At 47.7% G+C, this 143,301-nt stretch overlaps 1 protein-coding gene, 3 long non-coding RNA genes and 1 pseudogene across 5 annotated transcripts; 1 reads left to right on the top strand and 4 right to left on the bottom strand.

The window, feature by feature from the left end:
- Positions 1–44,865: 44,865 nt before the first annotated feature.
- LOC103350154 (uncharacterized) lies at positions 44,866–54,431 on the bottom strand. Its single transcript, XR_007923605.2, has 4 exons — positions 53,714–54,431; positions 49,257–49,762; positions 48,866–49,018; positions 44,866–46,921 (listed from the first exon to the last, which is right to left on the bottom strand). It is a non-coding gene; the product is annotated as an uncharacterized lncRNA (long non-coding RNA).
- An 8,343-nt stretch (positions 54,432–62,774) lies between these two features.
- LOC138850417 (uncharacterized) lies at positions 62,775–64,944 on the bottom strand. The gene is made up of 2 exons (XR_011390155.1): positions 64,769–64,944; positions 62,775–62,889 (listed from the first exon to the last, which is right to left on the bottom strand). It is a non-coding gene; the product is annotated as an uncharacterized lncRNA (long non-coding RNA).
- Positions 64,945–71,497: 6,553 nt separating this feature from the next.
- Positions 71,498–139,307, bottom strand: LOC138850416 (uncharacterized). The gene is made up of 2 exons (XR_011390154.1): positions 138,936–139,307; positions 71,498–72,198 (listed from the first exon to the last, which is right to left on the bottom strand). It is a non-coding gene; the product is annotated as an uncharacterized lncRNA (long non-coding RNA).
- On the bottom strand, positions 77,066–82,392 carry LOC100349673 (ATP-dependent RNA helicase SUPV3L1, mitochondrial pseudogene; annotated as a pseudogene).
- Positions 139,308–139,685: 378 nt separating the features above from the next.
- Positions 139,686–142,891, top strand: GADD45A (growth arrest and DNA damage inducible alpha). 2 transcript variants are annotated; one of them, XM_070076976.1, is made up of 5 exons: positions 139,812–140,123; positions 140,579–140,680; positions 140,930–141,167; positions 141,361–141,407; positions 142,220–142,891. In XM_070076976.1, exons 1-5 carry the CDS (start codon positions 140,080–140,082, stop codon positions 142,254–142,256), a joined length of 468 nt encoding a protein of 155 aa, XP_069933077.1. In that variant the 5' UTR covers positions 139,812–140,079; the 3' UTR covers positions 142,257–142,891. The 2 variants fall into 2 exon arrangements, with proteins under 2 accessions (XP_002715979.1, XP_069933077.1); XM_002715933.5 differs by lacking the exon at positions 141,361–141,407 and having other exon boundaries at positions 139,686–140,123.
- Positions 142,892–143,301: the final 410 nt, after the last annotated feature.

Raw genomic sequence — 143,301 nt, 5'->3', positions numbered from 1 at the left:
GTGCCCAAATGGGATGCTGGCATCACTGGCAGTGGAACCTTCTGTACCACAACACCAGCCCCAGACAGAAGTTCTTACAGAATTTTTTGTGCCATTATGCCTGATATGGGTATGTGTGTTTTACCTTGACAAAAAGTGACATTTTATAATACACACCAGTTTGCAACTGACCGATATTACTATTGTAAATTCTGGGCTGGTCTCCAGTGTTTCAGCCTCTTATGGTTTCCTTTCCCAATTTCTTCCTATGAAGTTGGGATTCAGTTTCTTGAATCATAACCTTGATCACACACTCTCCTCCTGAAACCCTCTTGGGTGCCTCCCACTCTCCATTTCTTATAGAAGCCCAAGTTATTTCACCCCCACTTCAATACCCTCTAAGTTGCTTCTCCGTTCTTCTCTTCCCCTAACTTCCCAGATGCAGCCGCTGCTACAGTGAAAGCCTGGCCACTCCCGAGGTCCTTCCTCCCTTCCCCTCCTTGGTTCAAGCTGTTCCCATCCACCTAGATGCCACCCCCAGCCGCTGGAACCCGGCCACCTCCTAGAGCTCGCTCTGGTGCCACCTTCTTCAGGAAGCCTTGTTCCTCCCCAGTAAATGCACTAGGAACTGAATCCACTGTTGTTGTTGTTGTTGTTGTTTTCTTTCAGGAAAAAAGAAAATTTAAAAAGATTTTTAAAAAGTCTTTTATCTTTGCAATTGCTCAAGTACACTTTGCTTCCTTGGCTGTTCACCTGCCTGTACACACTGACGCACACACTCACACCTCACATGCATGATGATAAGCTGTGCAGAGGATGGGATGGACGTTTGTTGTCATGGCTAAGACATGGCTTGGGATGTCTGTACCTGATATTGGAGGCCTGTGTTTGAGCCCTGGCTCCACTTCAGATTCCAGCTTTCTAATTCACACTTTGGGGAGCATCAGGTGATGGCTCAACTACTGTGTTCCTGCCACCTACATGGGAGACCTGGACTGAAGGCTTCTGGCTTCAGCCTGCCCAGCCCTGGCTGCTGCAGGCATTGGAGAAGTGAATCAGTATAGGGCAGATCTCTCTCTCTCTCTCTCTCTCTCTCTCCCTCCCTCCCTCCCTCCCTCTTGTTGTCCCACTGCCTTTCAAGTAAAAATAAATAAATAAGAAAAATTTAAATAGTTTTTTAATTTGTGTAAAGGAAGATTAGTGACAGGGTAGACTTAGAAATCAAAGTTTCACTTCTGCTAATGTTTTCTTATTAGCAAAGTAGTTTGACTACATCTACGTAAGTATACGCATACACATGGATATATACAAGTTCACCTGCTTATGTATGAATAAACATCTTCAAATGTTATTGGAAAATGCCTATTTGTAAAAGCTATGCATGGATTACAAAATCGCTTTTGCACCACAATAGGCTTATTTTTTAATTCTATTTTCCACAAACTTTAAAAAGTATGCTTGGGACAGGGATTATGGTATAGCACATTGAGCCACCACTTGCGATACCAACACCCCACATTGGAGTGCCCCTTCCAGTTCTGGCTGCTTCACTTCTGATCCAGCTCTCTGCTAATGGCCTGGGAGAGCTGCAGAAGATGGCTCAAGTGCTTGGGCCCCTGCACCCATGTGGGAGACCCAGATAGAGTTCCGGGATCCTGGCTTCTGCCTGGCCCAGCATTGGTTGTCGAGGCCATCTGGGGAGTGAACCAGCAGATGGAAGATCTCTCTCTCTCTCTCTCTCTCTTTCTCTCTCTCTCTCTCTGTGTGTGTGTGTATGTCTGTCTCCCTCTATCTCGGTAACTCTGCCTTTCAAATAAATCAATCTTTTTTTTTTTTTTTTAAAAGTACCCTTGTATGTGTGTGCACCTATGCATGACTGTATGTTTACACATCCATAAAAGCTCTTGCAGGCTGTCTCCTGGAGGCTGCCGCTTCTAAGACACAAGATAATGTTCCTACAGCGCATGCAGGCTTCTGTTGACCATGGCGTTTTATGAGGGAGCGTGCCGGGAAAAGGCACTTGAGTCATGCCCCGCATAAACCTGTCGGCCTCAGTCCAGAATCTGTCTTCTCCTCAGCTTTGTGCTGTTAAATTGACAAATGGCTCTTAATAAATCCACTCCACTTTCATAACTCAGCCTGGGGACGGGGAGACTTGAGAAGTGCACAGGCTGTCAATGCCGTGCTGCCTGTGGCAGGTGCGTGTTGAACCAGCTAAATGTCCTGGGTTGGTTCTCCCAGCTAAGCCCTGGCATCTGAGGGCCAGACTCCCTTTCATAGCTAAGAAATTAGATTTGTGCAGCTTTCAGAGTCAGCTCTGTAGGCACACAGCATTCCCCACTGCCAAAGTGGCAGAGAGGGAGAGCAGGGGGTGAGTCACATGGAACCTTTTACCCAGGAGAAGCTTCGAGTCCCCACGGTGCACCTCTTGGGAATGGGCTCCTTTAAGGGCTGTCAGGGGATGAACGTGCAGCTGGCTCCCTCCCCCGAGGCTGCCTTGCCAAATTGCTTGGCTGACCTTGGTCCATTGCTGATCCAGTAAGCGCCAAGGCCTACAGAGAAGAATCAGTGCTGGGCACATGTGACCACCCCGTGCTCTCTCTGAGCCTTTGTTATGGTTGACGGTGGTGAGATGCAGACTTTGGCTTCTGACTCTGTCAGGTGTAACTTTCTCTTTTTTTTTTTTTTTTTTTGACAGGCAGAATTAAACCGTGAGAGAGAGAGACAGAGAGAAAGGTCTTCCTTTTCCGTTGGTTCACCTCCCAAATGGCCGCTACGGCTGGCGCGCTGTGCTGATCCCAAAGCCAGGAGCCAGGTGCTTTCTCCTGGTCTCCCATGCGGGTGCAGGACCCAAGCACTTGGGCCATCCTCCACTGCCCTCCTGGGCCACAGCAGAGAGCTGGCCTGGAAGAGGGGCAACCGGGACAGAATCCGGTGCTCCGACGGGGACTAGAACCCGGTGTGCCGGCACCGCTAGGTGGAGGATTAGCCTAGTAAGCCGCGGCGCCAGCCATAACTTTCTCTTTTCATGCTAGTGAAATTGTGGGGGAGGAGCCGGCACCGTGGCTCACTTGGTTAATCTTCCACTTGCGGCGCCAGCATCCCATATGGGCACTGGGTTCTAGTCCTGGTTGCTCCTCTTCCAGTACAGCTCTCTGCTGTGGTCCAGGAAGACAGTGGAGGATGGTCCGAGTGCTTGTGCCCTGCACCCGCATGGGAGACCAGGAGGAAGCACCTGGCTCCTGGCTTCGGATCGGCGCAATGGCCATTTGGAGAGTGAACCAACGGAAGGAAGACCTTTCTCTCTCTCTCTCACTGTCTGTAACTCTACCTGTCAAATAAAAAGAATTAGCCCTTTAAAAAAAAAAGAAAAGAAAAGAAACTGTGGGGGAACTTTTCTTTCCCCCACAGAACAATCCCCCGTTTCTACCTCCATTTCAGATCTGTCTTCTGAGACCCGTGTGTTCAGCCACCTACTTGTCATCATCATTGAATACTGGCCCGATCGAGCTGAATGCATCAGCTGCCTATGTAACTCGCTCCTCCCTAGGGATTCCTACCCAGAGGGTGACACAAGTTGTCACCAAAGCACTAAAGGAAGAAATCCAAGTGGTGTCATCGCCAACACCTCCTCTTCCTTTCACCTCCCCTGCATGACTGGGTCATCACCGGATCCTGCCGATGCAACACTGCTGAAGGCTTCTCACTTCTGTCATTGCCCTTCGTCTTCTCCACCAACACCTGACTCAGAGACACCATAGCTTATTGCCTGGTCTATTACAAAAAGCCTCTTAGCTCTGATCCTTCCAAAGTCTTATCTTTTATTTATATATTTTTTACTTTACACCACATTTTTTCTATTCAGTCTTTAATAGCCAATTCAGCAGACTTCAGAGAATGTCACTAGAATGCTCTATTTCTCAGCCTCAGATTTTGGAGGCTGGGTTTACATGTCGTCATCAAGCAAGTCTGATAGTGGATTTGCTAATCATTCCGTGGTTGGCCTCTCCAAGACAGACCTTGCAGGAAATCTCCCTCGGAATGATTTCCTCAATACGCTAAGCCCCACTTTCCCTCTGTCATACCAATGGACTGGGAACTGTGTGAGAGTGAGCATCCAGCAGAAGGTTGGTAGACACTGGGAAGGCACTGGAATACACCTGTTGGCCGCACATGGCCCCTGCCCTGAACCCAACACTGACTTAACAGTGCGGCTCCTTCAAAGCCCATTTCCATTTCCTTTCTCTCCCACTCCATTTTCCTCCTCCTCTTCTCCTTCTTTTTCTTTTATGGTTTCATTGAGGTAGAACTGACTTACAATATACTGCACACATTTAATGTATCCCATTGGGTGGGTTTGGGTATATGTGTACACCCATGCCCCTCACATCCCTTCTTGTTAGTCTCTCATCTCTCTTACACATAGCAGCCAGAGTGGGGTTTCAAAAACACAAACCTGATGACATCATTCCCCGCTCCAATGCTATCAGTGGCTTCAAAAGCTCAAGTCTTTTGTCATGGCTAACTGTGCCCTGCATGACCTAGAAACGTCACCCAGTGTGCCCCAGCCCCGTTTTTCTCTGTCCTCTTGTACACTTGTCACACAGGCTTTCTCCAGTTCCTTTGGCTCACGAACAGATGAGCTGCTTCTTGCTGCCACAGCTGTTGTTTCACTTTTGGCTAATTTCTATTCATTTTCTAGGTTGTAGCCTAAATGTCCCTCCGATAGGAAGACCTTGTGCAGGTCCTGAGTCCAGATCAGACCTGTTGATGCATTGGCACAGCAGCATGCTCCGTCCTTGAGTTGTTTCCCTCAGAGGCTGTCATTTGATCAACAACTTATTTAATATTGCTTTCTTCTAATAGTTTGTGAGCTCCATGGAGTTAGGAACCGTAACTTTTTGTTCAGTGACAAGTTTCCCACATCTAGCACAATGTCCGACATTGTGACAGTGTGATAATGTCCTACAAGGAAATTTTTCAGCTACAGTAGAAGAAATCAGTAAATTGTTGCTGTCATTCTAGTTTTGAATGACCTTAGCTTTTCTCATTGTGCACTGTTTAGTTTTATCTTTTCATAGAAGGCAGGATAAGCGTTTGCTCTAGGCAGGTAATGCGTTGGGTCCTGGGAATTGAAGTTGAATAAGAGCTTGATCTCGCCCAGAGCAGTTTGCCAATGAGCAAGGTACAGCTCAAGTTTATATTTTCACAGAAGGATGCAGACAATGGGAAGATTGGGGGTTTTTGTAGAGGCCAGCACACCTACACCTCATATACTCAATGAGATCATTCATCCAAGAGCAGGCAGGGCACCAGCGAAAGGGTCATGGACCCTCTTGGCTGCGCCACTGTGGCTGTGGCCAGGTTAATTAGAGTCGGAGTACAGGCCAGGGTCAGGAGTGCTGAACTGACTCACCCAGTAAAGACAGCAATCCGGAGTCAGGCCAGGTCAGGTTAGCAGGTCGGGGTTCACCCACGAGGAAGCAGAAACCGAGCACCATGGGCACTCAGACTCAGTTTGATAAATACCTGGCTGGTTCCCGTGGTGTCACCCTGGCCACAAGACCCACTTGCAGCTAAAGCCTTCTGTGTCTAGGCTTATGGCTTGCCAGTAAGGGCTGGGCCAAGGTCTCCAGGCAAAACGTTGAGCAATGAACCCTTTGTCCAGGAAGCGCCAAGTTTATATCCACTTGGAGCTGGCTGGCTGTGAGTTGTGTCAACTTTCTGAGGCTCAGTTTCCTCTAGCAAACTGAGAATCATGTCTACTGCTCATTGGGGAGATGGAGTAGAGTAGGGCAAATGCTTCTCCATGGTTTATGTCTGTCCCTTTTCGCAAATGATGCTATAGGTATGGGTTTTGCTCTGGGGACCCTTAGGTTCTCTTTATTTACTAACCTGTCTCACACACACATGCACACTTTCTCCAATCTTGGAGAAACCTCCAGCTCTGGTGTAATGAGTTGACGCTTTTCTTGTGCTGTGGAGAGGCACCTAGAACCTAGCAGACTCTCAATGATTATTTATCAGACACGCAGTCAGATAGACGCAGGGAATGGATGAGGAAATGGACAAAGCCTACGTTTAAATCTTTCTATTGCCAATAAAGTGGCCATGGTAACAATGAAATAGTCATAGAAAGCTTTTTAATTTGGGGGAATCAAAATTGAATTAGTTTTTGAACCTGCTCAGAGGAATTTGCCAAGCAGCAAGGCACGGCTCAAGTGTATGCACACAGTGGGAAGACTGGGGACCTTTGCAGAAGCCAAGATTCCTACACCATAGATAGCAGATAAATTCTGACTCCTGACCCATTCAGGGGTTGCCTTGCTGCCCAGTCACCCTGCCCAAGGGCACACCCTTCCAGGGATAACCCCTGTCAATGAGTGGTCGGTGCTAGAGTGTAAGTACCTGGGCTTCTCCACTCAACTCCAGTGGCTTTGGAAGGCCGTGCACGCTGCAGAACTTTTCTGGGCTTGGCTGAGGCTATCTGCATTTTCTGCTCCCTCCTCCTCTCTTCCTCAGATGTTGATCCCTAAGGTACTTTCCTGAGAAATATACTGCACAATAAACCCCCTTCAGAGTCCCCTTACTGGAGGAGGAACCGGCAGTAGATTGGCTTGCCTGCCTTAGAGGGCAAAGAGCTGTCAGGCACAGCTGGGGGGAAAGCTAAGTGTGAGATGATCCCTGCCCTCACAGCCTTACATTCTAGTGAAGAAGTGGCACCTTCATCCGATTCAGTATGGCAGTTACAGCCACGTGGAGGATGCCAAGGAAAAGGAAGGGTGAAACAAGCGCTTACAACCCATCCTCCGACTTCCTAGAATGAGGGAGAGGGAGTGCGGTTAGACAAAGGGGACCACACGAGCTACAACACAGCTTGATATATTGCAGCAATAGAAAAACCAGAGCATCTGGAGCCCAGCACAGTGAAATCTTCCTGCAGGAAAGGCCTCTGTTTTCTGGGGTCTTTTTTTCCTTTGCCTTACACCCATTACTCTAAGCCCTCTGCTCAGGACTGCTGCTCTCCTTACATACACCCTGGCCCTCTTTCCCCTTCAAAATGAATCTATTCTGTGCCTTTGGGTCCTCTTGAACTACTTGAATGATTCAAAAAGAAAAAAAAAAAAAAAACCAGATTGTATGCCCTCCTCGGGCTGTCTGGTTTCCAAGGAAACCAATACCTTGGTTGCAGGTGTGTAGACGGATTATACAGAAAGGAAACAGCGGAGGCAGAGGCCTGAGCCAAGTGGAGAAGGAGGCTTTGCCGGATGCCACGCCAAAGAGGATAAGCTACAGGAGCCAGGACCAGCACCAGGAGCCAGAGGAGCAATGATCAGAGAGCCGGAAAGAGGGTGTGAGGCGGTCAGCGGAAGGAAGGTGGCTGATGCGTGCCTGAGGTGGTTTCTGTAGTTTGGCCAGGTTTTCCTGGGAGCTGCAGGCCAGGCACCCGCCTCGTCCTCAGGTGTGAGTAATGCAGAGAATGGGCCTCCTGGGACCAGCTGGGTGTGGGGAAGGAGGGCGGGGCCGGCCCAGCGGAGAAGGGGGACTCTCTGGAGCCAGAAACCACACCTGTTTACAGCTTTCAAAACTTTATCACCTTTCCGACTTAAGCAGTTTCGTTTCCATGGAGCTTAGGAGCGTGAGCAATTAGCTATACTGTGCCCAGTTTACTGCTCCCTAAGGAAGTGAGAGATAATAACCTTGAACTTCATCCCACCTGCCAACTGTCCTGGCCGTAACTGCCTCCACCGTCTGATGGTGCTGATGGTTTCTCTCTGAGGCATTTTAGGTGGGAAAACGCTTCCTTCCCTCCGCTGCAGCGCCAAGAGGCCAGCACCAGTTTGCTCTGCACACACCCACACTCTGCCTGTAGCTGCATAGCCTTTGTCCCCACCTCAGCACCTCCCCTTCACCCTCAGCTTCCAGCTTCAACGCTGCCTGCTCTAGGAAGCCTCCCATCCCAGGGGTCTCCAGGGGGTGCCTGCTTTGGGGATTCCTTGCCACAGGGGTTCTCTCCTCAGCACCTCATTGACCAGGCTCTGTTGTAAGCTATTTGCTTGTCTCTCTTCTGCCAGCCCCATGTTTTTAAAGACTGCCTTGTAACCCACCCGTGGGCTGGGAAATCAAGGTAGTGATTGTGAAATCAATTGAATTATTTCTTTAGTGATCTTTCTGTTTTACTTGAATCTTAATGAAGTCATGCTTCCTCTTTGACTTCATGTTTTTGCTTCATTGCATATACTAAGAGTGAATGCTGCCTCCTAAAATGTTTTCGGGTGTGTGTATGTGTGTGTGTGTGCGTATGTGTACAATAACAAATAAGACAGACCTAAGCCAGAAATTTTGTTGCGCGTGGTATATAGCAGTGTTTATCTTCAACTCTTTAACTGTATCCTACAGTAAGAAAAATATTTTATACTGTAATACATTATCAACAGTTTTTTTTATGATGTTTATTTATTTATTTGAGAGGTAGAACTACAGACAGAGAGAGGGAGAAACAGAGAGAGATCTTCCATCCTCTGGTTCACTCCCCAAATAGCCACAATGGCTGGAGCTGGGCCGATCCAAACCAAGAGCTAGGAGTTTCTTTTGGGTCTTCCATGTGGGAGCAAGGGCCCAAGGACTTGGGCCGTCTTCCACTGCTTTGCCAGGCCATATACAGAGTGTTGGATAGGAAGTGGAGCAGCCCGGACATGAACCAGCACCCATATGCTGGCCCCACAGGTGGAGGCTTAGCCTACTACACCACAGTGCTGGCCCCAACACACGCAGTTTTGAAAGTGTTTTAATATATGCCATTTGATTTTGATGTGTACTACTCATGTGAGGTAGATAACATTAACTCATGGGAGGGAGCGTGAGCAGTCTGTGACCTTACCAAGGCCACACAGCTTGTAAGTGTTGGAGCCTAGGCCCTGAATCCAGGGGCTCTGGTCTGGTGCCCTTGCTCACCTATGATTTCATACACCTGCACACAGAGAACCCAAGAATCACACTACACAGAATGCGAGCTGTTATGCACAGTGTTGTTCCGAGGCCTAACTGCCTATCCATGGAATGAGGGGCTACGTGAAGGCACTAGAACTCGGGAACATAATTTGAGAGCTAATAACAAGCTTGTTACACACCGATCTTTCTGTCCATCTAGACAAGTTCATTATTTTGACATTGGACTCCATTAGGAAAAGTAGAACATCTACAGACATCTCTTTGAGGCCACCATTGTGGCATAGCTAATGGCCTGGAAAAGGCAGCAGAAGATGGAACAAACATTTGAGCCCCTTCTGCCCATGTGCAAGACCGATCTGGCCCAGTGCTAGTCACTGTGGCCTTCTGGGGGAGAGAACCAATGCATGGACGATCTCTCTCTCTCTCTCTCTCTCTCTGTGTGTATATATGTGTGTGTGGGTGGGTGTGAGTGTGTGTATGTGTCTCCCTCTTTCTTTGTGACTTGGACTTTCAAAGTAAACAATCTCGCTGCGAGGAAATTGGTCTTCTAGCTGTTTCCACCCAAAGGGCCACACGCAGCACATCTCAGCTGTGCTCAACAGATCTCCACGTGGATGGCAGGGGCCCAAGGACTTGGGCCGTCTTCCACTGCTTTCCTGGGTGCATTAGCAGGGAACTGGATCGGAAGTAGAGCAGCCAGGACTGGAACTGGTGCCTACATAGGTGCCGGCATTGCAGGCAGTGGCTTTACCTGCTACACCACAGTGCCTGGCTCCCCTGCTTTCCTTTCTGCTGGTCACAGAACCCACACATTGCTACTCCTGGCCCCCGAGATGGGCTGACTCTCTCCAGGAGCCCCCTGGATCTTAGAACTCTGGTCTAAGCTATTCAGCCTGGTACATGCCCCTTGCCAAGCTCAAAAGGAAACATAAAGTTTCAACTTCGATGGAATTATTGGTAAAAAGCTTTCTCTCTCACTAGATGTAGGGCTGTGTGGACGCTTATGGTTGCTGGGGGCCACCCAGGAGAGCCTACCTGAGAGTGAAGTCACCGTACAGAAGAGCAGAGCCAAGGGAAGGGTGCCACTGAGCCCAGACTCGCGTCCTGAGCCCCTGGAGCGCACTGTTCCTGATTGCCTCGAGACCCTGTGGTAGGTGAGCCAATATGTGGTGGGTTCATTCCACGGAAAAGGGCCTCTGAGATAGGACCTAGGCATATTTGTGAGGGAGAACCCGGGGGCTCAGCATCAGCAGAGGAAGCGTCAAATGAAAGACGAAGAGAGAGCACTCCCGTGCAACACAGTCCTCCCGGCAGCCTCAGCGGTGGCCTCCCAGAGCCATCGGTATTGGACAGAAGGGCCCAACCCCTAACCTCTGGTGTTGATCATTGGTTGATCGTCCTTGGAAGGGCTGCAGCTTTCAAAGCAATTCCAGAAGGGATGAAAGACAGTCACAGCTTGTCTGCTGGCGGCTTTGCACTGGCTGCTGCTCCGCTCCTGGACGGGGGGAGATCTGGGTGGCACACCAAAGGCCCACTGTGCTCCGTATTATGTGCTCATATTTTCTGCTATGGACAATTTCAATTGTGTTTCTTCTTTTGTCACTGACAACTGAAGGAATCCTGACCTATATACGAAGGAAGCATTTTCTAGAATTTGGAGTCATCTACATATGTGGGAGGCTGCCAAGGGAGTTAGTGAGCTCCCCATCCGCAGGGGCATCCAAGCAGAACCTGGCAGACCACCCTGGAGGGGAGGTGTCATGTACTGCAGGGAAGCTGGAGCTGCGTGAGCTTCCAGTCAAAGATCCTGTGGCTCCGGGACCTCTGAAAGACAAAGCTTAGATGTTCTGGGGCTGGTGCTGTGGTGCAGCTGGGTAAAGCCCCGTGCGGCAGCACCAGCATCCCATTTGGGAGCCAGTTCGAGTCCCAGCTGCTCCACTTCCAATCCAGCTCCCTGCTGATGCATCTGGGAAAGCAGTGGAGAATGGCCCATGTCCCTGGGCCCCTGCACTCGTATGGGAGACCCGGAAGAAGCTCCTGGCTCCTGGCTTCAGCCTGGCCCAGTCCTGGTCATTGAGGCCATTTGGGGAGTGAACCAGCAGATGGAAGGTATCTCTCTGTCTCTCCTCTCTCCGTAACTCTGCCTTTCAAGTAAATAAATAAATCTTCAAATAAATAAATAAATAAATAAATAAATAAATAAATTCAGGTCACGTCTAGTGGACTGACCCATGGGCATCACACGGGCATCCATGGCATTCCAGGCTGGAGCATGTTTTTCCTGGAGAAGCAAAGACACTCGTTTGTCCTTAGAAGGCATCTGAAAGGAATGTTTTAACTGGCTTTCCCACAGACAAGGGAGCTCCCACCGCCACACCCAAAGAGGCCCGCTGGTTAGGCTCGGTCAGTGCCTTCTTGGAGCCTACTCAGCTGAATTCGCCCTCTGTTTCTGCCAGTTTCTGGGTGTCTTCACGTGACCCCGCCTCCCAGGCTGCCATGTCTCTCCCTGAATCAGCCTCCACTGGCTGCTGCTTAGAACGTGTCGAAACCGCAGGTGCCTCCAGCCCTCTGACCGCCCCTGCCAGGGACATGTGGGTAAATTTCCCCAGCCAGTGCCAGGGCCTCCCTCCCCTGAGCTTTGAGCCTCCAGCTGGTGCCATCCAATGATCTCCCAGTCACTACCTGGGCTCCCTCTGACCTGGGTGGTTCTTCGTGGTCTCAGGTTCTGCTGGGTGTCTGTACTATGCTATGAGGTGTCTGTGCTATGAGGAAGGCTGAATTCGGCATCCGACAGGCCTGGGTTTGGGCGCCACTGGGCTGTGCCACTCACATGGACCAGGCACTGTGCAGCACTGGGCTCCAGCTTCTTTTCGGGTAGAGTGGGGACAGGACGTGGCCTGCGCATGATCATAGTCCTGACCACCCCATGGAGAGCGTGGAGAGCGTTCCCCAGCCAGCCGTCCTGCTGAGCGTTCATCTATTCTTGATTGGCCCAATACAACCCTTTCTTTTTTCTTTTTTCTTTTTTTGACAGGCAGAGTGGACAATGAGAGAGAGACAGAGAGAAAGGTCTTCCTTTTGCCATTGGTTCACCCTCCAATGGCCGCCATGGCCGGCGCACTGCAGCCGGCGCACTGCAGCCGGCACACCGCACTGATCCGATGGCAGGAGCCAGGTGCTTCTCTCTTCTCCTCCTCCTCTTGCCTCTGTCTGCACTTCGGTACAAGACGAGGAACGCAGAAAGGGGTTGCAATGGTGAGAAGCCTTTTCTGCACATTAGCGTGTATTACTATTTTTTAAAAGCAACCCCGACCGGTTGCCCCTCTTCCAGGCCAGCTCTCTGCTGTGGCCCGGGAGTGCAGTGGAGGATGGCCCACGTGCTTGGGCCCTGCACCCCATGGGAGACCAGGAGAAGCACCTGGCTCCTGCCATCGGATCAGGCGGCCATTGGAGGGTGAACCAGCAGCAAAGGAAGACCTTTCTCTCTGTCCCTCTCTCTCACTGTCCACTCTGCCTGTCAAAAAAAAAAAAAAAAAAAATCCCCGAATCACCATGGATCTCAAAGGCACAGGAGCAATCAGATGGGGGGGGGGGGAGGCGTTGCAGGCACACCGGTGAGCAGACTGCAGATGGAACCATGTTGATGGCAACTCTTTCACTCTCTAATTCCTTCAGCCTCAGGAAATACACATGAGGCAAATAGGAAGAAAGTAAGACTTCCTGTTACTTATGATGAACTGGAGCCCTCAAACCAGGAAGTTTATTCTGAGGTTAGCATTGCAGTGACAGACTCCGCAGGAACCGAAATGACCCGTGTCACTGCCCTGCATGAATATCAATGCGTCCCCAGCCTTCAGCCTGTGCTACAGCTCTGTGGGCACCACAGCCTGCTCCCCCCGCCGCCCTGCAGGGTCAGGAACACCTGGACCCACCTCCCCAGAAGCAGGACAGATGCCACGAGGGGGTTTGTCTTCTTGTTCATCCAAACAACGCATTCGAGCCTGGCTGGAGAGATCAGAAGAACAATGCTGGAGCCAGACAACCCCAAGCTGCTGCCCGAGCAGAGGCCCCCAGATGTCTGCACTCCAAGGTGGACGGAGCTGAGGCGGTCTACAGGCTTGTGCTGCCCACGAGCTGGGCACTGCTGCTGCTGCCGCTGCTGCCGCAGACCAGGAAAAACCGACCCCAAAGCCACAGAGGAGCTCGGGGGAGTCTGCACCAGGGTCAGAGGCTTCCTGCTCTTAACACCAAGAACCTTAACACCAAAAACTCAAATGTAGCAGGTTGCTTGGTATCAAGAAGTCAATTACGAATGCCTAGAATTTTTCAGTGCTACAACTGGAATCTCTGGGTTCTGCTTTGACCCAGTCTTAACTTTTCATTCTGTTGTGGGTTTTGAGTTCCCCCACCTCACCCCACAAGAAGTCAATTTTATTTTATGTACTCACAAAATAAAAAAGTCTTGAATTTTCCGTAAATAAAAAAATCCGTTGTTAAAACAAACAAACAAACAAAAAACCACTCCTCTCAAGTGTCTTGGCAGGTACTGGAGGTGGGAAATTTCCAGGCGGTACCAGACGGTGGCGCCAGAGAGGCGGCAGGCCCCACAATCCTGCCTTCCGCTCCCAAGTGCCAGAGTTTCTTTCACAGGGTATGCTACATCCCTCAGGTGTCAGCAATCTGTCTACTCCTGTTCCTTACCGCGTAATGAATGGCGTGTCCTGGGGTCCGTCCGCTGCTGGTTACCCCGGGTCCATCAGGAAGAGAGAGCACTTCCTGCCTGCTGCAGAGGAAAACGCATTCCCTTTGGAAAGACCTGAGGTCACCGTCCATGGGCCCCGGACCTGCCTGGCACTTGCCACTGTCACTGCCCCCTTCTGTGGTGCCCCTTGCTGTTCCCAAGCTTGTCTCCTGCTCTATTTTTATAGCAAATGTTCATAGTGGGGGGGCTCCTGCAAGCCCTGGGTAGAATCTGACAAGGGTCAGCCCAGGAATTCCCAACACAGCTGCACCAGAGCTGCAGGTGACACATGCTCATTAAGTTCTGATCGCCTCAGTGCTGGCTTTGAGATTATCTGTGTCACTATAATTTGTGCTATGTAGTCTGCCCATGGATGCTCCAGATAATCATATTTTCTCTGGGTGCTGTGATGTGAAAAGCTTGGGAAACACTGTCCTCATTGGAGCTTCATCACAACTTACAGGGTGATTACTATTAAGATGTCCATTTTAGGGGCAGGCATTTGGTGCAGTGTTAAGGTGCCACCTGGGATGCCCGCACCCCATGTCAGAGTGCCTGGGTTCAAGTCCCAGCTCCGCTTCTGACCTAGCTTCCTGCTAATGTGGACCCTGGGAGGCAGCAGGTGATGGTTCAAGTAGTTGAGTCCCTGCCACCCATGTGGGAGACCAGGACTGAGCTCCTATATCCTGGCTTCAGGCAATCAGGATCAGCAGATGGAGGATCTCTCTGTGTCTCTCTGCATTTTGAAGAAATGAAACAAATAAATACAATTTACATATATGAAAATGGAATTTCCAAGGCCAGGCTTGACTGGACCAAGGTCACCTAGCTAGCTAGTAAGTAGCAGATCCAGAATGACAAGTCAGACAGCTTCCAGCATGCTTTTGACCCTAGACCGGAAGTTCCCAGCCCTGGCTGCGTATTAGAATCTGAGGAATTTTTCAAAAAGTTATCAAAGCCAAGAAACTGTCACAGCCCAGAGAAGTCTCAGGAGACATGATGACATGACTAAATGTGTTGTAGAAGCTTGGATCCTGGGACGACAGACAAAGGGCATTAGAGGAAAAACTGGGGAAATCTAAATAGAGGATGGGCTTCAGTGGGTAATAACGCATCGAGATTGGTTAATGTGACAATTGTACCTGAGCGACGTAAGGAGCTCCTCAGAGTGGGAACTGGGTGCGGAGTATGCAGGAACTACCCTCTGCACCACCTGTGTAATAATTCTGCACGCCCAAAAGTCTTCAAAGGCAAAACACTTGCTTAGGAAAAAAACCCACAAAAATGCTAGGGGTTCCTCCTCCAGTAATTAGATCAGAATCCCCAGAGGTGATCGATTAATCGATCTATCTGTCTATCTTTAAAGATTTATTTATTTATTTGAAAGTCAGAGTTACAGAGAGAGAGAGAGAGAGAGAGAGAGAGAGAGAAAGTCTTCCATCAGCTGGTTCACTCCCCAAATCCTGCAACACCCAGAGCTGCGCTGCTCCGAAGCCAGGAGCCAGGAGCTTCCTCCAGGTCTCCCACAAGGGTGCAGGGGCCCAGGACTTGGGCCATCTTCTACTGCTTTCCCAGGTCACAGCAGAGAACTGGATTGGAAGTGGAGCAGCTGAGTCTCAAACTGGCACCCATATGGGATGCCGGCTCTGCAGGCGGTGGCTTTACCTGCTATGCTAAGTTTTTTTACAAAGCTCCCTGGGAGATTCAACTGTTCACTTCAGCCCAGATGGAGACCCCTTTCCTGGCCTCCCTGCCACCGCCTGGAGGCACCTCGAGTGCAGAGATTTCATCCCACTCACCTGCCTACGCCCAGCACCTGACAGAGTGCCTAGCACAGCTTGGGCACTGATGACATCTAAGGTGGCTAAGGGGGAGGAATGAATGGACATCCGCATCTCTCCTCAATTGACCAAGCTCATCAGCTCCAGAGAGAAGACAGTAAATGAAAACCCTGGGTGCTGGAAGGCAGCAAGTCTTCTCAGAGGGTCCCAATTGTCATGGCAAGGTGCTGGGGCCAATCAAGCCTGGACGCCTGCCAGGAGGTGGTGCCTGTCCTTCAGGCGTGTTCTGTGGAGAGGGGTTCAGGCCCCGTGGGGTAGGGCTGAGGGGAGCAGGGTCTGGAATCAGAGGGTTTAGGTTGAAGTCTCAGTTCCTCCATGAAGTGGCTGTGGGATCACTGGGCACTACAGCAGAAAGACAGAAGCAGAAGTGGGCTCGACTGCCGTGCGACGTGGAAACCCAGGGAAGGAGTGGGGCACGCTGCAGAGTTTTGCTTTCATTGCTTTGCTCCCCTCAAGGCGGAGTTTCTGTCGTGAAATTCCACCTGTGCCTTAGTTGGAACCCGCCCACAGAACGGATGGGAACCTGCGTGGTCCTGATATGAGCAGCTGGGATTCCAGCCAGGGCGTGAGACTGGGGAGGGAGGGAGAAGGAGCACTGGGTCTGCAGGAATGAGGAAGGGGGCTCGTGCTGGACTTGCTGGATCTGCCTGCGCCAGAGCCCCTTCCCGTGTGTGTCTGTGTTTGGGGGCGGGGTTGGTTCTGAGAGAATGATCGTGGCTCACTCTCACCAGGAACCTCGCCGAGGGCTACTTGCTAGCTTATTAGCTGTCCATGACATCTGCATGGAGTAATCATTCTCTTTTCAGCAATCCCATGTTATTGATCACGAAACTGAAGCCTGGGGTTATATAACCCACTCATGCAAGGTCGCTCAGCTGCCAGGTGGCTGGACTCGGGTTCCACACAGGAGGTCTGGCTCGGACTGTGTCTGCCCAAGCGCTACCTCGCACCTCGGCATGGGGGCGCAGCTCCATTTTGCAGCAAAAGCACCACTTCAGAATCTGGACAGAAAGGATGGATCCAGGATCTGCAGCCTTGGCTGTGACTTAGCCTTCCTCGTGTGCAAGGTGGAGACAGCAAGGCTGTCATGAGGAGTGAAGGAGCCATTTCAAATAAAAAAAACTTAAAAAAAAAAAAAGAAGAAGAAGAAGAAGCCAGAGGGCACACCATGAAGTTAATGGTCACATGCATCCAGGAGAGGGCCTGATGTGCTGTAATGTGAAAATGAATTGGACCAGGTGCTCCCTCATGTCTTCTCCTATGATTAGCTCAACGATCCATATTATTATGTCCATTTTACAGAGAGGTTAATCACTTGCCCTCACAGATACAAGTAAGGAATACGGGCATCAGAATATGGTTGGTTCCACACAGGCCACCACCCTGAGTGTGTAAAGGTGAGGGGCTTATTGATGTGGAAGGTAAAGCCAAGAAAACAAGAGGACTTGTGCTAAATGACCTTAGTGCTAAATGACCTTAGTAGGCTGCAGTTCTTATGTGTTTAAAGGAGATAATGTGTTATAGAAAGCTTTAACTGTTGAATGCTATGTAAATAGGAGGATATTTACTTGTGTCTATCCAAGATTCAGAAGAGCACCCAGTGCAATAATGCAATCTGTGGAGGCTCACAAGCTTCTAAAAATTGGGGGAGAGTGGCAGGTGTGTGAACTTCAGCTTCGGACAGACATGGGTTCCAGTCCTTGCTCTATTTTGGAACTCACTAGCTGTAGCCCTAAGCCCATCTCTGGGCCTCACTTCCCACATCTGTAAAATGGGAGGTGGCACCAGGGTACTCCAGGGTCTCCTCCAGCCCTGACATGGTGAGGCTCTGGTCTGCCCTCTCCAGACAGTACAACACGGGTTGCGGGCTCAGGTTCACCTTCAAGTTGTCTGGGATAACCTGACAATCCAGAAAGGATTTCTTTATTTCATCATAACTTAATTTCCAAAAAACGTGATTGTTCTTATTATAAAATAGTATGTGAAAATGCAGAAAATACTGAAAAACATGGAGGATAAAAAGTCTATAAAATTTAAGCTTGCAGAAAAATATAAAGGTAAATATAAAGCTTATCTAGAACCAGACAGGGTTCACTTCTTGATGTGTGTGTCATTGCAAATTTTTTTTTGAAATCCTTTATCTTCATTTTATTTGAAAGGCAGAGAGGCAGAGATAGATAGAGATGTTGTGTGTGCTAATTCACTCCCCAAATGCTCACAACAGCCAGGGCTGGGCTAAGTTGAAGCCAGAACCCTGGGACTCAATACAGGTCTCCCACATAGGTGACAGAGACTCAGGAATTTGGGTCATCATCTGCTGCCTTCCCAGGTACATTTTCAGGAAGCTGGATAGGAAATGGAGTCACTGGGATTTGAACCAGGAACTCTGATGCTGGCTGCAGACCACCCCAAGTGATGGCTTTGTTACTAAGCCAAGTACCTACCCTGCTGCAAATTTTTGGTCAAAGAAAATCAACATGTATAAATCAGTATTTAAATGCGTGATCCATTCCATTATATAATCTTTTCTCATTAGTTAAATCTAAGGGATACTCCCTACATCCAGAAACTGTCTGGTTGTATTCAGCTAACCAGTAAGAAGTTCCTTTGAGAAATTAGTTGAGGGGCCAGTGTTGTGGCATAGCGAGTAAAGCTGCCTCCTGCAGTGCCGGCATCCCATATGGGCTCCGGTTCGAGACCGGGCTGCTCCACTTCCAATCCAGTTCTCTGCTATGGCCTGGGAAAGCAGTAGAAGATGGCCCAAGTCCTTGGGCCCCTGCACCCTTGTGGGAGACCTGGAGGAAGCTTCTGGTTCCTGGCTTTGGATCGGTGCAGCTCCGGCCATTCTGGCCAATTGGGGAATGAACCAGCAGATGGAAGCCCTCTCTCTCTGCCACTCCTCTCTCTGTGTAACTCTGACTTTCAAATAAAAAAAATTTTTTAAAAAGAAATTAGTTGAGTGTTTTTGAGTCAACGTAAGTTGTGTAAATGTTACTATATTTGCAAAATAGAAAGTGAAAGGGTTAGATTATGTAACTTATAATTCTTAAACCTTCACAATCTTTTGGAAGAATCCGTCAAAAACAAATCTGGTTGATCAAACGTCACCTCTTTAGCTTGGGGAGATACTGTTGCTAATCTCAGCATTTACAGTTTTCTCCAGGATTAGCTCACTCTCTAGGCAACAGTCTACTTGTTGAGAAAAGCTGCCACAAGGCAGCACTCTGGGAAGAGGTAATCTGGGGTGTGAGATACTCTGCAGGGGCAGGCGGTCAAGGGCAGTCTCGGGTCTACTAGATCGGGAGCTGGAGTTCTACAGTTGTCTTCCCTTTGTGCCATAAGTGACCCAGTTCAGTCCATCAGATTAGCCCACCCGGGGAAGGAGAACACCCACGTGGGCAGAGTGGGCTGGAGTTAGGTAATGGCACAGGTGTCACATGAGGCATTGGATTTCCCAGCTCTCATTCTCAGCTCCAACTTGTGTCAGGCAGGAGAAACCAGAGGTTACCGTGACAGCACTCCTTCCTTCCCAACCCCAGGGGCTCCCCACGATGAAAAGGAATTTCCCTCTTAATGCTATCACTGGCAGGCAGGGGAACTGCTCCCTCTGGGGACCCGGGCAGATCGTGGCTCCCTTGCCCTACAGGCTTCTGAGAAACGTGGTAAACTCTCAGAGTGTCCGTCTGGAGATGCTGGTGGCAACTCCTGCTCACATTCTGTTGGCCGAGGCAAAGCACATGGCTACCCCAGCTTCAAAGAGGCGAGGAAGTGGAATTCTGCTATGCAAGAGTTTGACCATTTTACCACTGACCCGTGACCCTGGGCAGCTCAGTTAGGCCCTGTCAGCCTCAGCTTCAGTCTCTAAAACAGGAAGTTGCCTGGGCTCTACGTTCATTCACTTGTCAGCCAGTCAGTCACGGGACTCAATATTCTGGTTAGCAGCTCAAACTCTGGAGCCAGCTCACCTGAGTTCATTATCAGCTAAATCACATGCTATCTGGATAAGCTTAGGCAAGTTATTTAATATCTTCTGAACCTCAGTTTGCTTATCTGTGAAACGGGCATGATAATAGCATCTGGCTCTTAGAGTTGTTGTGCAAGTATAAAGCATATATTATGCAAGTTACATCGAACAGGTAACATGCTCAGAACAAGTCCATATAGTAAACACTTTGCAAATGTTAATTTTATTGTTCAAGCATCCATTTAGCCATGTATTCAATGAATATTCATTCATAATCTTTCCTGGTTATCGTTGAAGTCTCTTGGGAGGACTGAAGGAAAAAAAAAGAGTTGCAAATGATTGGCTCCCATGGGGCAGCTTAAGAAGAGGCAGTAGGCCGGAGCCATGGCTCACTAGGCTAATCCTCCGCCTGCGGCACCAGCACCCCAGGTTCTAGTCCTGGTTGGGGAGCCGGATTCTGACCCGGTTGCTCCTCTTCCAGTCCAGCTCTCTGCTGTGGCCTGGGAAGGCAGTGGAGGATGGCCCAAGTGCTTGGGCCCTGCACCCGCATGGGAGACCAGGAGGAGGCACCTGGCTCCTGGCTTTGGATCAGCGCAGTGCGCCGGTTGTAGCGGCCATTAGGGAAGGAAGGAATGACCTTCAATGGAAGGAAGACCTTTCTCTCTGTCTCTCTCTTTCACTAACTCTGCCTGTCACAAAAAAAAAAAAAAAAAAAAAAAAAAGGAGGCAGCCTCCTTGTAGGTCTTAGATTCACTTTAGCTACCATTGTTAGAGCACCTAATATGTGCTGGGCTCTATACTAAATGCTTTCCTAACACTCCTAAGGGATGTAAGGGATGGTTAACAGATAAGGAAACTGAGGCATCGGGAGTGTAGATAACTTGTATGAGCTTCCGGAGATGGTGGGCGGTAGATGGTGGGCCTGTCCAGGGTAGGACCTAAGGAACAGTCAGCCATGTGTGAAAGCCCTCGCTTTCCCTCTGACATCACAAATGCAAGAGTCGTCTTCTCATCATTCAACCTGTTCCTGTGTCTACTGGACTGAAACGTCCCCAAACGCAGTAACTCCCCTTAACTCTTGGTGCTCTTCTGTGCCTGGTATCATACCTGTGACACCATGGGTTGTCCCTTAGAGAGAGGAGAAGCAGGAGGGAGAAATACATCTAATACTACCAGAGTCACGGATTTTTTTGTAAGATTTATTTATTTATTTGAAAGTCAGAGTTACACAGAGAGAGGAGAGGCAGAGAGAGAGGTCTTCCATCTGCTGGTTCACTCCCCAATTGGCTGCAATGGCCAGAGCTGAACCGATCCAAAGCCAGGAGCCAGGAGCTTCTTCTGGGTCTCCCATATGGGTGCAGGGGCCCAAAGACTTGAGCCATCTTCTACCACCCTCCCAGGCCATTGCAAAGAGCTGGATGGGAAGTGGAGCAGCCGGGTCTCGAAACGGCATCCATGTGGGATGCTGGCACTGCAGGTGGCAGCTTTACCCACTACGCCACAGCACCAGCCCGAGCGTCTTGGATTTAAATCTTGCCTCTGCGCACCACCCCAGCTGGCTGATAACCCCTGGAGTGTTCCCTCTCACTGTTGAATCACTTCCACATCCTTCCTACCATGAAAGTTTCATGGCGCCCAGCCTTTGAACGCTTCGAGCTTCGTAGATACTTGTTGACAAGAAGGCATGAGCACCCTTAAGAGGCGATTTAGTACCAAGTTTAGACCATTTGGCTTTTTGTCGACTCACTTCAAAGCCAGAGGACAAAAGATATTATCTGACATTGCACATCATTCTTCACATGAGCACAAACTTTCCATTTTGCTTTTGGCTCTGCCAAGAAAAGGCAGAAAGGAAAGCACAGCCAAACAGTGGCACGCAACAGTTCTCATGCAATGCGTCCAGACGAAACTTCCCAATGCCAAGGCCCCAGATGGGTCCAAAAGCAAACCCAGCCTGGCCCATGGGGAAAACGTCCCCACGAGACAAGATCGCCGGGCCATGCCCTTCCAGTTTGCCAAGGCCAAACACACAGATTGTGAACACAGCGAGCTTACCATAAACTAGTCCTTCCCGCACAAAACACAGTGCGGAGCCACGGTCAGGGGAGTGCAGTGCGTGTGGCTCAGCCTGGGGGCAGTCAGCGATGGCACAGCACGTAGACTCCGTCAGCCAGGGACAGTCACACTGGGCTAGACGCATGGCCAGCCCAGATACTGTGAGCTCCATGCCTGACTTTCTCTGTCCCTTCCTCACGTAGTAAGAGCTGTCACTACCAAGCACCATGTGGTGTGCTGACCTTGTCCAGCTTCGTGTAGACATCAATTCTTTGATCTCATGCTGGCCCTCTGAGGGAGGAGCTGTTCTTCTCCCCCATCTGCAGGGGGGACTCTGGCACTCAGAAAGGTGGTAGCACTGACTGGGATCACACCTTCCCTCCTCAGGGTGGTTGCTGGTGCCTCACTCAGCCTGGGGACGAGGCTCACCCTGCACGTCATTGGCTCCAATGGGGACAGTGAGGCTGCCTGTGACTTCCGCCCCCTGGCTGAATGCAGACCTGGGTGCAGCTACTTGGCTTCCTGGGAACCACTGTGGGCCCTGGTTTCCCTGGGCTGAGTCATCGTGGCTTAGCAGGACTCCGACGTTCTTAGCTGGAATCGTCATAAGAAAGCGTCTGGAAACTCCCCCAGGTCTTATCGGCAAAGATTTTGAAGACAATTCAGCTGCATTCTTCAGCTTTCTCAGACCTCACCTTGCCCTGGGAGGATGAGAAAGAGCGGGGAAGGCACGCAGTGACCGTGAACCCTGGAATCAGGGAGACCTTTCGGTGCTGGCCCAGGGCAACAGCAGCCCCTGAGAACACCTCACCGACAACAGCTGGCCAAGGGCAATGAGACCATGTCCAGTGTCCTTGGAGGCCCCAGTCCCCATCATCCATCCATCCAACTGACCACTAGTTCCAAATGCACAAGGAACTGAGCTGGGCGTGGAAGGTACTGTGAGAGCCCCGGAGTTGAGAGTGTCTGGGGCCGGCGCTGTGGCATAGTTGGCTAAGCCTCTGCCTGTGGTGCCAGCATTCCATTCGGGCACCAATTGGAGTCCCAGCTGCTCCACTTCCAATCCAGCTCTTTGCTATGGCCTGGGAAAGCAGCAGAGGATGGCCCAAGTCCTTGGGCCCTTGCACCTGCATGGGAGACCTGGAAGAAGCTCCTGGCTCCTGGCTTTGGATCAGACTAGCTCCGGCCGTTGCAGTCATTGGAGTGAATCAGGGGATGGAAGATCTCTCTCTCTCTGTAACTCTACTTCTCAAATTAAAAAACAAAACAAAACAGAGCGTGTTAAGCACATCTGGACTCAAGTTCAGATCTGCTCGCTGGCTGTGTGACCTCAGGCTTATTTTCCTATGTGTCATTTATCAAAACTCAAGACTCTTGTGACGATGAAATGGAAAAAAAAATACCAGGGGTTTTCAAAAACTTCCTGGAAAATAGAAATAAAAAGTACATTTATTTATCTTGATGTAAAACATTTTTGAAATGCATGCATCATTTTTTCCTCACCTGCATTTTCTTTCGGGTATATGTCAGCATGGCGTCTGACTCACCAAAAGTATTCAGGTGGGGCTGGCGCTGTGGCATAGCGGGTAAAGCCGCCGTCTGCAGCACCGGCATCCCATATGGGTGCAGATTCAAGTCCCAGCTGCTCCACTTCTGATCTAGCTCTCTGCTATGGCTTGGGAAGGCAGTGGAAGATGGCCCAAGTCCTTGGACCCCCGAACCTGCGGGGGAGACCCGGAAGGAGCTCCTGACTCCTGGCTTCAGATTGGCGTAGCTCTGGCCATTGTTGTCATCTTGGGAGTGAACCAGCGGATGAAAGACCTCTCTCTCTCTCTGCCTCTCCTTCGCTCTCTGTGTAACTCTTTCAAATAAATAAATAAATCTTTTTAAAAAAATATTCAGGTAACAGTAGCTATTGTTAAGTGTACAGCAATCATATCACACTCTGAGTCCCACCACATTGATGGCGCACTGGGTATGAGCCAGGACCCGTGCGTGGCTCTGGGAGAGGTAGAAAGACAGACACAACCCCTGCCTTCTAGAAACTTGTGGAACATAGTCCAGTAGCAAATGATTATAATATGCTGGGGGAAAGGTGGTGACAGGGTAGAAAGGGTACCAAGAGAGCTCTGGGGCCCCGCCCAGCTTCCTGGAGGAGGTGATGTCTGAGCAGCTCACAAAGCGGAGAGAGAATTTCCCCAGCTAAAAGGAAAGGGGCCGAGAGGTGCGAGTAGCAAGGGGGCAGCTTGAGTGCAGGTCTATGCGTTCCTCAATACGGGCCATGAGTGGTAGTGCAATGCCCAGGACAAAAGGAAACTCAGGGCTTGTTGTAGAAGAGCTAGATTGACAGGGATGTCCTTGCCCTTCCAGCTGTTAACCTCTGGCAAGTTCCTGTGACCCCCCTATGTCCTTGCCCTTCCAGCTGTTAACCTCTGGCAAGTTCCTGTGACCCCCCTCTCCCCCTGGATGTAACTTGCTCATCAGTAAAGTGACGCTAACAGGAGCTTGGTGAGCGCTGTCAATTTGCACAGCGGCAGGTTTGTTTGTGGCTGCGTCTCCTACACTCCACAGCAGTGGCCCCCCCGGTGCAGCCCAGACTTCTGGGAGTTCCTCCTAGCTGACGGAGGTACACTGAGGGCAGGCCAGGCACCGTGATCAGCATTACCGTCCTGTCCCGTTAGTCCTCCTAGCTGGGAAGCTAACAGAGACCATATCGTCTAGACGTGTACAGATTGCAGGGGGTTCCCAGCACTAGGGAAATTCTGCGCAGCAGGGAAGGAATGGGTCCCCCAGTGAATAGGCACCCGGGAATGTAGCCATGGTCTCTCTGCAGGGCAGTGGCTGAGCCTCAGTCTGAACCCAGGCCTGCGTGCCCGTCGGCGCCTAAGGACTTAACCACTCCAATCAGTCAATGAGCTTCAGCCTTGGCTGTGATGCCCATAGTTAGAATACTTCAAATATCATCCTGAGAACACACTATAAACATAGTGGGGAGCAGAGACGGGAGGAGAGCCAGGAGGGGGCCTGGGGTGAGGCTGCAGCCACCAGCACCTGCCCTCCTGGGACAGCAGCCCAGTGCGCCCCCTCCCCACTCTGCCCCTGGCACCTCACCTCTGTCCAGAGCCGGGAGTGCCAGATCCAAACCCGCGGTGGCCCCAGCCCAGCCCAGGAACCCTGCAGTTGAGCGGCAGCTGTGAAGCCGGAATTTGGGAGGGACAGAGCTGAGTGGGGAGCAGGAGCCACCGGGACCTTTTGCTTTCTCGTCCAAAGCACATTTTCAACCAGCAGCACACTGGTGTGAGGCCCACAGCCCACAGTGAGGGACAATGGGGCTGGCGGCTGCCGGGCAGGTGGCCCTTGCGACACTGGATAACGTGCTATTTACTCCCTGGGAGCAGGTGCCGCGGTGGCTCGCAGTCCCCTCTGGCCCCACGCCTCTGCCCACATGTCCCAGCTACCTCTGCTGCCCTCTCCTCCCCCCCGCCCCCCTGCAGCCCCTGGGAGCTGCTTCCCTCTCAGCCTTTGGCTGCACGCAGCTCCCAAGCGGATGCCAGCAGGGGGCCCGGCTCCCGCCTGGGACATGTGCTCGCTGGAGTCAGCTCGTTTTACATAAGCTGTTGGCACAGATGGCAGGTGATAACAACTTTGCGGCCCCAGTTAACCTGCGAACGCCCTGCAACAGAAAGCAGCAGGGGAAAGTCGTGGAAAAGCCAGCAAAAAAGAAGTGCCGCACGCAGGCGTCTTGGTACACGGGCCAATTCGCTTCTGGGAAAATGTCCCGGACCGTGAACCGCCACCGACTTCCCTGCAGGCGAGCGCCAGCGACCGGCAGCTGGCCTTTCCTTCCCTGATTACGGCTTATTTCCTTCCAGCTCTGCTTGGGAAACGTGCGACAGAAAAGGTAAAGTCTCTACCGAGGAGCCGCAGAACAATCCAGAAAGCTGTTAAGACGTTTCTTTGCATTTAAGGGCAAAGAAGGGGGAAGCCAGCGAGCACAGGGCCTGGACATCCTGCTTGGCTCAGGAGCTGAGCACGTGCTAGGCTCCCCCTGCCCCTCTTCCCAAGCCCCACGACCCTGAGAACACACGAGCGCCCCCTGTGTGGCACACACAGCTCCTCGGCCCAGGCACACAGTCACGGGGAAGTGGCCCCAACCTGGCCCAGCAGGGGAACCACACACACACACACACACACACACACACACACACGTGATCACAGCACATGGCCCTGGGTCACAGGGTCGCCAGGGAGGGAAGCCTCATGCTGTGGGTTGAGCAGAGGACAAGTGGGGGAGGAACTTGACCCTTGACCTCCCGCCTAGACCAGTCAATGATGTCTTCCCTAGCGTCGGGCCACCAGGCTGGCCCCCTTCTCCAGTGCATCCTGCACTCTGCTGCCACAGGCACCTTTCCAACTGGAAAATCGCCATGGCCCTCCATGCATGCAAGGCCTTTATTGGCCACGCCCCATCCCAGGATAAAGGCTGTCAGTCATTATGCAGCCCGAGCCTCATCTCTCAGGCTTACCTTTTCCCACCTGCTTCACTCCAGCAGAGCTGAACTTTACGCCATTTTCCCTTCTTTACCTTGGCTTCCAGGTGACCTCCTATTCATCCTTCAAAGCCCACCTTCATGTCACCGCCTCTTAATGCACACCATCTTCTGTGCTATCTCACTATCTACTTATCACACTTATTTGGGTTATAGTGATTACATTGATTATAATACTGGATGATAATGATTTCCTGCTAATGTCTGCTACAACTCCAGCCTTCTCGCCAAAGGGAAGCTGCTGTCCTACTGGGAGCTAGCCAAACCTGGTGTCTCCAGTGTCCACCTGGCCCTTTGTGGGCTCCTCCCCAGTAGTCCTCATCAGACCCATTTCCAACACCTTGCTCTCCCTCCATCCTCGGCCACTCCCTCACCTACCCACCCTCCCCACCAATAAAGCCTGGTCGCAGGGGAAGAAAATCCACGGTTCTGTCAATAATTTCCTTCCATTTGTTCTCCAGCTTCAGTTTGTAAACCACCCTTCCTTGTAGAGGAGTTAGAGGACTTAACCTTGATGTGCGGGCCAGAGCAGAAGGCCCAAAAGAAAGACAAGACTATCTGAATTCATCATCTGAACTCTCCCATGTACTCGCCCCCGGGGTCTCATGATGAGCCAGTGACCAAGCTATGTTTATCTCCGCTCTGCGAGTAAGTCACAGGGGCTCGGAGCTCGGAGGCAGGTGCCCTCGCAAGGTCACTCAGCTGATAAGTGATGCAGCCAGGATCCCAGCCCAGACGGAGTCCAAAGGGCAGGCACCTTTGGCTGGAAGGTGGAGCGAGAAGGGGTGGGGTTGTCAGAGCAGGGGCAGGGGCAGGGATGATGTTTCCCAACCTCCCCCCACACCAGCATGAAAAGCCACTGTCCTAGGTGAACCCCTAGGTTCATCTCCCGCATTCATTTCACAACCCTGTGCTGACGCTGTGCTCTGTATCAGTCACAAGTTCACCTTGTGATGGGCCCCAGAGATCCAAAAATCCAAAAGGTCCCTGTTCCTGCCCTGTGCTGGTCCCCGCTGGGTGGTGAGAGAGGAGTTGAGTAACCACCGCATGTCCTGTTGGATATGTGGGCTGGCTCATCTGCCACGTTTCGCCCAAAGCGACCCCTCAATTGAACTGGCCAAGTGGGCCCTCGTTGTAATTCAGACTCCTTATCCGGAATGGCGATTAGAACAGCTCCACCGGGCCCCGGGTACCTCAGACAGCAGCTTACTGGCCCCAGCTGCTCAGGCCTCATTGAAGGGCCCCCCATGGAGCTCCAGCTTCCCCAGGAGCCTCATCTCCCTGCCCCACTCTTCGGGCCACCCACACTCTCCGTGGGCCTGGATGGCAGACTGGCTGTTCCTGTGAGCACGTCACCGCCCTCCTTCCCACCCTCTCCCGAACATCCTCCTGGCCATCACAGAGCCCACCTCCAAGAAGCCCCTCCTGATTCACTCAGCCAGGCGCCCTCACTCCCTCCTAACCCTTCCTCCCAGAGTTCAAGTTCCTGGCAGGCAAGTACATGTTTTACAGGCAGCTGTCCAAGGCACAGAGTATAGCAATTCCTGGTAAAGTGCAGAAACTCTGAGACTGTAGAAAGTTCAGTGGACTTGGCACCGATATTTCTAGGCAGTGCACTGCTTTTTGAACTTGATGCATGGCACGTGGTTACATTTTTTTAAGTGCTTGTTACTGCTGATCACTAAAGATTATCAAGAAGTGTAAAGCATGCTTCTAAACCTGCACTGTCCCTTTCCACCACTCGGTGATAGCCACTATTTTATTTTGGTATATTTCCTTCTTTTTCATTGTTTGTTTTATCTTAAACATTTCATTTATATAAGGTGAACAGATGTAATGAGTTTCATATATACTGATTCCAACACATAGTGAGACTTCTCAGTGTATCCGCCCTCCCACCTGTACGCCCACTCTCCTTCCTCATCTTTTCTCTTGTTACAACGACTTACTTTCAGGTTATTTTCTAATCACAAACGTAACCCTCCACCAAATAAAGAATTCAATAAATACTAAGTAGAAAATTTCTGTTCCTCAAGAATATAGACAAGGCCTATAAACAATATTCCAATCTCAAAATGTCGATTTCATTCATATATTCCATTCATATATTCAGTTTTTGTGCTCTGTATATTAACTGTCACAAATCAGGAAAATATATGATATTTGTCTTTTGGGGGACTGGTACATTTTCTTCTTAACTCTTCTCTATGCACATGACACACAAAGAAATAAAACAACTGTAAATACTCTTTTGTCATCTTTTCCACTTAATGTTTTATGAGAATTGTCTCTGTTAAAAGTATTTTGTATGTAAATTTCTTTAAAGGTCTATTTATTTATTTGAGAGCAGGAGCAACAGAGACGGAGATCTTCCAACCACTGGTTCACTCCCCATGTGGTCTCACTGACCAGGGCTGGGCCTGGCCAAAGCCTCAAGCCAAGAACTCCACCTGAGTGCCGCAGGTGGGTGGCAGGGGCCCAAGTACTTGGGTCATCTTCCGCTGTTTTCCCTTAGCAGGGAACTGGATCGGAAGTGGAGCAGCTGAGGTTCTAATTGGCGCTGGTGTTGTAGGCTGTGGCTGAATGTGCTGCACCACAGTGCTGGTTCCATAAGGACACTTGGGAAACATCATCTTTGCATACTCCTAACCACAAGATTTAGAACGTTTCTACCGCTCTCGAAAACCCCTGAGTCCTCTTTGAAATATATCCCTCTCTAAGCCTTTCGCCCCTGCCCAGGTAAACCCTGATTTCCTTCAAATTCTGATTTTTAGTTAACTGTTCAATGTCCCATCCTGGACTGTGATTTATTTGATTTGTTCATTTCCCCACTGCGAAACACAGAATGAGATTTGATTTTTCCTTGTAATGAATTCCTATCCAATGAGCAATCTTTGGTCATACCTATGGTTATTTCCTTGTGATAAATGCCCAGATGTGGAATTGTTGGATCAAGGGGTAGGCACAGCTTTAAGGATTATGATAAATATTTATGCAATTCACTTTTAATCTCTCCAAGTCTCCATTTCCTGATTGGTAAAATAGGGATTAAAATTTCTATCCTCAAGGAGTGGTGAGGGTTATGTGAGACAAGATTCGACACTTTGAATAACTAGTAAGCCATGCACGCAAATACCAGAGGAGCGGCTAGGGGAAGGGCCTCGCCATCACAGGGAGCTGGGTTTGAATCGTGGCTGTGCCTCTCTTCCGGCTGTTGACTTTGAGGAAGCTGTACAACCTTGGCAGCCTCAGCACCCACATTGTCAAGTGGAAATATGGGTTCATCATCCCTGGGCTGTTAGGAAGGTGAAGTGAGATTCTGCATGTGTTAGCTGAGAATAATCCCCGGCTTATCTCTGTTCAATCATTTGTAGTTCCTTGTTCTGGTCAGAGCTCCTGGTGACAAACCAACAGACAACAACCCTGGTCCCCTTAAGGAGAGGAGGACCTGGTGCTGGCACTGCTGGCACTGCTGGTACTGGTGCTTGCTGCTGAGGCTGCCCCCGTACACCCAGGTGCTTGGTTGGCATCACCTGGGACCCTCCCGTGTCTTTGAACCGCTTGCTTCCACATAGAGGTGCCCAAATGGCTGAGCGCAGAATGTAGGCTACAGCCCTGGTTGCCAGGAAATGCATAAAAAATGCCTGCTTTCCTTCAGCTTCTGTGGAGTAAGGGGGGCCTTGCCTCTTCTCAAGGCTCACAAAATGGGGAGTCTCCCAGGAAACTCTCTCAGCGGCCAGGTAGCTGCAAAGGCCCACCATGTTCCAATTTTCAATATTGTGATGGCTGAAAAAATATGTAGTTACATGCATTTATTCTGCAAATACATGCTAAATGCTGTAGGGCAAGCCTTTTAGCGAAGTTTCTTAATGTGTGATTCGATAAAAGACAATGTCAAGCTTTCATATTTGAATGGTGTCATATTGGGTTTTCTTCCCATGAGAACAGATCTGCACAGATGTCTGATGGTTTTAAGGAGTATGTGTGTGTGTGTGTTTGTGTGTGTGAGAGAGAGAGAGAGGAAAGAGAAATGGAGGTGGGCACGCAGAGCAAACCTACAAATCCCATGGTTTGTGTCATGGTAGCTTGAGCTGATAAGATTTTTTCAAAGTTAGGAGCTGTCCACCGAGCGGGATGAGGAAGACAGGCCCTCGGGCCACAGTCGAGGGTTACCTGCCGGCTGGTCTGATTTCAGTGGGGAATCGATTGAACGTAGACACAACCGCTGACTCCTGTTATTTATTTAAACTATGATTTATTGACTGCTAACGGACATCACCTTATCTAATTCTCACAATCACCCTCCAATGGGGCAACTGAAGCTCAGAGGATAAAGCATTTTTTTCAAGGTCCCTGATCTAGTGAGTGAAAATTTTGGGATCTGAAGTCAGGTCTGCCTGCCTTTGAATTCAGAGCCTGCAGCTGTAGATGATACAAAGCAAACAGCATGTGACTGGCAGGAGCTGGGGGCGGGGCCCTGTGTAAACAGATGTCTTGGCCAGGAGGACAGAGCACTGGGACCCAGGGTGGGAGGAGATTTCTCCAGCAGTCAGCCTGGGCATCCTGAACAGAACCCCAGGGACCCAGCAATTGGAAGGTACATCAGCCATTCATGAGCAAGTATTTTTAAATTTTTTTTTAAAAAACCTTTTATATTATAAAGGATTGTGTAAATGTAGAAGAAAAATCTACTGGTTTTTATTTATCCCTGTTCCTCCTCCCCATCCTGCCAAGCTACTAATGCTAACAGCCTTGATTGTTTTCTTTCTGCACGTTTGTCCCCATAGGTAAGTATCTACATGTCTTTCCAGGCACAGCGTAAGTGGTATCACACTACTTGCATTGTTCTGCCACTGAATGTGTTCAGTTAATAATGCATACATCTTTCAGATCTTTCCATGATAGTACATGTGGCTTTACCACACTTCTAATAATTGCATAATGTTCTACAGTATGAGTATTGGATGAATACACCATAATTCACTCAACTAAGATTCATTAATAAACATTTGGGGCCGGCGCCGTGGCTCACTAGGCTAATCCTCCGCCTTGTGGCGCCGGCACACCAGGTTCTAGTCCCGGTCGGGTCGCTGGATTCTGTCCTGGTTGCCCCTCTTCCAGGCCAGCTCTCTGCTGTGGCCAGGGAGTGCAGTGGAGGATGGCCCAAGTGCTTGGGCCCTGCACCCCATGGGAGACCAGGATAAGTACCTGGCTCCTGCCATCGGATCAGCGCGGTGCGCCGGCCGCGGCGGCCATTGGAGGGTGAACCAACAGCAAAAGGAAGACCTTTCTCTCTGTCTCTCTCTCACTGTCCACTCTGCCTGTCAAAAAACAAAAAACAAAAACAACAACAAAAAAAAACATTTGGGTTACTTTCATTGTCAACAATGTTTTATCCACTTTATTTATTTCATAGACTGAGAGACTGAGATAGAGACACGGGGAGATCTCCATCTGCTGGTTGACCCCTAGAAGCTTGCAGTACTCAGGACTGGGCCGGTTGGAAGCCAGGAGCCAGGAACTCAATCCAGGTGTTCCATACGGGGGGCAGGGACCCAAATCCCAGAGCCATTGCCTGCTGCCCCTTATGGTGTGCATTAGCAGGAAGCTGGAATGCAAAGTAGTGCTTGGATTCAAAGCCAGGCCCTCTGACATGGGATGCAAGTGACCCAAGTAGTGGCTTAACCACTGGGTGTTACCGACAACCCTGAAATGACCCTCAAATGATTGTTCTGATGTTGAAACATACAGACTGAGGACATTTGCAGGTGCCTCCTCGCTCACTGATTTGTTGGTTCCCCTAAGGGATGAGACTGTGGACTTCTCGGGGCCGGGAGGCTCTAGGAAGCCATCTGACCAGCTCCTTGGTCTTGAAACAGTCGCTTCCTCCTGGTCCGTTTGCACTCCGTGTGCACTTTCACCAAGCCTCGTGTCACCCTGCAGTGTGACCCTGTGCACTTGTGCTTTTGTGACCAGATTGTGAAATTCATGAAAGCAGGAGCTGTATGTCTTGGTCCTCAGTCCAGCACCCGGCACCTGCTAGGATCGATAAGCATTTGCTACATTAAAGTGAAGTTATGGGCTGTACACTCCACCAGTCCCCTTGCAAACTATGACAGGGCTACTCTGCTCCTACCACGTCTCATTTAATGTACACACACACAACACACATGTCCTCACACAGAAACCAAGTGACCTTGTGAAAGACCCAGGGTCACCGACGAGCAGCCGAGACGGGGGCGATTTCTGCTTTTCCTTCTGTCCAACGAACACTTACTGTCTATGCCCTGAACGAGCTCCCTAGGGCTGCTATACTCGCCGCCCAGGCACTGAATGGCCTAAATCACTGTCTCACAGCCTTGCAGGCTATACATCTGAACCCCCTTGTCAGCAGGGCAGGCTCCTCTGAGGACTGCGAGGGAGAGTCTGACCCAGGCCTCTGTCCTGGCCAGCCAGAGGGCATCTTCTCCCTCCGAAGCTGACCATGTCAAAATTTCCTCTGCTTCTGAGGACACCAGGCCCTGGGTTGGGGTCCACAATATGGTCGTGTTCAGAGGTGCTGCCGGTTAGGAATTTTTGTGAGTATAGGAAACTCACAACTCAACCCATAACACTGTTCTCCTGAAAACTATTTTTGAGTCGAATCACAGGAGGAAAAAAGGTCTTTGGGTAATGATTTACTGCTGACCAAAGCTGGTGATACATTCCCTTCCCAGCCAGAGATTTATTTGCAAGTCACTCCACCCCTACCCTGGGCCCACAGCACCTTCAGCCCAAGTTCATTCCACTTCTGAAAGTAGGAGGTGCTCCACTCGCTGCTAATGCCAATGTCAATGCCTCAGCCTGCTGTTCCCTAAGGCCTTTGAAATATTTCTCTGGTGATGTTGAATCTGAGCTCCTGTGATGATAAAAGCTTTGAGTTTCACAAGAGCTTGGTTTTCCAGGTACTTTTTCAGCTTGGGATAAATCTGTCCTATTACGCATGTGTCATCCGTATGGGCTGTGGTTGGGATGAGGCTCTGTGGTGGAGTGAGTGGTGGATCCCAGGAGCCTCATGCCCTTGAGTGTAGTGTGGGCCCCCTCTGTGGTTCCATCCTAGCTGGGCTTCTCTGACCCGGCTCCAGTGCGGACAGTCATCACTCTCTTCACTCGTCCCTCCTGCTGGCCTGTCTTGCTCCCTGTGTCCCCAGAACAGCTGACACTGGGACAGCTGGTCATTCTGGACTGCTCAGCAAATGCCACACTGCTTGTGCCAGAACTCTGCTTCCCCAGACAGGCTGTGGCTTTGGGGGGGCAGGGGGATCCAAGGAGCAAGTCTGGATACAGAAATGGAGCAATGGGGGCTGGTGTTCTGGGACAGTGGGCTAAGCCACTGCTTGAGACCCTGGCATCTGATATCAAAGTTCAAGTCTTGGCTGCTCCACTTCTCACCCAGCTCCCTGCTAATGTCCTGGGAAAAGCAGTAGAAGATGGCCCAAATGCCTGAACCCCTGCCACCCACGTGGGGCATTGGATGGAGTTCCTGGCTCCTGGCCTCACACTGGACCATTCCTGGCTGTTGTGGGCATCTGGGGAGTGAGCCGGTGGATAGCCCTCTTTCTCTTTCTCTCTCCCTCTAACTCTGCCTTTCAAAGGAAGGGAGGAAATGGGAGAAAGAGTTGGGGTAAGGGCTACATATGAAGGAGTGTGACTGGGGGTTTGAGGAAGGGAAGATGGGTGCACATGGGCACACTAAAGGCTCCCAAAAGGGGTCAATGAATTCATTCATTCACCATTCACTCAGTGATTATTTCTCATGCACCTGCTGTGTGCAGACCCTGTATCAGGCATTAGGGATAACAACGTGAACAAAACAAATAACTTGTCTTCTTGGAGCTGACATTCTGCACTGGACAGAAACACCATACACTTCGTGCTTCATGATGAAGCCCAAAGCAGGGCAAGAGGCATGCTTATTGAGACGGCCCAAAGGGCAGGCTTCTGAGAAAGCAATCTTTCAATAAAGAGCTACGTGGAATTGGGCTGAAAGGCCTGTGGCTACCCAGGAAAGAGTATGCCAGTCAAGGGAAGAGATGTGCAAAGGCCCTGAGGTCAGAGCAGATGGGTATGCTGACACCTTGGAAGAAGCCAGCAAAGTGGAACAAAGGGAGTCATCAGTGAGTGATGACAACTTCAGGAGTTCAATGTCCCAGGCTCCATTTTGTCAATTGATGATTATTGAGAACTAACTTTGCTTTCAGGATTTCAGATGCATTCACTTGTTTATTTCCCACGATATGCTAGATAGAGATTGTTATCATCCCTGTTTTATGTGAAGAAACTGAGGCCCGAGGAGATGAGACACACATAGCCGGTAAGTGACACAGCCGAAGGTCACCCTCCATGCTCATAACCACTGTGCTGTCCTTGGCTTGGAGCCCGGACTTGGTGTAGTGCAGCAATAACCCCGCACCCCTCACCTGCCCCGCCAGTAATCGATATTTATCCATTCAACAGGTGCTTGTTAACCCTGCCGGCTACGCACACAGTGCTGGTCCCGCAGATGGTCGGGGAAGAGGACGGGCAGGACAGAGGCAGCACCTGAGTGCCTCACTGCACAGAGAGGCGACAGGCAGCATTCTGAGCCCAGGGGGGAGGGCCACACTTCCATGGCTGTGTGGGTTCAGAGCCGTAAGGCCTTCCTGTGGGAGAGCTTCTGGGCCAGGTGATTCATTGTGACCGCGCACAGCCCAAGAATCAGCCTTTTTCCTACCTTCTCTTGCACGGGGAGAATCTTACAAGAGGGAACTTCAAGACGTTTGTGGGAAATGGAATTAAAGGATAAATTTATTCTGGTGCAAAATTTGTGTCATTTTTTCATAATACCTGTATCGAAATTTATTTGCAAGTGAGAGAGACAGACACAGAGAAAGCTCTATTGGTTCACTCCCCAAATGCCTGCAACAGCCAGGCCTGGACCGGAGCTGAAACCAGGAGCCAGGAACTCAGTCCAGGTCTCCCTGTGTGGATGGCAGGAACCCAGTTACCCGGCCAGCAATACTGCCCCCTTAGTATTGATGCATTGGCGGGAAGCTGCAGCCAGGACCAAAGCCGGGCATTGGACCCAGGTGCTCCAGGGTGACACTCGGGCACCCTAACCACAAGGCTAATTGCCTGCTGTCTGTAACATGCAGTTCCCAAGAACTTTCTGAAGACCCCTTATGCGGTAGAGCTGTGCGTGGTCCACTTGCCCCATGCGTACGAACCACTTGCCAACAAATCCATGTCAAACTGGCTGCCTGACACCTTGTGCTGACCTCCCCCACCCACACCCACCCCTCCGCTCAGTGGGAACCCGGGGACCTGAGTGTCAGAGCAGTGAGAACGTGGCTCCTCTCTCTCTGGGGCAGAGGAAGCCTGAGAGCTGTGGGAGTTCTGCTGGCTGTGGACCGGGCCCCAGGGGAGGACGTGGGGCATGAGGCGCCTTCTGCAACCCACCCCCCCCGCAGTCACAGCATGAGAGCGGCCATGGCAGGGTGATGGCAGGGTGGGAGAGGGCCACGCCCGCTCACCCGGCTAGACCTGGGAGGGAGCAAAGCCAGCAGGAAGGAACCGCCAGGCCTTGGAAGCACAAGAAAGGGAAAGCCAGCAGCCGGCTTCAGAACCCCCTGCAGCCTGGCCAGCCCCGGGGCCTTCTCTGCCAGCGAGAAATGTTGAGGTGCTGCAGCCCGCAAGCCCTGGCCCTTGCTTTCTTCCTCTGGGTGTGGGGGGGGGGAGTGAGGAAGTGGGTAGCTCTGAAAGACTGTTCGGATTTCAAAGTCAAAAGGAGCTGTTTTGATGTCTGCTCAGAGATAGAGCCAGGTCCCAGGGGGCTGAGTTTGAGGTTCCAGTAAAAGGAGCGATGTTGACACGGGATTCTTGGATTGGCCTCAATTCATTACAAACAAGCTGCCAAACCAAGTGGGAAACGGAGTTCAGCAGAGAAGTATGTGCTGACTCCCACTCCTGCCCCCCCCCTGCCCCCACACACTTGACGTCCAGCTCAGATCAGCACACGACTTGACTTAGGTTCTCGGACCAAAGTTCTAGCATCAGGGAGTTTTGCTGGTGGCACCCTGAGTTCGTGGAATGTGCAGGCTGCCCCTCAGCAAGTGTCCGCATCGCCCTGGCCTTGTCACTTCTCAGTCTTCCTGTTCTTGGTGGGAACAAAGGACCAGGCAGGGAGATGATTGGAGCCAGATCAGGTACCCCAAGAAGGTGTCCCCGGAGCCAGACACTTCCAGAGAAGGGTCAGACTTCCTACTTGCTATGTCCCTGAGCCAGACCTTCCATGTCCACTTTTATAGCCTGGTTTCAGGGTTAAAAGTCAAGCCAGGGGACTGGCACCGTGGTATAGCAGGTAAATGGGGGCCAGTTCAAGTCCCGGCTGCTCCACTTCTGATCCAGCTCTCTGCTACGGCCTGGGAAAGCAATCAAAGATGGCCCAAGTCCTTGGGCCACCATACTCATATGGGAGACTCGGAAGAAGCTCCTGGCTCCTGGCTTTGGACCAGCCCAGTTCCAGCTGTTGTGACCATTTGAGGAGTGAACCAGTGGGTGGAAGACCTCTCTCTCTCTCTCTACCTCTGCCTCTCTGTAACTGCCTTTCAAATAAATAAATAAATCTTTTTTTTTTTTTAAAAGTCAAATCAGGTTCCTAAGCATCAGGCATTGAACATTCCACTCCTATATCCCGACTGCTAGCTCTGTAACCTTAGACAATTTGCTTCAACTTCTCTGTGTCTTGATTCTTTCAGCTCCAACGGAAACAAAATACCTCTGTTATTAGGTTCCTAAAACAAATAAGTCATGTATGTAAAATGGTAAGGCACGTGGTCCATATGCAGCAGCACTTAGTAAATGGTAGTGGTTGTATTATCTGTATTGCTAGCATCAGTCAGTTGTGTATGTTCTTAGTTGGGACCTTTTCATTATAAAGATCTGCAATAACTAAAATCTACTTTAACTCAAGAAAAAGGCAGTGACAGGAGAGGTAGGATGGCAGATTACTCTAAGGGGGCAAATTATCTCATGGGCTATGGGTGGGAGGTGAAACAGCTTCATGCCAACTGGACTCTGGAGCTGAGAACCTGAAACCACGACTCCTTCTTCTCAGCCCTAGTGTGTCTTCCAGCCCAGCGCTTCCCAGGACAACCTTCTGCAAGGACGCAAATGTTCCGTACCTGGGTATTGCAACTGCAGAATGAAATTTTTCATTTCTCATATCATTTAGATCAATCCAAACAAACCAATCACCATCAATCAATCAATTTTATTTAAATAAAATCGCGTTGGCACACGTGGCTACTGTGTTGTACAACCTGGGTCTAGATCTTAATTTTCTCTCCCCCGTCCACCCTGGCACCCTCTGCATCCTTATTGGCCCATGGCCATGCTCGCTCTACCTTCAGTGGCTCACTTCTCAGCCCATGACCCACTACTACCAACGCCTCTCATTTCCTAGGAGAATCGTGGGAGTGACTTTCCCCATCTTCTCGGAACAGGCTGCAAGTTAAAGGTTACTCTAGATAGGAGAGTCTTTTGGATCAGGGTCCATTCCAAAGCGTGGGGTTTGGAATTTTATACTGTCTCAATAAGGGCTGGCTGGGGAGCCCCCGAGGAGGGGCTGAGCAGGCAGGCAGCTTGTGCACACCATGCTTTTTTTTTTTTTCATCTGGCGATGGCAGTGATCCAGCGGTTGACACTGCTTGCTTGGCCTGGCCCGGGAACTGCACAGCGAAGGACAGGAAGTATGACCGTGCCTTTCCCCAGCCTCTGCAGTGATTCAGGCCCTGAGTGTGAGGAAAGTCCTGTGTTCCCTGGGGAATCTGGGGGGAAGGCTGTGCAGTGTGCACCTGTGGGTGCTCCTGTTGTGGCCAGATGATGACAAACCACCGAGAAAACACCAGGGCTCAAAAAGAATGTTTCTGTTTTCCTGCAGGTTCCTAGGGCACAGGGAGGCAGCTTCCCATTGGCGGGGGAGAACAATGGCAGAGCCGGGCCTCCCGTGTCGTCGTGGGCTAGTGGCCTCACCCTGTTGATAGAGCTTGACAAGGCTTCCCGCTCCAGCAACTGGCCAGTGCCAGCAAACAGCTGTTATGTCTAGTCTTTGTTTCCAGGCCTTTTAATTGGTTTGCCGATTCTTTGGATAAGTGGAACCCATGGATTGTTTAACTTATTAATCAAACATGAAACATTATTAAAGGGACAGCTATGTGCCCCAAACCGTGCTTAGCTTTGGAGGATATCAAAATGGGATCTTCATCAGAAACGGGTGGTGGTGATTCCCACTCCTCCCACGTGTGAAGAAGTGCAGGCTGTGATGAGAGAGCAGAGCTGGAGTGGGGGGGGGCACTGTGTTTCCTCATCCACCTTCCTCTCCTGCCCGCTCTCCCAGCCAAACCCACCCTTCACCTACAGCCAGAGTGGTGGGTGATGTGCATCGCACAATGAGGTTACTTTCCTGCCAGAACTTTGCAATGACTCCCCGTTGTCCCCAGAATAAAATCTAAGCTGTGACTTGCAAGACCCCTGCAATGACCCCCTACTCACCTCCCTGACCCCAACTTCTGTGGCTCGCCTTTTCTCACCCCACAATGGCCACACGGGCCTCTGGTGGCTCCTCCACTTTGGGCTCAGCCCCACCTTGGGGCCTTTGCACTGGCGGGTGTTCCTCTTGGGTGCTATTCTCCGAGATGTTTTACATGTTTGACTTTTTACATGTTTTCAGGGAGATCTCTCCCTCTCTTCCTCCCTTTGTCCCTCCCTCCCTTTCTTCCTTCCTTCCTCCCTTCCTCTCGCTCTCTCTCCTCTTCCTTCTTTTTTGTCTTTAGATTTATTTTATTTATTTGAAGGGCAGAGTTACAGAGAGAGGTAGAGACAGAGAGAGAGGTCTTCCAACTGCTGGTTCACTCCCCAAATGGCTGCAATGGCAGGAGCTAGGTTGATCCAAAGCCAGGAGCCAGGAGCTTCTTCTGGGTCTCCACGTGGGTGCAGGGGCCCAAGGACTTGGGCCATCCTCTGCTGCTTTCCCAGGCCACAGCAGAGAGCTGGATCGGAAGTGGAGCAGCCGGGATGCAAACCGGTGCCCATATGGGATGCCGGCACTGCAGGCCAGGGCTTTAACCCACAGCGCCACAGTGCCACAGCACCACAGTGCCAGCCCCTCTTTCTTTTATTTTTAGAATTTATTTGAAAGGCAGAGAGTCAGAAACACACAGAGAGAACTCTCCCATTTTCTTGTTCACTACCGAAATGTCTCCAACAGCCAGGGCTGGGCCAAGCAAAAGTCAGGAGCCCAGAACTCAATTCCTGTTTCACATATGGGGAGCAGGGACCCAAGTACTTGAGTCATCATCTGCTGTCTCCCAGAATGTGCATAAGCAGGAAGCTGGAAGGGGAAGCAGGGCTGGATCTTAACTCAGGCTTCTCCAATATGGGGTACAGGTGTTCCAAGCAGTGTCCTAACCACTACATCAAAAACCTGCCCCGGACAGGTCTTCCTTAATCATCCAAATATCTCTGCTGTCATTCATTTTTTAAAGCTCCATGTATTCACTTGAAATGCAGAGTTACAAAAAGAGGGAGGAGAGAGATCCTCCAAATTCACTCCCCAGAAGGCCACAATGGCCAGGGCTGGGCCAGGCCGAAGCCAGGAGCCTGGAACTCTACCTGGGTCTCCCAGCTGGACAGCAGGGATCCAAGCGGTCCGGCCATTCTCCACTGCCCTCCCAGGCACATTAGCAGGGAGCTGGATTAGAAGCTGGGGCTCAAACTGGGCTGCTCATACAGGATTTCAGGCATTGCAGGCAGCAGCCCTGTGACACCAGGCCCTCGCCTCTCATTCTTGATTGGATTCACCTTGCTGTAATTTCACTCAGTGTTTGCTATTCACTGCCTGGCATTCTGTGGATGGCGATGGCTACTGTTTATTTTCCATCTTCCCCACTTAGAATAGCCTCTTAAAAATCATTGTGGTGGGACTTTGCCTCATCCCCCTGGTGTATTTTCAAGTCCTAGAACTGCACTTGGCACACACGGATTCTCAGTCATTGTTTGGTGAATGGATGATTGACTAAAGGACAGGTTTGACCCATGGCTTAGACTGGAAGTTTTGCGAAGATCAGGGCTTGCATATTGTATTTAATTGTATGGCCTAGATTTTTATTTTTGAACAAAACTAAGGGATTAACCTACTGACATCCCTCCGTGCAGGCTTTGAATCCTTTGGGGGCTTCAGTCGTCTCGGCTGTAAAATGAGGATCAGCCTACAGCCAACCTAATGAGTGCAGGCGGACGTGTGCCTGATTCACTTTGGAAAGACTAACTCTGGACTGAGTGCAAATCCTCAGCCCCAGACCCCCTCTTGAAGTCCCAGCTGGTTCCTGAACTTCAGCCTTGGGATGCTTTGTGGCCCCCTCCAGCTGAGCATGTCTGAAGCCAAGGTCAGCCTCTCTGTGTTCCTCCCCAAACTCCCTCCCCTTCCCTTATGCCCTGTCTGCATGAACAGTGCAGTCATCTTCCAGGGTAGCAGCCAGAAACCCAGACCTGATACACAATGCCCATTTCTCCCTCTACCTTTGCATTGATTCTGCCTGCTGCTGTTTGAAACTGTTCTTCTGTCTCCATTCCCCTCACCCCACCACTGTCCAGGCCTCCTTACTAGTCTCTGCCTCTGTTCATGTCTTTTTAAATTTTTATCTATATATTGTATGATTTTGCGACAGAGAGAGAGAGAGATGGAAAGAGGAGGGAGAGAGAAAGAGAGAACCAGAGAGAGAGAGACCTTCTATCTCTGGTTCACACCCCAGAGGTCCAGGAACCAGAACTCAGTCCGGGTTTCCCACATGGCTGGTGTGTGGCAGGGGCCAATAAGTTGAGCCATCACTTATTGCCTCCCAGGTTGCACATTAGCAGGAAGCTGGGATTGGGAGTGGAGCTCAAGTCCAGGCACTCTGGTACAGTATGTGGGCATGCCAAGGAGGGTCTTAACTGCTGCACCTAACACTCACCTCTCCATCCTTTCCCATCTCTAATCCCTTCTCCAGATCACAAATAGCATTTGTTAAAAATCAATCACATCGCCGCTCCATCAGTGCAGCCCTGCTGTCCCAGGTGAAAGTCGAACCCTCACCTCGCTTGCACCACCAGCCTCCCTCTCGCAACCTTCCTCTCCTGCTGCAGCCTCGGCTTTTCCCTGTCCCCCACGCTCGCTGGGTCTCTTTTCTCTTCAGCACCAGTATCCTTGCTTCTTTTGCTTTCCAGAGCATTCTTACTCTTCCCTTTGCATGGATGCCTGATAGTTCCTTCAATCCTGCATACACTCACCCAGGTCTGAGATAGATATCCCCACGTAGGGCACCATAAAACATTGTCACAGCTAGTGCAGCTGCTTTTAATGGTAAGACATTCAAGAGAGGTATTAATTAGACTCTAAGACAACCATCTATGACTTAAGATAGAAATTCTTCCTTCCTCATATGATAGACTTGTAGTTGGGAGCCAGGTGGGAGGCCACAACTCCTTTCATCCTGTTGTTTCACCACCCTCTGGGTGTGGCCCTTGTCACCATGGGCCCAGATGACTCACCACTGCATCTAACATTCTAACCATCCAGCTTGTGTGGAGGTAGAAGGGTAAGTAAAGACAGCCTCTTCTCCCCATGCCTGTAAGCGCATCACTCCTAAACCGAGCAGGCTGTGTTTATGACAGAGTGGGAGAACACACAGGACAACCGGGCAGTTTGTTGAGCACTGGCTAAGTCAACGGCTGTTTCTCATTTGTGAACCTTGTGACCCACCCTATGGGGACAGTTACTGTCATGAGCCCCTCTCCCATTTTCATGCAGATGATGTTTCAGCAACAAGCCTACTTTGCAAATTTGAGAAAGGATCTGAAGGGCCTGTTAGCCTGGGAACACCATGTGACAACAGTTCTTTCTCAGCAAGGTTTCATGTGATGTGCACATGACTTTTATGTTTGGTAACAAACACGGCAAGGAATTCCAGCACTGTGTGTTCCTGTATAGCTATTATTTTCAACTTGGTTTTATTATGACCCAAGTCATATGTACATGTAGCTAAAGAGTCAAAAGTTCTACATACTGGGGCCATTGCTGTGGCATAGTGAGTAAAGCTACTGCCTACAGTGCCGGCATCCTATATAGGTGCTGGTTCCAGTTCTGGCTGCTCCATTTCCAATCCAGCTCTCTGCTATGGCCTGGGAAAGCAGTAGAAGATGGTCAAAGTGCTTGGGTCCCTGCACCCACGTGGGAAACCCAGAAGAAGCTTCTGGCTCCTGGTTTTAGTTCCACCCAGCTCCGGTTGTTGTGGTCATTTGGGGACAGCGGATGGAAGACCTCTCTCTCTGCCTCTGCCTCTTTGTAACTCTTTCAAAAAAAATAAATTAATTAATTAAAAAAAACTTCTACATACTTTGATACAAAAGTATCGGTTCCCATTCCTGCTCCCAATCCACACACAATGCCCTGAGACCACCAGCTTCAACAGTGAAGCAGACGCTTACTCACCCCAACGTCTCTTGGTAACAGGCTTATATTGCTGCTTCATGATTTCTCAGCCTTAGGCATTATCTATTGGCTTTGCAGAAGATAAGGACTTAAGTCTACCATGAAGCCACTACCCATATGTAACACACACACTCACGCTCACACACACACTCACACTTGCACATTCTGCTATCTCCTCATATAGATGAAATTTAATTTTAGTATTTGCACAGCTGTGTCTGCTAGCATATTCAGTTTTTTACCTTTCCCACACAGTGTTTGTTTCCTCTTAGAATCATTTTCTCAGTTTTAGAGTTTACTTTGTTTTCTGGGCCTTTATGTCTAATTCAACCTCAAACATGTCCACAATTGCATGAACACTTTGTAAATATTTCCAAAATATGGTTGGTATCCCATCACCTTCATCTTTTGGAAGCAATTTCATGGGAACCTCCTAGTCCACTGACCTGGACAGGTAGTCTCTGTCCTGGTACACAGCTGTCATACCAGGGTTGATTCATCATCATCTTGGGCTCCCTGCATCTCTCTTTCATAGGCTGCAACCTTATATTTCTGGGTCCTTGCTTTCCTGCCTGGGATGATTCTGTTCATTTTAGAGCTTAGAAAAGAAAACATGGAGGATTTTGCTCATTTGTTTTGACCATAGGTGCGTGTGTTTAACCTGCCATATATTTTTTAAAAGACATTTATTTATTTGAAAGGCAGAATTACAGAGAGAGAGAGAGAGAGAGAGAGAGAGAGAGAGAGAGATCTTCTATCTGCAGGCTCACTCCCCAAATGGCTGCAACAGCTAGAGCTGCGCTGATCCAAAGCCAGAAGCCCGGAGCTTCTTCCAGGTCTCCCACGTGGATGTAGGGGCCCAAGCACTTGGGCCATCCTCTGCTGCTTTCCTAGCAGATCTGAAGTAGAACAGCTGGGACATGAACCAGCACCTGTATGGGATGCTGCTGCTGCAGGTGGCAGTTTTAGCCACTACACCACAGCACGGGCCCCAACCTGCCATCTCTAAGAGGAATTCTTAGCCTTATGTCAGAGATGAAGCAATTGAAGTTCAATATTATAAAGCCACTTGGAAGATTTCCCGGTTGGTCTAGCAGGTGATTTTTCTGTCACGCTGTCTTATCCAGTTCCCCTGCTGAGCTGTACATGCCCTTATGGGAGCTCTAAATCTGTCTTTCCCTGTTGCACCTCCAGGGTCAATGCCTTCCTAGGTGCTCAACTAACATTTGTAAAAATGATTTTTAAATTTTATTTGAAAGTCAGAGTTATAGCAAGAGGGGGAGACACACACACACACACACACACACACACAGAGAGAGAGAGAGAGGAGAAAGATCTTCCATTATCTGGTTTGCTCCCCAAATGGCCACAATGGCCAGGGATGAACCAGGCCGAAGCCAGAAGCCAGGAGCCAGGAGCCAGGAGCTTCTTCCGGGTCTCCCACATGGTGGCAAGGGCCCAAAGACTTGGGTCATCTTCTACTGCTTTCCTAGGAGCACTAGTAAGGAGCTGGATTGGAAGTGGAGCAGCCGGGACTCAAACCAGTGCCCATATGGGATGCTGGGACTGTAGATGGTGGCTTAACTTACTGTGCCACAGCATCAGCTTCACCAACTAAGGTTTCTTTTTTTGTTTTTGCTTTTAAAGATTTATTTATTTATTTGAAAGTCGGAGTTGCACAGAGAGCGAAGGAGAGGCAGAGAGAGAGAGAGAGAGAGAGAGAGAGAGAGGTCTTTCATCCATTGGTTCACTCCCCAATTGAATGCAACTGTTGGAGCTGCACCGATCCAAAGCCAGGAGACAGGAGCTTCTTCCAGGCCTCCCACATGGGTGCAGGGGCCCAAGGGCTTGGGCCATCTTCTACTGCTTTCCCAGGCCATAGCAGAGAGCTGGATCAGAAGTGGAGCTGCCGGGACTTGAACTGGCACCCATATGAGATGCTTGCACTGCAGGCTGTGCCTTTGCCTGCTACATCACAGCAGCGGCCCCACTAAGGTTTCTTAAATGGATGTGCTGGATCTTCTTTTGAGGACAGGTTTGTTACATCCCAACAATATATTTTTTTGACAGGTAGAGTTAGTGAGAGAGAAAGAGAGAAAGGTCCTCCCTATGCTGGTTCACCCTCCAAATGGCCACCACAGCCGATCCGAAGCCAGGAGCCAGATGCTTCCTCCTGGTCTCCCATGCGGGTGCAGGAGCCCAAACACCTGGGCCATCCTCCACTGCACTCCTGGGCCACAGCAGAGAGCTGGCCTGGAAGAGGGGCAACCGGGACAGAATCCGGCACCCCAACCAGGACTAGAACCCGGTGTGCCGGCGCCGCAGGTGGAGGATTAGCCAAGTGCGCCACGGCGCTGGCCCCACATCCCAACAATATTTTGTGTCTAACCTGCCAAACTCAAAGTGGCTGGACTGGCTGTAAAGAGTCCCCCCCTTGCGGCTATACTGCGTGCTTGTTGTCATCTTAGAACACAGACATCTGTGTGCACCTCAAAGAGCTCCGTGAACCAAAACAAAACCTCTCGGAGAAGGCCATGTGTTGGCCTCTGAATCACATCACACTCTCCAAAGTTTATTTTTGTGAGATGCACAATGGTATAATCACAAACTATTTTTTTCCTAAAAGAACAGCTTGCTCGAGCTACAGCAGTGCTCTGTGTACGACTCTTTTTTCCTGTTTTGAGGATGCCCAGTGGAAACTTGACAGAACAAAGGACTTATTTTTATTAGGTTAAATCTGTGCATTGGGTACTGCCTGCTTGCTGCCTGGTAAGTCTGAATATCTCAACTTGAGGAAAAACAAAACAAAACCCCAAACACTCTTTGATGAATAAAAACAACCCGAAACAGATCCCCGTGACTCTCTATTAGGCTTCAGTGTAATGTAGCCAACAAGGCTCCAGTGCCCTCCCCAGAACCCAAACCTACCACAGCTAAAAATAGCCCTCGGTCTTTCCCTGTGACTCAAAAACAGGAACAGAATAACTTGTTTGCCCCATTATGTGTTCTGCACTGGGCCCCAGCGCCTCTCTCGCCGTGGCTCTTACACACTTGAGCAAATTCTAATCGAGCGATTATAAATCTAATAGCTCTAATGATAGGAAGTGAGTTCTGCACAAACACGCTGCCCTGTGTCCTTAAACAATGCACTGTCCACCCAGGGGCTCACGGGACAGAACAACAACCCTAACCACCACTCAGAACAGAGGGCTCTTCACGTTCGCTGCTTCCATGGGCGTGGAGCTGGGTACTTTGCGTGTATTAACCCTTTCAGTCTTCACTATCCATGAGCATAAGTCTTATTATCCCCATTTTATAGACAAAAGAACTGAAGCCTCTGAAGGCAAAGAAAATTGCCCACAGTCACCCTAGATAGTATAGGAGTGGTAGTCAGGGCCAGGTGTTTTGTTTTTTGTTTTTTTTTTTTTTAAGATTATTTATGTGTTTACTTGAAAGGCAGAGATACGGGGTGGGGGGGGGTGGAGAGACAGAGAGAGACAGAGACAGAAAGATCTTCTATCCGCTGGTTCACTCTCCAAACAGCCACAATGTGCATCTCAAAGCCGGGCAGGGCTGAAGCCAGGGAGCCAGGAGCTTCTTCAGGGTCTCCCTTGTGGGTGCAGGGGCCCAGAGACTTGAGCCATCTTCTACGGCTTTCCCAGGTGCGTTAGCAGAGAGCTGCATTGCAAGTGGAGCAGGTGGGTCTCAAACTGGCGCCCGTATGGGACGCTGGCATTGCAAGTGGTAGCTTAACCCACTGTGCCTGCCCCTCCACTGTGAGATATTAAGAAGGCGGAAGCTTGATCTGTGGTGTTTTGAGATGGTGCCTTTGAACTGTGAGTAGAACTAAAGTCATTTGGGTGGAGCCCCATGACTCGGTGACTTTTTGAGAAGAGGCCGAGAGACCAAGCACACCTGCACAGGTGCGCTCCCTGTCCCTTGCTGTGCTACATGGTCCCAGGACTCTCGGAGCAAGAAAGCCATTGCCAGGTGAGGCCCCTAGACCTTGCACCCTCGAAACCATGAGCCCAGATGAGCCGCAGCGAGAGCCTGCTTCTGTTTTTAGGTACATAGGCAGGAAGGCAGCCTGGGGAGCCCCTAGGTTTTGGATTTGAGCAGTTGAGTGGGCAGTCATGTTATTTTCTGTTACCAGGAAGTCTGGTGAAGCTCGCGGGGTGGCAGGGGAATGAAGGGTCACCGCATTTGCAAAGTCAGTTGCTGGCCGCGTGGAGGCATCCAGAAGGCAGTGGGTACATGAGCTGGGAATTCTGCTGAGAGGCCAGCACTGGAGATCTATTTTGGGAAGCACAGTTTATTGATTGACTCATTTATTATTTATTTGAAAAGGAGAGAGATAGAGATAGAGAGAGAGAGAGATAGAGATAGAAATAGAGAGAGAGAAAGAGAAAATCTTCAACCCAAATGCCCACAGCATGGATGGGCCAGACCAAAGCCAAGAGCCAGAAACTCCATCTAGGTCTCCCTGGATGGTGGCAGGGACTCAGGTACTTGAGCCACCTGTTGCCTTCCAGGGTGAACATCAGCAGGAAGCTGGATGGGAAGCAGAGGCAGAACTCAATTCCTGGCTTAAATCCCTGGGAAGCATAGATTTCTTCAGTATTTGAGTTGTGGGACTGAATTCGAGCCCCGTGGGAGTGAGTGACTATAGAATAGGAAAGGGGCCTCATAGCTTCAATGCTTAAAATCAAAGAGGAGACAGATCCAGCAAAGGACATTAACAAGGAGCTGTCAGTGAGGTGGGGATAGAACAAATACCTTTTTTTGTGTTAACAGAAGCCAAAAGGAAAGAAAATCTTTCAAGGAGAGCCTGGTATGGAAAGGGCGGTGATGTTCTTGTACAAACAGTAAAGTGACTGTCGCATTTGGTCATTTGGAGACCATCGGCCACTTTGCCAAGAGCCATCCGAGAAGCTGGAAGAAATGAGTGGCGAGGAGAACACGAGTTAAGGAAGAGACGCGGCGGGTGCAGCGGATGCGTCCAGCATGGTCTGCAGGAGGGGAGATGGAAGCTTTAGAGCAATAGCTGGAGAGGAATGTGAGCTAAGAAAATGTTGGTTGCTGGTTTTGCTTTTGAAAACCTTGATTCCTGAGCCTCTGTCGGGAGGGAGGGCCGGCAGGCGAGCTGATGGAAAGAAAGGAAGAGATGCAAGAGAGCAGGAGATGGGGGAGCCACCAGGGACCCCAGGTGGGGCCGGAGGGCAGGAGGGGGCTGGCCTTCCCAGGTGGGAGCAGATACGCGCTCTCAGTAGAGGAAGCGCCCAGCAGGCAGGCCCAGGGGGGTTGTCAGCAGGAAGATGTGGCAGTTTGTAAGCATTTGCTTTTTCTCAGTGGGCCCCAGGTGAAGGCCGAGGAGATGGCACAGGCTTGGGAAAGAGGAGGAGGAGCGAGCAGAAGCGTGGAGAGAGCAGCTGGGGAAGATGCGTGGGTCCGTGGCTGGCACCCCCTGAGACCCAAGTCCACTGACGAAAATGTGTTCCGTGAGAACACGCAGCTGCTTGGGTGCCCACCAGATAGCTGCCAGTGCAGTTTGGCTGGTGGGGGGAGGTGTTGGGAGGGCGTTCACAGGGCAGTGCTCAAGAGAAAGACCCATGCCTCCAAGCTGAGATGAGATGAAGGTGGCTTGACACGGTAACAGGGGCAACAAGGATTAACAGTCTTAATGAGGGGCCAATGCTGTGGCGCAGTGGGTTAAAAGCCCTGGCCAGCATCCCATACGGGCACCAGTTCTAGTCCCAGCTGCTCCTCTTCTGATCCAGCTCTCTGCTAAGGCCTGGGAAAGCAGTAGTAGATGGCCCAAGTCCTTGGGCCCCTGCACCCATGTGGGAGACCTGGAAGAAGCTCCAAGCTCCTGGCTCCTGGCTTCGGGTCGGCGCAGCTCTGGCCGTTGCGGCCAATTCGAGAGTGAACCACCGGATGGAAGACCTCTCTCTCTGTCTCTATCTCTCTCTGAAATCTGCCATTCAAATAAATAAAATAAATCTAAAAATAAAAAAGTCTTAACGAGGCTGCAAACCAGGTCGGACTGCGGGGCGGGAGAAAGGGAGCTGCAGGCCTGCAGAACGTGGCCCGTGAGGCGGAAATGTCAGTGGTGGTGCATTTGCTGTGGCTCACTCTGTGAGAGGGTCAGCCCCGTGGGAAGGAAGCGGGGTGTGAAGGGGGACAGGGCTTTCTTGTGAGTTGCTTGCACAAGCGGCCAAACTACCGGTGGATAATCACCTGAATTTTGAAGCATCCGCAAATGGTGGTGGTTGAAGACAGTGGGAAGACATCAATACCATTAGTGGCACAGACCTGGCAGGCAGATGGTGGCCACCTAGAGGGGTGCGGTGGGGGCACAATGCCTGATGACATGAATGTCACAGAAGGGGGCTGAAGAAGAGGCAAATAGACAGTGTGTAAGTGGCAATGGGGAGCCAGGTGCCCACCCATCCATCTCCTTGTATGTGGGCAGGATAAGGGGCGGGAATCAACCTACTCTCAATGGTAGCGCAAATTTTAGGGCAAATCCATTGAGGGCACAAGGGAGGGCAGCGTTCTGAGACAGGATCAGGGACTCAAGTGGAGGCTGCTGAAAGGGGGCTGGGCTGGGATAGTTGGGTCCTCTTACCAGCTGTGTAAAGCACCCGGGAGCCAGGAGTTGAGGCAGGAGGGGATGTTGAGGCAGGAGGTGGGAGGATTGTTCTGGGGGTGACTTTGGTGAGCAGGGAAGTAGAAATGATGGGGTCAGTGCAGAGGATCGCCTAGGCATCGGGTTTTACACAGGAGAGTCAATGAAATCTGCTCAGCGCACTTCTCTAATTAGACCCCTTTAAGAGGCTCTCATTGTCTTTTGGATCAAGCCCAGATTCAGCCCTGCAAGCAAGCCAGACCCCCCTGCCTCCCCAGCTCTACCCGAGTCGGCCACAGCACCGAGCTGAACCCAACAGGATCTTTTCCTCCTGCTCTCTTGACGTTTCAGGTGGAATAGCATAGAGCTTCACTGCAGACATCTGCTTCCAGGCATTGGCGCTGTGGCTTAGTGAGCTAAGCCTCTGCCTGCAGTGCGGACATCCTATATGGGTGCGGGTTTGAGTCCCAGCTGCTCCTCTTCCAATTCAGCTCTGTGTTTATGACCTGGAAAAGCAATGGAAGATGGTCCAAGTGCTTGGGCCCCTGCACCTGCATGGGAGACCCCAAAGAAGCTTCTGGCTCCTGGCTTCAGATCTTCCCAGCTCCGGCAACTGAGGTCATCTAGAGATTGAACCAGCAGATGGAAGACCTTTCTCTCTACCTCTCCCTCTTTATCTGTAACTCTGCCTCTCCACTAGATAAGATCTTAAAACAAACAAACAAAAACTAGTTCCAGAATGTCCGGGTTTGAATCCTGGCTCTTGCACATTCTAGCTACATGACCTTGCTTGAGCAAGGTGCCTCAGTTTTCTCATCTGCAAGATGGGGGTAAATGAGAGTACCTACCCTAGAGGGTTATGTACAAGGGATTTGCAAAAAGTTTTTGGAAATGCAGGTTTATGAAAAATATGCATATATTTTAAGTATTTTAAAAAGATCTATTTATTTGTGACAGAGAGAGAGGGGGAGACAGGGAGATAAAGAGATCTTCAACCTCTGATTCATTACCCAAATGGCCACAACAGTCAGGTTTGAGCCAGGCTGAAGCCAGGAGCCCAGAACCCCACCCAGGCCTCCCACATGGGTGGCAGGGGCCCAAGTACTTGGTCCATCTTCTGCTGCTCTCCCAAGCACATTACCAGGAAACTGGATTGGAAGTAGAGCACCCAGGACTCAAACTGGCATTCTGATAAGGGATGCTGGTGCCATAGGAGGCAACAGAACCTACTATACTACAACGCCAGCCCCAGATTTCAAGGTTTTTTTTTTTTTCTTTTGGTACCAAGATAAATTTACCTTTTAAATCCATTTTCCACACTCTTTTCTCAGTACTGTCATACATGCAGAAGCACTACTGTCTCTGTCATGTGGGTGAGTTGCAGTGACCAGTCCCTCCAACTGCCCTTCCCTTGGCTTGGAAAACCCACCCGCCCTTGCTGCCCTCAGCCCCTCTCTTTCCTCCATGCACCTACCTTCAAGGGTCACCTGCCACCTTCCTTCCTGCACAAGGCTTTCTCGGGCCCCTGGTGGAGTCACAGGCCCCACTGCCACGCTCCTGTGGCTGCCTGTGCCACCGTGATGCCACCGTGATACCACCGTGCCTTGTCTGATGAACCTGGCCCGCACATTCACCTCTCGGGGGGCCACCGTCCTACCCGGCACACAGTAGGGGCTCATAAGTGTTTGTCAAATGACAGATTGAATGGACGCCTTCTCCAGAGGGAGAGGTAGCAGGCTTTGGGGCTGAAAGGTGCAGTTGCAGACATCTGCAGTGTACAGGCAATGCCCGGCATCTCGGCTTGAATCTGCCTGGGCCCGTGGGGGGTCATGGATGTGTACAACTCGCTGATGCATGGAGCTTGCATGGCTTTTATCACTTCTTTTTATTTTTAAAAATTTATTTATTTACTTGAGAGGCAGTGTTACAGACAGACAGAGAGAGAGGTCTTCCATCCGATGGTTCACTCTCCAAATGGCCAGTAACCCAGAGAGAATTGTGTTTTGACTACAGACGCATACAAAGCATGGCGTATGCATGTGAGAAACATGAGTTGTTCTGTGCGTGGACAATCTGTGTATGTGGCCTTTCTGCCAGACCCTGAGATGGCTAAGGGCTGGGACCCTCAGGCTGCGAGCTCCTATGCAGTGTTTCTGAAGACTGAAATCCTCTGTTCTCCCAGGAGGGGAATAAACACCCAAGGCTAATTCCAGGAGCCTGGCTGTGATTCGGAGCTGATTGAGCAACTTGCCCTGACCTCTGAGGCCATGGCATGGCTTGTTGCAACTGGCACAGAGGAGACCAGAACCACCACAGCTGAAGGGCAGACAGCTGCTGTCTTGGCCAGGGTTGGGCTTCTGTTATAGCAGAGGGGAGCCTGAAGAGAAAGCATAAACAAGGGAGCAGCGACAGAGATGAGTCTACTGGTCTCTGGCTGTTAAGCCTAAACTAGTCTGTTGGTTTAACAATTGTCTGGGTCTTTCCATAAATATCAGTAGCCTGCAGCAATCAGAGGCAATGGAGTGGAGGCTGGGGGGACGGGTATGCAATCCTCCTCACCTTACTACCTGCAGGTAGGCTGTTATGAAAGCAGATCCGAGATCAACGTCTGCCTGAGTTGTGTTTATTAGCACGTTAGCCATAAAACCCACAATCAGTTCTGTCAAGTGGGGGATAAAAGGAGGGAGCCCTGCAAGCACTCTGCATGAAAGATTGAGTGCAAGAGAGAGCAACCCACCGTGCACCGGGTCAAGTGCGGGAAGAGGAGGTAGGGCACTCAGGGGCTCGGACTTGGCTGCCCCAGGGTGCCACGTTGCTGAATTTGCTGATTCTCGTATCTTGTTTTGCACAAAAGCTGAGCTGTGGTCTTTCCAGCTAAGCTACCTGGAGCACTGCTCTTTCTCCAGCATGCGTAATTAGTTTTGACATCCTTGATGCTAATTAACAAACCCCTGGTGTCGATTTCTATTTCTGAAAAGCTTAAGCAGTCTCCTCCAGAGTATGGATTTCTAACTAAGGCACTTTGGATATTATCTACCTGCCTTGAGGGGGTCAATTAAAGTTAATGGACACACATGCATTATACTTTTTTACAAAGACCTATTTTTAAGCAAATTGCCACACATGCAAAATGACATCAACTCAAAGATGAAAGTGGCCCGAGAGGCTCTCTAGCCCGTTGGTCTTGTTCATTCCTTCATTCCTCTGTTGATACAACAGTTCTGGAGCACCTACAGTATTATTCCAGGCATTGTCCTAGTGCTCAGGTTAGAGTAGGGAACAGGAAATCAAGGGCCTGACATCCAGAGGCTTCGTCTGCAGTGGGAGAGACTGACAATATACATAACACTTAGCACTCCCAGGGAGGCAGCAGATGATGGCACAGGCACTTGGGTGCCTCCCAACCCATGTGGGAAACCTAGACCAAGTTCTGGGCTCTTGCTCTGGCCTAGCCAACCCCTGTCTGCTAGAAGCATTTAGGGAGTGGACTAGCAGATGGATGATCTCTTCGCTTCTGTCTTTTCTCTGCCTTTCAAATAAAATGAAAATAAATTTTAAGAAAACATAAATACATCATCTACTGTCTAGTGATGACAGCTGTTATAAAGAAAAAGCAGCATCAGGACTAGCACAGGTCTTTCCAATGGAAACATAATGGAAGTCGTACATCTAATTACAGTTCTCCTGCAGCCGCATTAACAGTAAAGAGAAACAGGTCACCCTCTGCCTTTCCTTCTCTCTCTGTGTAACTCTAACTTTAAATAAATAAATAAATCTTTGAAAAAAATAGGTAAAACTAACTTTATTGAGATATTTTATTTAGCCTATGTGGGTGATCCTGTAACTGGCTGGGAGACTGCCTGCCTAGCCCATGCAGGAGGTTAAGAGGGCATGGCACACTATGCCTTCTGGGAAAGACCCTGGTTGGGGGTCTTTCCCATACATGACCTGACTGCTGGCAGGCGGCAGGGACCCCAGGCACATATCTCCCACCCCCACTTCCTGTTGAGGGGCCTTGTACAGCTCCTGGGTGTGGCCCAGACCCATAAGACCATCTGGAAGGATACATAGGTTATATGACCTTCAGGTTGATTGGAGAAGCGTAGACATGCCAGCATCTGCTTTATCCTATAGAATTAGTGTTGTTACCCTGAGCTAGCTACTCCCCTTTGTCTGCCCTATAAAAGCTTGTTCCTGATTGTTAATAAACGGACATGTTCACTGAAACTGTCTCTGGTGCTTCTTGTCGAAGAATGCCATTGCCCTACCATACCAACAGTGTGGGCCTTGCAGGAAAAACCTAATACAGTATACCCAAAATATCATCATCTCAACATGTAATAGATATAAAATTATTAATTAGATAATTTACATTCCTTTTTAAGATTTATTTATTTATTTGAAGATAGAATTATAGAGGGAGAGGGTGGGGGAGAGAGAGAGAGAGAGAGAAGTACCTTCCGTCTGCTGGTTCACTCCCCAGATAGCCACAATTGCCAAGGCTGAGCCAAGATGAAGCTGGGAGCCAGGAGCTTCATCTGGGACTCCCATGTGGGTGCAGGGGCCCAAACACTTGGGCTATCTTCTGCTGCTTTTACCAGGCCATTAGCCGGGAGCTGGATCAGGAAGTGGAGCAGCCAGGACACAAACTGGCATCCACATGGGATGTCAGCAACTAAGGCAGTGGCTTTACCTGCTGCTCCACAACACCGGCTCCTGTAGGTCACTTTTCAACCCAGCTAAGCCTCATCATCTTTATTTGAAAAAAAAAAAATAAAGATATTAGTGCCTTTTTCAAGGCTATTTTTGGGGAGTAGATAAATAAAATAACCTCTGTGGAGGCTAGGCCAGCCACATCACTAGATGTTACTTATCACTGGTTACCACATGTTTGTTTCTCCGTGTGTTTGCAAGTCTCCTAAGAACAAGCACAACTGTGACCTGACTTTACATACCCAGCACCCTGTGTGCCTGCAGAGGAAATACTCAGTACAGTACTGGGGGATTCTTGCACAGTGCTTTGAAAGCCTTAGGTGAAAAGCACTTGGAAATAATGTCCTCCTCATTTTCATTATTCATCCATTCAACTCACTCATTTGCAATGTAGCATAGTGAAATGGATGGCAGCCAACAAGACTCAAGTTCAAATCCAGTTTTTTCCATGCACCAGTTTCAGCACGTCAATTTAAAGTCTTTGAACTTCAGTTTTTACATCTGAGAAGTAACACCCCAGTAGGTGGTTGTGAGGATCAAAAATGAGGTAATCTATGTGAAGACCAAGGTGTTCAGGAATGGGGCTGCTGTTCCTGCTCTGCAGAGAGTGCCTGCTGGTGCAGAGAGCCACGCTGAGCACCGGCCAGGCTGCAGGCCTTGCATTTCAGGCTTGGTGAGCATTCCTGAGCCTTTTATTGGCAGCCCTGGAAGATTCGGGCAGCTGGTAGCAAACTGGCACCAGTGTCTGGCAGAGACATAAAAATTGGGCCTCACCCTGTCAGGCCCCGTTCTTGCCCGCCCCTGCCTGGAGGCTAGTTCCAAACACTCCCCAGGACTGTGGGTGGTGAGAAGTGGCTGCTTTGAAGTCGGCAAGTGCACCCAAAGTCCTCTCTGCTTTTAAAACAACCCCAAACTAAACCCAACAATAAACCTCTCTGTGTGGCCGCCACACTGGGTCAGAGTCTGACAGTGCTTACCAAGGCAGGCGGGCCATTAACCCCTTCTCTCAGTAGTATAGATGTGGTCTCCTTTGGCCCTGACAACATTTCCCAGAGGTAGATTAGTTTATTGTTTTTTTTTCTTCATTTATCTATTAAGATTTATTTGTTTATTTGAGAGGCAGAGTTATAGACAGAGAGAGAGAGACAGAGACAGAAAGACAGATCTTCTATCTGCTGGTTCACTTTGCAGATGGCCACAACAGGTGGAACTGGGCTTATCCAAAGCCAGGAGCTTCTTTGGGGTCTCTCACATGGGTGCAGGGGCCAAGCACCTGGGCCAGCCTCTACTGCTTTCCCAGGTGCATCAACAGGGAGCTGGATCGGAAGTGGAGCAGCCGGGACTCGAACATGTGCCCATATGGGATGCTGGCATCATGGGTGGAGGCTTAACCTACTGCTAACCCACAGCACCAGCCTCTTTTGTTTAGTTTGTAAGTTGTAAGAATGTGCACATAACATCAAGTTTGCTGTCTTAGCCATTTTTTCAGTGTTCAGTTTGTTGGGTACTGAAAACTGATGGTGAAGTGTAAGGGCATTCTCTAGCACCACCATCCAACTGCAGAACTCCTGTATCGTGCAAAACAGACTCTGCCTAATTAAACAACAGCTTCCCTTTCCTCTCTTCCCCCGGCCCCTGACAACCAGCACCCTGCTTCCCTCTCTGAATCTGACTACTTCAGGTACTTTTTGCGACTGGTATTCTTCATCTAACCTAATGCCCTCTAGGTCCATCCCTTTGCAGGCATCCCTCCCTTTGCAGGCTGTCTACTATTCCTCTGTATACACACACCACGTTTGGTTTATCTATTCATCCACTGAAGGACACTGGAGTTGCTCCCACCTTTTGCTATTGTGAATAATGCTGTTATGCACATAGGTAGGCTAATGTCTCTTCAGGATTCTGCTTTCAGTTCTTCTGGGTGTAGACCAAGGAGTAGGGTTTAAAAATGGCTCTCCTTTTTTTAATTATTTGTTTATTTTTTAAATTAAATTATTGGAAAGGGTGAGAGAGAGAAATAGAGATTTCCTGTCTGTTCGTTCACTTCCCAAATACCCACACCACCCAGGGCTGGGCCAGGCCAAAGCCAAGAGCCATGGTGACAGGAACCCAAGTACCTGAGCTGTCCTCTGCTGCCTCCCGGGATACACATTAGCAGGAAGCTGGAGTCAGGCGTGGGGCTGGGACTTGAACATGGGCACTCCCATAAGGAGGCCGGCATGCCAAGGGGAGTCTTGCTGATGTGCGGGGACCTGCCCCCTGGTTGGGAATTCTTAGAAGACACCCCGCACTGTTCTCCACAGCGGCTGCACCACCTGACATTCCCACCAGCAGTGCACAGGGTTCTAGTTTCTCCCTGTGTTCACCAAGTCCTGGTATTTTCTCCATTTTGCTGGCAGCCTTCGTACTGGGTATGGGGCGGCAATTCATGATGGTTTTGATTTTATGGTTTATGTGTTTTGAATTGTCATTTTGCAGGAGAGCAACTGTGATGTAGACAGATGAGGGAATTCTCGCGAGTTCCTCAGCCAGCCGGTGGAGAGAGCAGCCTGCAACACTGAGACATCAGTGCACAACGCTGCTGTCTCCGGAGCTAAACAGCCGACACCCACAAGCCTTGAATCTGACCCCGGGTGCCCCCAGCCACCTCCACCGATGTCTCCAGCCAGGCCACCTCCACCCACCCCGTCCCACAAGCATCCCACAAGACAGCCGGGGGGACGGGGTGAGCACAGGGACTCGGGAGCTGGCCCAGGCACTCTGAGCGGAGCGAGGTGGCCTGCCTGCCGCGATCTGGTGGTCACAAACCCTGCGGCTCCTCACATTCCTCACCCACAAAACTTCTGGGGAAGAGCGCTCACCGCACACGGTTGCTGGGAGAACTGAAGCGAGCCCTTGGCACGGCCCCTGCCCACACAGAGCTTCTGGGAACACTGCCAGCCGGGAGGCAGTGCCCCGGGTGCCTACCCCGCTGTGCTCACAGCCCCGCAGGGAGGTGGACGAGGACTAAATGTTGACCCCAGCCTCTGCTCGGTGGCAGTGGTGACAAGTGCTGAGAAGGACAAGGGCCCAGGGGGAACTGACCTTTCTCTGTTTCCCTGGGAACAGGACCAAGTCTGTTCCCATTTCCATTACATGACAGGTAAAGCAGCAGCTCTGACCCTACAACAGAGACTTGAAGGAAAAGGCTGAAGAATTTGCTTCAGCATTCACACTTAAAAAAAAAAAAAAAAAGATTTATTAAGGGGCCAGCGCTGTGGCACAGTGGGTTAAAGCTCTAGCCTGCAGCGCCAGCATCTCATATGGGCACCGGTTCTAGTCCCAGCTGTTCCACTTCTGATCCAGCTCTCTGCTATGTCCTGGGAAAGCAGTAGAAGACGGCCTAAGTGCTTGGGCCCCTGCACCCATGTGGGAGACCCAGAGGAAGCTTCTGGCTTCTGGCTTCGGATCAGCTCAGCTCTGGCCGTTGCAGTCATTTGGAGAGTGAACTAGAGGAATAGAAGACCTTTCTCTCTCTCTGTAACTCTGTCTTTCAAATAAATAAAATAATTCTTAAAAAAAATTTACTGGGGCTGGCGCCGTGGCTCACTTGGTTAATCTTCTGCCTGCGGTGCCAGCATCCCATATGGGTACCAGGTTCTAGTCCCGGTTGCTCCTCTTCCAGTCCAGCTCTCTGCTGCAGCCCGGGAGTGCAGTGGAGGATGGCCCAAGTGCTTGGGCCCTGCACCCGCATGGGAGACCAGAAGGAAGCACCTGGCTCCTGGCTTCGGATCGTCGCAGCACCAGCCATAGCGGCCATTTGGGGAGTGAACCAACAGAAGACCTTTCTCTCTGTCTCTCTCTCTCACTGTCTATCTGACAAATAAAAATAAATAAATAAATAAATAAAAATTTATTAATTTATTTAAGAGGTAGAGTTACAGACAGAGAAAGGGAGAGACAGAGAGAGAGGTCTTCCACCTGTTGGTTTACTCCCCAGATGGCCACAACAACCAGAGTTGAGCTAATCCAAAGCTGGAACCAGAAGCTTCTTCCAGGTTTCCAACATGGGTGTAGGGACCCAAGGACTTGGGCCATCTTCTGCTGCTTTTCCCAGGCCATTAGCAGGGAGCTGGATCTAAAGTGGAGCATCCAGCCCTGGAACTGGTGCCCATATGGGATGCCAACCCTGCAGGCAGCGGCTTCACCCACTATGCCACAATGCCAACCTCTCTTCTCTAATTCTTAAAGTGGAAACTGTGAACAGGTTTTAGAATTCTTTTTTAAGATTGATTTATTTGGAAGGCAGAGTGACACAGAGGCGGGGGTGGGGGGTCCTCTATCCATGGGTTCATTTCCCGAATGGCTACCACAGCAGGAGGGCTGGTGCAGGCCAAACTTAGGAGCCTGGAACTCCATCCGGTCTCCCATGTGAGTGTCAAGGACCCTGGTACTTGGGCCATCTTCCACTTCCCTGGGATCAGAAGTGAAGCAGCAAGGGCTGGAACCAGCACTCTGATACGGGATGCCAGTGTTGCAAATGGTGACTTGACTCACCGCACTGCAACATGAGCCCCTAGATGCTTTATTTTAAAAACACATCCAAGCCAAGTCTTTTAGGAGAGACAAGCCAAACTGGTGTGGGGGTCAGATTGGAAGAGCGTGGAGTCCATTATCTGATGAACACGTCTGCTCTGTGAGGGCAACACAGTGTTTGTGTAGCTCAACACTGCACGCCCTGCGTATACAACATCCATAATAAGTGATGCAAGAAGTATGCCATCCAGCCAATATTTCAAGTGCCTACTGTGTGCCAGGCAGTAATGATATCGATTCATGTTTGTCTAAAATCCACCTACCAAGGTACCAAGTGTCCGATGGAAACAAATCTAAGCCTTACCCCTCCAAGAAATGGGAAAGGTCAGCCCCATTTGGGCAAAGGTAGAACCTGCGTCTCCCGGGCAGTACGTGTTCTGCCTGAATTCTCATATCCAGTAAGTGGCAGAGGCGGGCTGGGAGCCTGCGTCTCTCACCAGCCATCACCACACTTCCTTGCCTGGGGCACCCCTCCAGCCTCCCTGTGTGCCACTCACCCCTTCTCACTCAGATCAGCCTGTGCTGGGAGAAAAAGCATGTGGGTGGTAACTCTCCGGTCTCTCGCTTGATTCAAAGAGGGGCCCGCCTTCTTTCTCCCTCCTCTCCTAGGAATCACTGAATTACAGGGCTGGGCAGTTCCACTCTCGGCGCTGGAGGCTTGGGCGGAACTCGCCGAAGCCCCTCCCAGGAGCCAGCACTTGGGTGAAGTAGAGGGGCAGAGTCTGCTTGCTCGCCCGCCTGCCCGCCTGCCTGCGGTCACTGCCGGCCTTGCTAATTAGATCCCCTTTCATCTGCTGAGCCCAAGAGCTTTCCCCCACAGTAAGTTGTTAATCTTAGCCCCATCTCTCTGATGCAGATGACAAGCATAATTAGTCCTAGGCAGGAGACAAAACAGAGCCAGCAGACAGCCCAGAGCCAGAAGAAAAACACAGAGCAGCTTAGCCCCACTTCTCTCATTGTGCTCCCCACTGAAAGAAGTGTTTACAGCCTCTTCTTTTCTTTTTTTTTAAGAATTATTTTATTTATTTGAAAGACAGAGTTACAGAGAGGTAGAGCCAGAGAGAGAGAGAGAGAGAGGAGAGGCAGAGAGAGAGAGAGAGAGAGAGAGAGAGGTCTTCCTTCTGCTGGTTCACTCCCCAAATGGCTGCAAGGGTCAGAGCTGAGCTAATCTGAAGCCAGGAGTCAGGTGCAGGGCCCAAGCACTTGGGCCATCTTCCACTGCTTTCCCAGGCCACAGCAGGGAGCTGGATCAGAAGTGGAGCAGCTGAGACTAGAACCGGCAGCTACGTGGGATGCTGGTGTTGCAGGCTGGGGCTTTAACCCACTGCACCACAGTGCATGCCCCTGCAGCCTTCTCTTGACGTGGCTTCTGCCTTGTTTTTTGGTAGCCTAATTCTGCTGTCAATCACAGTTGGTTTGAATCTCCATGCATGAATTCAGATGTGCAAAAACACCACGTTGCTTTCCTTTGAACTTTACACTCAGCTCAGTCTAACATGGGCCCTCCCTCTCTCAGGGCTGATAGGAGGTTCCATCTCAGCTTTTACTGGGGCTAATGGCAGCCCACGCCCTCCTGGAGCACCATTAGCTAGAGGGCTCATAAGCAGAGAGAAACTTCTTAGTGGTCCTGCAAGCGTGAGTCCACGCTGGCAGTCGCCAAAATGCCCATGATCTCTGTTTGCAGGTCCCAGTGCTCTGCTGAGTAAGAATTTCGGCATTGTCGGCCAGGGCCGGGTGTCCAACGGCCGTTCTTCACGATGCTACGTGGAAATAGGGCTTCGGTCCTCCGCGGCGGCAACCTCAGATCTCTATTACCTGTTTACCACCGAGAGTCCGCCTCTCCCACTTAAGGCTGTCTCTCCCTGAGGACACCCTGCACAGTCTCCATGAAGTTCAGCTCTTATGCAAGCCAGGAGGAGCCACTGGCTCCCAGCAGCTTTAGTTCGGCAGGGCCCCAAGTCTGGGGAAAAGGAGAGGGGCAAGTCCCAGGGCTCTCATTCTGGTTAATTCTGCAGCAGAGAAAGCAGAGCTCAATGAACGGCCCTTACGTTCTCCATGAAAGCGATGCCCCCGAAGAAGGAACAAGGTGCTGCCGTGGCGAGGGACCACGGATCCGGTGGCTGAAACAAGAGAACTATCTTCCTCGCAGTTCTGGAGGCTTTGAGATGGCCAAGATGAAGGTGTGGGCAGGTGTGACTTCTCCCGAGCCTCCCGCCCCGGGCCTGCAGAGGTCACCTTTGTCCTGCGTCCTCACATGGCCTTCTGTGGGCACCTGCACACCTGCCGTCTCTTCCTGTCCTTATAAGCTCACAAGTCACGTTGGAGTCAAGCCCATTCTGAAGGCCTCCGTAACCGAATCCCCTCTGCAGCAGCTCTCTCCAAAATGCGATTCCATCCTAAGGTGCTGGGGCTTGGAAATTCAATGCAGGAATTTGAGGTGGGGACAGACACAAATCTGCCCATACCCAAGGGTTCCCTGCATGTTAAAAAAAAAAATTCTGTGCCCTCTATAAATAGCAACCATCTGCTTCTAGGCTTTAGAGTCCACAGACATGGATTCGGATTCCTGCTTCAACATTTCCCGGCTGAATAACCGTAGGCAAGGTATTTCATGTCTCTGGGCTTTAGTGTTCCTGTCTGTACAATGGACAGAACAGTAGTGTCAACCTCAGGTATTGCAGGGAACAGTTGAGAGAGTATTGGTTGAACACTCAGCACGGCGATTGAAACACACTGAGTGCTTCACATTTGAAAGTGATTACCTATCTACTGCTCCCTGGACTAATTCCAACTCTGTCTTGAAGTCTCTGCACAGAGGCCTCTTCCTCCAGGAAGCCCTCCCTGATGTCACTTGACATAGTAGATTGAAAGGTCAGCTTCAGTGTCTCTGTGCACGGAAATTTCCACAAGGTTGGTGCCCAGTTTTGTGCCTTCCTCGCAACAGTTGACTGTCAGAGATGGGCAGGTTGGTTATTGTAACTGCTAGGTGCTCAGAAAATGTTAGAGGAAAGAAGGTGGGGAGGGCTGAATGGATGCAGAAAGGCAAGGAGAGCTGAGAGCAGGCTTTCTCAGCCTGGGCACTGCTGACACCTGGGCTGGATAATCCTCGGACGCGGGGCGGCCCTGTGCATCCGAGGAGAGTTAGCAGCAACCTTGGCTTCTGTCCACCAGATGCCAGTGGCACCTGCCCAGCTTCAACAACGAGAAATGCCCCTGACACCGCCGAATGCCCTGCTGGGGACAGAATGGTCCCATCGGAGAACCATGTCTGGGAGCGACTCTGAGGCTTAGGGCGGTGCTTTCCGAGCTACGCACGGGGATCTCAGAAACGCAATTGCTGGGCCTCGGGTGGGTTCCAGCACTTGCGTTTTTCACACATTCCTGGGTGCTGCCGGTGCTGCTGGCATCAACTGGGCAGAGGCCGCTTGGAAACCACTACTTAAAGGACAGCGTCACTCTATCTCTGTGACATTAAGAGACACACGCTGAGTGCCTTCTGGCCAGAGACGGGAGCTGGCAGAGTAAAGAGAAATCCCATAGGCCAGCCTCCCGAGAAACACGTCAACTCAAGACCTGCTTTGGTCTGCACGTACTTGGAGACGCCGGGAGGGAGGCAGGGAGGGCGGGCAGGTGGGAAAGAGAAAGTGCTCGTGTGAGGTCATCCTGTGAGTCAGGAAGGACGGTGCTGGCCAAGGAGCCAGGGGCAAGGGCAAGGGCAAGGGCCCGGCGGGGAAAGGAGCCTGGCCTCCCTCAACCCCCGCCCGCAGCCTTGCCCACAGAGTCCCAGCGTTGGCCAACATGAATTCAGAGACTTACTGAGCACTAGTTAGCTGCAGGCACTCTTCCGGGTGCTGGTAATAAACAGCAGAAAGGAACAAAGCCCCTGCCAGTGCTGTGGCACAGCAGATGAAGCCGTCACCTGCAATGCGGGCGTCCCATCTGAGCGCTTGTTCAAGTCAATACCTTGGCCTCTGCCAACCACGTGGGAGACCCGGATGGAGCTCCTGACTCCTGGCTTCAGCCTGGCCCAGCCCTGGCCACTGTGGCCATTTGGGGAGTGAACCAGCAGATGGAAGAGCTCTGTATCTCTGTCCCTCTGCCTTTTAAATAAATAAATTAAACCTTTTAAAACAAAGAGACAAACCCTTACCTTCATGGTGCTTACATTCTTATGCCAAAAGACAGAAAATAAGGATGCAAATAAATTGCAAAACATGCCAGAAAGCGATCTGAGAGGTCTTCAGAGTGTATATTATGAAAAAAACTCAGCATGGATTTCAAAATTTTCTGCACCAAAATAAATGTAATCTTTAATTCCATTTCCATGAACTTTTGAAGTATCCTCCTATGAAATAAAACAGAGGAAGTGGGACTGGAGGTGGTGATCGTTTTTTTACTTTATTTATTTATTTATGTTATTTAAAAGGCAAAAAGAGAGAGCTACCATCTGCTGGTTCACTCCCCAAATGCTTGCTACATCTGGGGCTGGGCTCGGGCTGAAGCCAGGAGCCTGGGACACAATACAGGTCTTGCATGCCGGTGGCAGGAACCCAGCTACTTACGCCAGCACCTGTTGCCTCCTATGGTGCACGTTAGCAGGAAACTGGAATTGAGAGTGGAGCTGGGACTTGAACCCAAGCTCTCGATTGTGGGTTGCAAGCCTCCCAAACAGTGGCTTAACTTCTTTGTGAAACACCTGCTCCAGGTTACAACTTTAAATGAGGTGGTTAGCAGCAGAAAGCTGGTAAATAGTTAACACCTGGATTCATGAGGGGCTTAAGCCTCGATTTGTAGCAATGGTCAGTTTCAATGGAGAACATGCCTGCCATGGCAGATTACTAACTGTGAATTCGATATCATCAAATATGAAACTGGCAAGAAGTGCACAGTGGTACATCCTTATATAGAATTTATACACAGTACACAGACACAGAACATGTAAATCAGCTCAACTTAGATAATAGTAACATACAAAATAATTACAAAATTATGAATTTTGAGTATCTTTTAAAAGTTTGACTTGTGATACAATTTAATTCTAAGTTTAGGTAACTTGATTTTCATCAATGGTTATGTTTACTAACTGGCTCACAGGTTTCCTGACAATTTAACAGGCAGCCTTTGTGAGCTGGTATTCACTGGTGGTTAGGAAAGGCCTTATTAAGAAAGTGACATTTAAGAGAAAGCTGAGGGGCTGGCGCTGTGGTGTAGTGGGTAAAGCTGCCGCCTGTGGTGCCAGCATCCCTTAAGGGCACTGGTTCGAGTCCCAGCTGCTCCACTTCTGATCCAGCTCTCTGCTATGGCCTGGAAAAGCAGTGGAAGATGGCCCAAGTGCTTGGGCCCCTGCACCCACGTGGGAGACCTGGAAGAGGTTCCTGGCTCCTGGCTTCGGATTGGCCCAGCTCCAGCCTTTGAGGCCATTTGGGGAGTGAACCAGCAGATGGAAGACCTCTCTCTCTCTCTCTCTCTCTGCCTCTGCTTTTCTGTAACTCTGCTTTTCAAATAAATAAATAAAACTTTTAAAAAGAGAGGGGGGGGAGCTGGAGGTGCAGGCACTTCAGGGAAGCACCCCACTTTCCCGGGCACAGCCACACAGCTATGTGGTCTCCCCTGAGCCCGGGCCACCCCTGTCCTCCTGCTGTGCTCAGTGAAAGCTTCCAAAGCCAGTCTAGCAGGTGACCTCTCGAATAGAATTCCTTAATTCCTCCAGACCTGCAAAACCCTTTCTGGAAAAACAGGTGGCTGTGGAGGTGGCGGGAATAAGCAGCGACCACAGATGAACGGCGTCCCTCGGGAGCGCGTTGACCCCAGTTGGTCTAACCCTTTTCATTATTGTTCTGTGACTCAGCCCAGTGCTGCCTCTCCCAGCACCCCATGGAGTCCCTGCTCATGGCTCACATTCCAGAAGGGCCTGGTTATCGAATGGTCAACACTGATCATAATCTGGGATGGTTTAAAGCATGAGTGGGTTTTAGTGCTCGCCCTTCTGTTGGGCGAAGTCCACCAGCTGGGCCTCTGCTGCTGGTTCGCCACCTTGTTTGCCCCACTGCTGGCTCCCTGCTCTGCACAGGTGAGACCCAGCAGATCTTGGTCACGCCACCCACAGCCTCCGCTATCCACACGGACAGACACTGCCTGTCCAGCTGGGAGCCGGGTCTCTATTTAGGTGGTATTACTCAATCTTCCCAGCAGGCCAGCAGGGGGTATTCCTGTCCCCATCTTACCTGTGAGGAACACGAGGCTTGGAGAGGCAAAGTCACCCAAGGTCACTCCGGGGAGTAAGTGACAAAGCCTTCACTTTACTGCCAGGGTTGAGTCAGGGCTGGTTCCGGACACTGGGGAGGAATTGTGACTGATCATTCCAGGTGTGTGCAGAAGTACTTGCTAGAACCGCAGCGATGTTTGGGGCACAGAGGAGACAGCGATTCCGTGGGGACAGGTGGGCGGAGGACACGGAGCCGCTGTGCAAGCAGCAGCCCGAGCTGTGAGCTCTGCGTGGACAAGCTGTGCGGGGCTCTGGGAATGAGGCAGGCGTGCGTGCCACCTCGGGACAGAGATTTCACGGGAACCTGGCTCGGGACCCGCCCCCTCCGAGTGCCTTGGGCCAGCTCCATTTATTTATGTGCCAAAACAAACCGGGATAATGCTTTTAAAATATTCACTGATTCCCCTCACCACACCACACCACACCACACCCCCTTCCTGGCATTTCCCCGTTGGGGCCATCGGCTAGTGGGGTCTGTGCCTGAGGGGAGGGAGGAAACAGTGAAGCAGGCGTCTGGAGCCCAGCTCCGTCTTCCTGGTTTTGCTTTTCCAAGCCTGAGTTCCCTAGGGAATGGAGATGGCATCCAATAGGCCTGAAGCGCCTGGGGAAAATGCAGTAGAGAGAGTGAAAACCATTCCAGTGCCGCTGGGTTTGGAGAGGTGCGAGGAAGTTAGTGAGAGCTGGGGTGGGATGGTCTCCAGCCAAGCAGACCGCAGAAAGCTGGGGCGGGGGAGGGGAAGGCTAGGAGCAGGGGTGTTCTAGCTCCTTCCTAAGGGAAGCAGGAAGACCCTGGAGGAAACGGCAGCACAGACAACTCCTCACACAGCCCGCAAGGCTGTGTGCTCCAGCTAGGGCTGCAGGGAGCAGGGGAGGCTGTGCATGTGGAGGAGGGGTGCAGTCGGGAAGCCTCCCAGACACCAGGGCCACGGGGACAGAGGAAGGCCTGTGGTCACAGCAGCCTTAGGACCAGCCCCCCCCACCCCCACCCCGCCGGTGGTCTCATCAGGAGCCGGGGCAGATCCGTGAAACGAGAGACGGCTCTGGAGCCTCTGCTCCAGGTCCTGGCACAATGAGATTCACTGAAATGTAGCCACAATCCTAGGAAAAACAGACAGTTTCACTTTCTGTCTCCTTGAGGCCATAGCGGCTCAAAGGAAAAATTAAGTTGAGTTATAGAGTCATCAACCACAGAAAACATTCATTGAGCCCCCTAACATTGTAGGCACACAGCTGGGCACCCAGGGCAGGGATAGGAAGACAGCAGTGAGCAAATTGGGACCTCTAAGAGCCTCTCCATCTACCTCCCTGGGACAAAAGTGATGCCATAGCCTGGCTCTGTGGCGCAGTAGTAACCCCTGGTGCTTATTAGGCACTGACTTTGTGCTACTCCTTGCAGCGAGAGTATTCTTCCTTCCGTCTGGGGTGAAGAGACATTAAGCAGCTTTTGCAAGACCACACAAGTCATTTTCCCAAGACCACACAGCCAGTGAGGGGCAGAGCTGGGATTTCAACTTACATGGCTGCTACAGGCTGAACTGAGTCCCCCCGAAAGACAGTGAAGTCCCAACCCTGGCATTGTGAATATAATCACCTTATTTGGGAAAATGGCCTTTGCAGATGATAAAGTTAAGACCAGGTTCTCAGGATGAGCCTGAAGCAATATAACTGTCTTTATAAAAAGGGGAAACTTGGCCGTAGACAGGCACACGGAGAGAACGCCATGTGAAGATCAAGGCCGAGATTAGGGTGATGACTCCAGAGGCCGGGGAGCCCCCAAAGATCGCCAGCACAACCCCAGCCGCTGAGACAGCAGCAAGGATCAGAAGCTCCCGGACAGCCCTTTGAGGGCAGCAGCCCTGCCAGAGCTTTGATCCTGAACTTCCAGCCTCCGGAACTCGGAGACAATACATGTCTCATGCCCAAGCCACCCTGTTTGCGGTACGTTGTTACGGCAGCACAGGGCTCTATGACGGTGGCTGGCTCAAGAGTGTGTGATTAAACCACCAAGCTACTCCGCCGTTTTGCTAACCCTATGCTGGTGCATCTGGATTGAATAGAATCTGTCTCACTTTTCTTTCTGCTCTTTTAACCCTCCTTTATTTTCTCCCCTCTCCTCTGCAGTATTTTCTCCATTTTTAAACATTTATTTATTTGAGAGGCAGAGTTACAGAGAGAGGCAGAGACAGAAAGAAAGATCTTTCAACTACTGAGTCACTCCCTAACGGGCCACCATGACTGGAGCTGAGTTATCCAAAGCCAGGAGATTTGTCCAGGTCTCCCACACGGGTGCAGGGGCCCAAGCACTTGGGCCATCTTCTACTGCTTTTCCCAGGCCACAGCAGAGAGCTGGATTAGAAGAGGAGCAGCCGGGACTAGAACCAGTGCCTATATGGGATGCTGGGGCTGCAGGCAGAGGCCCAGCCCACTATGCCACAGCACTGTACCCCCCCCCCCTTTTTTTTATCAAAGTCATTTCTCTTCTTTCTTGCCAAAGACCTGACTCAGGTACCCGGTGATCCTGCCTCCCTGAGTCACGGACTTCCAGGAATAAATTGTGCCCCCTCAGACCTCATGCCCCTCCCTGCCGCCATGCTGTCCACTGTCTGCCTGTGGCCATCCCTCATCCTTCAAGTCAGTACATTAAAGCAAAGATTTTCTCACTCTGCATCGTTGTTGGCCGTGTACACAGCTGCCTGGGTTACTTAAACGCTTCCTGAAGGTGCTTTGCAACTTTCCGACTTCACAAGACCACTGGATCTCTCATCTGCAGCCTGGAGTCCCTCACCTCTTCTTTCTTGTTCTGCTTTTTCAAACTCAACTTCCCATGAAAACGAAGTATCTTCAAAGCACTCTATACTTGGCAGACATCTGTGCTAGGAACAGATTTTTCAATCCGGGCCGGAAAATCATATCCCACTTCCTTCCTGCACCCTCCCGTGTTTTCACAAGGTCTGGTCATCTCCTTGCGTAGCCTCGGCAGAGCAGGCTTGGCCGAGTGAGCGTTTTATTCTGGCATTTGAGGACGGTGTTGGATGGAGCCTTGTATCTGGATGCTGGAAAAGAACACAAACAGAACAGAACATCCCGCCTTGGGCCGTGGATCCTCTCCAGCTCCTCCAGGACCGGAATGCTGCCCCACAGGGACAACAGTGGCAGCGGCTGCCCAGTGGGACGTTAGCCCTTGGCAGCCCCTGCTGGCTCTGCATGCTGCAGGGGCCATGCCCAGAACTCTTCTCCTTTGGGGGAAAGCAAATCAAACTCCGGTGAGAAAACTTCAACCTGGCCGGGTTTTCCTGGAGAAGAACCTGCAGCTTTCGGCTGCTGTGGGCTGCTTCTCAGAGCCTCTGAATTTTACAAGAGTTGAGTTAAGAAGCCTGCATTTGCCCGCCCAGGGGGGAAAGTGACTTCAGTACACACGCTCGTAATGCACGATGGGGTTGCAACCGGATGAACCAACCCATCGTCAGTGGAGATATCACTAAGTGGGAACAGCATTGAATACACACAGCGTGGCTTAGCCGCACGGCACCCTGTGAAGAGTGGGTTGTTTCCTCTCGTGCTTGGCATCATGAGAGAGGACCGTTCTGTGTTGCGCTAGCCCGGGAGAAAGACCAGCATTCACCATTCTGAAGATCGGTTTCTTGAGTGTGTGCTGCTTGCGCATCCTTGTACAGTCACAAAGATGCAAGTGGAGCCCTGGGAATCAGGGGCCGTCTGCACCGCGCGGTGGAGCCACAGGCACCACAGAGCCTCCACTACTGTCTCTGGAGCTTCTGCAACGGGCTCCAAGGGTACATCAGCCCTGAGGCTGGGGAGAAGGGGCAGGATGCTGCTTTCTTGTTTGCTTTTTAAAATTCTCTATCAGGCAGATGACACTACCTTGTGCCAACAAAGCACAGTGACCTCATAGGAGAGCAGCTGAGTGCTGTCTCAGGAGCGAGCCCAGAGGCAGGTGATCCGACACATGGTCCTGCCATCATCATGGTGTCCCTTCCTTCTCAGCACCCCCCCCAAAACCTCTACATACCAGTCAGGGGAGGAGTGAAATACAAGTGCTCAGATCCCCTTAGACAAAAATTGATAGCACAGGCTCCTCTGCTTGCAAGGGATGCTGGAAAATGTAGTGTCCAGTGGACTACATCCGTGCCCAGTGAAAACTAAGAAAATTCTTTCATTGAAGGACAGATATTAATGGACACATACTAGTCTCTACCAGCCTTTCACTTATTCACCCCCCAACAACAATTTACTGAGTGCCATACACTTGGTACTGTTTTCACTCAGTTGCTTTTGATCCATCAATGTGTATGAATGTACACTTGACTAAAGTCACGTTGCACTGTTTCTCCAGTAGGAGTTAAATGCTATTGATCTTTGTGTGTGTGTGTGTGTGTGAGCACATGCGTGTATGTGTGTGTGTGTGTGTGTGTGTGTTTGAAGATGTATTTATTTGAAAGGCAGAGTAAGAGAGAGAGAGAGAGAGAAAGCTTCAATTCTCTGGTTCACTTCCCAAATGTCTGCAACAGCTGGGGCTGGGCCAAGCTGAAGCCAGTAGCCAGGAACTCCATCAGGGCTTCCCATGTGAGTGACAGGAACCCAATTACTTGAGCCCATTGTCTGCTGTATCCCAGGAGCATTCGCTGGGAGCTGGATCGGTAGTGGAACAGCTGAGACTTGAACTGACACTCCAGTAGGGGATATGGGTGTCCCAAGTGGCAGCTTAAACCACTGTGCAAAAGCCCTTGCCCCACATATACTCATTCTGACTAGAGAGACTCAGCTGCTTGCCCAGCATGCTTATTGAGCACTGTGGTGGGCAGACTAAAATGGCCCCAGGGACCCCACTTCCTGGTGTTCACAGCCTTGTCCGGTTTCTTCCCTTTCAACACGTGCTGGCTCCATTTCTAAAACTAGATTATGACAAAAGCGATGGCATGTTACTTCTGAGATTAAGCTGCAGATAGATTGTGGTTGCCATCTTGCTCGCTGATGCTGTCTCTGCCCTTAATACAGGGGAAATCCAACAGCCAGGTTTTGAGTAATGCTATGGAGAACCTCGGGTGGCAAAAAAATGTCTCCAGTTAACAACCCACAGGACCTAAATAAAGCCTGCCCCCAGCCACAGGAGTGAACTTGGAAGCAGCTCCTCCTGCGGTGATTCCTGGAGATGCCAGCAGCCTGATGAACACCTGGATGAAGCCTTTGGGGACAGCTTGAGTCACAACCCTCAAGCTGCAGCCACACCTGCTCGGGACAGAGCATGCTCAGTTTGTGCGCAAAGCAAGAAGTGGGGAAAAATGAGACTAGCCAAGCAGTCTTGGGCCAGTAACTCGCTTCAAATGATCAATATCATGAACTCCTGCTTTGAATGGAGGCAGGTGACAACAGAAGTTAGTAAAGGAAAAGGCATGGTCTCCACAGTTCAAAGCCTTGATTTCAAGAAGCCAAATTCAATTACCTGTAGAACATGACGAGTGTAATTTGTTTTGTTGTTATTGCTCATAAAATGCGAGCAGGGAAGGGGTGACAGGTTTCCATGAAAGAGCTGTGGCCCCACTGAGACATTCCTCAAGCGATGGTTGGTGCATTTACAAGTGGGAAACTGGCCCTGCCAGCAGTAAGATGTTTTTCCAATCTTTATTTTAAAATTCTGAGAGGTTTGGGGAGAATTAAGTTTTTTTTTTATTTAGCTAATTGTTCTCATCTTTTTGTCCCTCCCTTCCTCTCTTTCTCCCTCCCTTCCTGCCTTCCTGCCTTCCCTTCTTCCTGCTTGCCTTCCCTTCTCTCTTCTCTCTCTCTCCTTCCGAATGCTGTCGCTCCAGAATACTGCTAGGCGCTGAGCATCAGCTTTGCAAGGAATGGAGTCAAAAGCACGCCTCTCCCTGGTGAGGAGGATTCATGCTAACGATTTTTAAGCCGATTCTCGGAAGGCTCTCTGGGTCATTCCTGCTCAGGAGTGAGTCCTGTGACTCAGCAAAATGCCACGATTATTGGAGCCAAGATGACTATCAAGCTACACTTGTGGATAAGTTTGGTCCAGAACAGGAAGAAATAAAAAATGTTGTAAATTAATTTTTAAAATGACCATATCATTTAAAAACTGATTCCCTTTATCTGCCATCCCTAATCAGCAACACAAGGGGCTGGTCAGGTGCTCCCTTTTCTGTGGATTACACAGTGCCTAGAATCTGGGGTCCACCCTGCGCTCACACTTGTCAGTAAGGGGTTTTGAGTAAACGCCTAGAGGCAGAACTTCCCTTTTTAGGTTGGACTTTGCTGGAAGCTGCACAGTCCCCCCACACACACCACGAGGTTATTCGCTCCTCCATACCCCGTGTATGCGTGACTTGTGCCTCTACTGTTAGCTGAGCCATGTTACTAACATACTGTCAGCCAGCACTGTGGGTATGGCGCTGGTCTGTCTTCTAGACCAGCTGTTATCCCTTGAGTAGAGAGATGGGGGGGAGGGGGTTCCGGAGGAGGGGCTGGGTGGCAAGGGGTTCCTTAGGGGCTCAGGGGCTCCTTGGAGACTCTGATTCAATGTCTGTCTTCCCCAGCAGACCATGAGCAGCTGATGGTAGGAACCCCGTTTTCCTCAGCTTCCTTTCTTGATCACCCAACACAGGGTCAGCCCACAGTAGGTGCTTAGTAAACATTTGTTGTGCAAAACAGAACTTCACCCACACACTTAGACAGCTGATATTTATTGAGGCCCCACCCCGAGTTAGGCTCTGTGCTAGGCAATCTGGGGTGCATAAAGAGAATTCAGAATGGACTTTTACCTTGGAGGAGTTTTCAAGCTACTTAGCAGACTGGGATAGAAACTGTCTTATTCATCCGGCTTCCCAGTGACCGGCACACAGCAGACAGTCATGTAAACATGTGTTGATGAACTGTAACTTCACGTGTCTGGGCTGGAAGAGTTGCTTCAGACTGGTCACTCACTCATCGTCTCCCAGCCGAATCTGCCAGCCCAGCAAACTCCGTCCCCCAGGACGACTCCCAGGGAGCCCACAAGCTGTCGCGGTTAGCCAGGCACAAAGGCAGCGGGGAAAACAACGCCTGGCTTTTCATCCGGGGCTTTCTAAAGAAACAGAGGTGTTACCATAAGGTCACCGTTGTCCCAGTCAGATCATCTTTTCAAAGGAATTGCAGGGTTGAGAGCCAACGGTGACCACATACACCTTTGCAGTAATCACAACCAGTGTTCTCGACGCTGGAAGCAAAATCGCGTAAACAAGGTTGTGCTGTGGACTTCCGTGACCCAGACTTTCAGGAAGGAGCTGACACACTGCCCAGACTCGCGCTCACCCACATAGCTCAGAAGCCAAACAAACTGAGAAGCTCGTGTTTTCCCAGCTGTGTGATGCACTCGCTTCACCAAGAGAGCTGCCAGAAAACAAGGAAAAGAAAAAATAAATTAAAAAAAAAAAAAAAAAAACCACCACGCCGGGTTCAGACCAGGCGAGGAAAGAATTGCTTTGGCTGGTCTTTGTTTTGTATTTTCATGAAGTCTCAAGAAATATAAAAATGGAGGAAGTTAGATCTATGGCTTTTAGTTACTGAAAAGAAAACAACATTTTTTTATCTTTGAGCGATCTGGCCATGTTCTCACGTCAGTGACTTTCTACTTTACAATCTCCAAATCCCTTGGTCTCGCGTCCAGGTCTTTCACAACTTGTTTAAAATAACCTTTCTTGCCACATCTGCCCCATTTCCCCCCACTCGGTGCTTTTCTTGAGTCTTGTCGGGCTCCCATTGTCTTAAAGACTTTATGTGCTTTCTTGCCTGCGTGCTTTGGTCCACGCTCTTCCTTAAGAAAAACTCCAGGTCTCCCAAGGTCAGTTCAGAGAGCTGTTTCTCACTGCTATTCACCCCAATAGCGCAAGCAACTGCTCCTGCGTCTGTCTCCCCCATAGGATCACGTTACGTAGAAGTCATTCCCCAGCATTCATTGTCTTTGCACTTTGCACCAGATACTGTGCGAGGCACTGGTGAGACAGGTGTGACAGTCCCTATCTAGCGGGGAACTCAGGCAAGTAGATCAAGTGTAACCAGGCCAAACTGTAAGGTTTTAGGAAAAGGTAAGTGCAAGGTGCTGTGGGAGATTAGCGGAGGATCATATCCCTCAGTCTGATTGGCAGGAGAGTGTCTGGAAGGCTTCCTGGAGGAAGTAGCACCAGAACAGCCTACAGGAAAAGAAGCTGTGTTCATCTCATTCTTGGCAGAGCACTCCTTGAGGGAAGAGGTCAATCATATTGAATGAGGTTATTTATTCTACCCATGTTTACGGAGCTCTTTGCTAGGAGACAGGTACTCCCAGGAACTGCTTGGGGACTGTGGAGTAGCAGTGTCTAGCGGAGAAGTACAGTAGGAAAATATAGAGGAAATCAAGCATGAGTCCCAGGATTCTGGATTAGGGTTGCCTTGTACAGGGGTGCAGGTTGTGGACTCACACCAAGCCAGGCAGGGAAGAAGGAGGGATAAGTTCAACAGGGAAGAATCTTGCTTTTGGTAGCACAGCAACCAACACTTTATATGTTGCTTTGGAATGAACTGGAATTGAGCGAATTTGTTCCTTGTGTTGTTTTTCTTAAGAGTGGGTCTTTTGTTCTTCTTGAGTGAGGCAGGAGATCCACTTTCCTGCTATAATCACTTAACTCCTTTATTTTCAGATGTCAAAAATCCCTACTGTGAATCATTCCTGTCTTTCCCACATCTCTTCTGTCTTTAGATCATCTTGACACCCCTACTAGGAGAGATTTTAGACTTTCCAGCTTAAAGTTGAGAACTAGGTTTCACACTTGACTATCTATTCAGTTATTAATTTTGAAATTAATGACTAGTCAATAATGAGGTCGTTGACATTTTGTTAATAATGTCAATTATCACTATCAAATTAATAACTAAGAATTGATTTCAATCATCAGAATTGTTTCAAACTACAAAATTATTTCAAACTACGGGATTTGATCATCCCATAAGAGTGGTGATGCCATTTTAACCTGAAATTTTATTTTACTTTATCACATTATGCCTTTTATATAGTGGAAGAAATCTAAGCAGTAATTTTGTTCACCAAAGAGTCTTTACTAAAACAAATAATCCCTTCCAAAAAGTTTTAATTCCCCCATGAATATTCCCTACATAAGTTGGGCTCTCTTGGAAGCCTCGCTTGGGTCACCATTCGACTTCCTATTACACTTAGACAGAAACATAAATCTTTAAATAAATGGACCGCCTTAAAATGTATCCAGAATTTTCAATAAAATCAACTCTTCATTATTTTTGATTGTTCTTCTTTGCCTTTTTTCATCTCTTTCTAGAACTGCTGGGCCCCACCATATGTATCTTATAAAAGCAAAGCATACAGTTCTTCTTCTTCTTTTTTTTTTTTTTTTTTTTCTTGACAGGCAGAGTGGACAGTGAGAGAGAGAGAGACAGAGAGAAAGGGCTTCCTTTGCCGTTGGTTCACCCTCCAATGGCCGCCGCGGCCGGCGCACTGCGCTGATCCGATGGCAGGAGCCAGGTGCTTCTCCTGGTCTCCCATGGGGTGCAGGGCCCAAGCACGTGGGCCATCCTCCACTGCACTCCCTGGCCACAGCAGAGAGCTGGCCTGGAAGAGGGGCAACCCGGACAGAATCCGGCGCCCCGACCGGGACTAGAAGCCGGTGTGCCGGCGCCGCAAGGTGGAGGATTAGCCTAGTGAGCCTCGGCGCCGGCCGGGAAAGCATACAGTTCTACAAAAGACAGCTGGGACAGTTTCGTCAGTGTTTCTTAGCACTACCTATTTTTCTTACTCTGCCTTTTGACAACATGTATTATTTGCTTTTTGTTAAGCATCATATCCCATTTTTAAAAATAGTTTGTTCTCTAAATGTATTTCTCTTTAAAGCTATTTGATTGTGAACTATATTATTATTCACTCAGTTTAGGTGAAATCTTATTAACAGAGGAATAACTTTTTTTCTCGATGATTGCTTGTATCCATGAATGAATGAATTGTTTATTGATAGAACGAGACAGCACAGCAACCATCCTATTCCTCTTTCTTATTTTTTACAGACACAGACCTTGAGAAAATGTGTTCCCATAAATAAGCAGGAAGCAGTAGATTTAATAGCATTGTTATTCAAGTCTAAAGCATTTCAGAGAGATAAGAAAAATTCACACAGTTGTTAATATTTTTAATGATCTACCAACTGACAATTCAATTAGGACGTTGTTCAATTCTGTTGAAAGCCAAAAATTAGAAACCGCATGACTTGCCAGAGATTTCTTCCCCAGTTATTAGAATCCAGTGAAAACAGATATCTGGACTGCTCCCTGGGAGTGGTACAGCAGGGTGAGTGTGGTCAGAGAGAGCTGCACTTTCCTTTGTAAGGTGGGAGAGTGGGCACAGTGAGAGGACAGGAGAGGGAGGACTATGATGAGGAGTCCTCAGCCACGTTGATTTTTGGAAAGATACTGGTTGTACTTGAGGATCTGAAATGGAGTCTTCCGAATTCTCCTCCCAGGTGTGTACTTGGAACATCTCTCAAATAGAGTAGCAACTTGAAGGTACCATCATTTGTTCACTTGGCAATAAAGCACTTTCTTTTCTCAGAACACCTATTAATATCTGGAAGCATCAGTGTTCTTGGAATACTCCCTGGGAAATGTACCATAGAGGTTCATCTAATAAATCTTAATTGGCTCCCCAATTAGGTAATACAATCTAAAACTGAGCTAGAGGATATTGCAATTGTAGAACAGACATGATGATGAGGAGGAGGTGGAGGAGGAGGAGGATGGTGGTGATGATGGTAGCTATTGTTATTGATGGTGCTTGTCTCATGTAGCAGAGACACCCATCAACACTGGCGAACACCAGTCAGGAGGTTCTTGTCTCACACAAGGGATTACTGGGCAGGTAACCTGAGACTGAGAGTGGTTCAATGACGTCAGCAAGGACCCAGCACTTTCTATCCTGTTTCTGCTTATCCTGCGAGCCTTATGCTTGTTGCTTCATGACTACAAGATGGCTACCCCACCCCTAGCTTCACAGTTGGTTTCTAAGCATATCTTGTTGGCCATAACTGGGTTTGGTGGCCAGCACTAGCTGAGGGGAGCTGCAAGTTTGAGTACCTCCTGTTTCACCCCTTCCAGGTGAGGAAAGAAAAGGAGGTATTTGAGAATAGGTTCCGAGTGGACCAATCTACAGGCTCTGTCACATCGTCCTATTCTGGGTGAGGCATTTTATATATATCACTCCTAATACAGCGATCCCAAGAGACAGGCTGATTATCCTCACCTTCCAAACAAAGAAACTAAATATCACTGAGGTTAAAGTGACCTTCCCAGAAGCCAATAACAAACATGGGACAGAACTAGGATTGAAACCAGTTTTTCTGACACCAAAGTCCATGCTTCTCACCCTGGCCTCTCTGTAGCCTGCTGGCTTTTTGCTCATTTTATCTCCTTGACAGCCCTCAACCTAAACAGTTCTGCTGGAACATGGAACTTCCAAATCCTGCACCAAAGGCAGAGGAGTTGGATGAAGATGAGACAACAAGTAAGAAGGACTCGCTCTGCCCATCCTGGCTCCTTCCCCAAATCTCTCTCTTTTTTGTTTAAGATTTAATACAGACTTTATTTGCAAATTAGAAAAAAAAAAAACACAAAACCACTCAGAATCAGGTTCCTTCTTTCATCGTGTCCCTTTTGTGTTAAGTCCCACACTCGACTTTCTCTCTGCCAGCCTCAGTTCGTTGTGTCAACCTTGCCTTCTCCAGCTGCCTCGGCATGTCTGGAATGAAGAGCCCTTGCTGCACCAGTCTGGAGGTCAAGGGCACCCCCCTACTGCACTAGGGCTGGAGGGCTCAGCAGCTTTACTTCCCACAGCTTTGGTGCCACGAGTCCTTCAAGGTTCCTGAAAAACATGACTGGCTTCTTGGAGACAAGGTCTCCAACTTCAACAGCTTTGGGGCTGACATTGTGGTGTAATGGGTAAAGCCCCAACCTGCAGTGCCAGCATCCCATATGGGCACTGGTTCGAGTCCCGGCTGCTCTACTTCTAATACAGCTCTAATACATCTTCAGCAGTAGAAGATGGCCCAAGACCCTAGGCCTCTGCACTCATGTGGGAGACCTGGAAGAAGCTCCTGGTTCCTGGCTTCGGATCAGCCTAGCTCTTACTGTTGCGGCCATTTGGGGAGTGAACCAGTTGATGGAAGACCTCTCTCCATATATGCCTCTGCATGTGTAACTCCACCTTTCAAATAAACAAATGAATCTTAAAAAAAAATAAAAGAAAATTCAACAGTTCTTGCATCTCAGAAATTGTAATCAGCTTGGTGATGTTGTTTTCCCCTTGTTGGGTAATGCCATCTAGTCCTTGCTGGAGGTTGCAGACCAGGCCGCCATCTGGAAACATGTCCATGAATCAGTAGCTCAGCCACAGGTAAAGAGCCAAGACATCATGGATAGCTTCAAGATCCACGAGTCCTTTAATTTTCTTATGTAGACATGAAGGCCATTTGCTGGCTCAGCGTAACCAAGCGAGGGTCAGAGGCTCATTCCTGCTGCGCTACCTGGCAAGTCGTAACAGAGACGAGCAGACCGGAGGCTGCTTCTTGTTGATAGGGGCTGTGCAGAAAACATACCTCGCTCATACACTTACTGGAATACGCTGGAGCAACTCTGCAGAAAACTTAAAACCATCCGTACTGCAGACAAAACACTGCCCAGCAACTCGTGAAAGTCAACAAAAGCATCAATGAGATTAGAAAGCGCCGTGTCAGGGAGACAGCAGGTGAATGTCTCAGTCTGCCCTGCGGTTGGGTGGAGACTGGCTGCCTTGACAGGCTCCACGGGCCTCTCCAAAATGTCCTTTAATGAATGAAGTCTCCCCGGTTCATTGTTGTAACCTTTCCTTCTTTAACATGAGAGCTGAATCTACCAGCTCCCCTGGCGATCTGCAGGGCCAGCGAGGGAGGGGGTGATTGGATCTATTCCTTTTTCAGTTTTTTAGGAGGGAGTAAAACATAATTCTTATGCTCAAGTTGAGCCCCAGGCCAGCTGCAGCTGTAGCAACCAGAATTTTGCATGGGCCATTTGGATCAGCAGTTTTTTTGCTTGAACAAGTTTAGTCCCAGGTGAGAGACTGTCATATATAACAGCTAATTCCAATCTCCGAATTTCAATCTGCCAGCTCCCAGAATAAATATCAGTCTTGCTAAAACAGAGAATGTAGTCGCTGGGCCGAAGGTTATCCAGCACAGAAATGGGGATCAGTCTCTATAGTTTCAAACCTGCACTTCCTCTCCAGTTGAGTTCATAGCTCAGTGACCTGGTCAACAGCAGCAGTCTCTCCACACAAATGGACCTCCTCAGCACAGAGCCCTAGCGTGCTCCGGCCCAGCCCCATCTCTGGCTGTATCTCTAATTGTTTGAATTTCATCGATTCCTGCCACTTCATGAGGAGTTGTAACACTGCACATCTCAACAGCTCAAGCACCACGGGCAGCCTGTTTCCCACCGAGTCCAACTGTCACGCACTCTTCACCTGTTACCAAGTCACACGGCACACCAGCAGTACTTCTCTTTGCAAAGATCTCACGTGCCAGTAACTTTAAGGGGCTACCATACACCCCAGATTTTGTAGACAGGTATCTTTGGATGGCATGGTAAGTCTTCCCACTGTTGGTGGGGCTTGAATGGAATATTATCTCCTGCAGGATGGCTCTGGCCTCTGAGTACCAGTCAGGTACTCACCAGAGAGAAATTAAAGTGCTTATCTGGAAGAGATCTTTTGTTCTGTCCCCGGGGGAGCATCCCCCAGCACACCACTGCTACATAGACAAAGTCAGCAGAGCTATTCGCCCGCGTCACAATCGCAGGGTCTCTCCAGGCTCAGAGCTTCATGATACAGAGATCATAGGGCAGACAGCATGAGGACTGGGAACTAGCACTGGAGGGAGTCAGAACACCTGGGCTCTGGGCCAGCACTGACACTTGTTAGTGTTAGTTAAATTCCTTGGTAGAAAAAGGCCATTTTAATTGGCACACGGTGTGTGAAGTGCATATAGAAGTCGTAGTGACAACGGCTGCCATTGATTGTGCGCTTAGCACGTGAGATAGTGGAAGTAGCAGAGGGCACCTTGTAAGGCAGTCCTGGCCTGCTACGTTCCCTAAATAAGTCATTTTCCGTGTCACGACCTCATTCTCACTCTGGGAGCAATGGAGTTGAACAAGTTCAAGACTTTGGGACTTTATAGCTTGGCTTTTTATAGCTATAAAATTCTGAGTTTATGAGCTAGGACACTGAGCCATCATCACTTGTCCCAAAGTGGGTTGAGCGTCCGTCCGTCTCTGTTGCCCTCTGACGTGCTCATTGGGGTGCACTCAGTGTGTTGACGGCGACCTCACCAGCCCTCACATCAGTCCACTTCCCCTGTGGGAAGGAAGGCAGAAAAGGGCTGCTTGTGTCCTGAGCCAGAAAGTCAGAGCGGCTGCATCTCTGGCACATTTTTTTTTTCTTTTTGTGCAGCACACAGTAACAATGAGGGTAATTCTGTCCAAAAAAGAGATCAAGTTTTTTGGCATGAATCGTGCTCTTCAAATAAGTTGGGCAGATTCTTAACAGAGCCAGGTCAAATCCAGGTCAAGCCCAAGGCCATTGTCTCCCTGCATGAAGTCTGATCAGCTGGCACAGCCTCCTCGCCCATGGTGGCTTCCACACACCTTCCTGAGGGTCTGGAAGACACACGCTGCCACTCTGACCTCCTATTGCCACCTCTAAACTAAGCCAATCAGAGGGTTTTGTTCCATTTGTCAATTTCTTTCCTCCTGTACTTCAATACTTTATGATTTTTCAGCTTGATCTGAAAACGTGATAGGGTAAATACATTCTGGATGTTTTCTCCTTTCTGTTCCTAAAGAGAGTTACACTCATTTTTGACTAGTTTCTTTTCATAACTGATCATATTTATGAGTTTCAATAATGCACTGTTTCACATATAATCAAAATATAATAAAAAGTCCCAAATTGTGGAACTGGTGTTGTAGCATAGTAGGCTCTGTCCCCTACTTGTGATGTTGGTGTCCCCTATCACAGCACTGATTTCAGTCCCAGATGCTCTGCTTCCAGTCCAGCTTCATGCTAACATGCCTGGGTCCCAGACATCCACGTGGGAGACTGGAAGAAGCTCCTGGCTCCTGGCTTCTGATTGGCGCAGCTCCAGCCTTTGCGGCCATCTGGGGGAGTGAACCAGCGGATGGAAGACCTCTCTCTATCTCTACTTCTCTCTGTAACTCTGTCTTTCAAATAAATAAAATAAATCTTTAAAAAAAAATCTAGTGCATTTGATATGACACTCAGATGTGCAAAATTTCAAATGAGTTCTGTAGAACCAGGACCTCTTGGATCTCTTATTTATAACACTACGGTTGGCACAATTAAATAATTATTTGGCAATTATTTGTGAGTGTCAGTCTTCCTTTTTTAGACCAGCAGTTCGATAAGGGTAAGGATCCCTGTTACCACTATAACCCCTGGCACAATATCTAGCCATGTGTAAGGGCTCAGCAAACATTGGTGAAGGAAAGAAGAGATAAAGGGAGAGGGTAGGACAGAAGAGACAGAAAAGATAGAGACAATGAGATAGGCAGGAGAATAGAGGAAAGGAGAGAGGGGAGAGAGGAGAGCTCGGGCAGGGGGGGGGGAGGAGGAGGGTGAATGCAGATTAGGCCCCTGGAAGACAGGCCTAGCAACACAGAAGGAGCTCCGAGCATGAAGAGGGAAGCTGGGCATTGGGAAAGAGGGGAAGTGGTTACAATGAGAGGAGCAAAGGTCTCTGGTGCTAGGCTGCACAGGAAGGAGGCAGTTTCACCTGGGAAAATCCTGTGGCAGAATGTGTGGAAGCTGCGGTGCCAGCCTGGAGATGGGCCACGGAGTGCACGCCCACAGCAACCCAGCAACCAGCCGGGCTGCGAAGCCTCGGGACTCTGCAGAGAGCCACGCCTCTGGCAGGAACTGGGCGTGACCAGAGCCCGACCTGTAGCTGAGGCTGTGCCAGGCGGGGCTGAGGACTCTGGACTCCGGGCTGCCATGCACTGATTTGCTTCCAGCCTGTGCTGCCAAGACTCCAGAGGCGGATTTCTCCGGAGAGAGGCTGGGGCCAGGGGCTGTGCTAAGGAGGCAGCCCGAACGTGCTTCACGAAGGCACATTTCCTCTTGGCTCACTGAACCCCTTGAACTGTTGTTCTAGTTGACTGTTTCTGGTCCTTAGCAATAATAGCAATGTAATTTGCACAGTTTCTATAATTATATCATTTCACTGTGTTTCTTAGATGCCTTCTATTTCAAACTGAACTTTGGCCTTACCAATAAAAACCACATTTCCCAAGTAAAGGCTGTGATGGATGGTCTGGAAACCACACACACACTTCTAGGGCGAACTCTGGAGGAAGCAAACAGCACCTGTGGGGTTAGACTGTGTACCAGGCCCTGAGCTAAGCACTCTCCTTTGCAGTTTTTCATCCAACCTTTGCAACATGCCTGCAGGGCAGACGCTACTGTGATGCCCAGGTGACAGGGAAGGGAACAAGGCCCAGCTGGTGCGGGTCACCTCTCTGCAGCTTCCCAACCCCAGATGACCGAGTCAGGACCCACACACAGGGCTGCCTCTAGGTCAGGCCCAAGCGCTCCAACCCCAAGCCAGACCCAGGGCAGGCAGGCAGGCTTTGGCGGCAGTGAGCTGCCATGTGAGATGAAACTTGGACAAACAATTTTTACCTAAATAGTCAAATCAACAAGAAGGCTCCAAAAAGTTCATGGATAATGGAATTAAAACATAAGTTTATTTTGTTTTTAAAAAAATTGAAACTATGCAATTGTTTCATAATACATATTTTCCATTAACCTTTAAAAGATCTTGTAATTTTAAAACTTCTTTTTTTATTTTGATATTTTTCTTTTTTCCCTAAATGTTTATTTATTCCCATTTACTTGAAAGACAGTGAGAGAGAGATCTTCCATCTGCTGGTTCACTCCCCAAATGTCCACCACAGCCAGGTCTGGGCCAGGCTGAAGCCAGAAGCTTGGAACTTCACCTGGGGGCCCCACAAGGGTGGCAGACACTCAAGTATTTGAGCCATCTTCCGCTGCTTCCCGGGATGCATTAGCAGGGAGCTGGATTAACAGTGGAGCAGCTGGGACCCCAACCAGCAAATTGTTATGGGGAACAGGCGAAAGAAGCAAATGCTTAATCTACTTCACTGCAGTGCTGGCCCCAAGTTTCTCATTTTGCACTTACTACAATATACAAAATGTTATTTAAGTGAAAAAGTGGATTATTCCAAGAAAAACGTTTTAGCAAGTAATAGCGTGGCAGGCACATGATAAGGAAAGAAGAGTGAGGAGCTACTGTGACACCCAGGGGCCCCCTCAAGGCTGGCTTTGGTCCTTGGACTCTGAGGCTGTCAGGCGGCTGACCCCCACTGGACGGGCGGTTGGGGACATCATGGTGTCCCACTGGGCCTTTCCTACTTTGCCACGCCCGTGTGGGTCTGAACAGTTTCTGGGTCATGGCTGTACCTCATCTTGATAGAATAAACACGGGGAATTAGGTAAAAGGTGATTGAGCAAAGGTCAGGAAAGGAATTATCTTCAGCTGCAATTAGCATGGGACACACGTGAGCTCGCTGGGAAGGAACAAGGAGCCCCTCTGTCCTCACACAGGGCCTGGGCTAAGTCAGGGGAGGCAGTCGGGGTCCCGCGCACACGGCACGAGTCAGTGTGTGTGTTCAGCCTCAGTGCCTTTCTGCTGTGTCATAGTGGAGGCGACCTACTTGAGATCTGCACACTGTGACCCCAAACCTTTGCTCTTTCTGTGGGCACGAGGCCTCAGACTTTACTAGGAACCAGCTCCATTAGTTCTGAACCCACCCCTGGCCACTGTTCTGTGGGGAAGAACCTCTAGAAAGAGACCACGAGGAGGGAGCCCAGCCTCCACTCTCCGAAACTTGACCCACAGCAATGGCCTTGCCCATGACTGCAGCAAGTTCCCTGTGCATGACTCAGCCCTTGCGTGGTCGTTCCCTGAGTGAATGAACAATCAGGTCTCAGACCTGCAAGGCTCTAGCCAGTTCTGGGAAGAGAAATTACAGCCCTGACTCCTGTAGTGGCCAGGCTGCCCCCCCGCCACTCCCCCTCAGAGAGCTGACCAGGTGGAAAAACTGGTTTTGTGCTGTCCATTCTAAAGCAATTCTCCTCGCATGTGAGAGACCACTGAACCATAAACTTCAGAAACAGGCCAAGAAGGCCAGGCAGCCTTGTCTGTTGATTTGAAAGTTGGGTGCCCATGGTGTTTGTGCTTAAGGTAAGGAAAACCTATAATTCTGAGCAAGTGCTGTGGGTGTGGTATGGGTGTGGGTGTGGGTGTGGTATGGGTGTGGGTGTGTGGGGGGTGTGATAGTTCTTTTTAAAAATACTCTATTTGAGAGACAGAGAAAGACAGCACTCCCATCTGCTGATTGGATCCCCGAATGCCCACAATGGCCAGAAGGCTGAAGTCAGGAGCCAGGAACTCCATCCCGGTCTCCCACATGGGTAGCAGGGACTCAACGACTTGAGTCATCCTCTGCTGCCTCCCAGGGTGCACTTCAGCAGGAGCTGCAGTTGAGAGCAAACCCAGGCACCCAGCTATGCAGAGTCCCACAGCAGAATCCTAATCACCAGGCTGAAGGACCGCCCCTGAGCAAGGACTTCTGCACAGGCCACGCCCACTGCTGTAGCACACATGGCTTTAGAGCCATGTGGAATTGAGTTTGAATGTCTACTCTGACAATTGGCTGTGGCAGTGTAGGCGCCCTTCGCCTCCTCGAGTCTGTTTCTTGGCCTGCACGCGGCAGGGCGGAGTCTCTGAGAGGCCCTGGCCAGGGAAGCAGGCACCCTGCAAAGCTGAGAGTAGGAAGCATTCGGAGGGGGCACTTCCGAGACTAGAACTGGGTTCTGGGACAGGAATGTGTGGGTCTTTTCTCCAGTCCCCAGCAGTCCTTGTGTCTGCATCTCTTTCCTCTGTGAAGTTGTTCCTCTCCTGGTGCTGACCTACCTCACAGCTTCTGCCGCCTCCTCCCTTCCTCTTACCCCTGCCTAAATCGTTGCATCCATCATGGCTTCTCTGGCTTCTCATCTTCCACTTTCAGTTTCTGCATGAACATATCCCAATTTGACATTTCTAGAAGCAAGACTCTATCTGGACAAAGCTTAGATAGCTTATAAACTGTCTTAGATATCCTATAAACTGTTGGCTGGCCAATGGATTGGCTGCTGTTGGAGCAGGGGGCTGGGGTGGGGGTGGGGGGGGTGTCCAGGACTCCCTGCTAAGGGGTATGTGTGTAGATAATCACATCAGGCAAATCACAGCTACTTGGGGGCAACTTGCATTCAGCTGAGTGTTAGACAGGAGTGTTCTCCTTGGAAGAGATGCCAGGCATGGGGATTGCCATATATGATTGTCTCATGAGGTTATTGTAAAGATACTTGTAGTACTTGTCTAGGACCTAGCACAGAGCCAGGATGCCTTCTAAGCACTCAAAAAAAAAAAAAAAAAAAAAAAAAGGCAAGTAGCTGCTATAACTCACCACCAGTGCAAACTAGGTTCCAAAGGCACAGAGTAATTGGCAGAAGGTGCCCTGGGTCATTATTGTCTCGTACATTTAGTTCAACTTTATTAAAGGGAGGGAGCAAGACAGGAAGTAGGACCTCTGTTTGCACAACATCAAGGAATTAAAAAACCTCCATTGAACAAACATTAAGAATTCCTCTTAAAGTTATGTTTTAAAATCATAAATAGGATCCTGAAAATACCTCTGAGCCCTTTTAATGATTTCCCACTTTTCTTGAAGACAAAAATTCTTCCTGTGTCCTGATATGGTCTGCATCTCTCTCTCTCTCTCTCAGACACACACACACACACACACACACACACCCTTCCCAGCTTTACTCAGCACCATGAACACTGTGCTCTGGGTGTTGCAGCCAAGCTGCACACCGGCCTGCTTCCAAGACCCAGAGCACCTTGTTTACATTCTACAGGGGTCCCACCACGTGCTGCTCTGCCCACCACGTGCTTCCTCTCCCTTCTCTAGCCCTTTTCTGAGTTATTGTCCACCTCCTTTGTGATATGCACTCACAAAGTCAATTGTATTTTATTCAGCCATGGTTTCACTAATGGGATGATGTGATTTTTATCTGTTTCTTCCCCAAGTCTGTGTACTCATAAGGGCAAGACCCTATCTACTATTAATCACTGCTTTTTTAAGTAATTTATTTATTTGAGAGGCAGAGAGAGAGAGAGAGAGAGAGAGAGAGAGAAAGAGAGCCTTCCCATCCACCAACTGATACCCAAAACGCCTGTAATGTCCAGGACTGGACTAGGCTGAAGTAGGAACCAGGAATTCAATCCAGGTCTCCCACATGGGTGACAGGAACCCAATTACTTGAGCCATCACCACTGCATCCCAAAGTCCACATCAGCAGGAAGCTGGAGTCAGGAACCAGAGCAGGGCATTGAACCCAGGCATTCTAATCTGGCATGAGGCATCTTCCCCACCAGGCCAAAAACATCCCCCCATTGCACCTTTGTGTCCCCTCAAGGCCTACAGAACCCAGAGCATCTAGGCACTCAAAAATTATCTGCAGAATAAATGAACGTATGATAGAGATACATCAAATACAGCTAAATTACCACCTATCACAGAAATTATGACAACATTGGAAGGGAAAATATATCTAAAGTTAAAAAACACACATGGAAATTTCACTGGATTTGCTTCTGTTCTATGCCCAAAGGAAATAACAATGCATTTTTAAAAATTGTTATTGCACAGGCCACATTCATTGACCAGAACACAATACATTTATAAATTAATAAATGGAGAGCCAAACAGAATCTATAGTCCTGAAATACAAAAATAGATCTCTTGGTTTGAAAAGGAAGTAAACTGCTTGGAAATGGACCACAATGAAAACAACACACATGAAAACCAATGGGATGCTGTCAAAACACGTTTCAGAAGAAAACTCTAGCCTTGTGTTTATTCACCAAAATATAAAAAGGTTGAAAAGAACAACAAATAAAGCCAGGAAATAGTAAGGATGAATTAATGACTATAGAAGCAGAAATTAAGAAAACAGGCAGGGAGAAAACTCAGCAAAATTGATCAATGGAAGCACAGGCTTGCTTTTTTAAGGTAAATTATTTGGCTAGGATTATTAATAAGAAAGAAAATGCTTACTAGACAACATCAGGCAGGAAAAATTAAGCGGACGCTGTAAAGGATAACTTGTAAAAGGAACCTTATGCACAAGTTTATGTCAAGGAATTTGAAATCCAGATGAAAAGGATGATTTGCCAAGAAAATATAAATAACCACAATTTGTCCAAGAAGCAGAGAATGTTAATAAACTAGAAACCATTTTTTAAACTTTGAAATTATAGTTAAAAAATAAAAATTGAACTGTCAGTTAAAATAAAGATTTAACTATTAGTTACAAATAACTGCAGCCTATGCTAAAGACATCAGGTTCGAAGGCTTAATGGCATAAGAATAATAATAGAATAGGCTGGATTAGTCAAAAGACTAATCCTCCGCTTTGCGGCGCCGGCACACCAGGTTCTAGTCCCAGTCAGGGCGCTGGATTCTGTCCCGGTTGCCCCTCTTCCAGGCCAGCTCTCTGCTGTGGCCTGGGAGTGCAGTGGAAGATGGCCCAAGTGCTTGGGCCCTGCACCTCATGGGAGACCAGGAGAAGCACCTGGCTCCTGCCATTGGATCAGCGCGGTGCACTGGCCGCAGCATGACGGCCGCAGCAGCCAATGGAGGGTGAACCAACAGCAAAAGAAGACCTTTCTCTCTGTCTCTCTCTCTCACTGTCCACTCTGCCTGTCAAAAAAAAAAATAAATAATAGAAGAATAATAGGTTTATGGCCTTAATTATACAGAAGGCCTTAAACAAGTCTTAAAAAACAAAAAGCCATAAAGAAAAAAATGAACAAATTTGTCCCATGGAAACTAAAAATTTATCTATGACAAAAGATATTGTTAACCAAATTAAAAGTTATGCTTTAATTGTTTACTTGCATGTATATATAGGTAAGTATGTATGTATACATACAAACACATACATACACAAACACATGTAACAGGTAAAAGAAGAGAACCCCAGTGCTATGGAGTGAGTTGTGTCCTCCCACAGACTCACAAGTTAAAGGCCAAACCCTCCACGTGATTATATTTAGGATTAGGTGGATCCTAATCCCATAGGATTTGTGGCCTTATAAAACAGGAATCAATTTCTCCACCTCCTTTCCCCTCAGTCTCCCTGTGTCTCTCTCCTTTCACACACTGAGAAAAGGCCACATGTGGACACAGCAAGAAGGCATCGTCTAGAACCCAAGGAGAGAACCTACACCGATCACTGATCCTACAGGCACCTTGACCTTGGTCTCCTAGCCCCTAAGAACAGCTTAAGCCATTGTTGAAACCACTCGGTCTATGGTATTTTGTTATGGCAGTCTGGGCCAGCTAAGATGCTAAAATATATAAATTTATAAGGCAAAAAAGGGCCCAAAGAAAATATTTTAGAACAGGAATCATATATGAACAGGTTGTTCACAGAGTAGTCAATAAATATAGGAAAAAATGCTTAATGATACCAAATGCACTTTAAACTACCATCAGACCAGTAAATGATAAAGTTTCATAATCCCCAGAATTAGCAAGAGTGAGAGGAAATAGAGCATGAATTTTTAACAGTGACGTTGAAGGTAAATAAAAGACTATCTTGGGGCCGGCACTGTGGCATAGTAGGTTAAGCCTCTGCCTGCTACACAGCCATCCCATATGGATGCTGGTTTGTGTCCTGGCTGCTCCTTTTCTGATCCAGTTCTCTGCTAATGGCCCTAATGGCCTGGGAAAACAGAGGAAGGCAAGTGCTAGGGCTCCTGTACCCACATGGGAGACATGGAAGAAGCTCCTGGCTCCTGGTTTCGGATTGGCCATAGCTCCAGCACCTGTTGCAGCCATTTGGGGAATGAATCAGCAGGTGTAGACCTCTGTCTCTCTCTGCGTGTCTTTTCCTTCTCTGTGTCTGTAACTCTGCCTCTCAAATAAATAAATAATCTTTAAAAAAAAAGACTATCATAAAATATAAAACATGTAAATCCAAAAATCCCACAATGCCGTTCCTCTATAGCTGGAAAACACCAGATGGATACAATATGCTCACTAAGGCATTTGTCAAAGCATAAACTTTGCAATGATGAGGGGATGCCAGAGGGAGGCTGAACCCACAGGGGCTAAGAAGTGGGCCATGGAGAACGTCAGAAGGATTGCTGTGTTGGGGTGAGATTGTTCCCATGAGAGGACCGGGGTTGACTGTCTGGGTTAGTCTAGCTGGGAAACCTTGTCCAGGCCACAGGGTGGCTACAGCCGTCTCAGGAAACAAGTTGAAGTTGAATCAGGCAAGAATACCGTTAAAAATGTTGCTCAATGCCAGAGAGATGAAATGAGTGGTTGCCAGCCTGGAACTTCAGCCACCAATGCCTGTAGGACAAGCAGCAAGCAGGTGGACACCAGCAAGGAGACCAAAGTAAGGAGAAGACACGCAGCCAAAGACTCTGACTCTGCCATTTATGTAGGAAGTAACAGAGCCATAGCATGCCCCTTACACCTACATGCCACCTTATGAAGGAAACCAGGAAGCAGCAAAGGCTATCTGAGCATTATCAAAGACACATGGCATAACATCCACAAGGAATTATTTACTTATTTATTTTAGAGACAGCAAGAGAGAGAGAGAGAGCACTCCCATATGCTAGTTCACTTCCCAAATGCCCATAACAGCTGGGGCTGGGCCAGGAGGATGCTGGGAGCTAGGAACTCAATGCAGGTCTCCCACATGGTGACAGGAACCCATTTACTTTAGTCATCACCACTATCTCCCGGCATGTGCATTAGCAAGAAGTGGGAATCAGGAGCATGAGTCAGGAATCTAACTCAGGCCCTCTGATCTGGGACATGGCCAAGTGCCCAACCCTAAAAGGAGCTGTTTAAACCATCAAATTAGACTGTTCTTTAAATCAGATTGACTCTTGAGCAGATCTTTCCTCCCACTCACCAATGGATGCAATTTGCTGAAGAAGGCCAGATTAACACGGAATCTACCTTTTTGTTTGAATATCTAAGTTAGGAGGTGAGTGCATTTTGTGATCTTTCTACCCTCTGCGTTTTATTTTTTATTTTGTTAACATGAAAGTACATGATGAAATCTCCAAGTCCAAAGAGAGAAGGCAATAAGATTTCCCAAGAAGTAAAACGCTGGTTGCACAAAAGCAAATTGAAGAAAACTCTCAGATTTCAGAAGTGGACCCCTGTCGTTCCCCCTCTTCGTGGAGGAACGACATAATGGTGCCGTGACTCGGATATGAAGCCTAGGCAGGGTTTAGTGTCGTTCCTCCACGAAGAGGGGGAGCGACATAATGGTGCCGTGACTTGGATATGAAGCCTAGGCAGGACTTAGTGTCGTTCCTCCACGAAGAGGGAGAGCGACAGACCCCAAAGATGGGAAAACATTTCACCCCAAGAGCTACACCTCCAGAAGGCAGTGGGGCACAAGTGCCAAGACCCCAAAGCCCTCAGTATTCTCTGGAGGGCAGCCCTGGCTTGGGCCAGGGAGGGGTGAGATTTTTGTGCTGATTCCTGGACTCTCTGTGGTGTTGATCTTACTGAATAAAGGAAGGGAAGAGAATTTCAAAACGAACCTAAACAACTTCTACCCTGATTGGAATAAAACAGCAACAACATAATAACTGGGATTATGGTTAGAACACATCTCACACACATGACCACATTTCATCTTCACTGTGATCTTTTAAAGATAGCTACTGCTATTACTTTTGGTTTTATAGATGGGTACTGGGAGGCTCAGGGAAGGGTTGTCTGCAAATGTGACCACCACCTCATCCCAGCTCAGGATGTGTGAGCTCCTCCTCCCACCAAGAATCCATCTCCCTTCCGGTGAGTCTTGGCTGGTCCGTGGCTACATCTAACAGAAGGATGGTCTGGAAGTGGTACTGTGCCCTTTTCTGACTTACATTTTAAGAGCACTGGCCATTTCAATTTTTGCTCTCTTGAAAGCTGGTTGCCATGTTAAGAAGTCTGAATAAGTCTGTTGAGAGAGAGAAAGGACACACAAAGAAAGGGACTCCCTTTATTCAGACACTAGGAGAGAATGTCCAGCCAGCCAGCTATCCTAATTGAGGCATATGAGTGAAATCTCCTTGGTCACTCAAACCCTAGCCTAGTGTGCAACCATGTGAGGGACCCCAGCCAACACCTTGCGGAATACAAAAATTGATTCAAGGGGCTGGCATTGCAGCGCAGCAGGTTAAGCTGCTGCCTGCGACACCAGCATCCCATATGAGCAACGATTCAAGTCCCGGCTATTCTACTTCCTACCCAGACACCTGCTAATGCTCCTGTGAAAGCCGTGGAAGATGGCCCAAGTACTAAGGCCCTGCCATCCATGTGGGAAATCTGGATGGAACTCCAGGCTCCTGGCTTCAGTTTGGCTCAGCTCTGATTATTGTAGCCAACTGGGGGGAGTCAACCAGCAGATAGAAGGTCTCTTTCTGTAAATTGCCTTTCAAATAAATAAATAAATCTCTTTAAAAAAAAATTGACCCCATAGGCACACAAAATGATAGTGAATGTCACATAAACCACTGTTTCAAGCATTGTTTCAAGCGGAGCCAAGCTGTGGGGCCATGTCTTTCTGACTCCATTGCTGAACAGACACCTGACCATAAGACCATAAATCAGTAAAGATGCAGAAATTACAAGCAAAGTCTTCTAACTCAGGAAATATGAGGGCTGAAGAAGAAAGGAAGGAATACAGCAAGGGTGCAGGTGAGCTTCCAGGAGCCTGAGAAAAATAATTTCATTCACAAATTTATTGAGCATCTGCAATGCTTAAAACAATTTTCTAGCAGTTCTGAGGGATTCAAAGGTGAATACAGGGCAGGCATTTGTTATTGTTTTTTTTTATTTATATTCATGGAAGTTTTAACATTTATTTATTTATTTGAAAAGCAGAGTGACAGAGAGAGATGGTGAGACAGAGCAAGATCTTCCATCCACTGGTTCACTCCCCAGTAGCCACAACAGCTCAGGTTAGGACAGGCTGAAGCCAAGAGCCTGGAACTCCATCCAGATCTCCCATGTGGATGGCTGGGGCCCAAGCTTGTGGGCCCTCTTCTGCTGCTTTCCCAGGCACATTAGCCGAGAGCTGGCTCCGAAGCAGAGCAAACAGGACTCAAACCAGCACTTAGATATGGGCTGCCAGATTGCAAGCAGCGATTTAACCCACTGTGCCACACCCCCTGGAAGGCATTTGACACAGCAATTAAGGCACCCCCCCCCCGACACTCACATTTCATATTGGAGTGCCTAGGTTACAGTGCCAGCTCTGATTCTTTCATCCATTGTTTCACTCCCCAGATGGCCACAACTGCTGGAGCTGTGCTGATCCAAAGCCAGGAGCCAGGAACTTCTTCTGGGTCTCTCACATGGGTGCAGGGGCCCAAGGACTTGGGGCATCCTCCACTGTTTTCCCAGGCCATAACAGAGAGTTGGATTGGAAGTGGAGCAGCTGAGACTTGAACCTGAGCCCATATGGGATGCGGGCACTGCAGGCCAGGGCTTTAATTCACTGTGCCACAGTGCCAGCCCCCCAAATTTTGACATTTTAAAATATTTATTTAATTTATTTTAAAGGCAGAGTGACAAAGGGAGGGAGAGGGGGAGACAGAGAGAGTGAAAGAGATCTTCCAGCTGTGGATTCACTCCCCAGATAGCCACAACACCCAGGGTTAAACCAGGAGGAAGTCGGGAGCCAGAAACCCCAGTCTACTGTCATCTTCTGCTGCCCTCTCAGGTGCGTTAACAAGCAGCTAGCCCAGAAGAGGAGCAGCCAGGACTTGAACCTGCACTCCAACATGGGATGCCAGTGTACTGTGGCAAGCAGAGGCTTAGCCTATTACACGACAATGTAAGACCTAGTTATTTTGTTGTTTTCATTTGTTTTTAAGACTTACAAAGAAATGTCATTGCAAAATAATTATTCTTTATAATCAGTGTTATAATGTTTAGTTTTTACCAAATAAAATCTATGTTTCAATGAGAAAAAGTTGCCTGTGTCTCCTTTTGCCTTTGATAGTTGAGATAAATAACCATGCTACTTATTAATTGTTCATGTAAGTAAGTAATTTATGTATTGTTCTGACCAATAAATCAGCATGTATTGTTTTATCCTGGCACGTTATACTGTCTGGCTTAGAGTAGGTATTCAATAAATATTTGGTGAATGGATGTCTACTGAATGAACTTCTTCAAAAATAAGGCACTTTCAGCTTGAACATGGGAATCTAAAATTGGGAATGTGAAATTACATTGCCTTCTCTGCAGCGCATGATTCACAGGCCTGGACGGCCTCTGCATGCTTCATGGAAAGCGGCGAGAAGCACTGCTCTGTAATTCTTGCAGTCTGGGGAGTGGTCTCAGCAGGGCTAGAGCAAATCCTTCAGTGCGGAGTCTAACAAAGCAGCCGCACAGAGCCAGGGAATGCAGAGCTTCTCTGGCAAGCAGCGTGGGTGGTCATCATTTCTGGGCCTTCTTCCAGTTGTGCTCATACTGCCTACGTTGCTCTTGTCTGCTTTGTGTCACTGGAGCCCTAGGGATAGCAAGAAATTTGCCCAGAAGTGTAAAACTGCCCTTTTCATGAAAGGAAAATTTTCCAAACAAGCACATTCAATGAGCTGACTGGAGAGCTCAGAAAGCACAACCAGAAAAGCCAAAATATGAAACAAAAGAGTCCTCAGATTTGGTACCCTACATCACTCACCTCTCCCCATCAGAGGGGCTCCACGTTCCATAGGCAGCTGCCTTTCTAGGCTCTCAATGCAGATGTTCCTCCCTCTCCTTAGAGTGTGTAAAGGTCATACCCGTGAGGAAAGTTTCTGTCCGACAGGTGAATATGAGAGTACAGCCAGGAAACACAGCAGGGAATAGAGGAGCTATAAGGAATGGTGAAAAGAGAGAAGATATGGAAATCAAGGGAATCTGAGACCCAGTCTTTCTGAGACGCAGAGTCTTTCTGAATGATCTTGGTCGTCGTTAACAAACATGTGAGTACCATTACGTACTAGAGCAGTGCAGTCCAACAGGAAATATAATGCAAAACGCACATATACTTTATAATTCTCAAGTAGCTACCTTAAAAAAACCTAAAAGATGGGGCTAGTGCCAGTGTTGTAGGTAGTAGGTTAAGCCTCTGCCTGTGATGCCAGCATCCTATATAAGCAGCAGTTCAAGTACCGCTGCTCCACTTCTGATCCAGCTCCCTGCTAAAGGCCTGGGAAAGCAGGGGAGGATGGCCCAGCTACTTGGGCCCCTGCACCCACGTGGGAGACCCGGAAGAAGCTCCTGGCTCCTGGCTTCTGATTGGCCCAGCTCCAACAGTTGCGGCCATTTGGAGAGTGAACCAGTGGATGAAAGATCTCTCACTCTCTCCCTCTCTCTCTGTAATTGTAATATTATATTCTATTTAAATCAGGATGTTTAAAATACATTGCCTCATTACATTTCCTCATATAATCAATATAAGAAATTACTTAAGAGATTTTTTTTACATTCTTTTTTTCCATGCTAAGTTTCCAGAATCCTGGATATATTTAATATTAATAACATATCTCAAAAGTACTTTGAGTTTTCCAATAACCGAATCAAATTTTAAGTTTAATTACAATTTAATAAAATTAAAATTCAGTTTCTCTGTCTCATTAACCACATTTCAAAAATTCAAGAGCCACATGTGACCACTGGTTACTGTATTGGACTGCCCAGTTCTGGAGCTCCACACAAAAACTTGTTTACGACATTGAACCCTGCCCTCTAGATTTCAATCCTAAAGGAATTCAGGCAAAAAATGAAAAATAGCAGCAGTAATTTAGGAAGCTGGAGCCACTAAGCCTTTGATTATAATGTAAATTAAAAATACGGTATCTCGAAATAAAATAAAATGTTACATTAAAAATAGTATAAGAAGACTCCTTAGCTGAAGCAAACTAAAAGTTTGTAGGTTAATTTTTAACCAGATTAGTTCAGGAAAGGAACCATAAAACTGGTATCTAACTTAAACATTTTAAAAATATAAACCATGTAAAAGTACTTTCATTCACCAATATATGGGCATAACCAAGGGATTTTCCCTGAATAAATGTTTACTGACTGGAATTTTGAGTAGCCTTCCTTTTGTAAGTCAGGTCTACTACACAGGAACAGTAATTTTCAAGAAATGGGGAGAAATTAGGAGAAATAGTGGAGGCCAAGCTCAGGAACTGCCGGCAGCCAGCGGGAGACCCAGATGAGCAGACATTGTTCACTGCCTATTCGTTCACTATCCCTACTCCCTTATCTGTCAAAGAGAACTCTAGTTTTATTCCAATACTAAGTGGAGATCCTTTCATGCCATGGAAGCTGGCCAAGGTCTAACCAGGTCAAGGAAAAATCATGATTGGCTTAAGCTTTTGCCAGTAATTGGCCAGTATTAGGCATATGACTCCATTCCACCCAGTGAGATTTCAGGGGAGATGTGTAAGGTGCTTCTGGCAAAGACTTTCTTCCTAGGTGGAAACACAGAGCTCACAAGAAGCATGTCCTTCACTCCTCTCCCTTTCTTCCTGCTTGGACTACAGTTGTTTGAAGAGCTGCAGCCACCATCTTGTGACCCACGTGTAAACCAGCTATGGGCATGTGAAGAAATCCCACTGGAGGGTGCAGGGTGAAAGAAATCGCATGGGCCCTGAAGATACACATGGGTAGCTATAGCAACTATACATTGTGTGAGATAATTAAGTGTGGACAAAGCCACTGTTAATCAAGCAATCCATTACTGGAAGCTGAATGCACCCCAAACCTATACCCTTGTTCTCTAGGACGCAGGACCCACCTTCTAGATCTGAACCATGACAAGGAGAGCACCTGAAACACACCACACCTGAATAATCAGCCCCAGGACCTGAACCCAGATGTTCATCATGGAGTCTTCTCATCTTCCTCTCACTGAAAGTTTTGGAAGATGGAAAGGATTGGGGCCGGCACTGTGGTGTAGTAGGCTAAGCCTTGGCCTGTGGTGCCAGCAACCCATATAGGCACTGATGTGTGTCCCAGCTCCTCCTCTTCCTATCCAGCTTTCTGCTAATGGCCTAGGAAAGCAGTAGAAGATGGCTGAAGTGCTTAAGCCCCTGCACCCACGTGGGAGACCCAGAAGAAGCTCCTGGCTCCTGGCTCTGGATTGGTGCAGCTCCAGCCGTTGCAGCCATTTGGGGAGTGAACCAGAGAATGGAAGACCTTTCTCTCTGTCTCTCCCTCTCTCTCTGTAACTCTGCCTCTCAAATAAATAAAGGTTTCAGTGTAAATGGACTATCAGAGGGGAAAAGGAACAACACTTGGTATTTGCCATAATTGATTCGAACTTGAGATTACTATTTATTGAGTTTGGTTTCTAGAATGAAACCCCAGTAAATCACCAAGCATGAGAATCCACTTTTTCCTTTCCGATCTTACCTACTGATCAAGGTCCCTTTGAGGCCCTTCTTCTCCGTGAGTCCTCTGTGATCCCTCCAGCCTACAGGGAGACTCCCTCATGGGGACACCGAGCACTTTCATAATTGATAGCTAATAATACTCTCTCTTACTTTTGTTTCTTTGTCCTAATTTAACTTTTCTTGTATCTGGCTCTCTTGAGAGCAGGTCCTATGTGTTATACTTCTCTGTATATCCCATGGCATCAAGCACCATGCAGGCACTGGCCTAGTGTTCATAAGTACCTGCAAAATAGGTCAGTGAAAAATGAAAGTATAAGGCCAGACACCCTCACTTAATCACAGAATGGTATTTTCCTTAAATAGCATTTAAGCCAGCTGTGAATCAATGGTCTCTATTTCTATTATTACATCACCTTGATTCTTGGGTTTTACTCCAATATTTGATTTAGTGCTTACCCTTATTCCTTAATACCTTTAGTAATTGTGAATTCGTGGTATTACTTTTTTAAAAAAACTATACACTTGAAAAAAAAGAAAGAGCAAGCATGCTCCTATTTGCTTGTTCACTCCCCAAATGTTTGCCATGGTCAGTACTAGGCCAGGCTGCAGCCAGGAGCCAGGAGCCAGGAGCCAGGAACTCAATCCAGAGCTCTCACATGGATGGTAGGAACTCAGTCACTTACGTCATCACCACTGCCTACTACAGACTGCATTAGCAGGACTAGCCAGGGCAGGGTATCAAACCCAAGTGTTTTGATATGGGGTGTGAACATCTTACTTTTTTAGAAAATTTATTTTCATTTTATTCAAAAGGAAGAGAGAGAAAGAGAGACAGAGAGAGAGAGAGAGAGGGAGAGGGAAATATTTCATCCTCTGGTTCACTCTCCAAAATGCCTGCAACAGCCAGGGCTGGGCCAGGTTGAAACCAACTCTCTCCCAGGTGCACATCAGCAGGCAGCTGGAATCAGTAGCAAACCCAGGAAGTCTGTGATACAGGATGTGGGCATTCAAGCAGTGTCATAACCCTTGCACAAACAGCTGTTCAAGACATGAACATTTTAACCAGCATCAAATATTCCTTGGGAACTCTGTTCCACTGTGGTGTCCCCCTCCCAAACACGACCATCCCTGAAGGCCTGGACAGAGTGGGAAACCAGGACCAAAGCTAGCAAGGGGTGTTCTGCCTGGGACTGCCGAGAACTGAAACAGTCTAAGTCCCCTGGGAGTGCCGGGGGCACAAACACAGGAAGCCATGGGACTACACCAGTTTCTAGAGATAAACAGAAACGATGAAGTTCAGCAACTCTGCAAAACCAGAAGGAAGTGGAAGCAGAGGAGAAACGGGGCAAGGAGGGTCCTGGGCACTTCCAAGAAGAGCCTTCGGGGGCCTCGCTTCCCCATATCAGTCAGCAGCCACACCGCACACACCAGGACAATGGAGCCGGCTTCCTTGCACACTTCTCTTCCTAGCCCCACACCCTTTACAACCAGCTTTTTCTGGATGCTCTATTTATTAAACTCGGCTAATTCTCTGCATCTCCTCTGAGGACTGGGCGGCCCCCTGAGTCAGCCGGCCACTTGCCTGGCTGCCGGCACTTTGCAGCTGAGGGCCACTGGCAGTCTGGACACTCGGAGGATTTCAGGATGGTGGTTTCCCCTGGCAGCCTGCCTGCAAGGAGGGGGAAAAGAGCGAGCGAGAAAGGCAGTAAAACGCGGGCTGCATAATGCTGGTGTAAGAGGTTGCTTAGAAAAACAAACAGATGTGTATCTAGCCCTAGAACAGCGACAATATCCACAAGGCAGCCAGAAGTCCAGTGAAGCAAGTGAAAGATAACAGACAGCAAGCAGCAGGCAGCAACGGAGAGATTTCTCCAAGGAGGCAGGGAGCCCTTTGAGCAATTGCATAGGGAGAAGGCTGAGTCCCACCAAGCAACGAAAAGAGGTGGAACGAAGACAGCAAGGCGTCAGTGTAAAAGGACCATCATAGGGGAAAAGGAACAATACTTGGGACTTGCCATAAGACCTCAGATAAAAACAGTTCCAGGGGCCAACAGTGTGTTTCAGTAGCTGAGCTACCGCCTGCAACACCAGCATCCCAGATCCAAGCATCAGTGCAAGTCCTAGGTCTCCACTTTTTTTTTTTTTTTTTTTTTTTTGACAGGCAGAGTTAGACAGTGAGAGAGAGAGACAGAAAGGTCTTCCTTTTTCCGTTGGTTCACCCCCAAGTGGCCACTACAGCCAGCGTGTTGCTGCTGGTGCGCTGCGCCGATCTGAAGCCAGGAACCAGGTGCTTCCTCCTGGTCTCCCATGTTGGTGCAGGACCCAAGGACCTGGGCCATCCTCCACTGCCTTCCCGGGCCACAGCAGAGAGCTGGCCTGGAAGAGAGGCAACCGGGACAGAATCTGGCGCCCCGACCGGGACTAGAACCCAGTGTGCCGGCGCCGCAAGGCGGAGGATTAGCTGCGGCGCCGGCCCCAGTCTCCACTTTTGATCCAACTCCCTGTTAATATTCCTGGGAAGGCAACAGAGGTTGTCCTAAGTGGTGGGCCCCTGCCGCCTACCCACATAGGAGACACAGGTGGAGTTCCAGGCTCCTGGCTTCTGCCTGTCCAGCCCAGCTGCAACAGATGTTTCCATTTGGGGAGTGAATTAGAGGATCTAGAGGATGGAAGAGGGTTTTCTCTCTCTCTCTCGCTCTCTCTCTCTCTAACTCTGTCTTTCAAACAAATAGATAAATCATTAAAAAAAAGTTCCAAAATTAATCATACATGCTGGGTCATCAAGGAGGAGGGTAGAAACAGATGTTTCAAGACAATGGCTTTTAAAATTTCTGATTTTGTTTTAAAAAGATGAGCACAAAATGAGATCCCTGGAAACTGCTGCTGCAGCCCACAGCTGCTCTTGTAAAGTAGGAACGGCAAGGACTTCTGAAGTGCAAAGTCATGCCGCTGACTCATCCAGGGGACTCCCTGAAGTCTGCCATACCTGCTACTCGTGGCTCTGGGTCGGGCTGCTGACTGCAGCGGTGGGGCAATGAGGCAGACACAGAGAGAGAATTCCGAAGCCATCAAGAAAAGCCATGATGTGTAAGAAAAATTTCCGGCAGCTAGAAAGACAGTCAGAGTGGGCGGGGCAGGTGAGCACACGCTCAGAGGCGGCGTGGTGATCGACTTGGAGGCGCAGAGTGGGGTCTGCGTGCTCTGGGGATCCTCAGCAGGGCCTGGACTGTTCAGCTATGCCGTGCTCAGCACTTCTCTGGCACTTCACACCCGTCTCCTCCCTTGACCTTCTGCCACATCCTCTGGCCCATTTCCAAACATGGAACGCTGCCATGATCCACTTGTTGCCACCTCGTCTTTGCAGCCGAGCCCACCACGTGACCCGCCCTGCCACATGTCCATTCTGCTAGGGCTTGGGCAGACAGTCTCTCATCAGCTGGGGACTTCCTGTCCATCTCCGAGCACACTTGCTACAAGCGCCTCCAGCGAGCTCGAGTTTAATAAAAAGGAAGTGCTTCCTTCAGTTTTCACCCCCTCTTCCAAAACCCACGCCATCAGGACCTTCGCTTGTCTTCACTCGGCCCGCCTATTTGCTCATCTGACCCTGTCTGCTTTCCTCTGCTACAACCATTCTCCTTCCTCGGGCTCCAGCCTCCCTCCCTTCCTTGCTCCGTTCGGCTCAGCAGACGACACGGCCTCTGCTGCAGGAATCAGGCCAGCTGACTTCCATCCTTCTCTTTTCCTAACCCTCCCCCCCCCCCCCCCCCCCCGCGTGGTTTCCACATGCCCGGCTCCTCCTGAGCCTTGCACGTGGCATTCCTCCCACCACCACCCGTTGTTCTCTTCTTTCCTTAGCATGGTAGACAGGTTGGGAGCGGTGGCTGTGTTTCAGATCACTGAAAAGGCCTTTTATAAGTACGAATATACCCTAAAGGATTAAAAGCAGGCTCTCCAAGAGATATTTATTCATCTGTGTTCACAGCAGCACTGTTTACAAAAGGTGGAAGCAGCCCAAGTGTCCACTGAGAGATGAATGGATAAACACAGCATGGTATCTCCATACAATGGAAACAAACGCTGACACATGCCACCACAGGGCTGGAAGACTTGACATTATGCTAAATGAAATAAGCCAATCGCTAGAGTACTACTTTGAGGTACCTAGAGTAGTCAAACTCATAGACAGAAAGTAGAAAGGCAGCTTTCAGGGATTGGTGGAGGGGGAGTGAGGAGTTTATGTTTAATGAGTACAAACTTGGAATTCTGCAAAGTGAAAAATGTTCTGCATATAAATGGCTAATGTACTGAATGCCACTGAGCTACACACTTAAAAGTGATTAAAGCGGTAAATTTTGTGTCATGAATATTTTAATATAATTTTAAATAAATAATTTTTTAAAGCGTGTGTGCCCTTTTCCCACTCCAGATGCCCTAAATCATAATAGGCAGAGTCGTGAATTTATTGTTGCTGCTGTTCACCCAGCAGAGACTGCCTGCCAGGCACTGCGCTGGGAGCTGGGGAACAGACAGGAAGCACACAGCATCGCCCTTCTTCACAGCCTCATGAAGAAGAGAGCAAGTGTGTTTCCCACAGTTGGCAAGATGGGTGTGCACCAGAGGTGTGTGGGGATGAGACCAGAGTGCTCAGCTCTGGGGTCCAGGGCTGGGGCCGACAGCAGGCGAGGATCCCGAGGCGCATTGTGCTGGGTTCACTCCTGCTTTCCCTCACTTCTGACATTTTGCCCAACGGTTCACTCTCCTAGCATATCTGACAAATTTACATGCCTTTGCCCACCCCCATGTCTACAGTCATCTCTCAGAGTTTATGGTGAGTTCCTAATTGCCAAACCCCGTAGTCTGTTCCAGTGGCAGAGGTAATGCTACAGGTTTATCCAGTCTTGCCTCACTCCACTTTTCTCTGCCTGGGCACTCAGGAAAAGATCGTTTCTCCTCCCTCCCTTCAGATGGGGGCCACATGCCCAGGTCCTACAAATGAAAGGTGAAGAGAATAGATGCAACCAGGCCAGACCCTTAAAATCCCTGCTCCTCCATCCTCCCAGTCTCTCCTCGCCTTCCGTGGCATCAGGGGCAACTCCTGCTTTCCATGGACAAGCCTCAAGGTATACAAGGGTCTCCTGATGAACACTTGTCTTGCTCGAAGTGAAAAATAGTTTGAGAGTTTTCTGTTATAACTGCTGGCTTAAGAGACCCTCTCTGGGGACTGGTATTGTGGTGCAGCAGGTTGCTGCGGACAATGTTGGCATCCTATATAGGAGCGCCAGGTTCAAGTCCCGCCTCCGATCCCCTTCTGGTCCAGCTCCATGCTAATGCACCTGGGAAAGCAGTGCAAGATGGTCAAGGGCCCCTGTCACCCCTGTGTGAGACCAAGCTGCTCTGCCTTTCAAATAATTAAATAGAAATCTTTAAAAAAGACAAAAATCCTTTTACTGCTCTTCATTGATTCAATCAAAGTTTCTGAGGGTTTGGTTTGGCAGTTTGTGTGCCAGACGTGTAGTTGTGACTGTCCTCATTATCCTATTTTCTCTTCACAATCTTCCAGGGCTTGCCCTTCCTAAAGTCTGCTCTAAGACTTGGTCGCAGGTGGGACTTGCTGTGGGTTCCCCTACCTCTCCAGCCCCCTCCCAACCCCACCCCCTCACCCCACCCACCCTTGCTGCTTCCCTGGCTTTCTCCATTCTCCTCTTTTCCTCACAAAACAGCAAAGGCATTTCCCAAGAATTTTAGCCTCTCTAAGTCCCTTGGGTCAATTAAAGAAGAGGAAGCAGGAGTAGTGGGGCGAGCCCCTCTCAGCCATGCCGACCTGACATCTGGGAAAGGAGAAGGGAGGGAAGGAAGGAGGATCTGACAGGAGGAGCCCCCAGGCTGCCCTGCACCTGGCAGAAGGTGAGGGCCAGTGCTTGCCAGAGGACTCCCGTGCTGGGAGGAAGGACCTGGCTTGGCACCTTTGCCGTGCTCTGCCAGCAGCCCCGGGAGTGTCACCTCAGTACCGAGGCGGTGCTGGAGCCAGGAGGGCGGCAGCTGGAGCCTCTCAGCGATTACACTCCCCCCATGCAGTCCTTTTAAAGGAGCTGAGAGTTCACTCCCATGGCTGCCACATCTGTGTCCTCACTCCGTCTCTGTTGCACTGTTTCTCCTCTTAGGGGCTCATTAGTTGCAGCGTGTCCACTAACACTTGATATCCTGGGAGAGTCAGGCATGCGATTCAGACCTTCTGTAAGAACACACTTTGTACACTCGGCTAGTTCAAACTTGGCCTTCTCTGTGAAACCTTCCTCGAGACCCTTACCTGACCCCATTCCATAATACCCAGTACCATCTCTGCACTTGCCACATTCTGCATTTTACAAACTGTAAAAGCTTCCTTTCCCTCGTGGTTTGCAAGCATTGCAAATATTTATCTTTGCATCCAGATAGTTTAATACTACTGTGATATGCAATACTTGCTCAGTTGCTTGTTGAATGAATTATACAGAAATGACTATTGGGCAGACAATGTAAAGCATGTGCTATGGTTTGAATATGAGTTGGCTCCTGAACTCAAGCAGATGTTTATACCTCAATGTTATAAGTTAATCGTGCTGGGCCGGCACCGCGGCTCATTAGGCTAATCCTCAGCCTGCAGCGCCGGTACCCTGGGTTCTAGTCCCGGTTGGGGTGCCAGATTCTGTCCCGGTTGCTCCTCTTCCAGGCCAGCTCTCTGCTATGGTCCGGGAAGGCAGTGGAGGATGGTCCAAGTACTTGGGCCCTGTACCCACATGGGAGACCAGGAGGAAGCACCTGGTTCCTGGCTTCAGATTGGCTCAGCGCGCTGGCCATGGCAGCCATTTGGAGGGTGAACCAATGGAAAAGGAAGATCTTTCTCTCTGTCTCTCTCTCTCACTGTCTACTCTGCCTGTCAAAAAAATAAATTAATTAATTAATAAATTAATGGTACTGGAAAGTGGGAACTTAATCTAATTGTGGTGTTTAGGAGGTAGATTTTGTAAGAGGTCCTTAGGTTACTGGGGTATTCCCTTGGAAGGTAGTTCTCATGATGACTGAGTGTAAAAGCCCGAGTTAGGCCCAGCCACTTTCTCTGCTTCCCGGCTCACCATATGATCCTTCCTCAGCGTGAACTCCAGCATTGCCATCCAACACCCTCATGATGGAGTCCAAATCAGTGGAGCTGCCTCAAATTTCTCAAATTGTGAGATAAATAACCTTTATAAATAACCTTTTTCTCTTCATAAATTCAGTTGCCTCAGGCATTCTTTTTTTTTTTTTTTTAAGCAATGAAAGGCTCATTAATACAGTATGGAAACTGAATAAGATGGGAACAAAGAATTTGCATTCTAACTCCAATGCACTTACTAGTTCTGTGAACTTGGACACGTTATTAAACATTTTTAAGCCTCATTGCCTAATCTATGAAAAAGGAAGTGACCTTAATTAAGTACTCACTTGGGGGCCAGTGCTGTGGCATAGGGGGTAAAGCTGCTGCCTGCAGTGCCGGCATCCCATATGGGTGCTGGTTTGAGTCCCAGCTGCTCCACTTCCAACCCAGCTCTCTGCAATGGCCTGGGAAAGCAGCTGAAGATGGCCCAAGTGGTTGGGCCCTTGTACCTGCATGGGAATCTCAGAGGAAGCTCCTAGCTCCTGGCTTTGGATCAGCACAGCTCCAGTCATTGCGGCCATCTGAAGAGTGAACCAGTGGATAGAAGACCTCTCTCCCTTTCTCTCTGCCTCTGCTTCTCTGTTGCTCTGCCTTTCAAATAAGTAAATAAATAAACCTTTTTTTTTTTAAAGTACCCACTCTGAAGTAGGCATCTCACACATGGTAACTCAATAGGAGTTACTCACCTCAATGAAGAGTTATTATAAAGATAAGCGGCCGGCACCGCAGCTCACTAGGCTAATCCTCCGCCTGTGGCGCTGGCACCCCGGGTTCTACTCCCAGTTGGGGCGCTAGATTCTGTCCCAGTTGCTCCTCTTCCAGACCAGCTCTCTGCTATGGTCCGGGAAGGCAGTGGAGGATGGCCCAAGTGCTTGGGCCCTGCACCCGCATGGGAGACCAGGAAGAAGCACCTGGCTCCTAGCTTTGGATTGGCACAGCGCCGGCTGCAGCAGCCATTTGGGGGGTGAACCAATGGAAGGAAGACCTTTCTCTCTCTCTCTCTCTCTCTCTCTCTCTAATCCTGCCTGTCAAAAAAATAATAATGAAAAAAGATAAGCACGAGTTTTGGATGTAGAAACACTAGGAAAACTAAAGCTTCATAAGAATATAAGACATCATATTTTTACCACCTCAGTGCACAAAAATCCCTAATCTTCATTCTATTCTAACCTATGTCCTGAGTTCCAGGCTGGTACACTAAATTAAAACTACCCTTGGGGCTGGCACTGTGGAGTAGTGGGTAATGCCGCCGCCTGCAGTGCCAGCATCCAATATGGGCACCAGTTCCAGCGCTGGATGCTCCACATCCGATCCAGCTCCCTACTGTGGCCTGGGAAAGCAGTGGAAGATGGCCCAAGTCCCACCCACATGGGAGACCTGGAAGATGCTCCCGGCTCCTGACTCCTGACTTCAGATGGATGCAGCTCTGGCTGTTGTGGCCATCTGGGGAGTAAACCAGTGGATGGAAGACCTCTTTTTCTCTCTGGTTCTCCTTCTCTCTGTGTGTAACTCTGACTTTCAAATAAATAAATAAATCTTCAAAAAAAAAAAAAAAACAACTACCCTTACTCACCACAAACTCAAAGCAAAAGTCTTATTGCAGTAGTTCCGCCATATCATGTCCTAGCCAATCTTTTTTATTGTATTGTATTGCATTGATTGTATTTATTTGACAGGTAGAGTTACAGACAGTGAGAGAGAGAGAGAGAGAGAGAGAGAGAGAGAGAGAGAGAAAGGTCTTCCATCCTCTGGTTCACTCCCCAGTTGGCTGCTACGGCTGGGCTGCGCCAATCCGAAGCCAGGGGCCAGGTACTTCCTCCTGGTCTCCCATGCAGGTGCAGGGCCCAAGCACTTGGGCCATCCTCCTCTGCCCTCCCGGGGCCACAGCAGAGAGCTGGACTGAAAGAGGAGCAACCGGGATTAGTACCCGGCGCCCATATGGGATGCCGGTGCCACAGGCAGAGGATTAAGCTAGTGCGCCACAGCAATGGCCCCCTAGCCAATCTTGTGGGGCCTAATCTTACACTATTTCCCTGGAAGCAGACCCTCTGCAGCAGTCTAAAAGGCCTAATGCTATCTGTCAACAGACGCTGAGCCTCTGCTCACAATCACCCTCAGCTTCAGGAAAGCCTCATCCTTCTCTGCCTGCTGAAATTTCGCCATTCCTAAAAGCCAAACTCAGATCCACCCTCATCAGAACAATCTCTTTACTCTTACCTCTACTACTAGTACCACTACTGTTACTAACATCCAGTTAAAAGACCACCTTGGGTTTGTATGTCTTGATTCTATCATTCACTAGTTGTGTGACCTTAAAAAAATGACCGACTCTCTCTATATTTTAATTTCCTTATCTGTAACATAGGCATAAGAATCCTCTCCCTCATTGGGTTATTAGGAAGACCAAATGAAATAATACAAGCAATCTACTTTGAATTGTTATAGTACAACATCCATAATGATCCTAAGACAGTCTATGTTTTCATGGTCTACATCGGGCAGATGAGAACAAGACTGTCTGTACTTCAAATGTACCACTTACTTAATACGACACCTTCATGTGGCAAGAGTAATTTTATTGGTCTCTGACTATGCCCAGGTACTATGGTAATTACTTGGCTTATTTACTTATCACAACAATTCAAACCCCCATTTTTTTTTAAATCAAGAAACTGAGGCCCAAGAAAGTAAAGCAACTTGCCCAACGTCACAAATTTAGTTCATTTCTATGGATTTCGAATTCAGCCCCAAATTCTGTACATTGATATTACACCAGCACCAACCCTCAATACTTGTATGTCTTACCAACCACATTTTAGGTAACCTAAAGGTCTGTGTCTACTTCTTGCTAAAGCCCAACTCTGAAGCACTACCGTAAATATTCAATAAATACATTTTGTTTGATTAATCTATACCACATGTTGAGCACCTACAGTGTCATAAAGGCAAAGCATAGTTATATCATTAAGTATGAAATTCTATTATAGTAAATTATATAACGTACACAAACCACACACATGGTATAATACATACGATAGGATAGCTCAGAGCATGGGAGCACAACACAAGAAGCAATCAAATGATCGTGGAGGTACACACCAAATAGCACCACGTACCAGTGTCTAAAACAAAAACTACCCACGAAAACACTCTGTTTAGCAAGGGCCCAGCTAGAAACATTAGATTAACAAGCAAAACTTGCAGAAGAGGCTTTGCACACCCTTCATGCATTGCAAAATGCTGTAAACAGATCTCTAGCAATGTTTTCGAGGGCAGATCCAGGACAAGGCAACTGCCAGGAAGACAGCTGTGTCTTCTGCTGACTCTTACTCATTGCCTACTGATGGAACGCTTCTGCCCTCCAGACCACAGCCACAGGAGTAAATAGCTCTTAACCAAAGGAAGCGCTAGTTCAGCTGAAGTGGGTGCACTAGGCAGAAGGAAAGGATGTTAAACATTAGGCTTAAAGCATATACCCTTGATGGTTCCTCCCTATACTCTCCAGATGGTCATTTCAAATGCTCTCCTCCCCCTCCCCATTTCCACTGATGGCCTTAACCATGCTTCATTAAGAAAAAAAAAAAAAAAAAAAAACAGAAATGTTCAGAAGGAAGTTGCTTCATCTTCCTACCACGAAGTTCCTAACTAAGCCAATCTGTGCCCATTTTCTTATGCTCTTTTGTTACCATGGAGGAAGGGAGCTTCCCACCATCCAAGGCCCATCTCCCCACTTGGCTCTATAAGCCACCCCATCCTGTTCTCTGAGGGATTTTGCTCTTTCATTGTTTCCTTCTTCCATCATTATTTTCTCTCTCTAGCAAGTCATTCTTTTTGGCATAGTAGCATGTTCTAGCATTTCCTGTACTTAAAAACGAACACCTTGACATCATATTCTTCTTCAGTGCTACCATAATTTTCTGAGATTGCCTGCATATATCCGTATTTTTTATCCCCTCTTCACCTAGTTCCCTTTGTTATTTCTAATTTTAATGTGTATATTGAAAAACTATACAAAACGTCACTACTGTTTAAGGTTTATGTATGTATATATATATTTTTTCTTATTCTATTTTATTTGAAATATTTATTTGACACAGACACACACACACAGAGAGAGAGAGAGAGAGAGAGAGAGAAAATCTCACCTGGGGGTGAGAGTGTTGTGTCATACAGAAAAATGCATGTTTAATTTCATAAGAAACTTCCAGACTTCTTCCAAAGTGGTTTCACCATTTTTTCATGCCAATCAGCAATGTTTTAGATTCCCAGTTGCTCCATGTCTTTATCAACACTTGCTACGGTCAGTCTTTCCTTTTAGCTCTTCCACTTTGATATGTAGTGATGCAGTTTTAATTTGCATCACTGTACTGATGAACAATGTTGAACATCTTTTTATGTGTTTGCATCCACATCTTTTCTTTGATGCAGTGTCTTTCCATGTGGATCTTTTGCTCATTTTAAAAATTGGTCGTTTTCTTGTTATTAAGTTGTTATTATTTCTTATACAAATTTTTATTAGCTATTTGTTTTGCAAAGTTCTCTCCCATTCTGTGTCTGGCCATCCCATCTTCTAAACCATGTCTTTCAAACACAACAACAAATGTTTTCAGTTTTGATGAAATCAGGATATCAATTTTTCTTCTATGCTTTGTACTTTTTGTGTTCTATTTAAAAATCATTGCCTACTTCAAATACAAAGATCTTCTTCTAAGTGGTTTTTTCTGTAAGTTTAATAGTCAGAGTTCTAAATTTATATCTGTGATGCACTTGAAGTTAATTTTTGCTTGTAGTATAAAGCAAGGATCCATTGTAGCAACATCTGTTAAAGAAAATATTCTTTTCCAATTGAAATACCTTGGAAGCTTTGTCAAAAATCAACTGACCATATAGGAATGGGTGCATTCTGGACTCTAACTTTTCAGTTGCTTTTTTTTTGTTTTGTTTTTTTGACAGGCAGAGTGGACAGTGAGAGAGACAGACAAAGAGAAAGGTCTTCTTTTGCCGTTGGTTTACCCTCCAATGGCCACCACGGCTGGCGTGCTGCGGCCGGCGCACCGCGCTGATCCAAAGGCAGGAGCCAGGTGCTTCTCCTGGTCTCCCATGGGGTGCAGGGCCCAAGCACTTGGGCCATCCTCCACTGCACTCCCAGGCCACAGCAGAGAGCTGGCCTGGAAGAGGGGCAACCAGGACAGAATCTGGGGCCCCGACCGGGACTAGAACCCGGTGTGCCAGTGCCGCAAGGCGGAGGATTAGCCTATTGAGCTGCAGCGCCGGCTTCAGTTGCTCTTTATGTCTCTCCTCATGTCAATATCAAGTCTTGTAGCCAATTAAATTTGTTTTACACTTTCCAAATTATTTGAGTATTTTAAATTCTTTATATTTCCATATGATCCCTAGAATCAACTTATCAATTTCAACTCTCCCACTCAAAAAAATCCTCTGCTTGGAGACCCAACTTTCTTTAATTGTGGCATGAAGAAGAGGTAGAGACATTCTTTCCCCACAAGCAAGTATAAAACTGGACAAAACTATTAACAATGACCATTGTGGAACACTGGAAAATGATCAAGCTTGAACAACTTAAGAAATGGTATTTCTGAAAACTCTATCACACCAAATAAGAAGAGTGAGTTTGCAGCATCATCAATAAACCATGCTAAGTTGCCTGTTGAGAAGTTTTATCAGGACGTCATTGTCTTGGTTTGTAGAGGACAGTAGAAGAGCTACTATGAGGAAATTTTAGAAGTGAGAGGAGCATACCAGGACTGATATATAAAACTTCTGCATAACTCTGGTCTCTCCATGCATCCCAAAGAGCCCAGTGAAAGTAGAGTCTGCAGAGATGTGTGAGTCTGCTGTACCTTTAAATATGCTCCTCAAACCACACACTACTCAGATGCACTGAAAGTCTTACTGGCTTGAGGTATCTGAGCATAACCTTTGCTCAAATCACTGACTTACCAATAAGCTATTTAAGTGCAGAAGAGACCCCGAGAAGCCTAGCGCTCCTCCTCCAGCTAAAAAACAAGTAAAGCAGAGACATCAATGCTTGTGTACTCTGGGAGAGGCAGATATTTTTGGTTTTGAATGTAGACAAGTTAGCTTCTGCGGGGAAAAAAGCAATGATTGTCATAAGAACAATAAAACAAGGCTGGTGCCGCGGCTTACTAGGCTAATCCTCCACCTGCGGCACCAGTACCCTGGGTTCTAGTCCCGGTCGGGGCGCCAGATACTGTCCTGGTTGCTCCTCTTCCAGTCCAGCTCTCTGCTGTGGTCCAGGAGTGCAGTGGAGGATGGCCCAAGTGCTTGGGCCCTGCACCCGCATGGGAGACCAGGAGAAGCACCTGGCTCCTGCCTTCGGATCAGTGTGGTGCGCCGGCCGCAGCGCGCCGGCTGCAGTGGCCACTGAGGGGTGAACCAACGGAAAAGGAAGACCTTTCTCTCTCTCTCTCTCACTGTCCACTCTTCCTGTCAAAAAAAAAAAAAGGACAATAAAACAGAAACCCAAATTACTAAACATTATATTTTACAAAGATCATTTTTAACAGAAAAAATTGTATAGAATATGTAAAGAAACAGAAAAGCATGACCCATACTCTGATTAAGTCAATAAAATGATTCAAAATGGCTGCAGATATTGGATTTAGTGAACAAATATTTCAAAGAAGTTATTATAAATGCAAAAGAAAGTTAAAAATAATAATTAAGGGAAATGCACTAACAATGAGTGAACAAATAGGGAACCTTGCCAGAGAAACAGATCTTATCAAAAAGAGCCAAATGGAAATTCTAGAGCTGAAAAGTACTGTACTAAAATAAAAGATTTATCAGATGAGCTCAACAAAAGATTCGACCTATTAGAACAACATCCGTGAGTTTCAAGATCAACCAAAACTACAAACCTGAAAAATAAAGAGATAGGAGATTTAAGGAAAGTGAACAAAATCTCAGAGACCTACATGGGATCACATGAAACAACATATCCTCCACGTAACTGGAGTCTCACAGGAGAATAAAGCAAAAGGAGCAAAAAATATATTTGAATGTGTAGACGCTGAAAATGAAACAGTTACTGATGGACAGAGGCAGGGCCTGGCCCCGTACCCTAGCTGGGAAAGCCGCCACCTGACGCTGGCAGTCCATATGGGCACTGGTTCAACTCCCTGCTGCTCCACTTCCTATCCCGCTCCCTGCTAATGTTCATGGGAAAGCAGTGGAAGATGGTCCACATACTTGAGCCCCTGCACCCACGTGGGAGACCTGGAAGAAGCTCCTGGCTCCTGGCTTCAGCTGGCCCACCCCTGGATGTTGCAACACTTAGGGAGAGAACCAGTGCACAGGAGATCTCTTTCTCTCCATCTCTCCCTCTTTCTCTGTAACTCTGCCTTTAAAATACAGAAATAAATGTTTTTTAAAAAAAAGAGAGCAAAATGCTATTATACACGGGTTAAGTTCCTATATCTTATTATAAATACATTAGTGCTTATTTGAGTTAGGCTGGGATAAATTAAAGGACCATATATTATAGCTTTAGAGAAACTACTGAAAAATAAGGCAAAGAAATTCAGACATCAAGCCTAAAGAGGAATTAAAATGGAATACAAAAACTAATGCTTTTAGTACATGAAGGAACAAATGAGATATTCCTAAGTGAGATTAACAGAAAAAAGCAGTCAATAACAGAAAAAAGCATATCAATAGGCTTTGTATGAATGGACAAAATGCCCTAATCAAAAGTCAGAGATTGTCAGACTGCATACAAAAGCAATATTCAATGTATGGTTTCCATCAGAAACATACTTTAAATTCAAAAGCACAAATCATATCTACTGCATTTTTCATTTTGGTTTTTAGGTATTTAATTTGTAAAAGTTCCATTTGGATTTTTTTTTTACATTTTTAAATTCTCTCCTCATTGTGACTGTATTTTCTTCTACTTTTTGAATGTATAGAGCATATTTACAATGACTTTTTAAAAAATATTTATTTATCTATTTATTTATTTGAAAGGCAGCATTACAGGCAAAGAGGGAAAGACACAGAGATCTTCCATCAACAGGTTCACTCCCCAAATGGCTGCAACAGCCAGGGTTGGATCAGGCTGAAGTCAGGAACTAGGAACTTCATCCAAGTCTCCCACATGGGTGCAGGGACCCAAATACTTGGGTCATCTTCTGTTGCTTTCCCAGGCATGTTAGCAGGAAGCTGGATTGGAAGTGGAGCAGTCAGCACTGAACCTAGCACACATATAGGATGTAGGTATTGCATTAACCCACTATACCACAATACTGGTCTCTACAGTGACTTTTTATAATTAATTAATTAATTAATTTTGAGAGGCAGGGACGGACAGAGAAAGCTCCCATCCACTGGTACACTCCACAGATGCCCACAACAGCTGGCTCTGGGCAAGGCTAGAGCCAGGAACCAGGAACACAGTGCAGGGCTCTCTTGTGAATGGCAGGGACCCAACAATTTGAGGCTTCAACTGCTCCCTCCCAGAGTCAACATGAGCAAGAAGCTGGGATTTGGAGCAGAGCTTGCAATTGAACCCAAGCTCTCCAATAGGGAATAGTGGCATCCTAATGGGTGTGTCAACCACCAGGCCAAATGCCCTGTAATAACTGTTTTTAAGTTCTTATCCACAAGTTTTCATCAATGATATAATTTCTGTGTCTGTTTCTGATGACTGGGTCATGTGTATACTCTGGGTCATTATTTTTCTGGTTCTTTGCTTGCCTCATAACTATTTATTTTTAAATAAAATACTGGGCACTATGGATTTATGCTGCTGGTTGCTAGTTTTCTTTCTGGTAGGTAGTTAAGTGATTTGAATCACTAAATCCTTCCAAGCTTTCTTTCAAGCTGTGTCATTTTGGGGCCACTGCAGCCATAAGTAAAGTTCCAGGTCCAATACTCAGGTGTGTTACTTCTAAGGTTCCTACCTGTTTCTCCATACTTTTTAAGAACTTTGCACTCTGACCTCTCAGAACAAAGACACTGCCCAATCCTATGTGAGGTCCAGGAATTGCTCTGCCTATGCTTTTTCAAGTAGGTCTTTCATGACCTCAAGTAACTCCCCCTCACTGAAGCATAGATAAATACTCCCGCCATAGACACCAAGGCGGTCCCTCTGCAGATCCCTGGAGCTCTTCCTCCATACACAGTGCCAGGTTCTCTGAATACCAGAGTTCTGTGTCAGTGCATTCAGCCAAAGATAGAGCAATATAGTAAAAAAAAAAAAAAAAAATGCATCTGAACTGAGCATGTACAAACTTTTCCTGTCAGTAATTCTGAAACAATACAGTGTAACAACTATTTACATAGCATTCACATTTATGAAGTAGTTAAGTAATCTAGAGATGATTTAAAATCTATGCTAGGACGTGGCTAGGTTACATGCAAATATACTATTTTATAAGAGGAGGTTGGACATCCAGGGATTCTGGTGTATATGGGGGCTCTTGGAACCAGTACCCTGAGGATATAGAGGGCTAACTGCACTCTTCCCTATATACTATGGCTGCCTTGCCCTCCCCCAGCTCCATGTATTTCTTCCAAGCAACGAGACCGCTACACTGTTTGGGGTCCCCCTTTCTGTTTCCCCTGAAGACTTCTTGCACCCTGTTAGTGTTCCTTCGTTCAGGCCCCACAGTCCTGCTCTGCCTGTTGTTCAAATTCTGAAAATCACTGTTCACAGATTTTTCCAGTTTCCTAATTGTTTAAGACAAAGGGATAAATTTACTATCCTTTCCAACATCTTGGGCAGAAGCTTTAGTTGACTTCTCTTTCTTTTTAAAAATACTTTTATGCCGGTGCTGCGGCTCACTTGGCTAATCCTCCGCCTGCGGCACCAGCACACCAGGTTCTAGTCCCGGTCGGGGCCCCAGATTCTGTCCCAGTTGCTCCTCTTCCAGTCCATCTCTCTGCTGTGGCCCAGGAGTGCAGTGGAGGATGGCCCAGGTGCTTGAGCCCTGCACCCGCATGGGAGACCAGGAGGAAGCACCTGGTTCCTGGCTTCAGATTGGCGCAGGGCACAGGCCGTGGCAGCCATTTGGGGGGTGAACCAATGGAAAAAGGAAGACCTTTCTCTCTCTCTCTCTCTCTCTAACTCTGCCTGTCAAAAAAAGTATTTTTATAATACAATACTTACATAGATCCACAAAAATATTTTATATTATTTTAAATGCATGGTAAACAATAAGTTATTTTAGTAATTTATTTTTTTCTTCATTCAGAGAAGTATTTATAAGATTTATTTTTGTTAATCTGGGTAACTATCATTCGTTCATTTTCACCAGCTTTGTTATGTAAGTATACCAAGATTCACTTATCTTTTCCTTTGTCAGTGTCTGAATTGCTTAGTTCAGTGCTATGAAGAACAAAGTTTAGTGCCCCCAGAAGTATTCTTAAACATGTTTCCTAGTAGACATATATAAGAAGTTTTGTATAGGGATATATATTCTATATAGTAGTGAAATCACTGGGCTTTGGGGAAGATAATATCTACTTTTTAGCATCCTTTTTATTTTTATTTATTTATTGATTGATTGATTTATTGATTTTTAACTTTTATTTAATAAATATAAATTTCCAAAGTACAGTTTATGGATTACAATGGCTTTTTCCCTCCATAACTTCCCTCCCACCTGCAACCCTCCCATCTCCAGCTCCCTCTCCCATTCCATTCACATCAAGATTCATTTTCAATTATCTTTATATACAGAAGATCAATTTAGTATATATTAAGTAAAGATTTCAACAGTTTGCATCCACACAGAACACAAAGTGTAAAATACTGTTTGAGTACTAGTTATAGCGTTAATTCACATTGTACAACACATTAAGGACAGATCCCACATGAGGAGTAAGTGCTCAGTGACTCCTGTTTATTTTTATTTTTATTTTTAATAGAAAACTTTTAAGGCTAATTTCAGTTCCTCAATTCCTTCATCAGCAACTCAGAGTCTTTACACAAATCATTTCACTTACTTGGAACACTTTCCCACTGGCCACTGGTCAAAGCTTGCCCATTATACTTTTTAGATGTTACCCTGATATCCCTTCCAGGGGGAGACCTTCTCTGACTACCCACTTGAAGTCAGGTTGTCATCTATTCTTCAACATAGCACTGAGTTCATTTATTGTCTCTCGCTCACCAAGCTGTAAGGTTCATGGGGGTAGAAACAGTTGTCTGTCCTGTTGAACATTATTTATTTAATATCTATCTCAATGCCTCAGATGCTGTAAGTATTTAAAAACATGTTTTATAGGGGCCAGCACTGTGCATAGCAGGTAAAGCCGATGCCTATGGCACCATCATCTCATATGGGTTCTGGTTCGAGTCCCAGCTGCTCCACTTTAGATCTGCCTGGGAAATCAGTGGAGGATGGCTCAAGAGCTTGGGTTCTCCATACTCACATGGGAGACCCAGAAGAAGTTCTTGGCTCCAGGCTTCAGATCAGCTCACCTCTGGCTGTTGCAGCCATTTGGGGAGTGAAACAGCTGGTGGAAGATTTCTCTGTCTCTGCCTCTCTCTCTCTCTCTTTAACTCTGCCTTTCAAATAAATAAATCTTTATAAAAATCATGTTTTATGGATGAATGAATAACTAAGCAAGGTAATAAAAGGTATTATTATCTCCATTTTACATATGAGGGTAAGCTATTGGCCATCTCTTATCTAGCTTACTAACTATATATACTTTATAGATTGTTGCCCTATCACACAAGGGTTTCTATGCAGGGTGGAGGAATACTTAGATATATTTCACCAACTAAACTCAGACTATTCCAGACTCAAGATTAGCCTTACTTATGCTTTAACATAAACTAGACTGAGTTGTTACTATGAACTATGTCCTTAAATCTTGGTGTACTCGATGTCTAGCAGAGTATCTGACAGTGAAAACTCAAATCCTATTAGATGAATGAAAAATGGTAGTAGCTGGGTCATGAGAGGAGACATTATTTCACCTTGAAGGTAAAATAATACCACTGAGATTATATGCACAAACTTTTCACATACTATACATGGATATATGTAGATGCACATATGTGCATACTTGTATACTTATATATGGATGAAGTAAAATGATTTAATAGCATATTCCAAAGACTGTTTCAGAAAATATGTACTATAAGTTATAAGAAAGTTAAATTACATATCAAACCAGCATATGCTGGTCCAGAAGATTATTAAAGCCATGGAATTGTTGATAGAATTCTTTCATATAGTAGAAACAAATACAACCACATACTACATACCCACACATCCCAAAAAGAATTCCAATGAATGCAATAATGGTAGTGACATGAAAGCAAAACTAAACTGTAAGAGATAGCAACAAAATGTCAGTTGTTATTATAGAGGGCCCTATAAGATCATGACTAAATACAAGGGCAGGTGTTCCAGGGTAGGTGTTCAACCTACCAGGTAAGACAACTGCATCCCATATTGGAGTACTTGAGTTCAGTTTCCAGTTCTGTCTACTGACTCCAGCTCCCTGCTGATACAGAACCTGGGAGGTAGCAAGTGATGATTCAGGGAATCTGGTCCTGCCATCCACGTGGGAGACCTAGACTGAGTTCATGGCTCTCAACTCTTCCACGTCCCCAACACCTCTTTGCAGATATTTAAGGAGTGAACCAGCAGACAGAGTGTGCTTCTCTTTCTCTCTCTGCGTGTGTGTGTGTGAGAGAGAGGGGGGGGGGGGAGGGAGAGAGAAAATTGCCTCTCAATAAATAAACCCTTAGAAAAAAATTAAAGGTCCTTTCTGCGAATAAGGGGCAGCTGGGTGGGAGTGGGAGAGTCTTGAGGCCCAGAGGTCTTCCTGTGTTTACAAAGGAATGAATTAAGGAAACAATAAATAATGGAGCAGCAAAGGAAGAAGAATTATTGAGTATCCTCTCTGATTTTTCTTTGATTTCTATTCTCATGTTCCTAATGTCTCTTTTTCTTAGGGCTGCATTGTAGTTTCATTGTTGCTTTTGAAACAAAATGCCCAAGTAACATAATCATACAAATAAAAAATTAAGCATTAGAAGCTATGACAAAAGTATCACATTGGCATAAATCCTTAGTGGCCACGCATTTTGATAAGGATCAATAGGTCTTGTGAAGCTTCCTTTCTTCTTTCAATTCCCAATGATTAAGGATCAGCTATTTATTAGGAACTGTGCTAAATATTAATAATATAGTCATAACATTATCAGTTCAAGTTGTTTTTATTCTGAATCCTTTCCCCTTACCCCTGAGCTCACCAATGTGACTGTGAGAAGAATATTAACACAAACAAAACTCTTTCATACTGATCTAGGACCATTGTCAGTCTTTATAATGACAGGAAGTCAAAGGGTGGGGAGAATGTCAGAAAGCCACAAAGACAAAACAGACAAACCCATAAGGAAGAGGGAAATGGTTCAGCAATGCAACACAAATTTTACTTCTCGTCTCAGTATCTTCACTGATTCTTTTAATCTTTCTAGGCACTGTCTGAGAAATCTGTTTTTGGTCTTTTCACTCAATAATGAAACAACAATTGCCAGCTACTTCAGTTTTCTTTTTGGTATATAATAAGAACCTGAATACGGCTTGGCTTGAGTGTCTTGAGATACCTAAACTCTCTTACATGTTGTACACTGATCTCATGCATGGACCCCATTGGATTTTTTCCATTCAAATTTCCTTTGTCCCATCCTTGGTAGTTATTTTAAATAAATTTTCCCTTAATATCTTGTATACTATCTGAAGTATCTTTAGAATCAAAGAAATGTAAATGCCTCTACTATTACACTAAATGTATTGAGGGAACAACCTCGTTTCATTTGTTCTTTATGAAACACAGATTCTCACAAGATTCTATAATCCATGAGATTAAAAGGATAATGATTGAATTACAAGTGTCATTTATATATGTTTTAATGGATTTTATTTATATGATTAGTAAGTCTGGGTAATTACTTTTTTTAAAAAAAAACTATTTTATTTATTTTAAAGGTAGAGGTAGAGAGAGAGAGGTAGGGAGAGAGAGAGAGATCTTCTATCCACTGGTTCACGTCTCAAACAGCCGTAATGGCTGGGGCTGGGGCTAGAATTCCATTCAAGTCTCCCATATGGGTGGCAGGGGCCCAAGTACTTGAGCCAATCTCTGCTGCTCTCCCAGGCGCATTAGCAAGGAGCTGGATTGGAAGTGGAGCGGCTGGGACTCAAACTGGTGCTCATGTGAGATGGCAGCATCACAGGCAGCAGCCAACCTATTGCACCACGTCACCAGCCCCTTTATTTTTAATAATAACCCAAGTTTCAGAGCCCCTTCCACCTAGTTACAGACAAGAGACCTATTTGAAATATCTATAAAAATATGTGTCAATATATTTAGATCTAAAAATATTCCAATTTGTTTCTTCCAATAATTTTCATGCTGCTTGATATATGACAAGCAGAATGGTGAAAGGTTCAAAAAGCCCCCTGAAAGTCTTTCTGTAGGGATCCATCCAGCTCACAGCATGAAACAATATAGCTACATAAATTATTAACACCACTTTAATTCTGGGCCTGAAACTGTAGTGTGAAGCAGACTGTTTTACTATGTAAGCCACACCATGGGAGCACGTTAAGCACCTCTGGATGTTGTTCTAGTTCTCTGGGCACTTAGCACAGCGCCTCTGAGCACAACAGGCTCGGTTATACATGTTTTATTTGCTGGGTCCAGATCGCTTGGGTGCCATTTGATATCCTAAATCATTAATAGGTAAAGTGGGGTTCTTAGTTCAACCCAACAAGCATTTATGGAGCACCTACTATGTAATATGATCTGCTACTCCCAGGCTTAAAATCTTTCAATTATTCCCTATGGCTTTTAGGATAAAATGTAAGCTTCTTAATTCAGATATGAGACCTTACGTAATCCATCAATAATGGCAGATGTGTGATGTGCAACCTCACGCCCTGCCTTCTTCCACAACAAATGAAAGTAATGTACACATTTCTTCCCCACAGAGATTGGACATGGCTTCAGATCCTTCACAACACACTGTGCAGGCAGCCACCACCAGTAGATCATAGTGAAAATCTATCTGCTATTCGTACCCGACTTTGCTGCCTCCAAGAACATCACCAAACCATTTGCTCCGGTCATGTAGAATGACATACAGGTCCCTAAATATGCAAGACTTTTCCCCACCTTTATGCTCCATCTTCCTAGAATGATCTTCCACCTTTTCTATACTTAGCAAACTCTTACTCATCCTGTATACTCAGATCAATTTCATCCCCATGGGCTGATCCAGACACCTTTCTTCTGTGCTCTGTAGGCACCTTGAACTGAGCATTTTATCACCCTAGACCATAAGTGTTAATTGCAATCCCTCTCCCTTATTGCCTTTAAATTCCTTAAGATCAAAAGTTTTGTCTTGTTTTGTGTCTCAGGCAGCTAGCAAAGAGTCTGGTGCACAATTAGTAGTTAATAAATTTCCAAGAATACCTGTACTGGGTACTGTACTAGGTTCAAGGAACACAAAGAGAATAATGCATAAGAACAGGAAATATTTATTCAGCAATTACTGTGTACTCTGCTCCAACCATGTATGTAAGTGGATTAATTCATTTAAATCTCTCAGCACCAAGCCTTCAAGGTAGATTGTATGATTATTTTACTATATTAAGTAAGAAAATGAAGACACACAGAGGCCAAGTGACTTCTCCAGGGTCACACTTAAACAGGTAGTCTTTTTTTATTTTAAATATTTAAAAATTTTTTCTTAACTTTCATTTCACTTGAAAGGCAGAGAGAGAAATGAAAGATATAGCTTCCATCTTCCAAATGTGCACAACAACCAGAGCTGAGTTAAGGCAAAACCAGAAGATGGAAACTCAATCTAGGGTTCCCTCGTGGCTGGCAGGGACTCATGTACTTGAACCATCACCTACAGTGTCCTAGTGTGCATATTAGCAGTAAGCTGGACGGGAAGCAGAACTGAGACTTGAACCCAGGCACTCTAATACAGGATGTAGGTGTTCCAAGCAGTGGCTTAACCTCCGAACCAAACACTCACTCCCAGGTAGTCTTGTTCTTAAGTTTCTACCCATTCTATTCCACTACTTAGAACCTGCATAGACCCTATCCTCAAGGAGTTCAAAGACTGATAGAAGATGGGGCCAGCACTGTAGCATAGTAGGTTAACCTTCTGCATGTGGCACTGGCATCCCATATGGGAGCTAGTTCATGTCCCAACTGCTCCTCTTCATTTATTTTTAAAGATTTATTTATTTATTTGAAAGGCAGAGTTATAGAGAGGCAGATGCAGAGAGACAGAGAGAGAGAGAGGTGTCTTCCAACCACTGGTTCACTCCCCAAATGGCTGCAACAGCTAGAGCTGGGTCAAACCGAAGCCAGGAACCAGGAGCCAGGAGCTTCTTCCAGGTCTCCCATGCAGGTGCAGGAGCTCAAGGGCTTGGGCCATCTTCCACTGCTTCCCCAGGACATAGCAGCGAGCTGGATCGGAAGTGGAACATCTGGGACTCGAACTGGCACCCATATAGCATGCTGGCACTGTGGATGGCGGTTTTACTGCTACACCACAGCATCAGCCCCTGCTCCTCTTCTGAACCTGCTCCCTGCTATGGCCCAAGAGAGCAGCAGAAGATGGCCCAGGTGCTTGGGCCCCTGCACCCACATGGGATACCCAGAAGAAGCTCCTGGCTCCTGGATTCAGATCGGCGCAGCTCTGGCTGTTGTGGGTATTTGGGGAGTGAACCAGCAGATGGAAGACTTTTCGCGTCTATCTCTACCTCTCTCTGTCTATAACTCTCTCAAATAAATAAATAAAATATTTAAAAAGAGAAAAAAAAGTGGATAGAGGAAAGCAGACTAGTACGTGGTTAATCACATATAATGCAGAAAGACTACAGTAGGCATATATGCAAAATAAAAGGGGAGCCCAGAGGATGGAGTGATGAACACGGGTGGGGCAGTGGAGGGACGTGATTTCCAGGCTGCTTCACTAAAGAAATGGTATTCAAATGAGGTCTGAAAGACAAGGAAGGGCATGCAAAACACAGAGAAGGGAAAGCTAAGTGCAAGCGACACACAAAGAAGTGAAGCAGCATGGTGTCTGTGCACCAGAGCTGGCTACACAATTTGCAGTGCAAAATGAAGATGTGGGAACCCTTGTGCATAAATTATTAAGAACCTCATAACAGTTTTAGCACAGCGTTAAACCGAACGAGGACTCCTTCGAGGCTCAGGGCCCTGTCACTCCCATGAAGCCAGACCTGCTGGGCACCATCAAGGCTTTCGTGATACAGGAACAAGAAGTGCCTGGGGAAGAAGTACTTGATAAGGCAGGAAATGACACTAGTGAGGTCAGGAGAGGCCAGATCGTGCTAAGTAGCCTGGACTTTGTCCCATAGTTAACTAAAAACTATAAAAGTGTTCTCGATAGGATGCAATCTGATTGGATTCATTTGTAAAAAGATACTCCTGGTAGTTCTACTGGGAGTAGACAGGAGGACAAGAGAGGAAAACAGGAACAGCAAGCACATCAGCAGTGGTAATTGTACCAGCCAGAGAGGTTGAAGCCTTGAACTTGGCCTTTTCTGTGGGGACATACAAGAAAGACAGACCTAAGAAATGAACAGGAGGTAAGTTTTGCAGGAATTAATTCCTAAGGTAAGATACCCAAAGAGCCCAAAAGGAAAGCGACTTGGACCGAAGGTTCAACCAACAGCATGGGGTTCAAGAGAAAACCAGCAGTTTGCTTCAGGCTGCCAGTACAATTAAAAGAGATTCTTAATACAATTACTCAGCATCATTTATATCAGAACATCCCCATCCTGGAGAAGCCTAATGCAAAACTACAAAAAGGAAGCTGTTGTGCAAATTTCCACTTCTGTACCTCCCACAAGCAAAGAAGCACAAGAAGAGTCTATTTGTTTGTCTCTTGATCTCCTTCCAAAGGACCATGGCTTTTTGGGTCATTTGAGCTTTTCCCATGAAATAGAAAGAAATGATCCTTATACCCTTCAGACAAGATTTCTCAAGTTCCAAAATGTTCCCAGGAAGCTTCCTGAGTTCTCTTTGGTGTGCTGGCACTATTTGAACGTGCTCTTGAATATAATAAAGATAAAACTAAACAACACATTAGTGCTCTGGAAGTTTTAGGTAAATACAGCAATATCAGTTTCATTGATATGAAGACAGTAAACACTTAGATCCTGGGAAACTGACGTTGGTTCACACAACTAAATTACTTCTTCTTAACCCTGTAAAGGTGTGTTCTTCTATCCAGTTTTTCCATCTATTTGTGGATACTCTCCTAATTGTGCTAACTTCCTTTTCATCTCTTTGTTGAGAAAATTTGGCAAACTAGAATATCGTCATACAGAAATTTAAATAGTTGAAATATGGACTTGCTCATGACTCATAATTATCTTTGTCAAATAACAGTTTTTTAAGATGGGAACGTGGCAGATTGTACTACAGTTCATTTTCTGGTTCCAGTGATAATTCACTTTTTGAACTTTCATTTACTATTCTAAGTGTTTCTAAAGAGAAACACTTTCCTATCAGATGGCTGAGAGGTGGTACAGGTGTGATGCTGGACAAGTCATTTAACAGCTCTCACCTTCAGTTACTCTGGATATAAAACAGGCTTTATAACTGCAGTCAGGCTAATGGAGGACTGAAAGATCTCATGGAGGTAGAAAACAAATCCTCAGTAAAGTCAGCTTCTTGGGTAGCCTGTGTATGTCTTGAGTAACAGACATTAAAGGATATCTGAAGCCTGTATAATTCTCTTCCAAATGTAACTGATTGATTAGTTTCCAAGGAAAGTTTCTTCCCTTTGGGTACAACTAAGTGGGAAGCTTCTAGTGACTCCAGCATCAGACACAGAGTCCCTGAGACCTGGAATCAGCTCTCCCAGGTCAGATCCTGAGAGGTCAACACCAACATTGGGAAACTCAAGATCTTCATTCTTTAAGCCATGGGAAACTCTTCCCTTGCCTTCTTCCCATGGGTTGCATTTGCCTTCCCATTCGGTGGTTCAGTAATTTCTATAGAAGTCTTCCCTAGTGCTCCCTACCAGATCCCCCTGCTATAAACCCTCACAATAGCCTGTAATTGTTTCTTTGTAGAACTTACCATAGTCATAACTGAGCAGTTAATTTTGTGCTTAGTTATTTCAAGTATGTGTGTCTTCAGTGTTAACTGCATTGGAATTCTGTTTTATTCATCACCGCAGAGCCAGCACATGGTGTATTACCTGATACATAAGCACATAGTAGGTGCTTAACAACTATGCATGACTAAATGAATGAAAAGATGTTGAGCTCTTGGTAACTGATTTAGGTAAATACACATATCATTCATAAATATGAATAATGTGGGTTATTTGGCTTTGTTCATATGTGTACACTTCAAATTGAGGGACACTATAGTCACACAGAAGGCGATTTGTGATTGGGAGTCAGTACAGTACACTCACTGAATTGCTTTATCATGGTGGGGATGAATTTGTGCAGATCTAATCACACTCTTTCCCTTAATAACTGCTGTGTCCATGTTATTATTGCATATACATTTACAACTTGGTGAGAACATCCCTCAAAAATGTCATGTCCACACAGATTGAGCAAGTAAGAAAAGGAATAGAAATGAGAGAAATACTTCCCCCATCCGATGTGGCACTACCACTAAGCCAAGCTGTAGAACTGAGTGCTTGAGAGGGACTCCCTGAGTCCAGGATTCCCACCAGTGGAACCAGTGAGTGGGGAAAGCAACTGATATTGAGAAACTACCACGTGGAAGACATCGAATCTGCTGACACTGATCCTCCAATTAAGGTGAAGAGACTGAGGTTCAGATAAGTTAAGTAACTTTCAAAGACCACAGAGTTAGTGCTCCAAACAAAAACTACTGTAAGACTGTTCTCTCTTGCGCGGGGAGGCAGCTTGTCAGGTTTCCCCACCCAGCAATAAACCTTCTCCCTTACTCTGGTGTTTGGTGTGTTTGGTGGTGGCCTTTCCTTTCATTGGTGCCGAAACCTGGTACCAGGCTCTCCTGTCGACCTTGCTCTCCCCTCAGGGATGTGAGCTGCTTTGGGACCCTGGACTTCTGCCAACCACAGAACTCACCCCCAGACCTCCTTCTTCACTACCAAATGCTCTGCGATCTCCATGCACACACCGGCCCTCCAAAATTCCTGAATGTTTACGGGAAGTGATAATGGAATGAACCAAACCATTCACCAACCAGGTGCTCAACCAAATGCTATCACCAGGATATACTCGGCTCCCCATCCAGGACATCATGTCTTTAGACATCGCCCCATGGCAGCCGAGAGTAACTCGTCACCCCATGTCAGCAGGAAGCAGCTCTAGAAGATAGATCATTGTCCCTCCACCCCTCCTGGACTTTTTGTTGCCAATGTAATCCCATATAACACTTATTTTATAAAAAAAAAACAAAAGGGGGGAATGTTAGTAAAATGGTACCATCTTCCTAAGCACAGCCTGGCTTACTAGAAGTCAAGTGACCAAATGGCCCAATCACAAGTGTCAGCTCCACCCACAGCCTAACAGGATTTGCTGCTCCCGCTTCCTTATCTCTGCAAAGCTAGATAGGACCTGTTCTCCTAGCATAGGCTGCTACACAGGGAGGCAGCCTGTTGGGTTTCCCACACCGGACAATAAACCTTTTCCCTTAAAAAAAAAAAAAAAAAACTATAAGCAGAGAGCACCAAAATAAATAAACAAACGAACACACAAACACGAAATCCACCAAAACATACCAAAGAAAGAAAATGTGGGGGAAACAGAGAACAATATGATGAGTCTATGCCTCAAGGCCCAAGGGCAGCCTCCCTACTCCAAGAAATAACAATTCAACAAGTGGCTCTGTGGCCCATTCAATCCCCTAACATACATCCCCTTCCTCCAAAAAGGCAGACTCCAGGTATGTGAGGATTTGGGAGGTGGGAAGAAAAGTCTTCCTACCTTACAGCCACAATTATCTATAACTATCTTAGAAAAGATGATACTTGGAAAGGATATAAGGGTTGGTAGCAGAAAGGGAGGAACATGGGTAAGAGGAAGAAGAAATACCCACAAGAACAGGTTGTGAGCACCAGACAATCGTTCTGAGTTACCCTTCTGCCCCGCACCAGCCAAATCACTTCCTTTGCCCTCAGGTATGTGATGGACACTTTATAGATCCATAGCTTGAACTGTGGCCAACCGACGTTTGTTTGGATCAATCGATGAGCATGGTCTCTTTTGCATAATGATCTGAGAGAAAAAAATTAAGTGATTCTATCATCATCCGAGGAGTTCATGCCAGGACCTAGGGTCACATTGGACACCTCTGTACATTTGTTCTTCATGGCTGGTCATTTGTCAAGACTCGGTGCTATCTCTTTTTCTTTTTTTTTAAGACTTATTTATTTTGGAAGTCAGAGTTAAAGAGAGGGTGAGACACAGAGAGAGAGAGGAAGAGAGAAAGAAAGAGAATCTTTCATCTGCTGGTTCACTCACCAGATGGTCTCAACAGCCAGACCTGGGCCAGACCAAAGCCAGGAGTCAGAAGTTTCTTCTGGGTCTCCTACATGGCTAGCAGGGGCCCAAACACTTGGACCATCTTCTGCTGCTTTTCCCAGGCCATTAGGAGGGAGCTGGATCAGAAGTGGAGCAGCCGGGACATGGGATGCTGGCCTGATGTTGCAGGCAGCAGCTTTACCCACTCTGCCACAATGCTAACCCAAATCAATGCTACCTCTGATATGGCTTCAGGCTCAGCACTCTCCTTGCTCTTTAAGCCCTCACAGACTTATTCTATCTGCCTCTGGAATACTGTTAACATCAGTCTTCCCACAGGATACCATTGTTAGTTCCTTGAAGTTAAAGACCCTGCTATCATTCTACCATTATACCTCAGGCTTTAGCAAGATCCCTGGCATGCAGTAAGGACTCAGTAAATGCTTGCTGGAAGAGTAAATAAATGCTTGTTGACTAACTGAATAAATAGTGTCAACTTACTCGGACCATAAATATTTACTGAGTCAGTCCTCTGCTAGGGAACGTGTGAGGCACTGAACATACAATGAACAAGATAAACATAGTGCTTGGCCTCTTGAAGTTTATAATCTAATAAACTTTTCCCCTTTTGCTACTGGAATGAAGTAATGGATCTAAGATCTCATGAACTCTGACATGATTATGTTGCTTTTCTCAGTTCGTTTGGGCTACATGATTTAACTCTTAAGTGTTGTCTCCTAATCTGTCCATTGTTTTTCTCATCTCACACTGACAAGGTAAGATACTTGAGGGCAGGGAATTATTTCAACTTGTGGGTGTGTATCCTACCTAAGTTTATATAGAAGCTTCTTTTTAAAATCTGCTGAGTTTTTCAATCAGAAAGTGATTGGGGGTGGGGCATTGTGGCGTGGCAGCTTGGGATATCTGAGTCCCGTCAGAGTGCCTGGGTTGAGTCCCAATTATTCAGTTTCTGATCCAGCTTCCTGCTAATGTGCACCCTGGGAGACAGCAGGTGGTGGCTCAAGTACTGGGGATCTCGCCATCCATGTGGAAGACCCAGATGGAATTCCTGGCTCATGGCTTTGGTCTGGTCCAGCCCCAGCTGTTGCTGGCATTTGAGGAGTAAAATAGGGGATAGAAGATCTCTATTTCTCTCTATATATTTCTCTCTCTCTCTCTCTCCTTCCTCCCTTTCAAACAAATAAAACACTGCTACATGGCACAGTGTTCAGTCTAGTGGTTAAGATGCCTGTATTCCATATCACAGTGCCAGATTTCAATTCCTGGCTCTAGCTGCTGATTCCAGCTTCATCCCTATGCAGACCCTGGAGGCTCAAGTTATTGGTACCTGCCATGGGAGGCCTGGATTACATTGCCAGATCCTGCTTTGGCCTGACCCAACCCTAGCCATTATGGGCATTTAAGGAGTAAAACATCTGGATAAGTGCCTTTTGAGTAAATAAAAATATTTAAATTTAAAAATAAGTGATATATGACAAGAATCAAAACAGTGGTTACTGGGGCCGCTGCTGTGGTGCAGCAGGTTAGAGCCCTGGCCTGAAGCTCCAGCATCCCATATGGGCACCGGTTCTAGTCCCAGCTGCTCTTCTTCCGGTCCAGCTCTCTGCTATGACCTGGGATAGCAGTAGAAGATGGCCCAAGTCATTGGGCCCCTGCACCCACGTGGGAGACCTGGAAGAAGCTCCTGGTTTCGGATCGGCACAGCTCAGGTCATTGCAGCCATCTGGGGACTGAACCAGTGGACAGAAGACCTTTCTCTCTGTCTCTCCCTCTCATTGTCTGTAACTTCACTTCTCAAATAAATAAATAAATAAAATCTTTACCAAAAAAAAAAAAAAGTGGTTACCTATGGGATGCAGGAATTGACTAGATGGGGCAGGAGAGAGCTTAATGGGTAATGGAAATGTTATAGCTTAATTGTTGATATATCTTCATGGGGGTTAAATCTTTCTTTACAAAAAGATCTATTTACTTATTTATTTGAAAGGTACAGAGAGAGAGAGAGAGAGGAGAAAGAAATCTTCCATCCACTCCCTGTAATAGCTGGCACTGGGACAGGCTGAAACCAGGAGGAAGAGGAAGGAACTCCATTCACATGAGAGGCAGGGGTCCACATAATTGGTCCACTTTCTCTTGTCTTCCCAGCACATAAGCAGGAGGCTGGTGCAGAGGTAGGGCAGCTGGGATTCACACGTGCACTCCACTGTGGGATGCCAGCATCCTGAGAGGTGGCTTAACCTGCTGCACCACAACACTGGCCCTCAGCTTTCTATCTTGACTGGGTTGTATGTGCAAATACATTTGTCAAAAGTTATACACTTTTGACTTGTGCATTTCACTGAATATAAATTTTAAATCACTTAAAAATATTTTAAAGTAATTCATGCTTATTAAACATTGCCAAATTAAAGATAAGCAAAAATAAGAACATCAAAATTATCTGTAATCCTATCATTCAAAGAGGAACTCCCAAATTTGTCCTTCCAAATTAATTTTTTATGCACACAGTTTGTAGTCATACAGCACACAGTACCCTCAAATTCTTTCAAGTAAACTACACCAAGGACTTACAGAAAAGGTTTGCTATAATCACTTCTTAGAGAATTAACTTGTCAACCTACATAAAAACCAGGATCCTAAATTTGTTTCTAAAACATCTAGAGCCGATGATATCCGTCATCGCCACCACTGACAACTGGATGTTAGCTGTCAGCCGGCAAGAGCTTCCTTGACCAAGCATGATCTTCAGGCTACGGCACTAAGATCACTAAATCTTAACTATGGTCAGGAACAGTAAATCTTCAAGCAGACACCAGATTTACAATCACCTTCTGTTCAGAAGAACACTCCACTGACAAAGCACACTGAGCATCATCTCGGAATTCATTCTTCTGTCCCCTTCAGATTATTAAGCTGTTATAAGATCCAATTTATAACGTGTTACTATTCAATTTATTGCTGAATTTGTGTAGATCCTAATTCAATACAGGGACCCACGTAATTGTGACATCCTCATAAAATCCACCACAGTGTGAGCTATACACACAAATCTCACATTTATACCAGGAATTCAAACTACATCAAACTTAAGGCATAGGATTTGAAGCTAACAAAAACACAGTCCGCTTCCATCATGTCCAAAACATCTACCGCTGAATCCAGTCCACCTCGAAGGCTGCACACGGATAAATAGTCTAGCGGGAACTTGTGAGTTTCCTGATGGTGGTGGTACAGAGACCCAGACTGAAGAAGTATTTGGATCTACCCAGAAAAATGAGAAAAGCAAGGATGAGAAGCCAAGGTCTGTGAGCAAGAGAAACATCGCTGGCTTTACACTTTTGGCAAGCGATGAAAGGCAGCCTCGGTGACAGCAGCCAGATGGAGATCAAATGACAACTGTGAGTTCATAATGGTCTCCAGCATTCTGGCAAGCTCGGGGGCACTAGGGGAAGTGGGAGGGGTCAGCTTTACTGGTACTACGAGCCAATCTGGTGCACATCAGCGTTATCTGACGTCAAGGCAAACCAGCTCCGGGGCGCTGCGTCGGCACCCTGGCCTGCCTCTGAGCCTGCCCTGAGCCCCCACCCCTGCCATTTACGGGAGCCACCAGTTAATTTACAGCAGGAGGACCCAGATGTGGAGGCTGCAGTCGCAGATTCTGAAAGGAGCTCACAAATGCAGGAAGCTCTCTGAGGATAAAAGGAAAGACAAGGTTATTCCGCAGTGAATTTGAGAAACTCATTGTTCTGGATTTAGCGCGCGTGTGCACACACACACACACACACACAGGAAGGGTCTGAATAACATGAAGGCCAGTTCCTCAGCATGCAGAAAGTCATCACTCACATTTTCAAAACGGCCTAAAGATCTACAGAACACAAATGGAGAAGGCTCTGTTCGTCGGTGAAAAGGCGCATGTACCTATCTCAGGTGAGGCGCAGGTACCTATCTCAGGTGAGGCCTGGAAAGCCCACCTTTGTCATCAACAATGCTGCCCAACTGTTTGCAAAAGAGGAAATAAAGACAATGTTTTACTTAGACAAAAGAGTAAATCAAATTAGAAAGGAAAATCAGAAAATAAATGCCATATATTGACTACTTGTGGTGTCCTACTATGTGCTGTGTATGAAGCACTGTACTTAACATGCATTATCTCAATTAATCTTAATGAACTTAGGAGGTAGCCTTTGGCAGGAAAGAAACAAAAGGGTTGAGGTGACTTGCTCAAGCTTGATTCCCAGGGTCCACATCCAGAACACGACACTGAGGCCATAGCACTGCACGTGTTCCAGAGGAGGAGGATATGGCTTAAAGTGAGATTTGGAGGCGTACAGGTGTGTGTTTGCAACCTACTTTGGTTCCATTGAACTATTAACCAGCTTAAGAAGCTACAACTTACTCAGTAATAAAATGAATAGTACCCACAGCATGAATTATCATAAGGGAATGATGTCATATAATAAACATTTTGTCATAGTGTCAAGCATATGATAGGCATTTAATAAATCAACTGTTTTTATACAAAAATAACAAGTGTAGTCAGAAAAATATGTATCTTTAAAGAAGCTGATAGGTTTTGAAGCTATTGTTGGGTTGGTCAGGACACAACTTCTGAACCCACTGTGGCTCATACACTTTGTAAGAAAATCTGGCAGCCGGTGTTGTGGGTTAAACCACCTGCAATGCTGGCATCCCATATCAGAGTGCCAGTTCGATTCCTAGTTGCTCTGCTTCCGATCCAGCTTCTTGGGAATGCACCTAAAAGCAGCAGAAGATGGCCCAAATGCTTGGGCTGCTGCCACCCCTGTGGGAGAACGGATGGAGTTCTGGGCTCCTGGCTTCTGCCTAGCCCAGCACTGGCTACTGCAGCCATTGGGGAAGTGAACCAGTGAATGGAAGATCTCTCTCAATCTCTCTCTGTCTCTCTCTTATCTCTATGTGTCTCTCTCTGATCTTCAAATACATAACTAAAATCTTTTTTTTTTTTTTTAGAAAAAGAAAAGCTCTTCTAAAGGGGTGTACAGGGGTTGAAGTTTTGACATCACCGATTTTTTAACACAATGCTCATAAGTGTCTCAGGTTAAAAACAAGTGCTTTTTCTTAATAAAAACTTAGAAGAGGAGGAAGGAAAAGACTCATGCCAGGGATGACAAAAAGTAACCCAAGAAAAAGTAAACTGCAGAGAGTTGGGAAACCCAGTATTTTAAGGCTGTTCATAGCTAGAAACCAAAGAAATCACGCTGTCCATTGTGGTTGAATTGAAGGCAAGGATAGCTTCAGGCTCACAGATGGGCTTGTTTTGATAGTTTACATAAAAGATATAAACCCAAACTTCTAACATGGATAGAGGGTCCAGTTGCTAGGGATAATTAGAGCCACTCCAAATTAACCCAACTTCATTCAGATGGTCATTGAACAATGACCCCCACCTGGTTTTCAGTCGTTTTACCATCTGTTGTAGCTGTTTTCTCAGATGGGAGAGTTCCCACTGGCTCCCAGGTGCGACCTGTTTATTAAGACACAGTGCCAAATCACACTCCATAGCATTTGGTAACCAGGCAATCTATTAAGGTTAACAAGGCAAATTACAGTGTAACCCCAACTAGCTTATAGAGATGGATTGAAATTTTTGAAAACTGATTCAAGACAGAGGAAAATGGATGCATTTTTTAAAATTATCGAGACACTTTCCCTGGTGATTGGATTTTTAAGGCTCAGAAAACTAACCTTTTTTTTTTTTTTTTTTGGAAGGGAAGGTATGAGAGGTTTTTTAGTGACTGCAGAAAACTGCAGCATAATTACAGAATAACAAAGTTACTAAGTAAAAAAGTAATAGTAAATGCTGGAGCTGGAAGCATCTTACAGAACAAACTTTTCCATTTCCAATGTGACCAACATGTGTCTCAAGGGTTATGCGTGAGTTAAGGGGGCAGGAGGAGTGAGAGGAAGCCTGAACCTGCAGACTTCTGCCCCTCACCCCCATTCCCATCTGGCTATGTCAGACAGAACACAGCTTTTCTCTTATTTTTGCATGTGAGGGGTTGCATGCCTACTATGTATTTGGTGGGGGAAAGGGAGTTCTCCTAAGAAATGGAACTTCACAAGTATTTAACAAATAAGGAAACTGAGGAACAGAGCAGGTAATCAACCTTGCTACAATCATACATCATTTAATCACATTAGATTGCGCATCGTTGACTGTGCATGCAACTCACCCACATGCGTCTTAATTTTTTTAGAAGATTTATTTATTTGTTTGAAAGTCATAGTTAGAGAGAGAAAGAGAGAGAGAGAGAGATCTAGCCATTGGTTCACTCTCCAGATGGCTGCAATCACGGCCAGTGCTGGGCCAGGCTGAAGCCAGGAGCCAGGAGCTTCATCCTGGTCTCCCACATGGGTGACAGGGGCCAAATACCTGGGACATCCTCTGATGCTTTTCCTAGGATATCAGCAGGGAGCTGGGGCTGAAGAGCAGCCTGGACACGAACCAGTGCTCATGTGGGATGACAGTGGCTTTACCCACTGTGCCACAATGCCAGCCCCATACCTCTTAATTTTACAGCATCTTTTCAAAATTTCCTCAAATACAGACCAGATACAAACTATAAACAACCAAATCAGTCCACAGACAAGCCTCCTTGTATTGCATGGTGATGCTTTCCTAAAATAGGGAGGATGGCTTGCTGGGGGTGAGGCTCCAGCTGAGGACGCAGAATCCCTGCCACATTTCTGCTTAGTAGCTGGTCATCATTATAAGCCTTCCCTTTCTGTATCTTAAGGAGATGAGCAGGAACATATGGCAAAAATCTGGATAGGTCAACAACAGAATGCTAAATGCAATCCATCACTTTGCTACAAACTGATAGGACCCATGACGCAGAGTAAAGTGTTCATAATGGACAGTCAGATAACAGTCTGCTCGCTGCATTCTTTGGTTACTAAAAATGGGGATACTTTGGATCTTTACAATAGAAAGTCATATGGTAGCCAGAAGGAGTACTGCCAGACAAATATGGCCATGACCAAGCTCCTGGACCAGCCTTCCCAGAGCAAGTGCTCCAAAACACCTTATCCTCAGCCCTCTGATCACTGTATCACAAGACTCAATCTTAAATTATCCTGTTTTAATATTTAATATCCTCACGACCTTGAGTCTGACACTTCACTGCCAAAGGAGGACCAAAGAGAATTATAAGAATGCATATTATTCACAGAACAAGAGAAAATATAAGCCATTTCCAAGTATAAACTTTACTGAAATTTCCACTTAATAAAGATTAACTGCTTACAAGCACTAAAGCCAGAGAGAGAGGTAAAAGTTCAAACAGTAACAGAGAATATTCTGGTTTTCCTTTACTCCTATTTCTTTTGTTTTCAGTCTCCTAGATATTACTCTATTTCTTTCATTTCAGTTCTGTGTTTCCTGCATGTTACTTCTATGACGAAACATACCATCTTGTTCTTTTAAACAGTCCACTTCAAAACTCACCTTCATAAAACCTTTCAAGTTTGTTTTCCTCATCATAATAATCTCTTTATACCACATTGAAAGAATGAGCCTTGAAGCTTGGCAATTAAGAACCTTTTAATCTACTGGCTTTTATGTGTATATACGATATAGACTGGTAGAGGTCAGAAATCCTTAGTTTACAAAATGCATCAGTTTATGGCTTCTGAAAAAATATACAAGAAAAACAATGAGTGGGTAAAGGGAGTATGAAGAAGAACACAAAATGCTGATAAGGTGCACAGTCCCCTGTAAGAAAAGACACAAGTAGCCAAATAGGATTCAATCCAGACTTCCTTTCTACTAAGATGAGAGATCAGAGGTTTATAGTCCTCTGTCCTGGTTTAAAATCTGTATATCCTTTTTATGCAAAAATATTTGGTTTAACAGACATTTTTAGGGGTTTACTCTGTTTTAGTCACTTAGGGATCAGTCAGTGAACATAATAAAATCCTACTCTTTTGAATTGATACTTGGGGACTAGGGTGGAAAGGAGAGGAGAGTAAGATAACAAATGGCACATGTAAGTAAAATATACAAGGGTGCTTAAAAACATTCATGGAAAAATGGAATTAAAAGATAAGCTTATTTTGGTACAAAAAAAGCTTGGAAATCCATGCATAGTTTTTTTCATAACACACATTTTCCATAAGTGTTTTGGAAACTCTGCATGTGCATGGATTACAAAATGTTTTGCACCAAAGTACACTTATGTTTTAATTCCACTTTCTATGAATTTTTGTTTGGAAGTACCATTATCTATATTAGAATGTTTTCAGTGGTGTGGTTTTAAAAAGAGAGAGGATGGGACTTTAGGAAATCAGCAGCACCAAGAAGCAGAAGAATTTCAGCTTACACAGAGTGGGCAGGGGAGGCCTCATTAAGAGGAGGACTTGCAGTGGGCAGCGGAAAGAGAAATATCCAAACATGTAGTCAGTACAAAGGCCCTGGGGCAACACGAAGGTCAATGTGGCTAGAGAGGAAGGAGCATGGGGAGAGTAGAAGAAGAGGTTGAAATAGAGATCAGATTTTTTAAAATAACAGCTTAATTGATATATACTTCACATTCCATACAATTCACCCTATAGGCACTACTCAAAGAATTTTATATTAGCAATTGTGCGGTCATCACTACTAAAACAATTCAACATTATCATCATGGGAAACAGATCGCAGTGGGTGTTTCAAGTTCTAACAAGAATTTTGGCTTTTACTGGTGGAAAAGAGGAGCTTTTGGTAAGTTTGGGTCAGAGTTGACCATGCATTGCCTCTCTGTTTACAGGATCACTTTGGCTGCTGGAAGGAAAGGGAGGAAGAGCAGAAGCAGAGAGCGACTAGCTGTGACGTTTATCTGGGTGGGGCATGATGGTGGTGGAGGTGGTGGTGAGAAACAGTGGAATAATTTTCCATTTTGAAGTACCGCCAATAGGATTTCCTCATCAACTGGATGTGGGTTGTGAGAGAAACGAGCCAAGGACAAAAACAAGGTCTGGGGCTGAAATGGGAAGAATGGAGCTGCTACTCTAGGAACAGATTTAAGAGGACAATCAGGAGGGCAAATTTTTATTTTCAGCTTGAGATGCTTCTTGTGTACTGGCACAGAGATGGTGAATAAGCTCTGGGGCTCAGAAGAGATGACTGACCAGGTTGGAAATACATTTGGGAGTCATCAGCACATAAATATTTAAAGCCAGGAGACCAGATGAGGTCACCAAGAGAGTACACGTGGACAAGAGACGAGGTCCAAGGGCTGAGCTGTTACAAAGTCAGGAAGAAAAAAAACTTCACCAAGTAGTTGATGGGTGAATAGAATTCTTTTACTTGAGTAATAGAAACCTGTTCAGGGCCTGGCATTGTGGCATAGCAAGTAAAGGCACCGACTGCAGTGCCGCCATCCCATATGGGCGCTGGTTTGAGTCCCGGCTGCTCCACTTCTGATCCAGCTCTCTGCTATGGCCTGGGAAAGCAGTAGAAGATGGCCCAAAGCCTTGGGCCCTGGCACCCACGTGGAGACATAGAAGAGGCTCTGGCTCCTGGCTCCTGATTGGCACAGCTCCGACCATTGTGGCCAGTTGGGGAGTGAACAGCAGATGGAAGACTTTTCTCTCTCTCTGCCTCTCCTTCTCTCTGTGTAACTCTAACTTTCAAATAAATAAATAAATCTTGAAGAAAAAAAAAACCTGTTCAGGATGCAAGAACGAACCACCAACAGCCAGTTACCAACTCAGACTATCTACTTCCTCACCACTGATTAGCTCACCAAGCAGAGCCTCTCAGAACATTCCTTGGTGATAGAAGGCCTTTGGTGCACACTCATCAGCAGGGAGGTAGGGACCTGGAGTGAGGGCGGGGGGCTGGTGAAGAGCGCCCTAAGGAGTCTCTTCATCTGCTACTCCACCTGCTGGGCCCTGCTCATCTGGGGAGATGTGAACAGCCAGTGGTGCCCAGGTGGTAAGCCCCAAGCTCAAAACAACATCATTGCTTTGCTACATGATTCTTAATAGTGGAGGAGAATTTCCAGAGGGCAAGGATTTCCTGAACACACACAAAAAAATGGCACGGAAGGTATTTTATGAGCATTAGGTTTTGAAGATTGGTAACCTATTACCACAAACTTAGTGCCTTAAAACAACACCCCCTGATTAGCTCAAGTTTCTGTCCATCAGAAATCTGGGCATGGCTTAGGTGGCTTCTTGTCTCAGGATCTGAGAAGTAAAGTCACTTTTGGCCAGGTTGCATTCCCATCTGGAGGCCTGACGAGGGAAGGATCTGTTTCTAAGGTCCCTCAGCTTGTTGGAAAAACTCACTTCCTTGCAGCTGTGGTTTGCTTCCTCCATGCCAGCAATGGAGAAACAGCGTCTAATGTTGGCAGCCTCTCTTCAGAGAAAGCCTTGGGCCCGCTGCTACAGGTGTTGCCTGATTAGGGAAGGCCTACCAAGGATAATCTCCCTTTCCTTAACTCAGAGTCAGCTGGTTAGGGGCCTTCATTGTGCCTACAAAATCCTTTCACCTTTGCCACAGAACAAAACATAGTTACGGGTGTGACAGCCTAACACCATTGCTTAGAAACAATCTGTGGGTCTTGCCAGCACCCCAGGGGAGGGGTTTATACAGAGTGTGACAAGCAGGCATTAGAGATCATGGACACCATCACAGAATGTTGCCCACTACAGTGATGGTCCATGAGACACAAACAAGACTTTCATGTGACTTCTAATGGAAATGTTGATCTAAGTCAAGAAACATTTTTAGGTGACAGTAAATCTTGTCTGATTGATCTTCTTTGAGAAGAAAATGAGGAAAATTCATAGATCTGCTCTGAGAAAATCACCAGATTTTTTAAAAAATTAAATTAGAAACCTTATGGTCTTCAACAATAAAATATACTACAGTTCTGGGTGGCTGGTTCTATTGGTCAGCTTTTTGTCATTATAATGAAATACCAGAAGAAACCATCATGCCAAAGGGGTTCTTAGCTCAGTTTTGAAGGTTCCAGTAAAAGGTCAGGTGGCCCCATGCATTTGGAAATGAGGGCAGTGGATGCCAGTGGTGGAGCATGGGCAAGCCAGAACCTCGGTGACTGAGCCCAGCGTTTACAAACAACTTTCTCTAGAACTACTTCCAAGGGCATGCCCTCAGGGACATGAGGATACTACATATAAGCCCACTTCCTAGAGACAAAAATTAGTTTTAGTTTTCACCCCCTTTGTACCATTAACTTATATGCCTTTGGACATCAAAGTCCAACAGGCATTCAGGAGCCATATCATATTCAAACCATAGCAGCGGTTAAACACATCTTGTCACAGGCTAATCTTATCTTTTTTTCTTTTTTTTTTTTAATTAACCTTCTTCTTCTTCTTTTTTTTTTTTTAATGTATTCATTCATTTGAGAGATAGAGTTACAGCAGAGAGAGAGAGGGAGAGACAGAGAAAAAGGTCTTCCATCCGCTGGTTCCCTCCCCAGTTGGCCACAACAGCTGGAGCTGCGCCCATCGGAAGCCAGGAGCCAGGAGCTTCCTCCGGGTCTCCCACTTGGGTGCAGGGGCCCAAGGACTTGGGCCATCTTCTGCTGCTTTCCCAGGCCATAGCAGAGAGCTGGATCAGAAGTGGAGCAGCTGGGATATGAATGGGCACCCATATGGGATGTCCGTGCAGCACCATAGGTGGAGGCCCCTAATCTCTTAATGTGAACGATGAGCTGTCTGATACTAAAATAACAAGCATCATATTTCTTTTATCTTTCTGAAGTGACTAAAGCAGTTCATGTAGCTTTTTGAACTCTGCTGGAGTAAGGGATGCAGTGTTGTCTTCTATTCCAAGAATAAAGTCTTCAGGTAATGTCTCAGGTGCTACCTGAGCTAACTGGTCATCATAAGAACATAGGGTCCATAGTTCCTCTAATTCATAGGTTTCTCTGGTTTCTGGAAACATCAAATGAATCCCCATGCTGCCAAAATCCACAGAGAGTCAGTCATTAGTGTTTAACAGGAGGCTTGCTTTCACATTTCAGGTTTTTGTACATTTTCACAGTGTAGTAGGTCATGGGATGTAAGTGCAGGGTGGAAGTTCCAACACTAATCACAAGATAATCTGTGTATTTTATTTCTGGAGCAAACTTGATGACATCAGTGTATCTTGCATTTTCTTGCCTCAGAAGTGAAACCAGCACATTGATGTCAAACTTGGGACCCATATAAACTGCTGGGCCTGACTCTGGGCGTCCCTCATCAGCTGGACCCCCCCCCCATCCTTTTCTGTAGCCCAGGGCCACAGTGCAAGCTGCACACAACACCTGGGTCAAGCAGGCCTGGCCAGGTGCTGGTCCAGAGGGAAGCCCCACACAGTCAGCAGCTGAAGCTGGGCCTGGCTCCTGGAGAGGGTCTACTCCCAGGATTAGAACCCTGCACCACAGGGGTGGTCTGAGCCGCTGAACCACATGGCTGAAGCATCACGTTTCTTTCAGATGTTAAAGCACTGACTAGTTTTGGTCAGAAAGAAACATTATAATTCTAGAACCAATTATAGAACCAGCAGTAGGAATCTATGTGTAATAAAAATGAATCTAAAGATCAAAAAGATCTTTAATCTGCAAAGTAGGTAGCAGTGCCAAAATAACTTATCAACTCTTGAGTACACATTTCCATGATTTCCAAATATAACCATTTGGCATCCTTACAAATATGACCATAAGGTCATTCTAGTGCTGTGCACTATAGTACCCGGGGGTACCTGGAGTAGTTTTTAAAGTGACTTCACATATTGTACTTAACAGGCTGACTGCAAAAATCTATCTGTCTGTCTATCTGTCTGTCTATCTATCTATCTATCTATCATAATGATAGAGAAATTTCTCTGATTTCACCATTGGTGACCAGCTCTCTGCAAGACTATTAAGCATTTATGTAGTAAATCATCTGTGACCATTCTAATGTACAGCTGCAATCCAAGCATAGCCAGATGCAGCTTCTACTTCCAGCCATGAGGCTCAACGTGGAAGATAATCACTGGTGAAACATTCCAGGTAGACTCAGCAATGAGGCAAAGTGATGTAACATATCTGAGTCAGGAAGTATGACAAATGAACAGTTTGGAATACTGGAAGGCTGAGCTTATCTCATAGAGAAAACCCCCACAATACCAGAGCAAATAACTTTCCCATGAAGCCAAACACAGCATGCAGTTTAGTTTTTGAGTGAGGAACTAGGTCTCTACTAGGAAATAACCGTTTTACACTACATTTTCACTGTACATAGTTGACTTGGGCGGGGTACTAGGAGGACTAGGGTTCATTTGAATTGTTGTAAACAATACATGGGTTCTACTGTCCCACAGCTTCCATTCAGATGACTAAAGTCATGAGACTTTCAGCATAGCTAGCTGATGACAGTGCATACTATTTTGTCCCAAAATCCAGTTCAGGCATGGACATACCGATTAGACTGCAAGCATTTAAAGGCAAAGGACCAGGAATTATACAGGTCTTGTTGTATAGCAGGATATAAAAAAAGCTTTTTTAAACTAAAGTTAAATGTGGACTCTCAGAATTCATACAATGCACCAGACTGCAGGATTCTGATATGCTGTTGAACTCTCAGATCCTATTCAACTCAGTAAACATCGACTGTGCTTCTACTAAATACAGGAACTGTGCTAGGTGCTGAGGGAACCACCCTGATGAAATCACAGTCCCTGTTGTGCAGAAACTCTCTATTCCTCTGTTCTCTGTCAGGGAGCTGCAGCCGGCCCCTAATCCACCACTTGCAATGCCAGCTTCCTATATGCGCGATGGTTTGAGTCCCAGTTGCTCCACTCAATCCAGCTCTCTGTTCATGCACCTAGGAAAGCAGTGGAAGATGGCCCAAGTACTTGGGCCCCTGCCACCCATGTGGGAGACCTGGAAGGAGTTCCAGACTCCTGTCTTCAGCCAGCCCTGGCCATTGCAGCCATTTGGGGAGTAAACCAGCAGACGGAAGATCTCTCTCCCTCTCTCTCTCCCTGTCTCTCTGTAACTCTGCCTTTCAAATAAATAATAAATAAATCCTTTTAAGACAAAAAAACTGAAAATATTTCAATGCCCACCTCATTTCAATGCTGAGGAATTCTTTAGAAAGACTGCACATGGAATTGATAAACATAAGCCCCCTTGCACTGACCACCACCGTTCCTTTACTCCTTTGCATTCCTTTCATTGTCCCTTACTGACAACACCATCAGGGATCCAATGCAAAATGGCAGTGCCAATTAAGGAACCAAAATCCCACCTATCACTTTTTCTATTAAATTAAGAGAGCTGGAGAATAATTTGTGCAGAATGATACAAATAAAAGGGTACAGAACTCCCAGGGACCCTTGCAAAAATTTACTTCTGTGACCTTCGACTGTAGAGTGACCTTAATAATGTAAGCACTCTTTTGAACGCAAGCATTTGGAAGGCATTTCCACCAGGTTGGGTGACTTCAGTAAATTTAAGAACTGTTTTTGCATTTATTGCACAAACTCAAAAAACAAAGAAAGGGATTTTTGAACTGTTCAGTGAAAGCCTACACATTAAAGTTTGTTTTCCAGAAGTGTGCAGTTAGAAAAGTCTGCTTTCCACCTCCAAGTTGCCATTATCCCAAAGGTGAGATTGTAGCATATGACTAAAATGACCTATAGCTACAGCTTCATGATTCAGCATCTAACATCAATAATTCACGGTGAGATCATAGGCTGCCTGGGGAAGGTAGGGACACACTCACTTGCTTTATGAAGGGAAGCCGAGGGCACACGGAGACAGAATTTTGAATTTAGACTGGCAGCTCGCGTGGGCGTGGGATGCGTGTCTCCCGCGCCGGGTGTCAGTGCAGAAGGCGCCTTCTCTGCGAGGGGCTCTTTGAGAAAGGTGACCGTGGGCTGTCAGGCAGCGACTCACACATGTGGTCACCAGCTCCCCACAGATCCCAACCAGCCCTGGAGTTCCACAGTCCCACTGGGCGGGTTCGGTAGCCTCTCTGCTTTCTGCGGGAAAAGACGCCAGCTTGGTTCTCTGCCATCCCTGAACACAAATGTGTTGGTTTTTCTTTATTGAGCTTCCAACCCTTGTAACCTTCTAAAAATAAATCAAACCAGCCAACAGGGCACCGAAATACTACTAGGACTAATAAGCAGCTTCGCCTAGCTAGCCTTTGATAAACAACACTGCTGAGGTAAACTTTGCCCTACAGGTTTGGACACACTATTTTCTTTTTTTAAATGTAACCAGCTTAGTAATAATTACCGCACTTGGGTGCATTAACCCTGAAAACAAAAGACATGAAACGATAATTTAAATATGTGCACCAACTAGAAAAACACTCAGCAAACCGGCCTCAGCCTCCCGCCGCGACAAAGCCCTCGGCCCGCCCCCGCCCCACCAACCGCGGAACAGCCAGCTCGCGGCCCCGCCCACCTGCGCCCCGACCGCCCCAGTCCCCTACGCTCGCCTCCCGCGTGACTCCGCCCCCTTCCGCTCCTAATAGCCTGGTTCCAGGAGCCGGGTTCGGATTGCCCAAACCAGGCTGATTGCATAGCCCAATGGTCGTGCCGTATGCAAATAAGGCACGAAGTGGTTGGCTGGGGGCTGGTCGGATAACCCCGGGGCCCTTTGTCCTGCAGTGGCTGTGTGGCAGCTTGCGGTCGTGGTGTCGCGGTCCTCGGCGAAACCAGGGGCCGAGAGCCGGCGGGCGGGAGCAGAGGACGGCGCGGTGGCTGCAGGCGCTGGAGGTGGAGCCCGGACGGAAGAGGGGCGGCCGGACTGCACCAGAGCCTGGGAGCGAGTACGGGGAGCAGGCGCCCGCGCGCCCACGGTGGCAGGAGCCGCCCGCACGCCGCGCGCTCTCTCTGTGAGGGACCTGCAGTTGCAATATGACTTTGGAGGAATTCTCGGCTGGAGAGCAGAAGACCGAAAGGTAAGTCGGCTGCTGGCGTCTGCGACCTGAACTCCTCGCGCCCTGCCCGCGCAGCTCCCTGCACCCGGATTGCGGAGAGTGGAGGGGCGAGCGGGCGGCAAAGTTTGCACAGGGCACCTCCAGCCCTCGCTCCCTCAGGGACCCTCAAGGCGCGTGCCCCCAGCCCGGCCGCCGCTCCCAGAGACTTTGGCAGAGGGCAGCTGTCTGGGGGCAGTGTCCTCCGGGGAGGGTGGCGGGAAGCACTGTCGGGGCTCCTCACCGGACACCCCAGCTTCTGGGCGTGCCGAGGGTCAAGGAGGGGGGTGGGGGTGACGGGGCGGGAGACCCTGGGTTTGCAGAAAGCCGGGGTGCTTGGCGGCACTTGCACTCGTCGAGGCTCGCGGTGCGGGGCCAGGGGCCCGCGGCGGCTCCGAGGTCACGGACTGACGTGCCCCCTCGCCTTTGCCCGCGTGTAGGATGGACAAGGTGGGGGATGCCCTGGAGGAGGTGCTGAGCAAAGCCCTGAGTCAGCGCACCATCACCGTCGGTGTGTACGAGGCGGCCAAGCTGCTCAACGTGTAAGTGGGGCCCCCGCTGTCCCCTGGTGCCCCTGGCCGCCCCAGCCCGCCGGGGTCGCGCTCCCGGGCGCTCCCCTCGCCCTGCGGCGCCGCTTCCGGCCGCCTTCCATCTGTCCCCGAGGCTGCCTTGCGACGAGCGGCGGGTGGTGAGGGGTGGGGGGCAGACCCCGGGGACCCGAGCGGGAGTGTCAGGCGCCCACGCGGGCCGGTGGCGCCCGTGTGCTCACCGGCCCCGCGCGCTGCCCGCAGGGACCCGGATAACGTGGTGCTGTGCCTGCTGGCGGCGGACGAGGACGACGACAGGGATGTGGCGCTGCAGATCCACTTCACCCTGATCCAGGCGTTCTGTTGCGAGAACGACATTAACATCCTGCGCGTCAGCAACCCGGGCCGGCTGGCGAAGCTCCTGCTCCTGGAGACCGACGCCAGCCCGGCGGCCAGCGAGGGCGCCGCGCAACCGCCGGACCTGCACTGCGTGCTGGTGACGGTAAGGGCCTGGGGGACTGCGGGCCGGGCCGGGCCGGGCCGCAGCCCTGGAAGGGAGGGAGTCCAGAGTCGGCTGCCTGCAGCCCGGGCGGGGGCGGGGGTCAGGAGCCTGGCCGCCTTTGGCCCACTGAGGAGTGAGGCGGACTTTCAGCCGGGATGGACTAGTTTCATCATCACGATTTTCTCTGCTAAAGAACATGTCTGAGCACGTTGGAGGCAGCCAGCAGCGGAAGAGATCCCTGTGAGTCAGCAGTCAGCCCAGCTACTCCCTACCTACATCTGCACTACCTCCCGTGACTAATTCCTTTAGCTGGGCAGATTAGATAAAGCCAAATAAATTCCTGGCTCACCCCTCATTAAGGAGTCAGCTTATTCTCTGCCAGTTAAAGCTAAAAATAGAAGTGGTGTAGGAGACAGAACTTATTAATTCCCTAGAAATACATTAAGAGGATAGAGTGGAATTTTTTTTTTAATATACAATCTTGCATTTTTTTAAATGGACCTTTTCCTTGCTGTGATGCAAACCTTTGGGACTAGGTACCTTATGTGTTCCGAGGTAAATGTGCAGGCATTTGAAATCTGTCTTTTTTGACTGGTGTAGTGAAGCTTAATGATTTTGCTGCTCCTGACAAGTACTGTTCTGTCTTTTGGGAAGATAACAGGTGGCAAATTCTGCCAGCTGCTGGGTAGCTCCCATTGTGTGCACAGCCTGGAACTGCTTCTCAGTCTTGCTTCTCCCAGGGCTCTGCCAGGGTACAGCTTTGGTAGAGCAAATCTGTGAGTGATAACTGTCATGCAAAACTGAGCCAGTACCGTGCAAACAGGTGTGGCTCAGTGCTGGCTGCACATTTTAGACGTCGCTGAGATCGTATCCCAGTTACCTAGAAGAAACTTTATTTATTGTGCATGTAACTTGTCCCTGTGCCTTGCAGCCACAATATAGAATGTTCAAATGTCTTCCCATCAAGAGTAGAGTACTTGTAAGCAAATGCTGTTTTGTTTTTATTTTTTAGCAATAAATTTATGTCTCTTATCTCCCCCCTCTCCCCCCAGAATCCACATTCATCGCAATGGAAGGATCCTGCCTTAAGCCAACTTATTTGTTTCTGCCGGGAGAGTCGCTACATGGATCAGTGGGTCCCAGTGATTAATCTTCCTGAACGGTGATGGCATCTGAATGAAAATAACTGAACCAAATTGCACTGAAGTTTTGAAATACCTTTGTAGTTACTCAAGCAGTTACTCCCTACACTGATGCAAGGATTACAGAAACTGATGTCAAGAGGCTGAGTTCAACTACATGTTCTGGGGGCCCGGAGAGAGGTGACTTTGCAGCTGGCAAGAGGTGAAAATGAAGAAGGAAGCTGTGTGGAAACAGAAATACAAATCAAAAGGAACACAATTACCAAGAACCACGCAGGAAGGAAAACTATGTATTAATTTAGGATGGTTGAGTTACCATGAAAATAAACCAGACATGCTTTGTTAAAAGTTTAAATGTGCAGCCGTAGGTTGGATATTTTTGGTTTATATACCCTCAAGTAAAAGAAAAGCCAAAAGGGTTAATCATATTTTAAAACCATATTTTATTGTATTTTGATGAGATGTTAAATTCTCAAAAGTTTTATTATAAATTGTACTAAGTTATTTTATGACACGAAAGGTTATTTATGTTATAATTTTTGAAAAACAATACCTACAATAAACTGGTATGGAATAATTGCATATTTCTTAAGGTGTGCTTTTGTTTCTTATTAATTTTGACTTTATTAAGGGGTATTTTACTGGTGCCCTGCTCCACACTAGGGCAGAAGAGTCAGAAAAACAGGTTAAGAGGAGTTAGCTGAATTTAGGGAAAAGGAGCAGCTAGAGATTCAACTTGTAAAAACTGAATAAATAATAATAGTTCTGTGATGTCAGTGCTATAAAAAGACCTAATGCAACATATGGAGGAAGCAGACAGGAGAGAATGACCAGTCACCTGCAAAACAAGTTTTTACTGAGAAGTCTTTATCTGGGTTTCAAAAAGGAGTTTCATTTCCCTAGCTAGAGAGAGGGAAGGCATATTGCTAGCAGCTGCACTAGTTTGTGCAAAGGTCGTGGAGAGAAGAGAGACCTGAAAGATCACAACCATG

The sequence above is a fragment of the Oryctolagus cuniculus genome, chromosome 7 (assembly GCF_964237555.1).
Source record: "Oryctolagus cuniculus chromosome 7, mOryCun1.1, whole genome shotgun sequence".
NCBI lineage: Eukaryota > Metazoa > Chordata > Mammalia > Lagomorpha > Leporidae > Oryctolagus > Oryctolagus cuniculus.
This window is presented reverse-complemented; position numbering and strand designations above follow the sequence as displayed.

Excerpts from the sequence above, each read along its gene's own strand:
- GADD45A (XM_002715933.5), top strand. The coding sequence starts at position 140,080 with ATGACTTTGGAGGAATTCTCGGCTGGAGAGCAGAAGACCGAAAG. Across the intron at positions 140,681-140,929 it reads GCGGCCAAGCTGCTCAACGT|GGACCCGGATAACGTGGTGC; the intron begins GTAAGTGGGGCC and ends CGCTGCCCGCAG. Across the intron at positions 141,168-142,219 it reads TGCACTGCGTGCTGGTGACG|AATCCACATTCATCGCAATG; the intron begins GTAAGGGCCTGG and ends CTCTCCCCCCAG.